This window comes from Castor canadensis, chromosome 16, assembly GCF_047511655.1.
Source record: "Castor canadensis chromosome 16, mCasCan1.hap1v2, whole genome shotgun sequence".
NCBI classification, from domain to species: Eukaryota; Metazoa; Chordata; class Mammalia; order Rodentia; family Castoridae; genus Castor; species Castor canadensis.
The window spans coordinates 42983922-43128100 of record NC_133401.1 but is presented as its reverse complement, the minus strand read 5'-3'; the positions used below and the strand labels follow the sequence as shown (position 1 = coordinate 43128100).

General features: G+C 43.6%; 1 protein-coding gene across 7 annotated transcripts; it reads left to right on the top strand.

Annotated features, from left to right (window-relative positions):
* The first annotated feature begins 64758 nt into the window (after positions 1 to 64758).
* On the top strand, positions 64759 to 127442 carry Macroh2a1 (macroH2A.1 histone). Of its 7 annotated transcripts, none has more exons than XM_020180933.2 (9): positions 64760 to 64927; positions 75512 to 75693; positions 94382 to 94488; positions 94923 to 95120; positions 103290 to 103400; positions 110372 to 110471; positions 116832 to 116921; positions 119885 to 120059; positions 126696 to 127442. In XM_020180933.2, exons 2-9 carry the CDS (start codon positions 75522 to 75524, stop codon positions 126859 to 126861), a joined length of 1119 nt encoding a protein of 372 aa, XP_020036522.1. In that variant the 5' UTR covers positions 64760 to 64927; positions 75512 to 75521; the 3' UTR covers positions 126862 to 127442. The 7 variants fall into 7 exon arrangements, with proteins under 7 accessions (XP_073914920.1, XP_073914921.1, XP_020036522.1 ...); XM_020180935.2 differs by lacking the exon at positions 110372 to 110471 and adding an exon at positions 112174 to 112264 and having other exon boundaries at positions 75489 to 75693; XM_020180936.2 differs by lacking the exon at positions 110372 to 110471 and adding an exon at positions 112174 to 112264 and having other exon boundaries at positions 64761 to 64927; positions 75489 to 75693; positions 103293 to 103400.
* Positions 127443 to 144179: the final 16737 nt, after the last annotated feature.

The window sequence follows — 144179 nt, the reverse complement described above, 5'->3', positions numbered from 1 at the left end:
TTGATGACTCTGTCATGGACCACCATAAAAACACATTATGCTTCAACGAGTGGTTCCCAACCAGGATCCATTGCATCCCTGCTCCAGGGGGCATGTCACAATGTTTCATGGGAAGGAAGGAGGCTGTTGATATCTAGCAGGTAGAGAGACCAAGGATGGGCCAAGTCTAGTTTACTTCCATTGCCAAAGGACTTGCTCTTGGTGGGTGTTCAATAAAAATCAAGGACCCTCCCTCCTGTCCTCCTTTCCCTTCTGAAGACAAGCAGCACTCACATTTGAATTTCCAGGCCAGGCTCTTCTGCGCTTTCCTTGGATGGGACACAAGAAAATAATTTCTGAAAATGGGTCTAAGGCCAAAGTGAAAACTGATCTCAAAGAATACTTGAGTTGCCAGGCAACAAAAGGACACAGCACAAATTCTCAAACAACAGTCCAGAAGATGTTTTATAATTACCCAGGGTCCTTCTCCTTACTAGTAATCTGCCTACTTATATGCAAGGAAAGACGTCAGCAGAAAATACAGTAAACTATGTGGGTTACTGGGCACAGGATACTGAAAGTGAGATTGTGTCACCCTGATGGAAGAAGGATAGACCTGACCCAGGCATAGGACTATTAGTGAAAATGAAGACAACATAGCCATCTTTTTTTTTAATTTTTATTTTATTCATATATGCATACAATGTTTGGGTCATTTCTCCCCCCTTCCCCCCATAGCCCCACTCCCTCCCTTACCCCTCCCCCCTTGCCCCTCGCTACCCGGCAGAAACTATTTTGCCCTTATCTCTAATTTTGTTGAAGGAAAGTATAAGCAATAATAGGAAGGAACAAGGGTTTTTGCTAGTTGAGATAAGGATAGCTATACAGGGAGTTGACTCACATTAATTTCCTGTGCGTGTGTGTTACCTTCTAGGTTAATTCTTCTTGATCTACCTTTTCTCTAGTTCCTGGTCCTCTTCTCCTATTGGCCTCTGTCACTTTAAAGTATCTGCTTTTAGTTTCTCTGCATTGAGGACAACAAATGCTATCTAGTTTTTTAGGTGTCTTACCTATCCTCATACCTCCCTTGTGTGCTCTCGCTTTATCACAACATAGCCATCTTCAAGAAGTGGTTGGTCCAGAGTCATCTCTTGCCCCTGGCCTTTGCTTGAGCTTGCAGAGGAGCCTGGCTGGGGCAATGCAGGATGGAGAAGGATGCTGGACAGGGCTCCCAAGGCTGAACTCAAGAGAGATAGATGCCATGCTGCGGTCCCACAGCTCAAGGTCACAGGGTTGGTCAAAGGGTCCCCGCTAATCCTTTGATCCTAAGTTCACTGTATTCAGACCCAGCCAGATGAACAAGTATTTCCATCCTCACTCCCTGGGGACTCCTCAACGATGAAGTAGCCAATCTTCCTGCTATTTAGGGGTCTGCTTTCAGGACAAGCTTTGAAAAACAGCAGGCACTTCTCTTTTGTTTTCTTGTTTTGCCCAAGAAAGCCAGTTGGCATAGTCTACATAGATCTTTTACTTCTGAAGCAGGCCATGGTTACTCACATCAGAGACTACATGCTTGTCCCAGGAACCTGCGCTTCAAACAGCTCTTCAGGCCGGGCACCTGTAATCCTAGCTACTCAGGAGGCAGAGATCAGGCGGATCACGGTTTGAAGCCAGCCCTTAGCAAATAGTTTGCGAGACCCTATCTTGAAAAATACCAAACCAAAAAAGGGCTGGTGGAGTGGCTCAAGGAATAGAGTGCCTCCTAGCATGAGGCCCTGAATTCAAACTCTACTACTGAAAAAAAAACAAAAAAAAAAACTCTTCAAAGTCATTCTTTTGTTGTTATAGCAAAATAAACATTGTAAAATATTGTAGCAACATAAAACATGCCAATTAAACCGCTTTAATGTCTAATTCAATGTGATTACGTTTCTACTATTGTACAAAGATCAGCATTGTTTTGAAAATTTTCATCACCCCAAATAGAAATGCCTTACACATGAAGCAATAATTTCATGATCCTCCTCCCCCAGTACCTAATAGTCTCTAAACTACTTTCTGTCTCTATGAATTTATCTAGTCTTACATAAATGGAATCATATTGTGTCTGGCTTATCTCACTAATATGTTTTCAGGGTTCATCCATGTTGTAGTATGAACCAAAGCTTCACTCCCTTTTGTGGCAGAATAATATTCCACTGCATGTACATCCCATTTTTTATTTATACACTTATCTGTGGAAATACAAGGTGTTTCTCCCATTTGGCTATTATGAGCAATGCTGGTGTGTTTAAGCCCTCACTTTCAATTCTTTTGAAAGCAAAAAATGAAATGAAATCACTGGGTCATCTGGCAGCTCCATGTTTAATTTCCTGAGGGACTACCATACCATTGGTACATATTAATATACTAACATTAGTATATAACAACATATTAACATCATATCAATATGTACTAATGGTACATATTAATAGAATTCATTGTGATTTTTCCATACATGCTACAGCATGCCCTGATCAAATCCAACTTCTTACCTGATCAAATCCACACCCACCTCCCAGCCTTCCCAATCTCTAGAAATCCTTATGTTACTTTCAGGTCATGTTGCTTACCTTCTACTTTTGAGAGAATGCTTGTTTTACTGTGTCTGACTTAACTCACTTAATATAGTTTTTTCCAGTTCCATCCATTTTTCTTCAAATGATAGGATTTCATTCTTTATAGGTGAATAATACTCCATTGTGGATATCTACCACTTTTCTTTATCCATTCATCTGTCGATGGGCACCTAGACTGATTCCATATCTTAGCTATTGTGAATAGTGCCACAGTCAACAAGGGCATGCAGGTATTTCATTGGTGTGCTGACTTCATTTCCGTTGGATAGCTACCCAAAAGTGGGATGGCTGCATCAAATGGTAGGTCTATTTTTAGTTCATTGAGGATCCTCCATAGTGATCACTATATAGAGGTCACTCTACTACTATAGATGGCTGTACTAATGTACATCCCACCAACAGTATATAAAGGTTCCTTTTTCTCCACATCCTCAACAGTATTTGTCATTTTTGGGTTTTTGATAATAGCCATTCTAACTGCGGGGAGATGGTATCTTATAGCTTTGATTTGCTGCTTTTTCCTGAGGGATAGAAATATTGAGCATTTTGTTATGTATTTTGTTGGCCATTTGTATTTCTTCTTTTGAGAAGTGTCTGTTCAGATCATTTGCCCATTTTTAAATTCATCACTTGTTTTTTCATTGTTAAGCTTTTTGAGTTCCTTCTATATTCTGAATATTAAGCCTCTGTCAGATGAGTCGTTGGCAATATTTCCTCCCCTTGGGTCGGTCATCTCTTCCTCTGTTGATTGTTTCTTCTGCTGTGCAGAAGCTTCTTAGTTTGATGTGATCTAATGTGTCAACTTTTCACTTATTGTCTGGGCTTTGGGGGTCCTAACCAGAAAATCATTGCCTGTAGCAATGTCTTGAAATGTTTCTCCTATGTGTTCTTTTTATAGATTCAGTGCTAGGTCTTGCATTTAGATCTTTGATCCATCTTGAATTGATTTTTGTACAGAGCAAGAGATAGGGGTCAAGTTTCAATCTCCTGCCCATGAATATCCAGGGGATTTTTGTCACTCTTCAAAGAGTGAAATTTTCTTGTTCTTAAAAAAAAGAAGCTGGACATGGTGGCACAGGCCTGAAATCTAATTTCAGCACTTGGGAAGCTGAGGTGGGAGAATGGAGAGTTCAAAGCCAGCCTGGCTCCAAAATGAGAACTTGTCTTAAAAATGTCAAGCAACAACACATCACCGATTTCGAGCACTGAGTTCAGGGCCCATCAGGAGCCCCTCGCAGCCCTGAAGCAGATCTGAAGAGTTTGGAGGTCGCCAAGCCTGGGCTTATTCTTGAGCATTGCGCTGTTCAGTCTGAGCACTGGCTAGAGGGGCAGCGTGGTGACAATGGGGCTGCAGAAGCCTATGTCCAGGGCTCCCTTCTCCTTATGCTTTTGCAAGTGTAGGGCAATGAGTCTGAGCATCTCTCTGAGGCCTAAAGAGTTGATGAGTTGGCTCTGTAGGATAATTTTGCTTTTTTGGAAGAGCTGTAATGAGAATGCATGGAGGAAGGTAAGGGGAAGTGCCAGACAGCTTTTAACAAACAACTCATGAGTCAGGGTGAAGAGAGGATTTCTCTGCTCTCACATCAATAGTGCCCATGGCCAGGTCTCAGTGGGTAAGGTCTCAGGCTTTAGGTCCATCTTGACACACACCAAATGAGACTTTTCTCATACGACAGCACTTTTATCACACTAGAGAAAATTTTTCTGCCTGCAGGGTGTGCCCCCTCATGACCTTCCATCAGCCTGATCAAGAAGATGCTGCTGATGAATTTGGGCCTGGGAAAAATTTGGTAGGACCCAGAGCTGATCCTGGAACTGCCAGAAAGGCTGCCTTCTGTCAAATGCCCAATTCTGCTAGAGAAACCTGCACTGCTTTGTGAGTAATTGTTCTTATTCAGCTATGCGGGGGGCAGTTAGCATAGCGGAGCTCTGTGGGTAAGAGCCCTCTCTCCATGGGACTTGTAAGAGCCATCATTGAGAGATCAAATGACCCCCTGGCTCTCTGCACAACAAGTCTGGACTTCATCAGTGGGACACGCCCAGCCAGCCAGGACATAACTTCGGTGCAGACAGCAGAGCAATGAAGCAGGCAATAAAAAGACCTAATCTCTTAAAGCAACGTGAATTGTTGGCGAGAACACAAGAAGAAAGCCACATTGGCCAAGATTCATTTTCTTCTTGTTTTAGATGCCTGCTGACTGCTTGCAAAAAGCCAAAGTGGGAAAAAGTCCTGCTGACACTAGTGGACACAGGAGGCACAAAATGTTAACAACTAAACAGTCTTACTATAATACTTAGTAACTGCAACTAAGTGCTTCTTCTGCAACAGGTATTTTATATTTAATAGCTTGCCTAATCCTCAAGATCCTAAAAAAAAAATTAGCAGTATTATCACCCTGTGTCATTCAGGTCCAGTGCAAAAAAACCCCATAAGTCATTTGAGGTATTTTCAGCAAAAGATTTTCATGTAGAGAATTAAATGCTTACAAAGTTGTAGAGGAGCTTATGCAGTAGGATGTCAATGAACTCTGGACTATAAGGACAAATCACATATCCTTATGTTTAAGGACCTATGGTGTATTTATCTCCACCATAGCTACTGTCACAATTACTTCTCCCACTCTTGAATCTAGTGACCATATTCTGTGGCTAGCTCTAAATTCACCATAAACAAAGTTTCCACCATCCTTGAAGGGAAGACGGTCTTCCTCAACTTTACCTTGCAAGTGTCCCCTGACAACCATCAATAAGGAATTTGCTTCCAGGCAGAACTCTAGCTGCAAAGGAGTCTGGGAAGCTTCTCCAACTGTCCAAGGAAGGAAGGTAGGTGAATTGAGAATCAGAATGTCTTGCAGTCCTAAGACATTGAGTCTAGAGAGGTTGAGTCACTTACTCAAGGTAAGAGTCATTACTTGGGCCTAGTTCATGGAACTCTGAGGATGTTCTTACCCTCTACTTTCTGGGTCATTTAAGAGATAAAACACTCTAAATATTCTAAGCATCCCTTTTAGTTATAACTATGTTGGATTCTTATTAGATTTCATATTCAACTGTCAGGAAATTATTCTGGATTTTACAGAGATAATGACTCTGGTAATTGTGAGAAATGGATGTTCCAGTATTGGTGGAGAGGGAGTAAACAGGGACATGGTGAGAGAAAATAAATGTGACTGGTGCAGACCAGACCTGTTTATCCCTGACTTCCCTGTAGGCTATAGGTCTTTGGTCCCCTGCTACCAACAGCCTGGGAGCTTTATGGCACAATTGTTGAAGGGTGATCCGGAAGTCATACTCACAGCTACCATCACTGGCACTCAGGAGCCAGGCTCTATGCCAAGTGTGTCACATAAATCAGTGCAAAAACTTATGAGACAGGCAATGGTCTCCTTAGAATTTCATTGACAAGATTGAGTCTCAGGTTAAATGACTTGCCCAAGGTCACATAAAGACTGACTGTGGTAAAGCCAGAGGTGGTACTGAGGACTGGATTTCAGACTATATTTTAAAATTCTTAACCCCTAGTCCTGCATATACCTTCCCAGTCCTGAAATTCTGGGAGTCTCTCACAGCACACAAAGTGCTAGATTCATCCAAAAAGGCTGACCAGCAGCAAGGGGGGGAGACTGCTGTGGTAGAGCAGGGGAGACTGAGTCTGGAGCATTCAGGGGATCTGATGCCAGCAGATCTGGGAGCCACATGGGACTAGGGCATCTCCCTAAAGCAGGGGATCCTTCCAGGCCCATTGTGCAAGCCCTCCACTGCAACCCATCCAGTGGGAGCCGAGACAAATCCTAAAACCACACCATTCCAACTCAAGAGTCCCTAGTGGCTTGCCAGTTCAAGTTCCCTGCACACATGGAGAAGCAAAGATTCCAAGGGAAGAAGTAACCTATAAATGCCTGGAATCAGCAAGGGCGGAACCCAGGCCTCCTTATCCTTCTTCAACTTTGGAGTTAACATTTAAAAGAAGAGGAATCAGAACTCAAACACTGTGTAGGCAGCTTAGTGGCCTTGACATCCCCACCATCACCAGAAACCCTCTCAGCCCACTGACATGTGAGTAGTTTCCAAGAAAATAGTAATGGTCTGTTTCTTGAACTGGGTGGTGTTGACCTGCCATATTAGCCTTATCAAAATCACTGAGTTTGATACTGACTTTATGTGTTTTTTTGCATTATCTCAAGCCTCAGTAAAAAGCTTACTTAAAAACAGTATTGAGCAGGGCACTGATGGCTCACTCCTGTAATCCTAGCTGCTCAGGAGGATCATTGTTCAAAGCCAACCCCAGGTAAATAGTTCAAGAGATCCTATCTCAAAAAATGCCAATACCCAACCCCCCCCAAAAAAAAATGGCTGGCAGAGTCTCAAATCGTAGAGCACCTGCCTAGCAAGCCTGAGGCCAAGTTCAAACCCCAGTACTGCCAAGAAAATAAAAAAACAATATTGGCTGATAGAACTCTCCCAAGACCAGGAAAACATTTCACATTTTAATTGAAAAATATCTTCTAAAATTCTAAATAACAAACCCTGTAATATCTACTGCTGCTGTCCACTCAGGGTTTAAGTAAACTGAGGACAAGAGGGGGCCAAGAAGGTCTGGCAGGTCTTTGGCAGAGGCCAAGACACATTGCTTTTACTTCCTGTCAGAGGCAGAAACATTAAACACACACATGAGCTATAGCAGAGACTTCAGAGCTATACGCAAAATGTCTCCCTCGTCCTCCTGGGCAGCCAGCTAGACTACAGCCATATGAATGAATCCTAGCCAATGGAGTGGGCATAGGTGACTCTAAGTGTGGCCCATAAACACTCTCGTGTACAGCCTTTCCCTTTTACTACTGTGAAGGAGAGTGGAGTCATCAAATGAAAACAACCTGGGTTCACAAGACATCATATGGAGGAGTATCACTAGGATGGGACATTGCACAATCAAGAAAAAAAAAACAGTATTGTGGAGAGTTCTGAAATACACAGCTTACTTGTTACGGCAGTTAACCTACCCTGAGTTACACAAGAGCCATTTTGAAATTAGGCAAACGCAATTCTCCAAGTCCCCCTCCTTCTCAATTTAGAGGCAGTCCCAAAGTATATTTAACAATCTGAAGCCAGGCACTGATGGCTCATGCCTATAATCCTAGCTCTCAGGAGGCAGAGATCAGGATGACTGCAATTCGAAGGCAGCCCCCAGCAAATAGTTTTCAAGACCCTATCTTGAAAATACCCAACCCAAAACAAAGTTGGCAGAGTGGCTCAAGTGGTAGACACCTGCCTTGCAAGCTATCAAGCCTGAGGCATTGAGTTTAAACCCCAGTACTGCCAAAAAAAATCTGAGAAACTTCTTGCCTCTACCTAGTGACCCTTAAGTCAGGAGGTACTCTAACAAGAGCAATCCATCTGCTTCCTAGGTCATTAGGGCAGTGGATCAAGGGGAAAAGACTCATTTTTATAACATGTGAGTTGGCAGGGTTTTTGTTTTTCTTAAAAAACTATTCCATGTTCTCCCTTGTTGACAAGATCTCAGAACAGCAGCGTTCTGGGCCCATTTAATACAGGGGCTAACAGTTCTGTACCACCAGAGGGCAATCCTATGTAATAATTCATGCACATAATAACAGTCATCATGAAAGGGAGCGATGGGATGAATATTTGTGGAAAGAGCAGGAGACAGACACCAAGCTTGTGGAAAGGTTCTTGGATAATGGGAAAGGGACAGCAAGGGAAGTTTCTTTGATGTCCACCTCCCACCTCCATCTCCCGCCAAATTATTCCACTCTGCCAGCATTTTTTCTGCATGTAAAAACTATCCATCTGAAAGATCCAGCTGCATGAAGGAAGGGAAAATGGTGCTGAAGCTACCAAGACATAGCGGTGCCACCAAGACATCTGAACATGTAGAGCTGTTAGAAAACAAAGACACTTAAAAAAAAAAAACAGGAACAAAAGGAGAAGTGTGTGCCAGGGCAGAACCCACTTTGTTCTTGTCCTGCAAGAGTCTGTAAGAAAACAGCAGTTTCTCTGGCCTTACCCTGTGGTTTCCTATTGAAACCAAGGGCTTTGAGTTCTGCTTCCTGGAATAGTGAGCTCATTTTTTTTCCACCAGAACAAGTCCCTAGCTAAAAATAACTTTAAAAAGGAGGGCAAAAATGTACCATTTAACCTGTATGGCAGCATCAAAGAGCAACCAAGGATTTGTACCAAGAAGGCCTAGGAAAGGAAAGTCCAGAAATCTGAGCACATTATTTGGTTGCCATTTTCTACTTGAGAGCTTTGTCTCTTCACCTTTGGGCTGGAAAAGCTGTTCAGAAACAGCAGTTTTGAAGCTGAATAGAACATTTGACTATCTCTCACTGGGACAGTGATCAAGCCCACAGACCAGGAGAGGATTTAATAAGCAGTTCAGGGTTTGGGTTGGGACCTCAATGATCTAAAATCCCAGCGTAAGAGAATTTTAGCCCAGGTTTCTTAGAAGACAGAGTCCAAGGCTATTGTGCTGACATGGTGCAAGAAATATAATTGCAGGAAATCTGAGAGAAAGAGGGAAGCAACACAGAGAAAGGGGAACATATATAAGGGAGTGTATCACCTCAAATCTTTCCAGTAGCCCCAAGGCAGACATATCCACATCATCTGGGCTTAGAAGATGTAGACGGCAGAGACATGTCACAGCAGACTCGTGTCAGAGTAAGACTGAGTGAAATGCCTACCTCAGGGCCAGTCACCCTTGTGTTGACCAGGGCTGAACAAGGGACCATTAGCCCTCGAGACAGGTGAGCTCAAAAGCTCTAAGAAAAAAATACAAGAGATAACCTGATACAAGGAGGTGACCAGAAATAGACCAGCTCTAGCAAGATCTAGCTCCCAATATTGGGTCATTTCAACCCGATTAAATTATGGAGATCTACCCCAGGAAGGGCAAAGATTTAAGGTCCAGTCCAGTAAAAGATTCCCCTTACACACAAAATTTAAGGGAGTGTCAAAAACTCCTCATTAATGAAGATAAATGATATCAAACTGCAATATTTTCAAAAATTCAAATTAACACAAAGTATCCATACTGACGAAATATAAAAATTTGGGGGGAATGGTGTTTGGACTAGAAACTGTAAGACTAAAGACAAAAGAAACAGTACTTTATTCGAAGTTGTTCTTCAGAAAGTGTAGGTTAACAATTCTGATGCCATCACGCCTGAGTGATGAAACTGAACAGATAAGAAAGTGGAATTTGTGAGAAACGGTGGGAGCCTCGTGTCCGGTTGTTGAAGTAGGAGTTACACACAGGCCAGATTGGAAGGCCGGACTGAACCATGTGGTAGTAGATTGGTTTTTAGACATTAATGTGAATCCAGGCTTAGCTCAATCTAGATACAGATGAAGATGTACAGAACTAGTTACAGACATGTATATATAGGTTCCCACACACATTTACATTTTCTAGAACTGACTACTAAGAGGGTCTAGAAGCAACGTGGTCCAGTCGCAACCCAGTGCCCAGATGTTGGTTACTCATAAAAGGAACCATAGGTCCCTTGGGAAATGGCTGATTCTAGGCCTGGAGCAGGAAAAATACAAGATGAGCCTGAAGTTACAGACCAATGTTGGATTCTCACTTGTTACAAATGTACCTTGATAACATAAATTGTTAACAATAGAAAAAAAATGGGAACACTCTGTACTGCTTTTGTAACTTTTCTGTAATTCTAAAACTATTTTAAAATAAATTTTTATTAAAAAAAAAAAGATGGGTGTGGGATGTCTCCGTGTTAGAGTGCTTGTCTTGCAAGCATGAAACCCCAAGTTTGATCCTCAGCTCATACACACAAAAAAGAAGCAACATTTGGCACAATAAAGGGAAACAGACAAACCCACAACTATTACAGGATATTCTAATCTACTTCTCTCAGAAACTGATAGAACAAACTGAAGAAAATCAGTAAGGATTTAGATGATCAGAATAATAGAATAAAAAAAGTGGACCTAATTAATACACATAGACTATTGCGTCCCAAATTCCCACCTTCTTTTTTTTTTTTTTGCCCCTCTGTTATTTTTTTGTTTTGTTTTTTCTTTCTTTCTTTTTTTTTTAAGACAGCGTTTCACTCTGCCACCCAGGCTAGCCTCAAATTCATGATCCTCCTGCCTCAGCTTCCTGAGTGCTGGGATTATGAGTGTGTACCACCATACACAGGTTATACATTCTGTGTGTGTGTGTACGTGTGTTACTGGGATTGAACTCAGGACCTTGCTAGGCAGGTACTCTACCACTTAGAGCATACCCCACCCTTTTTTGCTTTAGATATTTTCCAGATGGGGTTTTGCACTTTGCCTGGGGCCTCCTACTTATGCCTCCATCAAAGCATGGATCACAGGCTCACACCACCACTGTCCAGCTTATCAGTTGCGATGGAGCTACTAACTTTTTCCCCAGCTGGCCTCAAACCACAGTCCTCCAGATTTCTGCCTCTCAAGTAGCTATGATTATAGGCATGACCCACCATACCAGAATTAGACAAAATTCACATAAACATTTACCAAATTTTAACAAAGAACTAAAATCATACAGAAGATATTCTCAACCCATAGTAAACTTAACATCAATAATAATAAAATTTCTAGAAAATTCTCAAATGATTAGAAATTAAGCAATATTCTTCTAAGTAAATCATGGACCAAAGAGGAATGCACAAGGGAAAGGAGAAACTACCTGAATAATACTAAAAATACAACATACTAAAACCTACAGGTCAGGTACCAGTGACTCACACCTGTAATCCTAGGTAGGAGCAAAATGAACTGGAGGTGTGACTTAAGCTGTAGAGCACCTGCTTTGCAAGCATGAAGCTCCAAATCCTAAATTCAAAGAGAATGGATGCCTTGGAAATCACAAAAGGGAAAGAAAGAAAAAGCTCCTGTGTCCAGGAAGTTAGAGTCCTAACAGCAACTTAAACCCAAAGAGTTCCAGCTCCAGTGAGAAGTCCTTCGTGCAAGACAATGCTCCCACTAACATAAGCTAGAGTCAGACAACGTTCAACAACCATCAGCTGCAGAGGCAATAGAGAAATTCCTCTGAGGGGAGAACTTGCAGTGCCAGGCAGAAGACATGCATCTATTCTTGGTGTACTGGTAAATCCTGAGCACAGGCTGTGGTGTAAGAAGCTGGACCCAGCCCCTAGAGGGAGCAAAGCAGCAGAGGAGCAGAGACGCCTATAGACTCCTAGGAAGTTATTAGAACCAGAGTGACACAATTGGAGACTTGAGGGGCCTCAAGCACACGTCAGATTTCCTTCCTAATACCTTAACTGATCTCCCAAACTCTATCAATCCAAAACCTTGGAAGGGCTGAGCAGCATTTTCTACAGTCTCAAGATGCTTAGCAGACAAAAATCTGCTTTGGCAGTAAGAGATGAGGAATTATAGTTAAAAGCCCCAGGAAGGACAGGAATGGACACGGATGACCTCTCAACCCCCTTTCCCAGAAACACCACCAATCCCAGCACACCTAAAACCAGACCCAGCCTCTGGCTGAAAAGTTGCTGCTATGTGACTGAGAAACCAGCCCCACGGTACTTGGAGAGCCTCAATGACATCTTTATTTTCCCCTTCAGAATGGTTGCAGAAAGCATATAGTGTAAGGTCTAAAAATATTTTTAATTCTTGAATATTTAATCATTTATTAAAACAAGGAATATGAATAATAAAATGATCTCTATCAAATCCACAAGTCAATAAGGTCATATGAAATCTGTATCATTTCAAGATCTTGCTAAGTGAGGATTTACTTACAGATTTTGAAATAAAAATCAATAAGTGTCAATGTATAGGCAGTAAGTGCAATGCTGACCTGCCCATTAGAGAGGAAGTCAGCCAGCTGGAATGGGAAGATGGGCCAAAGGCTCAGCCCGTGCAAGGCTGATCTAGGAAAGCCTGTCAGAGTCTGCGATTACTTCCAGCACAATACAATCCACCCAAATTACTATGGCTTTCCACTGGTTTCTATATACAAAAATATTTTAGATGGAAGAAAAAAATGTAGTTTCCATATGCAAGGCTCACAGAATGCATTTTGTTGCTACCACAAAATGTTTTATAATTCCCCAAGATTGTCTTTGGCCAACAATTTTATTTGTACCTGGAAATACTTAGTTTTTGATTAAAATCACAAGAAATGCCACTGGCATACCAAAACTTGTATGTATAATACGTAGAAGTAGTAAGTAAGTAGAATTAACTAATTAAATAATATAGAAATGCTTTTCAAGGCATTAGCAACACAATATTTACAGACTATAATGTGGTATTTATAAGTTCAGTAGAAACCATTTCTGAACTTGATGCTAGAGCATAAAAAAAGAGATAAAAATAATAAAAACAAATGAGGACTTTTTAGGTTGGAGAACTTGAAATAAAGTTAATAATTTCAGGAACAGTAAACTGAAGGGAAAGCTCGTACATAGTATTTTAAAATAAATATTACTCGTTTCAACTACATTGAACCTGGACAAAAGTCATGCTGAACAACAAGATTTTTACATGTGTCGTTGAGCCACCAAAAGAACAAAAGCATTAACACTAAGATTATGGAGGCTGTGTTGGTTTTACACTTAGATAAAATGTACAGGTTTGGGGGAAAAAAAGCTGTTAGCATTCAGCACTGGTCTAAAGTACTTTTAGAGAAAGTTTACGAAATTGTAGAATCACGCGGGTTGTAAAGGAAAAAGTATAAGGACTAAAAATTTAAGCAAAAAAAAAACAGCCTCTCAAAAGCAGAATGAAGTGGGTATAGTTGTGTGGATTCACATCTAGATCTTCTATTCTGTTCCACTGGTCCTCATGTCTGTTTTATGACAGTACCATGCTGTTTTTATTGCTATTGCTTTGTAATATAGTTTGAAGTCAGGTATTGTGATACCTCCAGCATTACTTTTTTTACTGAGTATTGCCTTGGCTATTCGCAGTCTCTTGTGTTTCCAAATGAACTTTAGAGTGGATTTTTCAATCTCTGTGATGAAACTCATTGGGATTTTGATAGAAATTGAATTAAACATGTAGATTGCTTTCGGTAGTATAGCCATTTTTACTATGTTGATTCTACATTTTTGGCAAAGGTGCCAAAAACATATGATGGAAAAAAGACAGCCTCTTCAACAAATGTTGCTGGGAAAAGTGGTTACCTGTCTGCAAGAAACTGAGACTAGATCCATATCTATCACCCTGTACTAGTATCAACTCAAAATGTATCAAGGACCTGAATATCAGACCTGAAACTCTGAAGTTATTACAGGAAGGAGCAGGAAACACTCTGGAACTAATAGGTATAGGCAAGGACTTCCTCAATAGAACCCCAGCAGCTCAGCAACTAAGAGAAAGAATGGACAAATGGGACTTCATAAAATTAAAAAGCTTCTGCACAACAAAAGAAATGGTCTCTAAACTGAAGAGACCACCAACGGAGTGGTAGAAAATATTTGCCAGCTATACACCAGACAAGGGACTGATAATCAGAATATACAAGGAACTTAAGAAACTAAATTCTCCTAAAATCAATGAACCAATTAAGAAATGAGCAACTGAACTCAACAGAACTTTCTCAAAAGAAGAAATTCAAATGGCAAAAAAGCACATGAAAAAATGCTCACTATCTCTAGCCATAAAGAAAATGCAAGTCAAAACCACACTAAGATTCCATCTCACCCCTGTTAGAATAGCCATCATCAAAAATACCACCAACAAGATGTGTTGGCAAGGATGTGGGGAAAAGGAACCCTAATCCACTGCTGGTGGGAATGCAAGCTGGTGCGACCACTCTGGAAAAAAATTTAGAGTCTTCTTAAAAATCTAAACATAGACCTACCATATGATACATCAATCCCACTCCTGGGGATATACCCAAAGGAATGCAACACAGGTTACTCCAGAGGCACCTGCACACCTATGTTTATTGCAGTGCTATTCACAATAGCCAAGTTATTGAAACAACCAAGATGCCCCACTACTGATGAATGGATCAAGAAGATGTGGTACTTGTACACAATGGAATTTTATTCAGCCATGACGAAGAATGAAATCTTATCATTTGCAAGTAAATGGACGGAACTAGAGAACATCATTCTGAGCGAGGTCAGCCAAGCTCAGAAGACCAAAAATCGTATGTTCTCTGTCATATGTGGACTTTAGATCTAGGGCAAATGCAACAATGTGGTTGGACTTGGATCACATGACAAAGGGAGAGCACATATGGGTGATATAGAAATAGATAGAAAACCCAAAACATGAGAGCGTTTGATGTCCCCATTCCAGAGGAGCTAATACAGAAACCTTAAGATGACAGAGGTTATCATGAGAAGAGGATCAGTAACCAGGGTAAAGATCAGTTAGAGATGAATCAACATGGGTCACAACACATGTACACGAAAGCAATGCTAGGAATATTTCTGTATAGCTATCCTCAACTCAACTAGCAAAAACACTTTGTCTTCCTTATTATACTTGTCTCTTTTCTTCAACAAAATTAGTGATAAAGGCAGAACAGGACCTACCTGGAACTGAGGGGGAAAGGGGGCAAAGGGTGGGGGAGGGGAGCAGGGGGGAGAAATAACCCAAACAGCAATGTATGCACATGTGAGTAAATGAATAATAATAATTTAAAAGGCAGAATGAAAGGTTCCCATGGTTTGTGAATGCTGAGAAATAAAGGCACACCAATGTCTCAATTGAAAATCCTAAAGGGCCACACCTAGGGCGGCAGGCAAACCAGAAGTCAAGTGCATTGCACTGAATGTGCACCATAACTGCATCTGAGTTACACAAGGGGTGGAATGCGGTAAATGCTACCAGTGCCTTGGTCAGGTGCCTCATTGATTGCATCATTGTAATGCAGTGACCTGATTTCCAATGGTTGATGGTTTTCTCTGGATGTTGGTGCCTAGGCTGCCATCATACACAAAATAGTCCAGAAGGGCCAGAGAATTAATGTCTCTGAGGAACAGCCCTCAACCAAAGGGAGTCAGTGAGTGAATATCTCAATTCCCTTATCCCCAGATGGGTGAATTCTCAGCATGTATTCTATCCTGGTTCCCAGGATCATGAAGCAAAATATGGCTCCATATTGATTGTGCTAACTTTCTTGAGATGTGCCCTTTCTTGACTCTTTCCTTGTCTGCCTTACTTCCCCCATTCGATTGCTGGTGTTTTCCGATATCACATTTTAAATCAATGAATTACTCTCAAATCCTATTTCAGGGTTCACTTCTAGAGGGACTCAAGAAAGCAGAAGAAAAGATTAATAAACTGGGATATAGATCACATTCAAGCTGAATTATAGAGAAAGAGCATAGTGGTGGTGTGGTGGGGGTTGGGGAGAACCAGGATCAAGTATAAGAACTCTGATGAGTACAATTAAAAAGGCTCCATGTGTAATTAAAGTTAAAGAAAGAGAGGAGAGGGAGACTAGCAGAAGAATTCTGAAAAAAAAAATGACTAAGGATTTTACAAAGCCTTATGAAAGGCAGCAAACCATAGACTCAAGAAGCTTAGCCAAACTCAAGCATGATAAATACAAAAAAAAAACCCACCCCAAATATACCTAGGCACATTCTCATTAGACCATTTTGAACAAAAGACAAAGAGAAATCATGAAAGTAGAAGAGAAAATGAAGCACCCTCAAAAGAGCATCAATAAGATGGAGATAAGAGTTACTAACAGCAATGAAAACCAAAAGACAGTGGAAGTGCTAAAAGAACATAATTTGAAGTGCTAAAAGAACATAATTGCCAGCCAAGAATAATCTACTAATGAAAACATTCTTTGAAAGCAAATATGTAAGGTCTGGCTTCTGATCAACCTAACTCTCTTGCAAATAACAACCTTTTAGACCCAGACAAAATGCAAATTGTATTTTAAAATACATTTTTTGAAGGCACTGGAAAGAGAATAAGCCAGGCAGAAGCCAAAAGAAGTTTACACGTGAAAGAACTATAACAAGTCAGAGTTTACTCAACCTATCTAGTGCACATGATGGAAAGTCACAGTCCTGTTGGCTTTTGCCGTAAGAGAAGTAGAATGACCGATCACATCTCTTTTACACTGCTAGAACGTTTTGTGTATGGATAAAGAAAAGAGGGTTATTTAGCTCACAGTTTTGGAGGTTCAAAGATGCAATGCCAGCATGGGCTCAGCTCCAGTGGAAGGTATCATAATGGCTGGTGTGAACAGAGGGAAAGTTCCCATGAGACAGGAAGATAGAGGACAGGGAGGGCTCAGCCTTACTCTTAAAACAACCCCTGTCTTGAGAACTAACTGAGGTCCCACAGGACTGTATTAATCCCTTCTGAGGGTCCCCAGTGACCTCCAACAGGACTCCCAACCATCACCTTTCACATTGCCACAGAGCTTCAAATGTGGGACACACATGCCAGCCGTATCCCCAATCCATCAGAGCTAAACCCGGCACAGTTACCCTGCACAGAGTTCAGGGCTGTCAAAACAAGGAAGTTAAGATTAAAATCTTTTTTAAAATTTTTGCTATTTTTATTAGCATACATTACTAGTACAAGAGGGTTTATTGTGATAGTTCCATAGATAGGTACACTGCACTTTGAACAGTTCACCCCCTCTATTTTTTTTTCATTTTTCTTTTATTATTCATATGTGCATACAAGGATTGGCTCATTTCTCCCCCCTGCCCTCACCCCCTCCCTTACCACCCACTCCACCCCCTCCCGCTCCCCCCCTCAATACCCAGCAGAAACTATTTTGCCCTTATTTCTAATTTTGTTGTAGAGAGAGTATAAGCAATAACAGGAAGGAACAAGGGTTTTTGCTGGTTGAGATAAGGATAGCTATACAGGGCATTGACTCACATTAATTTCCTGTGCGTGTGTGTTACCTTCTAGGTTAATTCTTTTTGCTCTAACCTTTTCTCTAGTTCCTGGTCCCCTTCTCCTATTGGCCTCAGTTGCTTTAAGGTATCTGCTTTAGTTTCTCTGCGTTAAGGGCAACAAATGCTAGCTAGTTTTTTAGGTGTCTTACCTATCCTCACCCCTTCCTTGTGTGCTCTCGCTTTTATCATGTGCTCATAGTCCAATCCCCTTGTTGTGTTTGCCCTTGATCTAATGTCCACATATGAGGGAGAACATACGATTTTTGGTCTTTTGGGCCAGGCTAACCTCACTCAGAATGATGTTCTCCAATTCCATCCATTTACCAGCGAATGATAACATTTCATTCTTCTTCATGGCTGCATAAAATTCCATTGTGTATAGATACCACATTTTCTTAATCCATTCGTCAGTAGTGGGGCATCTTGGCTGTTTCCATAACTTGGCTATTGTGAATAGTGCTGCAGTAAACATGGGTGTGCAGGTGCCTCTGGAGTAACCTGTGTCACAGTCTTTTGGGTATATCCCCAAGAGTGGTATTGCTGGATCAAATGGTAGATCGATGTCCAGCTTTTTAAGTAGCCTCCAAATTTTTTTCCAGAGTGGTTGTACTAGTCTACATTCCCACCAACAGTGTAAGAGGGTTCCTTTTTCCCCGCATCCTCGCCAACACCTGTTGTTGGTGGTGTTGCTGATGATGGCTATTCTAACAGGGGTGAGGTGGAATCTTAGCGTGGTTTTAATTTGCATTTCCTTTATCGCTAGAGATGGTGAGCATTTTTTCATGTGTTTTCTGGCCATTTGAATTTCTTCTTTTGAGAAAGTTCTGTTTAGTTCACTTGCCCATTCCTTTATTGGCTCATTAGTTTTGGGAGAATTTAGTTTTTTAAGTTCCCTGTATATTCTGGTTATCAGTCCTTTGTCTGATGTATAGTTGGCAAATATTTTCTCCCACTCTGTGGGTGTTCTCTTCAGTTTAGAGACCATTTCTTTTGATGAGCAGAAGCTTTTTAGTTTTATGAGGTCCCATTTATCTATGCTATCTCTTAGTTGCTGTGCTGCTGGGGTTTCATTGAGAAAGTTCTTACCTATACCTACTAACTCCAGAGTATTTCCTACTCTTTCTTGTATCAACTTAAGAGTTTTGTCACCCCCTCTATTATATTCCCTTAACCCCTCCCTCTTCCCTTTCTTTTTCAAACAGTGTTTGGTAGATTTCATTATGCGATTCTATATATGTAATTTATATATTATTACATATTATATTTATATATGATAGATTTTATATATATTATTTATATGTAATTTATTATAAATATATATATAGAGAGAGTACTTCCATAGCCTCCCATACCCTCTTCTCTCCCTTTCCCCTTCCACTGATTTTCCCTAACATGTCCCCTTTTATACCTAAGTCCCCTTTTATATCATCATCATCACATTCGCCATTATCATCAGAATCATCTTAGATCTAGATTCCACATATGAGCAAAAACATATTTGGCTTTTTGAGCTTGGCTTATCTCACTCAACATGATGATCTCCATTTCCACCCATTTTACTGAAAATGATATAATTTCATTATCTTTATGGCTGAATACTACTCCATGGTGTATATACACCACATTTTCTTTATCCATTCATTGGTTGTTGGGCACCTAGGCTAATGCCACAGCTTGACTAATGTGAACTGTGCTGCAATAAACATGGATGTACAGGTGTCTTTCCTGTGTATTGATTTAGACACCTTTGGATACATGCCCAAGAGTGGTATGATAAGGTCATAAGGTAGGTCTATTTTTAGCTTTTTGATGAGCCTCCGTACTGATTTCTGTAGTGGCCATACTAATTGACATTCCCACCAACAGCATCCTCGCCAGCATTTGTTGTTGATGACACCTTTCTGACTGGGGTGAGATGGAATCTTCGTGTCGTTTTGATTTGCGTTTCCTTCGTGGCTAAAGATGCTGAACACTTTTTCATGTGCTCATTATTCATTTGTACTTCTTCTGAGAACTGTCTTCAATTCATTTGCTCATTTATTAATTGGTTTATTTGTTCTTTTGGTGTTTAATTTTTTTCAGCTCTTTATATCTTCTGTATATTAATTCTTTATCTGTTGAATAATTGGTGAAGATTTTCTCTCATGCTGTAGATTGTTAATTCTGGCAGTGTTTCCTTTGATGTGTGGAAACTTTTTAATTTGATGCAATCCTATCTATCTGTTCTTGCTCTTACTTCTTAGGCAATTGGAGTCCTATTCAGAAAATAATTTCCTATGCCTCTGTCTTCCAGGGTTTTCCTCTAATAGTTTCAGGGTTACAGATCTTACATTAAGGTCTTTGGTCCTCTTTGAATTGATTTTTGCACAGGGTGAAAGATAGAGATCCATTTTCAATCTTCTGCATGTAGATAACCAGTTTCCCCTAGAAACAGAACTGCCATATGATCCAGCAATGCCACTCCTAGGGATATACCCAAAGGAATGTAAGTCAGGTTACAATAGAGACACCTGCACATCCACGTTTATTGCAGCATTATTCACAATAGCTAAGCTATGGAAACAGCTAAAATGCCCAAAAACTGAAGAAAATGTGGTTTTATCTACAATGGAATTTTATTCAGCCATAAAGAATGAAATGTAGTCATTTGCAGGTAAACAGATGGAACTGGAGAACATGATCTTAAGTGAAGTTAGCAAGGCTCAGAAAACCAAAGGCCATGTGTTTTCTCTCATGTATGTGATATATGGCTAAATACAAGTACAAGCAATATTACAAAAAACAGGTCATGCTAAGGGGAGAACACTAGTGAGAGAGGGAGGGTAAAAGAAGGACATTAAGAAGGTGAACATGGTTGACGTACTTTCTATACAAGAATGAATATAGAATTTTTAAAACTGTTGAAATCACCATAACATGGAGACTAAGGTAGAAAGGAGAAAAATAGAGGGGATGAACCAATTTGGGTTGTAATACGTGGAAATGTCACAGTGAGATTCCCTGTATACCTATCTTAAACAAAGAAAAATGTCTTGCCAAAAACAACAGTTTGGTAAAACAGGTTCTGTTCTGGGGATTTGTACAAGAGGAAAGGAGAAGGATATAAAGAAAGGATGAATAAGTGGAAATATAATGTACTCATGTATAAAAATGGAAAAATGAAACCTGTTGAAACTATTCCAGTTATGGGGGAAAGGGGATAAAGGAGAATGACGGAGAGGGTGAATTCATCTATGATATATTATACATTGTTACAATGTACCCCCAGCAAAACAATTTAAAAAAAGAAAAAAATTAAAAACAAAGCTAACCAGTTTCCCAGCACCATCTCTTAAAGAGACTTTCTTTTCTCCTTGTGTGCTTTGGACTCCTTTGTCAAAAATCAGATGACTATATCTATGTGGGCTTATTTCTGGGTCTTCTATTATATTCCACTGGGACAAGTGTCTGTCTTTGTGCCAGTACTGTGCTGATTTTGTTACCATGGCTCTGTAGTATAATTTGAAATCTGGTATTGTGATACTTCCAGAGTTCCTCTTTTTGGCTCAGTATTGCTTTTGCTATTTGAAGTCTTTTATGTTTCCATATAAATTTTAGGATAGATTTTTCTATTTCTGTGAAGAATGACATTGGAATTTTAATGGGAATTGCATTGAATCTGTAGATTAGTTTTGATAGAATAGTTATTTTCACAATATTAATTCTGTCAATCCATAAACATGGAGTTCTTCCATCTTTTTGTGTCTTCAATTTCTTTATTCAAGGCTTTACAGTTTTCATTGTAGAAATCTTTCACGTTCTCAGTTAATTTTATTCCTAGGTAGTTTATGAGTTTATTGTGAATGGAATTGTTTTCTTAATTTCTTTCTTAGCCTGCTTTCCTAATTTCTTTCTTTATATACTATTGGTATATAAAAGAGCTACAAATTTTTGTATGTTACTTTTATAACCTGCTATATTGCCAAAAGTATGTATTAAATCTCGAAGGTTTTTTTTGGCAGAATATTTAGGGTCTTTTAATTATAGAATCATGTCATCTGCAAATAGGGACAATTTGACTTCTTCCTTCCCTGTTTGTATCCCTTTTATTTCTTTCTCCTGCCTCATTGCTCTGGCTAGAAATTCCAGTACTTTATTGAATAAGAGTGGGGAGATTGGACACCCTTGTCTTGTTCTTTTGACTTTAGAGAAAATGGTTTCAGTTTTTCCCCATTTATTATGATGCTGGCTATATGTTTATTATACAAAGCCTTTAATTTGTTGAGGTTCTTTCCTTCTATTCACAGTTTCTGCAGAGCTTTAATCATGAAGGGATGTTGGATTTGGTCAAAGGCTTTTCTCATTATTGAGATGATCGTGTGATCATTGCCCTTGATTCTGTTTATATGCTGAATTACAATTACTGATTTGTGTACATTGAATCATCCTTGCTTTCTTAGAATGAAACCAACTTGATCAACGCATATGATCTTTTTCATGTGTCATTTGATCTGTTTGCAAGTACTTTATTGAGAATTTTTACATTTATGTTCATCAAAGAAATTGGTCTATAATTTCCTTTTGTTACTGTGTCCTTGTCCAGTTTTGTTATCAGGGTAGTACTGGGAGTCTCTGTTACTGCTTCAATTTCATTGCTTATTATAGATTTCTTTTCCTGTTTTTTTTTTTTTTGGTGGTACTGGGATTTGAACTCAAGGTCTCACACTTGCTAGGCAGGCACTCTACTACTTGAGCTACTCTGCCAGTCCTGTAGATTTCTGTGTGTGGTCTATAGCCTCTCAGTTCAATTTTGGTAGGTCAAGTGCATCTAGAAATTCATTCATTTCTTCTGGATTTCCCAGTTTATTAGAGTATATGCCTTGCAAGTATTCCTTAATGGTACTCTGCATGTCATTGGTATATGTTGTTATCACATACACCAATGATCACTTTCTCATCTCTAATTTTATTAATTTGAGTCTTTTCCTTCCTTCTTTTGGTCTATTTGGCTAAGGATTTATTAATTTTATTTATCTTTTCAAAGAACAACTTTTTTTTTCATTAATTCTTTGTATTTTTTTTCAGCAGCCATTTCATTCATTTCTTCCCTGATATTTACTATTTGTTTCCACCTACTAATTTAGGGTTTGGCTTGTTCTCATTTTTCTAGGTGTATCATTAGACTATTTATTTGAGATTTCTCTGGGGGTTTTTTGATGTAGGCATTCATAGCTATTAACTTTCCTCTTAGCACAGCACTTGCCATATCCCAGAGGTTCTGGAAAGATGTTTTCATTTTCATTAGATTCTAGGAAATTTGTGATTCCCCTTTTTCTTTAATGACCCACTGATCATTCAATAATGTATTGCTCAGTCTCCATGTGTTTAAATATTTTCTGTAGTTTCTTTTGTTATTGATTTCCAGTTTTATTTCATGTGGTCTGATAGAATACAGGGAGTTATTTCACTTTTAAAATATTTGTTAAGACTTGCTTTATGTCCTAAATTATAATCTATTTTGAAGAAATTTCCATTAGCTACTGAGAAGAATGTGTATTGTGTAATCACTGGATAAATATTCTGTAGATGTCTGTTAAGACTATTTGGTCTATAGTGTCAATGAATTCTGAAATTTCATTGTTGATCTTTTGTCTGGTTAACTTGTCTTTTGATAAGAGTTGGGTATGGAAGTCTCCCAATATTGCTGTGTTGGTGTCTATCTGTGCTTGTAAGTTTAGTAGTGTTTGTTCATTGAAATTGGTTGTGCCAGTGTTTGTTGATAATTGTTTTCTCCTCTTGATGGATTGCTCCCTTCATTAATATGAAGTGACCTTTTCTGTCTCTTCTTACTAGTTTTGATTTGGTGTGCGCTTTGTCAGATAGGAGTACAGCTATTCTAGTTGCTTTGGGGTTCTGGTTGCTTAGAATTTCTTTTTCCATCCTTTAACTTCAAGCCTGTATTTGTCTTTGCCAGGGAGGTGCATTTCTTGTAGGCAACAAACAGTTGAGGGTTGTCTTTTAATCCAAACCATCAATCTGTGTCAGTTGATTGGAGAATTAAAACAATTAACATTGGGTTATTATTAACAGTTATGCAGGAATTCCTGTCATTTTGCTAGGGGAGGGTTAGTGTTTAATTCTTTCCTGATCCTCATTTTCTTATTGACTCATTTAGTGAGATTTATTCTTTTCTGTGTTTTCATGGTTGTATTTATCTTCCTCTGTGTATAGGATTCCTTTAAGTATCTTCTGCAGTGCTGGCTTGTGGTCATGAATCCTTTTATTTTTTGTTTATCATGAAATGTTTCTATTTTTCCTTCAATATGAAGGATAGCATTGCTGGATACGGTAATGTAGGTTGGTAATTATTTTCTTTCAGGTCCTGAAATACATCATTCCATGCCATTCTTGCTTTTAGAATTTATGTTGAAAAATATGCTATTATTCTTATGGTTTTGCCTTTATAAGTGTCTAGTCACTTCTCTCTTGCAGCTTTCAAGATCCCTTTTTGTTCTGTAGATTTAGTGTTTTAACTATAATGTAGAAGCATGATAAATAGATGAGAAGACAGGGAAATTGTATTATTTTAATAAATATTAAAAGCGCTAGATTCAGACTTTGGAATGAGGAAATTAAAACTAAAAACCCAGAGCAACTAGGCCCCTGCATCTCCTTTTAGATGTTAAATTATAAGACAAGGAGACTTAAAGGGGCTTCCTGCATCTACCTTCCTCTTTGTGATGTGAACAAGCTGCAAGTCTCCTTGAATGAGAAGAGGAAAGGGCAAGTCTGGAAGGGAAGTCCTAAAACCCACCTATTGTCCCTGTGCTTTGGGTAGGCCTAGATAACTCCAAGTTTTAGAATAAACAGCATCCATCTTGGGCACTCACACGGTCCAATGATTAGGATTACTAGACTTCCTTTTGATGATGTGTATTTCCCCAGATCAGAGCTTAATGAACCCACAAAAGGGCTACCATTTTTGAGCTTGTTTCCCACCCCTGCACTTCTAGTCGTGTTGGAAACCAACAGGTGAATAGAATAAGCTGTGTGTTTGAATTTGGCACAGGCCCAAACCTCAAAAGGAAGCAAGAATAGTTATGCCCAATAAATTGCACACTTGAATTGGCACAGCCTCAGCTGCAGAAGTGGGCAAGATGCAGTACAGCTGTGTTTTCCTTTAATGTTAAGTTCAGAGAGAAGCTATCACAGGTTCCTCTTGTTCCCAAGGATTACAATGTCACGCCCCCTCCCCTGAGAAATGCCTCTCCACCTCATGTTGCTACTGTATATAATAAACTCACTAGAGGTGGAGGGGGCTGGTGTGTCTCCATCTGAGCACCCAGCCTATCTGGCCCTAGCTTTATGCGTGTTTTGTCTTCTGTCTGTTGTCTTTTCCAGCATCTCCCATTGCCCCCAGTTAGGTCTCTAGGACAACCTTGTGAGGCGCACGAGATAGTAGAAGGTGTTTTTTCTTTCTTCTCTTTGAATTTCTCCCTACTTTGCCTTATAATCCTGTTATACTAAAATAAATCCTTGCTACTTCTATCTTGTGAGACTCATTGTTGTGAGACATCCTCAAGTACTTTTCTCACATGTGGATTTAAGGACCTGTGATTTTGCATGGAAACAGGGGGGCTGTGAGAACCCCTTCACCCCTGCTCTGGTAACAATATGTCTAGGGGTGTTTTGGTTTTTTTTCCAATCTTGCCTGTTTAGTGTTCTGAAAGCCTCCTGTACATGTATGACCCTCTCTTTCTCATGATTGGGTAATTTTTTTTCTTTTAGGATTGGGGAATATTTCTGCTATTATTTTGTTGAATATGTTTTCTAAGCCTTTACCTTGTATCTCTTCTTCTTCTACACCCATGACTCACAGGTTTGGTCTTTTGATGGTGTCCCAGACATCTTGCATGTATTTTCTTAGTATTTTTCTGTCTTTGTCTGATTGATCTAATTCCTCTACTTTATCTTTGGTTCCTGACACTCTTATCTTCAACTTGTTACTTTCTATTAATAAGGTTTTCAATTGAGTTTTTATTTAAGTTATTGAGCTTTTCATTTCCAGAATTTCAATTTGATTTGTTTTCAGTATTTCTATGTCTTTATTGAATTCTTCTTTCATATCCTGCATTATCTTCCTTATTTAATTCCACTGTTTATTTGAATCCTCCTCAAATTCATTCAGCTATTTATTTATTTATTTATTTGAACTAATTCAAATGCTTATACATGACCTCTTTAATTTTGTTGACCATTCTTATCTGTGTTCTTTTGAGTTCATTGTTGAAATTTTATCTACTTCACTGTTGTTCAAGTCCTTTATTGTGATTGTAGATTTTTGAAAGAGAAATATTACTTTATTTCTTCATATTACATCTGTTTCTACATTGGTATTTATGTATCAGAGGCCAAGTCACTGGTTGGAAGTTTTAATCAGCTGTAGTATTTCAGTTGAAATAGTCTCTATGATCAGGCAAGACAGTATAGTAACTAGGTTGAGATACTATTTCTCACCACTGGAATGGGAGTATGGCTCAGTGACCAAGCATTCACCTAGTGCTCAGGCAGCAAGCCTGGTCCCCAGCACTGCTCAGATCAAGGTAAACTAGCTAGAGTCTCTTGTAGAGGGATTGGTTGTCTGCTGCTTTCACTATAGAGGTTTCCCTTCTTTGTGTACTGAGAGTTGCTGTTGGCTGCAGGAAGCTTTATAGCTTATGAGCTGGGCAGGTTTCCACTTACTCCAACCCCCCTCCATTTGAGTCCCCAGGGGCAGCAAGCATCCAAGCCTCAGGTGACTCCTGAATGCATCAGAGAGTGGGGGAGCAAACAGAGCACTGAATTCTGCACTGGCTGGGGGACACAATTGCTCTGCCTACCGGTCACAATGCTTACAGACCCCATCCAGCAGTTCACCTCCCTTTGTGTGAAAGTTTTGTGATTCAGAGGGTCTGTACTTGAGCCCTCAGCCCTGACTATCCTGGCAAACACATGCCAGGATGCAGTTCTCAGGGTCAAGTCTCAGTGCTTTCAGGCCCTGCTGCCAGTTTATCTCCCTGTGCAGGGGAGGAGGTTGTGGGATTCATGTGATTCAGAGGGTTTGGATGGAGGGCTCTGTTGCAGTTAAGAAGCAGCAGGTCCTGGAGGCATACTACTAAGTCAGCCACAGGCCCAGAACTTTGCTCCTACTCTAGCCTCAGACACTGAAACTCACTCCTGTACAAGGAAAGAGAGACCTCCAACCCCTGCCCTCCTCTCCTGGCTGTCTCTGTGTGGCAGAGAGTCTCAAGACTCCCTGAGCCATGAGTGTTCCTTGTTTCCAGGCCCCCAGAGTATCTCAATCTCAAAACAATAGGCCCTCTCTCAAATTGGTGTCTCGCTATTGTCCATTGAGATAGGGATAGCAACAGAATGTCTCTCTTCACCAAGGCAGAACTGTCTCACAAATCTTCACACTGGGTTTAAGGAATGTGGGAGCTGTCGGCTTATCTTGCAGCTAGAATTGGCAACCTGTCCCCAGGGCTGTCTGTTTTACCTGTGATGGCATCTTTAGCTTCCTCTTCTCCTCCAGGGAAGCTGAAACTGGGCTTGGAACTATTTGCTGCTTTTCTGTTGCCTCAGCCTCTCTGTGGTTTTCTGTCATTCTGCTTCCTTTTTCTTGATTCCCAATATTCGTCCTCTCTTTAGAATGTGTTTTCTCATTACCTGAGTCTTATTCATGAAGTTTCTAATCTGCCATCTTGCCCCGCCTCTAACTTTCAAGGGTCAGAATCTTTAAGAAAGGGACACCAAAGGGAATAAGTCCCAAAATCTGCACATAAAATCAACCCAAATAACATCTTGTTCTTTATTGACTGGTAATCTATATAAGGACAAGGAATCCCTGGAGGGTAGAAAGAAAAAGCAATAGTTAGGATCTGAAAGAAGCAAGCAAAGATTCCAGCTGCTGTCTGACATAGGAAAAAAAGAGTTGAGAGTTGGAGTCCAGCTAAGCTAAACTTCTAAGTTAATTTTCCAGAACAAAATTTATTTTTCAGAAGGATATAATGGAATGTAGCCTCCACAAAGTACAATTCCAATTGTCTGCAATTCTGTCAAAAACCAATAGGGCTGTGAAGAAACAAACAAAAAAATATGGCCCACACTAAGAAAAAAAATATCAGTTTTTAGAAAACAGCCCTGAGATAACCCAGATGTTGCAAATAGCAGATAACCTTTAAATAACCATTACCGATAAGTATAAGGATTTAAAGAAGATGATGTCATATGAATGAAGAATCTTAGTGGAGAAGAAATAAGAAAAAAAAGCCAAATAAATATTTGGATCTGGATAACACAATGACTGAAATTAAGAAATTGAATGGGCTTAACTGAAATGAAAAATGGTAGAAATGGTGGTCAGTGAAACTCAAAACATGGCAACAGATTTGTCAAATCTAAAAAGGAGAGACATGAAATGGAGGAAATGAGCAAAAGTTTGTAGACATCGTGGCAGAATATGAAGTGACATGAAACTGGAGTTTCCAAAGGAGGAGACTCTTATATTAAATATAAGACATCTTATATTAAAAAAAGGAAGAAGAGCACAGATTAAGTGATCTAACCTTCTATCTTAGGAAGCTCAGAAAAAAAGCCCAAGTAAATAAAACTCAAAATAGGTAGAAGGAAGGAGCAAACAAAATAAGAAAGGAAGATCAACAGAATAGAAAACAGAAAGTAGAGAAAATTAACACAGCCAAAGTCAAATTTTTTAAAGGTTTTATAAAATTGACAAATTCCTAGCCAGACAGATGAAGAAAAGAGGAGAGAAAACACATTTACCACTACCAATAAGAGGAACTATCATTACAATTCTTACAAATATTCAAAAGGTGGAAGGGATGTTATGAATAACTTTATGCAAATAAATTTGATAGTTTACATGTCATGGACATATTCTTTAAAAACACCTTGTAAGCAAATGTTGACATGAACGGTAGCTGCTAGAGGCTAGGGAAAGGTGAGGAGTTGCTGTTTTGCGAGTATGGAATTTCCATTTGGGAAGATAAAAATGTCCTGGGGGTGGTTGAAATGTATCTAACACTACCTAAACTGTGCACTTAAAAATTATTAAAGCCATAAATTTTGTTTATATATATTTTTTTCCCATAATTTATAAAATGGTGTAAAAACTGAGATAGACCAAAATTAAAATATTACCACTCTATGCCTGTCAAAAAGGTTGTGTATGTTTCAAAGCCCTTCATACACATGCACAAATTTCTCTCTACACTAGTGAATTCTATCTACTGTATTTAAAGAAGACATAATGCAAATCCTGCATAAACTCCTTTAGAAAGTAGAGAAAGAAGGAATACTTCTTAACTCATTTTGTGTGTGTGTGTGTGCGTGTGTTTGCAGTCCTGGGCTTTGAACTCAGGGTTTACACCTTGAACCAATCCACCAGACCTTTTTTTGTGATGGGATTTTTCAAGATAGGGTCTCTTGAACTATTTCCCTGGGCTGGCTTCGAACCACAATCCTCCTGATCTCTGCCTCCTGAGTAGCTAGAATTACAGACGTGAGCCACCAGCTCCCGGCTTCTTAACTCATTTTATGTGACCAGAATAGCCTAGATAACAAGACCAGACAAAAATATTACTAAAAATAAAACAAAATTATGAGCCAGCATCTCTCATAACAACTGATGCAGAAAAAAATCCTACCATAATATTGGCATACCAAGTTTAGCAATATCTGAAAAAGGGCAATATATTCTTTTTATAACAAAGTTTTCTTCCAGGAATACATGGTTGATTTCACATTTAACAATCAGCTAGTAAATTCCATCATGCTATCAGAATCAAGAAGCAAAATGACATGATGATCTCCACAAATACAGAAGAGACATTTGACAAATTTAAGCAATCATCTATTACGAATATTCTCAAAACATTTCGAATAGAAAGGAACTTCCTCCATTTAATCAAGAGGATCTACAAAAAGCCAAAGTCACATCATACTAAAATTGTTCTCTCTGTAATCAGGAAAAGGGCAAAACTCTCACCAGTTTCATTCAATGTTATATCACAGGACAGAATGTAGGCTGCAATCAGACAAGCAAAAGAAATGTACTGCATTTATACTAGAAAGAAAAATTTAAACGCTACTCTCGAATAATGTTTTTTACTTCAAAACCATCTAAGAAATGTTAACAACAAACTTCTAAATATGCCAAGTGTAGTGAGTTTTAATATGAAGTTATATTCAAAATTCAATTTTATTTCTATGCAGTCACAACAAATAATTGCAAAATGAAAATTCTTTACATTCATCACAAACTTAAATATCTAGAAGTGTATTTGTCAAAAATGTGCCAAATCTTTAATTAGAAAAGTACAAAACACCATAGCAAGGTAAGAAACCTAGATAACATGACATGATTATGGATTGGTTAATTCAATATTGTTGAATTTCCACAAATTGATCTACAGATTCAAAAAACCTTGATAACAACATCAGGGTAGTTTGAAATAGAAATTAACAGCTAAGTATAAAATACATATATAAAATACAAAGGATCTAGAATAACCAAAAGTCTTGAAATGATAAACAAAGCAAAAGGACTTCACCTTGTGTGACTTACTACCAAACTTACATGTAAGTATATAAAGTATAATCAACAAAGTGTAATGTCAATACAAGGATCAGCAAGTAGAGAAACGGAACTGTACAGAGAACCCAGAAAGAAAATTCACATTTACATGGTCAATTCGTTTTCAGTAAAGGCACCAAATCAAGCACAATGGGGACAGGAAGTCTCTTCATTAAATGCCACTGGAGCAACTGTATAAAAACGAAGCTTGACCTCCCTACCTCACACTTCACACAAGACTTAATTTGTGATGGATTGTGGACATTAAAGTATAAATACATTTTTAAAAACAGAAGGCATGTTTATGTCCTGGGATAAGGTAAAGATTTTTTAGATAATCCAGAAAGGTGTAATAATAAATAAAATGACTGATAAAATAAAATTTGACAAAATTTAAAAATTTTTATGGTTCAATGAAAGACACATAAAGAAAATAATATACAAACCATGACTGGTATATAGCTGAGAAGGAATTTGTATAAAAAATATATAAAAACTCCTATAAGTAAATAAAAATTTTCAATTTTTGTTTCATTTTAAAATATATTTATTTTGGTGGTACTGAGGTTTGAACTCAGGTCTTCACACTTACAAGGCAGGTGCTCTATCACTTGAGCCACACCTTTACCCCTTTTTGCTGTGGTTATTTTGTTTTGCTTTGCAGTACTGGGATTTGAACTCAAGGCCTCACGCTTGCTAGGCAGGCACTCTACCACCAGCCCAGCTCTGGTTATTTTGAACATAGGGTCTTGCTTATTGCCCAGGCCAACCTAGACCATGATCTTCCTGTTTTAGCTTTCTACCACCACCAGGATGACAGACACATGCCTCCATGCCCCAGTTTTTTCCATTCATATGAGGTCTTGCAAATGTCTTTTTTGGTTGTTTTTTTTTTTTTTTTTTTTTTTTTGCCTAGGACTGGCCTGAAATAGCAACACTGCTCATTTCAGTTTCCCATGTTGCTTGGGATGACAGGTGCATGCCTATTTGCTGAGATAGGATCTTGCAAACTCTTTGCCCAGGCTGGCCTCAAACTGCAAGTCTCCCCATCTCAATCTCCCAATTAGCTAAAATTACATATGTGAACAACATGACAGCTTACTCCCAATCCTCCTATTTATGCTTCCTGTATAGCTGGGATGACAGGAGCATACCACCATGCCTAGCTTTTATTGGTTGAGCTGGGTTCTTGCAAACCTTTTGCCCAGGCGGGCCTTGAACTGCAATCTTCCCAATCTCCACCACCCATGTAGCTAGGATTACACATGAGCCACTGCACCCAGCTTGAATATATTCTTATTCCACAAAAATTTTGAGGTATAAAATAATCAATAAATCTCTCATCTCTCTCTCTGTAGATAGATAGATAGATAGGTAGATACTGGTAGAGATAGATAGAGATATCCTGTTGCTTTTGTTTCTGTGGAAAACAGTTAACTACAAGTAACAAACCTTAAAATAGGGACCCCAAAATACTTAAAGCAAAAGATTGGGGTAAATATACTATATAAAGTCTAAAACAAAGCAGATGTAAAAATACTAATGATATACCTTAGACTCCTAGATAAAAAGAACAAACCAAACCCAAAAGCTGCAGGTGGGAAGAAACAATGAAGACCAGGGAAGAATTTGACAAAATGGGAGCTAAAAAAACAATACAAAGAATCAATGAAACAAAAAGTTGGTTCTTTGAAAAGATACATAAGATTGACAAATTCTTAGCCAAACTAACCAAAAGAAAAAGGGAGAAGACCCAAAGTAATAAAATTCAAGATGAGAAAGGGGACATTAAAACACCAATGACATTCAGAGGATCATGAGGGAACATTTTGAAAACTTATTTTTTAATAAACTAAAAAATCTATAGGAAATTGGTACATTTCTAGATGCATATGACCTACCAAAATTGAATCAGGAGAATATAAACCAGCTAAACATCTAAAACAAGCCATGAGGTTGAAGCAGTAATAAAGAGTCTTCCAACAAAGAAAAAAGCCCAGGACTGAATGGATTCGCAGCTGAATTCTACCAGACCTTTAAAGAAGAACCAACACCAATGTTCCTCAAAGTATTCCATGTAAGAGAAAGGGAAGGAGCACTACCAAACTCATGTATGAAACCAGTTTTACTCTGATACCAAACCAGATAAGAACATGACAAAAAAGAAAGAAAATTATAGATCAATTTCTTTGACAAACATAGATACAAAAATTCTCAAAAAAATGCAAACCAAATTTAATGACAAATTTAAAAAATCAAGTTGATTTTATTCCAGGGATGTAAGGATGGTTCAATATACATGAATCAGTAAATGTAATACAGCACAAAAACAAAATAAAGGACAAAAATCACATGATCATCTCAATAGATGCATAAAAGCCTTTGCAAAATTCAGCATCCCTTATGATAAAAACCCTGAGAAAACTAGCAAAGGAGCATACTTCAGCATAATAATGACCATATATAATAGACTTATAGCCAATAGTGTACTGAAACCATTTCCTCTAACATCAAGAACAAGACAAAGGTGTCCACTCTCCCCACTCTTAATCAGTATAGTGTTTGAATTCTTACCCAGTACAATAAAGCAAGAGAAAGAAGTAAGAGAAATGCAAATAGGAATGGAAGAAGACAAATTATCCCTATTTTCAGATGACATACTTAAAAGACCTTAAGGCTCCATAAAAAAAAAGCTCTTAGATCTGACAAACACTTTCAGCAAAGTAAAGGATACATACAAAACAATAGCTATTCTATATACCAAAAATGAACAGGATGAGAAGTACATCAGGAAAACAAACTCATTCACAACAGCCTCAAAAAATTAAATAACCTGGTAATGAACCCAGCAAAAGACCTCCACAATGAAAACTATAAAGCATGGAAGAAAGAAATTAAAGAAGACACTAAAAGATGGAAAAACCTCCCATACCCATGAATCAACAAAGTTAACATTGGGAAAATGGCCATACTACCAAAAGCAAGCTACAGACTCAATCCATCCCCATCAAAATTCCAATGTCATTTCTTGCAGAAATAGAAAAATCAATACTAAAATTCATCTAAAAGCACAAAAGACCCCAAAATAGCCAAAGCAATCTTGAGCAAAAAGAGAAATACTAAAGGTATCTCAACACCAGACTTCACATTGTACTACAGAGTCATAGTAAGCTATGGTCATCTGATTTTCAACCAAGGACCCAAAAACATAAGGTGGAGAAAAGACAGTCTCTTCAACAAATGGTGTTGTGAAAACTGTATATATACAGCTAGGAGACTAAAACTAGTCTCCCATCTCTCAACCTATAATGAAAAATAATTCAAAATGGAGCAAAGACCTAAATGTAAGGCATCAGACTTTGAAAGTATGATAAGAAAACATGGGGAAGGGAGATTCCAAGATGGCAGCTAGAGGGAAGAAGCAGAAAGCATGCCTCCTAAAGTGAAATCTTGGAGAGACAATGGAGACACACCTTGCAGGCAAGGCCACCGAGAAGAGGCAAAACTTTAACCTCTCCACATCTCCAGCCTGCTCAGAGCATCTCCACTTCCCGTTGAATGGAGAAACCAGGAGGGCCCCCGGGCCGCCGCCAGACACCCGCGCCAGACAGCTTGGGAAGACGCAGACAAGAGAAGAGAACCGAACTACACCTGCATGCTGAAAAACTTACTGAAACTGTATTGCATTTGAACTTGGGACACTTTGTTGGGTTTTTTGTCTTTCTTTCTCTTTTTTTTTGTTTGCTTTGTGCAGTTTTGTTCTATTTTATTTTTCCCCTTTGATGAGACAACTACAGAACAACAACTGAGGCATCATCTCCAGGATTGGAGGCTGAGGGACGAACACCAAAAAATTGTTAAGACTGAAACTTTATTGCATTTGAACTTGGAAATTTTTTAATTTTTTTTTATTTTTCATTTTATTCTATTTTTTATATATATTTTTCTCTCATTTACTTACTTTTTATTTTTATTCTTACTTTTATTCCTTTTTTTTTATTAAGATTGATTAGTACACTGTCTCTCCCCGTTTTTATCTTTGACACTTTTTTGTTTGTTTCTTTGTTTTGTTTTTTTTCTACTTCTTTATTTGTTTTTCCCTTTTCCTTTAACTTCTTTGCTTTCCATCCCCTATCACCCTTCCATTCTAAATATCACTAGTGCTATTATTACAGCCAGAAAATACCTACGCGCACACAGTACAGGGACAATAACAACACCAAGGGCAATGACAGGAAGACAGAAAAAAAACAGGGAAACCAGTTTCCCCACAGCAAAACATTAGTACAAGAACCAGAGGGAAATGAAGAAAACAGATACTCAGATCCAGATTCCAAAAAAATGAAGATAAACTATGCCAAAGGACCCAATGAAGCCCACAAGAATAATCTAAAAAAAGAAATACTACAGGTACTCAATGAGAATTTTATAGAGATGATACTGGATATGGTCAACCAAAATATATAGGAGACACTCAAGAAATTCCAAGACAACAAAAATAGAGAATTTGAAAAAGCAAAAGAAGAAATAAAGGAACCATAGAAGCACTGTATAAACACCAAAGTGAAACAGAGAACACGATGAATAAACAGATAAATGAACTCAGGACAAAAATAGGCAACATTAAAGAGGAAACTACCCAGGATATGGAAAACCTCAGAAAAAAGAATGAAACAGAATTGCAAAACAAAACGGAAGGCCAATCCAGCAGAATAGAACAAACAGAAGACAGAATCTCAGAACTTGAAGATGAAATGGTAATTAAAGGAAAAACCAAAGAACTATTAATTAAACAACACAAGACCTGTGAAAAGAAAATGCAAGAACTCACCAACTCCATCAAAAGACCAAACCTGAGACTCATGGGCATTGAAGGAGGAGAAGAGATGCAAGCAAAGGGAGTATGTAATATATTCAACAAAATAATAACAGAAAATTTCCCAAATCTAGAGAAAGATATTCCCATACAGATGCAAGAGGCCTCCAGGACACCAAACAGACCACATCAAAATAGAACTACCCCATGACATATCATCATTAAAACAAGTTCAGAAAATAGGAAAAGAATATTGAAGGCTGTAAGAGAGAAAAAACAAATAACATACAAAGGTAAACCCATCAAAATCACAGCAGACTTCTCAACAGAAACATTAAAAGCAAGAAGAGCGTGGGGCGAGATCTTCCAGGCACTGAATGAAAATAACTTCAACCCCAGGATACTCTACCCAGCAAAACCATCATTCAAAATAGATGGAGCAATAAAAGTCTTCCATGATAAGCAGAAACTAAAACAATATGTAACGACAAAGCCACCACTACAAAAGATTCTTCAAGATATTCTGCACACAGAAAGTGAAACCCAACATAACCATGAAAGGACAGGCAGCATCAAACTACAGGAAAAGAAAAAGCAAGAAAGTAGAGAGTAACCTCAACTTAGGTACTTACAATCAAACCTTCTAACAACTAAGACAACTAAATGACCGGAATCACCACATACCTATCAGTACTAACACTTAATGTTAACAGACTTAATTCGCCCATCAAAAGGCACCATTTGATGAAATGGATTAAAAAGGAAGATCCAACAATTTGTTGCTTACAGGAGACCCATCTCACCAACAGAAATAAGCATAGGCTTAGGATGAAAGGCTGGAAGAAGATTTACCAAGCAATGGCCCCCGAAAACAGCAGGAGTAGCAATACTTATCTCTGACAAAGTAGACTTCAAACCTACATTGATCAAATGAGATAAAGAAGGGCATTCCATACTAATAAAAGGGGAAATAGACCAAAAGGAAATAATAATTATCAACCTATATGCACCCAATGTCAATGCACCCAATTTCATCAAACAAACCCTGAAAAGACCTAAAAAAATATATTAACGCCAACACAGTGGTTGTGGGAGATTTTAACACCCCATTATCATCAATAGATAGGTCATCCAAACAAAAAATCAATAAAGAAATTCAAGATCTAAAATATACAATAGATCAAATGGACCTACTTGATATCTACAGAACATTTCATCCAACTTCTACACAATATACATTCTTCTCAGCAGCCCATGGAACCTTCTCCAAAACAGATCATATCCTAGGGCACAAAGCAAGCCTCAGCAAATATAAGAAAATAGAAATTATACCGTGCATACTATCTGATCACAATGCAGTAAAACTAGAACTCAACAACAAAAGTAAAGACAAAAAAACATGCAAACAGCTGGAAACTAAATAACTCACTACTTAATGAACAATGGCTCATTGATGAAATAAAAGAGGAAATTAAAAAGTTCCCGGAAGTCAATGAAAATGAAAACACAACCTACCGGAACCTATGGGACACAGCTAAGGCAGTCCTGAGAGGAAAATTTATAGCCATGAGTGCATATATTTAAAAGACTGAAAGATCCCAAATCAATGACCTAATGATACATCTCAAACTCCTAGAAAAAGAACAAGCAAATCCCAAAACAAAAAGGAGAGAAATAATAAAAACAAGAGCTGACATCAATGAAATAGAAACCAAAAAAAACATACAATGAATTAATGAAACAAAAAGGTGGTTCTTTGAAAAAATAAACAAGATTGACAGACCCCTGGCAAACCTGACTAAAATGAGGAGAGAAAAAAACCCAAATTAGTAGAATCAGGAATGCAAAAGGGGAAATAACAACAAACACCATGGAAGTTCAGGAAATCATCAGAGACTACTTCTAGTACCTATATTCAAATAAATTTGAAAATCTTAAAGAAATGAACAGATTTCTAGATACATATGATCATCCAAAACTGAACCAAGAGGAAATTAATCACCTGAATAGATCTATAACACAAAATGAAATTGAAGCAGCAATCAAGAGTCTCCCCAAAAAGAAAAGTCCAGGACCTGATGGATTCTCTGCTGAATTCTATCAGACCTTTAAAGAAGAACTGATACCAACCCTCCTTAAACTGTTCCACGAAATAGAAAGGGAAGGAAAACTGCCTAACACATTTTATGAAACCAGTATTACACTTATCCCAAAACCAGGCAAAGACACCTCCAAAAAGGAGAACTATAGGCCAATCTCCTTAAGGAACATTGATGCAAAAATCCTCAACAAAATAATGGCAAACCGAATTCAACAACACATGAAATATTATTCACCACGACCAAGTATGTTTCATTCCAGGAATGCAGGGGTGGTTCAACATATGAAAATCAACAAACCACATAAACAGAAGCAAAGACAAAAACCACTTGATCATCTCAATAGATGCAGAAAAAGCCTTTGATAAGATCCAACACCATTTCATGATAAAAACTCTAAGAAAACTAGGATTAAAGGAAAGTACCTCAACATTATAAAAGTTACATATGACAAACCTACAGCCAGCATTACACTTAATGGAGAAAAACTGAAAACATTCCGTCTAAAATCAGGAACTAGACAAGGATGCCCACTATCTCCATTCCTATTCAACATAGTACTGGAATTCCTAGCCAGAGCAATTAGGCAAGATGAAGGAATAAAAGGAATACAAATAGGTAAAGAAACTGTCAAAATATCCCTATTTGCAGACGACATGATCCTATACCTTAAAGACCCAAAAAACTCTACTCAGAAGCTCTTAGACACCATCAATAGCTACAGCAAGGTAGCAGGATATAAAATCAACATAGAAAAATCATTAGCATTTCTATACACTAATAATGAACAAACTGAAAAACAATGTATGAAAACAATTCCATTTACAATAGCCTCAAAAAAATCAAATACCTAGGTGTAACAAAAGATGTGAACGACATCTATAAGGAAAACTATAAACTTCTGAAGAAGGAGATTGAGGAAGGCTATAGAAAGTGGAGAGACCTCCCATGCTCATGGATTGGTAGAATCAACATAGTAAAAATGTCTATACTCCCAAAAGTAATCTACATGTTTAATGCAATTCCCATCAAAATTCCAATGACATTCATTAAAGAGATTGAAAAATCTACTGGGAAATTTATATGGAAACACAAGAGGCCACGAATAGCCAAGGCAATACTCAGTCAAAAGAACAATGCAGGAGGTATCACAATACCTGACTTCAAACTATATTACAAAGCAATAACAATAAAAACAGCATGGTACTGGCACTAAAACAGACATGAAGACCAGTGGAACAGAATAGAGGACCCAGATATGAAGCCACACAACTATAACCAACTTATCTTTGACAAAGGAGCTAAAAATATACAATGGAGAAATAGCAGCCTCTTCAACAAAAACTGCTGGGAAAACTGGTTAGCAGTCTGCAAAAAACTGAAACCAGATCCATGTATATCACCCTATACCAAGATTAACTCAAAATGGATCAAGGATCTTAATATCCGACCACAAACTCTAAAGGTGATACAGGAAAGAGTAGCAAATACTCTGCAGTCAAATGCTCTACCACTGAGCTATACCCCCTCTAAGAGTAGCAAATACTCTGGAATTAGTAGGTATAGCTAAGAACTTTCTCAATGGAACACCAGCAGCACAGCAACTAAGAGATAGCATAGATAAATGGGACTTCATAAAACTAAAAAGCTTCTGCTCAACAAAAGAAATGGTCTCTAAACTGAAGAGAACACACATAGAGTGGGAGAAAATATTTGCCAGCTACACATCAGACAAAGGACTGATAACCAGAATATATAGGGAACTTAAAAAACTAAATTCTCCCAAAATTAATGAACCAATAAAGGAATGGGCAAGTGAACTAAACAGAACTTTCTCAAAAGAAGAAATTCAAATGGCCAGAAAACACATGAAAAAAGGCTCACCATCTCTAGCAATAAAGGAAATGCAAATTAAAACCATGCTAAGATTCCACCTCACCCCTGTTAGAATAGCCATCATTACCACCACCACCAACAACAGGTGTTGGCGACAATTCGGGGAAAAAGGAACCCTCATACACTGTTAGTGGGAATATAAACTAGTACAACCACTCTGGAAAAAAATTTTGAGGCTACTTAAAACACTAAACATTGATCTACCATTTGATCCAGCAATACCACTCTTGGGGATATACCCAAAAGACTGTGACACAGGTTACTCCAGAGGCACCTGCACACCCATGTTTATTGCAGCACTATTCACAATAGCCAAGTTATGGAAGCAGCCAAGATGCCCCACCACTGACGAATGGATCAAGAAAATGTGGTATCTATACACAATAGAATTTTTGCAGCCATGAAGAAGAATGAAATGTTATCATTCGCTGGTAAATGGATGGAATTGGAGAACATTATTCTGAGTGAGGTTAGCCTGGCCCAAAAGACCAAAAATCATATGTTCTCCCTCATACTTGGACATTAGATCAAGGGCAAACAGAACAAGGAGATTGGACTTTGAGCACATGATAAAAGCGAGAGCACACAAGGGAGGAGTGAGGGTAGGTAAGACACCTAAAAAATTAGCTAGCATTTGTTGCCCTCAACGCAGAGAAACTGAAGCAGATACCTTAAAGCAACTGAGGCCAATAGGAAAAGGGGAACAGGTACTAGAGAAAAGGTTAGATCAAAAAGAATTAACCTAGAAGGTAACACCCACGCACAGGAAATCAATGTGAGTCAATGCCCTGTATAGCTATCCTTATCTCAACCAGGAACACTTGTTCCTTCCTATTATTGCCTATACTCTCTCTTCAACAAAATTAGAGATAAGGGCAAAATAGTTTCTGCTGGGTATTGAGGGGGTGGGGGGGAGAGGGAGGGGGCAGAGTGGGTGGTAAGGGAGGGGGTGGGGGCAGGGGGGAGAAATGACCCAAGCCTTGTATGCATATATGAATAATAAAACAATAAAAAAAGAGATGATGGGGAAAATAAAGGAAATGTTGAATTAAAAAAAATTAATTCTCCCAAAACTAATGAGCCAATAAAGAATGGGCAAGTGAACTAAACAGAACTTTCTCAAAAGAAGAAATTCAAATGGCCAAAAGACACATAAAAAAATGCTCTCCATCTCTAGCAACAAAGGAAATGCAAATTAAAACCACACTAAGATTCCACCTCACCCCTGTCAGAATAGCCATCATTAGCAACACCACCAACAACAGGTATTGGCCAGGATGCAGGGGAAAAAGGAACCCTCTTACACTGTTGGTGGGAATATAAACTAGTACAACCACTCTGGAAAAAAATTTTGAGGCTACTTAAAAAGCTAAACATTGATCTACCATTTGATCCAGCAATACCACTCCTGGGGATATACCCAAAAGACTGTGACACAGGTTACTCCAGAGGCATCTGCACACCCATGTTTATTGCAGCACTATTCACAATAGCCAAGTTATGGGAACAGCCAAGATGCTCCACTACTGTCGAATGGATTAAGAAAATGTGGTATTTATACACAATGGAATTTTATGCAGCCATGAAGAAGAACGAAATGTTATAATTTGCTGGTAAATGAATGGAATTGGAGAACATCATTCTGAGTGAGGTTAGCCTGGCCCAAAAGACCAAAAATCATATGTTCTCCCTCATATGTTGACATTAGATCAAGGGTAAACACAACAATGGGATTGAACTTTGATCACAAGATAAAAGCAAGAGCACACAAGGGAGGGGTGAGGGTAGGTAAGACACCTAAAAAATTAGCTAGCATTTGTTGCCCTCAACGCAGAGAAACTGAAGCAGATACCTTAAAAGCAACTGAGGCCAATAGGAAAAGGGAACCAGGAACTAGAGAAAAGGTTAGTTCAAAAAGAATTAACCTAGAAGGTAACATACACGCATAGGAAATCAATGTGAGTCAACTCCCTGTATAGCTATCCTTATCTCAACCAGCAAAAACCCTTGTTCCTTCCTATTATTGCTTATACTCTCTCTACAACAAAATTAGAGATAAGGGCAAAATAGTTTCTGCTGGGTATCAAGGGGGTGGGGGGGAAGGGAGAGGACAGGGTGGGTGGTAAGGGAGGGGGTGGGTGCAGGGGGGAGAAATAACCCAAGCATTGTATGCACATATGAATAATAAAAAAAATGAATAAATAAAAGAAAGAAAAATATGAACAATACTCACAACAATGAAACCCCCCCAAAAAAAAAAAAACATGGGGAAGACCCTTAAACATATAAAGATAGGAAGCACTGTTCTGCATAGGACTCCAGTTGTTCAAGAAATAAGAACAAGAATTGACAAATGGATTGTAGCAAATTAAAAAAGCTTCTGCAAGGCAAAGTAAATAATCACCAGAATCTAGAGACAACCTACAGAATTGGAGAAAATCTTTCCAGCTATTATAATCTAATATATAATATCTAGAATATTTAAAGAACTCCAAAAATTAAGCACCAAAGGAACAAACAATGCAACTGATAAGTGGGCAAATGAATGGAAGAGACAGTTCTCAAAATAAGAATTACAACTGGCCAACAAATGCTTGAAGAAATGTTCAACATCCCTGACCATAAAGGAAATGGAAATCAAAACTATGCTGAGATTCCACCTCACCCCAGTCAAAATGGCAATCATCAAGAAAAAACAAAAAACAGCAAATGTTGGAGAGAATGCAGGGGAAAAGGAACATTTACACACTGTTGATGGGAACGTAAATTAGTATAGCCACTATGGAACTCGGCATGGAGGTTCCGCAAATACTGAAACTAGAACTACCATATGATCCTGTTACACCACTCGTGGACATCTATCCAAATGAGTGTCAATCTGCATACAATACAGACACACCTGCACGCTCATGTTTATAGCAGCATTATTCACGGTAGCCAAACTATGGAATCAGATCAATCTAGGTGTCCATCAACTGATAAATGGATAAAAATATGATATATTTATATATAATCAAGAATTAAAAAACTAGGAGTGAATGGCAGGAGTGTAAAACAGGGAGACTATTGGGGAGTGGGATCCGGTAGGAGGGGAGGGAGTGAAAGAAGAGGGTGAAGGGAGAATGAGTATGACTGACTAGAATAATAAAACTCATTAAAATTGTTTAAAGAGAGGAGGTAAGAAGGATAAGAAAGAATAAGAGGGGGTGAATTTGATCAAAGTGTATTATATGCATGTATGTAAATATCACAATGAAATCTCTTTGTATGATTAATATATGCTAATAAAAAAGAAAAAAGTAAGGTGCTAATTTCATAGCTTGGAAAACTCAATTGTAAAGATGTCGATCTATTTGGGGAATGAATGGATCTAATTTCTAGTCAAATAAATCTTGAGGAAGAAAATCAAAGCTGGAAAACTTACACTACCAGATATTAAGGCCAATTATAAAATTATAGTGCTTAATAGCATGTGTTACTCACCCCTTACTAAATTAGTAGAATGTCATTAGGAAAGAATACTGTAATTTCAGTCACTGAGCCTGCAAGTACTGTAGGGATTAGATAATGATGATAACAGCTGTGACATTTAAAGAAAATTAAAAACAGAGGGAAAAAACCAGAGCAATATCACAGTAAAATACTTCCAGAAATGAATACTTTGATATTTGCACCAGGATGGAGTAAAAGGTAGTCCTTCCATTCATCCCAATCTGCTGTCATTGTCCCATCACTATTGATGCTGAAATAAATTTCTTAATGGTGCTTATAACATTTATACAAATCTATCAAATGCATTTTAAATATTTATTGTTGAAACCACTCCTTCAGATTTCATGGCTATCATTATGTCCATATTGGCTTTTTTCTAAAATGGGCTATTTTTTAAGATAGTTTTAGATTTTTAGAAAAATAAAGATGGTACATAGAGTTCCCCTAAAAGCCCTGTGGTGGTAATGCCTTACATTATTATGGTACATTTGTTGCAATGAATGAACCAAAGTTGATATATCATTTAACTAAGTTTCATGCTTTCTTCAGACTTCTTGATGTTCTTTTTTGTTTCAAGATCCCATTTGAAATACTATGTTCTATTTAGCTGTCATATCTCCTTAAGCTCCTCCTGGCTATGACAATTTCTCATATTTTCCTTATTTTTAATAATCATGGCAGTTTAAGGAGTACTGATCAGATAGTTTGCAGAATGCCCTCTGTGGGAATTCATTCCACTTTGCTTTGTTATTATTTAGTTGTGTGCAATTCTCTCATACCTTCCTGTTATCTCTTGAAAGGAAAGACTATTTATAAATCATCTATATTGCTCTAGCAGTGAGCATCCAATAAATGTTTGTTGAATAAATGAACATGCCAATAGAAAAGAATGTGTCATTGACAAACAAATAGAAAAATAAAACTATGGGCCAGAATAGTGCTATGGACAGAATTGTATCCCTTCAAAATCCATCTGCTAAAACACTAAACCCCAATGTGGTAGTATTTGGAGATGGAGCCTTTGGGAAGTATTAGGTTTAAATGACGTCATGAAGGTGTGGCCCCCATGATAGGATTAACATACATTTAAGAAGAGATACCAGTGAGCTTGCCCTTGCTCCCTCTCTCTCCATGTGAGGACACAGTGAGAAGGTGGCTGGCTACAAGCCAGAAAGAGAGCCCTCACCAGAAATATAATTTGCTGAAACCTTGACCTTGGACTTTTGGGGGAGTCCAGAAGTGGGAGAAACAAACTTCTGGTGTGGGTGTGTGTTTGGGGGACTGGGATTTGAACTCAGGGCTTAGAGCTTACAAAGCAAGCACTCTAGCACTTGAACTACCCCTCCAGTTCATTTTGCTTCGGTTATTTTGGAGATGGAGTCTCATGAACTATTTTCCATGGCCTCAAACCATGATCCTCCCAATCTCAGCTTCCCAAGCAGCTAGGATTACAGGCACAAGCCACCAGTGCCTAGTGGGCAAATTATATCTTGACCTTATTACTGTATCATATTTTTGTATTCTAGATGGTAAATTTAAATGTGAAAAAATAAATTTTTTAAATAATAAAATATTTTTTAAAACTGTTTTTTATTGCATTATAACTTACACAATGTGCATATATCTTAAAAAACTAAGGACATTTTACATAAAGCCTGCAGAATCATTTCTGATCCTTCCATCACTGGAAGTATCCAGTAACCACTGTTCTGACCGTTAAACTAAGTAACTTTTGCCTGTTTTCTTTGACATCCAGAGAGTCTCTGTCTCTTCAGCATTGAGAGACTGTGGGAAATTCACCTAGGCTCTTAAGTGTTGAGCTTAATTTATTACCCGACCTCATGCAATTGCATACAATCATACAACTGCAAAATCTGACCAACATCCTGAAGCCTTTTGAGACTGGACAGGGTTTTGAGATAGGATCTTTTCCTTTAGTAGAATTTTGTCTCCTGAACACCAAATTTTGCTCAGCCTCCCACACAGAGCCAAGTTCCAACTTGGCAATTGTCCTATGGGAACTCCAGACATGCAAAGCTCTCATCGGTGCTAGGAGCCCTATGCAGACAGCAAGAGCCTCACTCAGGTCTTTTTCCCCTAGCAGAGTTTTTCTGCATGAGTTAAGTCCAAATTTCAGTCTGCACCCCAACTCAGCAGACATCCCCATAGAAGAAAACTGTTAGTAATCAGTAACTCGCCTCTCTGCAATTTGAGTTCACATGGTACTTATTACTTCCAGAACTCCCGGATATGCTTATGTTTGTCTTGTTGTTTTGTTTTTGAGACAGACTCTCACTAGGTAGTTCAGGCTAGCCTGGAACTCTTGACCCTTCTGCCTCAGTCTCCTGAGTGCTGGGATTATGGGCATGAACCATCATAACAACTTGGTTCTAAAGTATATAGCTTTTTCCAGTTGTCACAGTAAGAGTGTTGGGTTGCCATCAACTTCTTATCCCACTCAAAGATTGATGGCTGGGCTGGGGAAGTGGTTCAAGTGGTAGGGCAAGGATAAGGCCCTGAGTTAAAATCCCAGTGCCACCAAAAAAAAAAAAAAAACCTTACAAAGATTGATGGCTTATAAAGCTTTTAGAAAAAAAAGCATACAACCTTAGGATGGGCAAAAATTTTTAGACAGTACACAAAATATGTTAATCATAAAGGAAAAACAAATAAACTAGATGCCCTAAATCAGGAGTTTCTATTTGCCAAAAGACACAATCAACTGATAAATCAAAATAAAATTTTAATAATTAAATAAACGAAGAGACATACTGTGTTAGGCAACTTTCCCTTACTGTAGCAAATACCTGAGATAATCAACTTAAAAAGAGAAAAGGTTTGTTTTGGTCATCATTTTGGAGGTCCATGGTCAGTTGGCCCCAGTGCTTTTAGGCTTGTGGCAAGGTAGGAAGCAAGTGGCAGAGCAAAGCCATTCACCTCATGTCTGGGACATGAAAGAGAAAGAGGAAGAGGAAGGGGCTGGGGTTCCACTTAGCATCTTAAATGGCATATTCCCAATGGCCATAAGACCTCCCACTGGCCCCACCTCTTAAAGTTTATGCCACCTCCCAATAGCACCACACCAGGCACTAAACAAAACTTTAACAAATTTGGGGGATGTTCCAGATCCAAACCATAGCACACAATGTTCACGGATTGGGAAGTTCAACACTGTAAGGCTGTCCATTTCCCCAAAATTGATCTATAGGTCGAATGCAATTCCTATCAAAATCCCGGCAAGGGTTTTTCTACATCAAGACAAGCTTATTCTAACATTTCTACGGAAAGTCATAGGACCTAAAACAATCTCAACAAGAATAAAACAGGAGGAATCACTCTACTGATATTGAGGCTTAGTAATATAGCTCCAGTAACCAGGACATTGACTGATCATGGTAGAGGGAGAGACACATGGATCAGGGGAGCAGAGGGGGAGGACTCAGAAATAGACTCGCACCAATATGCCTAAGTGGTTTTTGGCAAATATGAAAAGCAAACACAATGGAGAAAGGTGAGCCTTTTCAGCAAATGGCATTCAGGCAAACGGATACCCAGGGGGAGAAGAAAAAAAAAGAAAAGAAAAGAAGGGAGAATTTTGAGCTAAGCCTCACATTTCATACAATAGGACCATAGGCATAAATGTGGAATATAAAAATTTTAGAAAAATTAAAAGAAAAAAATCTTTGAGATTGAGGACTGAGAGTTCTTACTGATCCCAAAAGCAAGATCCACAAAAGGAAAATTTGATCAATTGGACTGAATCAAAACAAAACTTTTGTTCGGTAGGAGTCCAGGTAAACAGGTGAAAAAACAAGCTACACACTAGGAAGAAATCCTTGCATACCACAAATCTGACAATGAACCAGTGTCTAGAATATAGAAAGAATCCCGAAAACTCAGCAATAAAAAACAATCTAATTAGAAAATGGACAAAAGATCCTAACAAATTTTTCACTGAAGAGGATACACAGAATGCAAATAAGTACATGAAGAATATTAGCCATTAGGGGAACACAATTAAAACCCCAAAGAGCTATTATTACACCTGTCACAATGGCCGAAATAAAAAATAATGACAACACCAAATGATGATGAGAATATGGAGAAGCTAAATTGGTCTTGGGGTGCTGAGGGGAATGTAAAAAGCTGCGGCCACTCTAGAAAACAGTTTGGCAACTTCTTATAAAACTAAACATGTAATTACCACATGACTAATCCATTGCACACTTGGGCATTAATCTCAGAGAAATGAAAATTTAAGTTCACACAAAAATCTGTACATGAATGTTCATTGAAGCTTTGTAATAGACAGTAACTAAAATAATCCCACATGTTCTTCATCAAGTGATGACTAAGCAAACTGAAATACTACTCAGCAATTAAAAAGTATCGAACTGCTGATATTGATTAGATGACTGTCTGTGAAACTACACTAAGTGAAAAAGGCCAGCCCCAAGGTGCTACATTTTGTATATTTCAGTTAGAGGACATTTTAAGATGAGAAGATATTAGAAACAGAGGATAGATCAGTAGTTTCCAGGAGTTAAGAACGGATTGGAAGAAAGTGGTTGTGGCTATAAAAGGCAACATGAGGGGTTCATCTGGTGCTGGAACTGTAAGTATCCTGACTAAGATGGTAGATACACAAGTACACACACAAGTGCCATAATCATATACAAGTTAACATACAAATGAACAGAATGATAAAATTAGGGAAATGAAAATAATCTTTAATTTTATACCAATATTATGCTGTATTAGTGATCACCTTGTATCAATATTGATACAATATTAATGTTGATTTAATTGTATTATTGTCAACATCCTGGTTGCACTGTGTTATATTACAGTTTTACAAAATGTTACCATTGTGGAAAAATGGGCAAAGTTGAAAGCGATCTCTCTGTGCTACTTCTTAAAACTGAGTGCTTATAAATCTACAATTATTGTAATAAAAATTTCAAACAAATAAAAAATAGACACACACACAGAAACAGAAAAGTAGAGGCAGCCAGAGAGTGGGAGAAGATACCTATGGTACATGGAAAGAGTTTGTGTCTAGAATATATAATTTTTTCAAATCAATAAGAAAAGACAACACAACAGAAAAAATAGCTATAGTCAAAGAGGCACTTCATCAAAGAGAATGTCCAAATGGGCAACAGACTTGCTAAAAAGTGCTCAACCTTGTTAGGATCAAGAAAACACAAATTAAAGTTAGAAGTGATGCCCCCTGCACAGCTACTAGAAGGCCTGAAAAAGAGAAGACAGAAATTCAAACATGGTAGGTGGTGAAGGTCCTCCCTCTGTACTGTCAGTGGGAGTGGGAGTGGGAAGTGGGAAATTCCCTTTGTGACACTGGCAGTGTCTTCTAAAGCCACATACATGCACGAGTACACTGCATGCCATCTGTTGCCCAGTTGTGTTCTGAAACATTCTATCAACCTCGAAGAGCTACAACAACACTCATCTTTGTTTACAAGTGTGTGGGTCGTCTGGGCTTCTCTTCCAGTCTCGACTGGGCACAAAGCTTCTTCAGCTAAGGTGCAGCCAAACACCATGGCTTAGCCTGGTTGCACGCTCAAATTTCTGGGGCCTCTGCTAAGGTGGCTTTCTTTTGCTCCTCATGGAATCCCACTTTGCGGCAGACTAGCCCAGATTTGTCTCAGGTTACTTGGCATGTTTTTATGGAAATTATAAAGAAACAAGAGAGAGAAGGAACAGAAGTGCAAATTCTATTGAGGAGTTTGCTCAGAATTGGCATGCTGTAACTTATCATATTTCACTGATCAAAGCAGATCACTAATTCCCAGATTCCAGGAGCAAGAAATAGATTCTCTCTCTTGATAGGAGGAATTAACAACTAATATTGCAAAAAGCACTGGATACAGGAGGGGTTGGAAAAGTGTAGCCATTTTTGTAATCAACAATACCACTTAAATATATATATATATATATACCTACATAAATACATACGTATATACATTATCAAAAGACATAATAGGAATGTTCATAGCAGTACTCTTCATAGCAGCTGCAAACTCAAAGCTATCCAAATGCTCATTAACAGAAAAATGGATTAATGATGACTATATATATGCGTAGTACTTTGCAATAAAAACAATGCAGCTCTGCCACATGCAATAACATGGATGAATCTCAAATAATGAGCTGAATAACAGCAATAGCAAAAAAGCCAGACCCAGGGCTGGAGGTGGGGAATGGCTCAAGTGGTAGAGTGTTTGCCTAGCAAGTTCAAAGGCCCGTGTTCAAACCCCAGTACGAAAAAAAATGCCACCATGGAAGAATACACATTGTATGATTCCATTTGTGGTAAATTCAAAACAGGTGAAATGAATCTATGACATTGAACCTGTCTATTCTTGGGGGGCTGGAAACTAAAAAGGGGTATGGAGGGGGTGGCTTTTGAGAGCATCACCATGTGAGCAATTCATCACTCTGTACACACAATGATTAGTACACTTTTTGGAAAATATATAAATAGTTACAAAAAGTTTTTTAAAATTGAGCCATTATGGTGGGGCTTGCCTAAAGTCCCAGAACTCAGGAAGCTGAGGCAGGAGGATCATGAGTTTGAGGCCAGTCTGGACAGCAAGACCCAGTCTCAAAAAAATCTAAAAAAAAATTTAACCTTCTCCAAAGTAGAAACAAATGAATAATAATGAATTAAGAAGATCAACAAAGTTCTTTGAGTAGATTAATAGAGAAAACACAAAAATATCAGAAATTTTAAAATGAGGCATATCACAACAGATCTTATGGGTTAGAAAAGAAACTCATGTAATATTATTAGTAGTTTAATGCTAATAACTATGGAAAGTCAATTGAAAATAATGAGTTACTAGGAAAAAATAAGTAACCAAAACTGTCCCAAGAATAGGTAATTTGAATAGCATTTTACCTAAGAAATGTAATCTGTAATTAGAAATTTTCCCATCAAGCAAAACTCCAGCTGATTCTACTAGTAATTTCTATCAAATCTATAAGGAATTAATAAAAATCCAATATAAAGTCTTTCATGAAATTTTAAAAGAGGGGACACTAATCTAAACCAAAAGCCCACAGTTATTTTGAGGATATTCATAAACTGATTCTGAAGTTTATATGGAGATACAGAAAACACAGAACAATGACACAATATTGAAGAAGAACAAAGTTGGAACACTGACAGAAGCCAAGTTCAAAACTTACTATAAAGCTACAGTAATCAACACAGTAGGTATTAGTGAAAGAAAGGACAAATTAATGAATGGTAGAGAATAGAAAGCCCAGAAATATGTCCACATAAATATAGTCAACTCATCTTTGACAAAAGAACTAAGGAGGAAAAAAAGCTTTCAACAAATAGTACTAGAAAAACTGGACGTTCGTATGCAAAATAATAACAATAATAATCTAGATAAAAACCTTACAAACTTTCCAAAAATTACCTGAAATGGGTCACAGACCCTAAAATATAAAACACAAAATTATAAAATTCCTAAAGGATAGCATAGAAGAAAATCTACATGACCTTGGGTTTGGTATTGACTTTTTAGATACAACACCAGAGGCACAATTCAGAGAATTTATAAGCTAGACTTCATTAAAATTAAATTTTTCTTCTCTGCAGAAGATACGACCAAGACTTTCAGTCTTCCACCATCCAGGCATGGTATTGGGTGCCACCTTGCATTGCCTGTTTCTGGGTGCCCAGAGTAGAGGTTGCAGGGATGCTCAAAAGGTCCAGGACATCAGCCACCTAGTCTGAGTCCACTTGGAGAGTTTTCCTGAGAGGTAAGTGACTCACTAAAGGCACCTGGAAATTGCACTTTCCTGTTGTAAACAAGTGTCATTATTTCAGCTCACTGGAACCCCAGGTGAGGGTCAGTACCAGGGTGGAAATTTTCCTTTGAAACTGAAGTTCCTGATGCATACAACATGGTACCTCCCAACGTAAAGTTTTTGACCAGGATCTGGCCTGAACATCACAGAGACAGGGAAATTGCATTTAAGCTACTGAAAGAGTATTCTGTTGATGGCCCTGGCTGAGCTCCCAGAAGAATGTTGAAGGATGTCATTGGGGAATAAAACTCTCTATTTATTGATCCTTTGAATTTGATTATCCAATGAATATCAAAGCCGTAGACATGTTTGAGAGACAAGTTGGACTTCCAGAATAAAGTGGATGGCTATATCAAGCAATATGTCAGATGATAGGAGACAAATGCAGGACCTGTTGACTGTGTGTCACAGTGTCTCTAACATGGAACAGCACAAGGTAGCCCTGTCCCAATCCCTGTGTTCCCTCAGGATTGTCCCAATGGGACAATCATGGGATTGTTCCCATGGGATTGCCCCAATCCTATAATCATGTTGACCTGAAGAAGACCATCCTCCAAACTGCCCACTGTAGATGGTAAATGACACAGAGGCAGCAAGAAAGTGTTTGGACCTCCCTTGCCTAAACTGTACTGTTAGGCTACCAGTGAAATCCCTCAGAAGTTGTAATCAACTCAACATTGAAGCTAGCCCTTTGTTCTCCTTCCCCTAACCAAATCTGTGTCCTGTGCAAGTGATGTAATGATGTGTTCAGTGTAACTCACAGATTGGCAATAAGAAACCCACTATGAATGTTCTTTTAACTTCTTCCACGAAGGTTGGCCCTGCCTACATGTGACGCTTACCAGAATGCATTGTCATTCACTGTAGACTTACTGAAATGTGTATTTTATTTAATGCAGACACAAAGACATTGGGTCAAGCAACTACTGAAAAGAAAAACAAAGAAAGTATGAATGATGCATGCATTACTCATTCTTTCCAAATGCAGCAGGAATCTGACTCCTGAACACCAGCTCTCACTTTCATGTCCAGATGTGGCAAGGATGCTTCAGGACACTTGGAAGCTAGATCTGGATTATAAAAATAAAAATAAACAAAAAAGCAAGAAGCCCTTTCTCACATGCTGTCCAGAAGAAGCTAGCTGGGACTCAGATCAGCTGGGGTTTTTGGTTCCACAGTGGTCACAGGTGCGTGGGCCAGTGGCTGCTTGTCAAAGCCACATCCTCACTGTCATCTGAATAAGCAAGTCATGAAAAGACATGGAAGAACCAAAAATGCATGTGAAGTGAAAGAAGTCAATCTGAAAAGACTTCATACTGTATGATTTCAACATATGACATTCTGGAAAAGGGAAATCTTTGGAGATAGGAAGGACATCAGTGGGCATCAATTATTGGGGGGTGGGATCAAGAAACAGGCAGAGAACACAGATTCCTAAAGCACTAAAACTACTTATATGAAACTATAATGATAACAGACATCATTCATTAGACATTTGTCCAGACTCATAAAATGTATACCAAGAGTGAAACTTCATCTACGGGTGATAATGACAATTAATGTAAGATCATTGTTTGTACCACCCGTACCACTCTGGTGAGGGATGTTGATAATGGGGGAGGCTCTGCGTGTGCGAGGCAGGAACTATATGGGAAATCTCAGTACCTTCCTCTTAATTTTGCTATATACCTAACATTTCTCTAAAAGAATAAACTCTTTTTAAAAGAAGGGAGAATTTATATATCTTAACTCATTTGTGAGTTAGCATAACCTTGACACTAGAAAAATTATATAAAAAAGGAAATAGAGGCCAGTATCTCTCATGAAAATATTTTGATCAATAGAACAGGTAACACAGGCTACCAGATCTATTGATAATCAGTAAAATTCACTATATTAACAGAAGAAAGAAAAAAATCACTTAACCACTTCAATATTTACTGAAAAGGCATTACATAAAATTCACTAACCATGTATGATTTTTTTAAAAAAACTTTTAGCAAATTAGAAATGGGCAAGGTAACAGCAAAAATGGCAAGCCATATTTATAAAAAGTAATAACCAACATTATACTTAATGGTAAACTGCTGAAAGCTTTCCACAAAATTAGGAGCAAGAGAACTATCATCACTATCATCCATTACTGAACTGGAGGTTTCTAGCCAGTGCAATAGGGCAAGAAAAAAAAATGACTCAAAGTATAATTTGAAGTCCAGTATTGTGATACCTCCAGATTTGCTCTCTTTGCTCAGGATTACTTTTGCTATTTGTGGTCTTTTATGCTTCCAGATAAATTTTAGGATTGATTTTTCTATTTCTGTGAAGAATGACATTGGGACTTTGATTGGGCATTGAATTGAATCTGTAGATTGCTTTGGTAATATAGCCACTTTCGTGATATTAATTCTGCCAATCTATGAACATGGGAGGTCTTCCAGTCTTTTAGTGTTTTCTTTAATTTCTTTCTTTGATGCTTTATAGTTTTCATCATAAAGGTCTTTCACTTCCTTTGTTTGGTATTTAAGTTTTTGAGGCTATTATACATAGACTGGTTTTCTCATTTCTTTCTCAGCCTGTTCATTGTTGGTATACAGAGAAGATACTGATTTTTGTATGTTGATTTTGTATCCTGTTACATTGCTGAAAGTATTATCAGATCTAGGAGGTTTTTTGGTGGGATAGTTAGAATCTTTTATGTATAGGGTCATATCATCTGCAAATAGGGATAATTTGACTTCTTCCTTCCTTATTCAAATCCCTTTTATTTCTTTCCTCTTGCCTTATTGATCTGGCTAGGAATTCTAGTATTTTTTACACTCAAAGTATCAGACACACCTAAAACAAATCTGGAAAGGAAACAGATTTTTCCTTAGACTGTCAAGTCAATAAATGTTTTGTTTTAAACCACTAAGTTTGTGGTAATTTGTCACAGCAATAATAGGAAACCATGTCTACTGATGATCTCACCTAAACCAATCTTTATTATGGCTGCAAAATGTTATTTTCCAACTCTAATGCTCCCCTACATTTACCAGTCATCACTCAGCATCTCACTACAGCAACAGACCTTCTCCCCCACATCATGTATATGTGCATGTGATATGTATATATATCTAAATACATATGCATATATAAATATGTCTTTTTTTATCTGTATGGACTCATAAAATCCTCCTACTCTCCCAGATTTTCCCTATAGGATTCTCTTCAAACTGACTCCAGTGTTCTTTGAATGTCCCCTAATCATTTTGTGTTTGTATGTACTTACTCCCTTACTCTGGCAAAACAAGATGTCCTTTGCTCATCTTTATAATAACTACACAAGTCTAGGATCAGCCATTTCTCCAAGGAGCCCTAGCTCCTTTTAGTGGGCAATGGTATTTGAAACCAGGATCTGGGAGCTAAGTGTGCTTATTCCTAAAAGTGTTTTTCTCCTGCTTGAACCTCACAGTAGGCAGAGCTAGGAATGTGTGTGTGTGTGTATGTGTGTACATGTCCACATATATAAGCATATATACATACATATTCATATATACCTATTTTAGAAATCATAAGTTCACACCATTACCTTTCCAATTCAACACTATATGGAATTTTGTCTTCTTCCATTTGATATTTTTAGGCTTCTTCTTCCACAGTGAGGACCCTGCCTCCCAATAATATCAACACTTTTACTCATTGGTTGCAACATATAACACATTTAAAAAATTGTTCAAAATTGGGCTGGTAGAATGGCTCAAGTGGTAGAGCACCTCCTAGCAAGCATGAGGCCCTGAGTTCAAACCCTAGTTCCTCCCCATGAATAAAAGCCTTAAAATTGTTCAAAGTTGGGCTGGTGAAATGGCTCAAGTGGTAAAGCATCTGAGGCCTAGCAAGCATGAGGCCCTGAATTCAAACCCTAGTACCACACACACACACACACACACACACATAAACCCAAACAACATTTAAAATTGTTCAAAATTGATTTTCCCAGATCACCATAAAAACTAAACTCAATAAAAATAGCTCAGGATTTTTGTAGTTCTTCTCAACCCACTTCCCTGCCACAGGTTTAGCAAATCAATACTAAGTCCATAAATTACTTGAATTATTTCTTTCTCTTCTCTTCAGAGGGATTATGCTATTCACTTGAAATATAATTGGGTTCATCAGATTTATATTGCTTTCCGATTTAAGAATTGTCTCCCTGCCCATTGTCACAGATGCAATATTAGAACATCAATGTACTTCCAAAAATATGCAAAAAAAGTGTACTCAGAGAAGTATCACTCTCCCTTATTTTCTCCTTGTAGGTAAGTACCTTCAGTGTTTTATAGTTCATCCATCCTGTTTTACTGTACATTTATAAGCAAAAATATATGTGTAATTTACTGTTTTTTCTTCTTTCTTACACAAAACATAGTATACTACATACTTACATGCATTTTGCTTTTCTCACTTAATATCTCCTAGAACTCATTCCATATCCATTCATAGAAATCTTCATCATCCTTTTTATTTCACAGCACATTGTATTCATTTTGTCCATGTATCATAGATTATCCAACCAGCTTCCAATACTTGTACATTTAAGTAGTTAACAGTGTTTCACAATTATAATCAATAAGGTGATAAGTTAATCTTGTGTGTGTGCAGTTTACATTATTGATTATTTTCAGGATAAATTCTAAGAGCAGATTTGCTTATGGGTAAATGTAGAGCATCGCCAAATTTCTCTCCACAGAGGTGAAGAGGCTCCTATAGTTACTATCATTGCTTGTTGATTGGGGTTTTTTGTTTTTTTTTTCTTTTGAGGCAGGGTATTTCTATGAAGCAGGCTGGCCTCTCCTCCCTACTGCTGGGATCACTGCATGCACCCTGGGCCAGAAGTTTGTATTCCTCAATAATGTATGAAGAGAACAAGCGAGCACCTGTTTCCTACAGAGTTCCCAACATAGTAGTTTCAAGCCTTTGAACTTCTGTCAGTCTGGTAAGTAAAAAATAGTTTCTAGGTATAGTTAAAGTTGCGCTTCTCTTGAGAGCAAAGTCAAGCATCTTTTCATATCTTCAGTTCTATTTTCATGTATCTTCCTGCTGATTATTCATATTTTTGTGCATCTTTCAACAGCATTTTAAATTCTTTTCCCCTCAATTTTCAAAAGTTTTAGACAACAAACTATATACTAGGGACTTCTGTGAACTGAATCTATTTCCCCTACATTCATATGTTGACGTTCTAACCCACAATGTGGCTACATTTGGAAATGGTGCCATTTGGAGGTAATTAAGGTTAAATGAAGCCATGAGGGTGGGGCCCTAATCTGATAAGATTAGTGCCCTTACAAGAATAGATACCAGAAGACATTCTTCTCATCATATTCATATTGATGGAACAAAGGCCATGTGAAGACAAAGCCACTGGAAGAGAGCCCTTGCCAGGACCTGGACCCTGCTAGAACCTTGACCTTCAACCGTCTATCCCCCCAAACTGTGAGAAAATTAATTTCTATTGTTAACCCACCTAGTTTATGGTAGCCTGAGCAGACTAAGACAGGGAAAATAGTGTTTAATGTGTGCTACATTTTACCAATATTTTCTCCCCATTTGATTTTTTTAAGTATTAATTTTTTCCTCTTTTTTTTATTGTTGTGCTCATTGGGAGTACATGGTGGCATCTACAAAAGTTCTTACCATATATCAAATATATCATATCAAATTCAGCCCCTTGACCATTCTCCTTCGTCCCCCTTGCCCCCTCCATTCCTGGAATAGTTTCAACAGGTCTCATTTTCCATTTACATACATGTGTACACAGTATTTGCACCATATTCATCCTCCTACACCCTTTCCCCACTTCCTCCCTTCTCCCACTCGTACCAACCCCCCCACCCCAGGCAAGACCTGTTCTGCTCTCCTGTTCTCCAATTTTGTAAAAGAAAAAAAATGACATTTTTGTTTGTTTAAGATAGCTACACACAGGGAGTTTCCTTGTGACATGTCCATGTATATATGTATTAGAACCTGAAATGGTTCATCTCCTCCATTTTTCTTCTTTCTACCTTAGTCCCCTTCTTATGGTGGTATTGATGGATCTAAAATATTCTACATTCATTCTTGTATAGAGAGTACACCAACCATATTCACCTTCTTAACTTCCTTCTTTTACCCTCCCCCTCTCATATGTGACCAATTTGATTTTTGACTCTTTTATTTTCATACAAAAGTTCTGTTTGTATTTTTAATGTGGTTGAGGGAGGAGTATTATCATAATTTTTTCAGATGATTATAGACATTGTTCAGTGACTCTATACCATAACTTAACATGTGGCCGGTTGTTAAAGGTTAGTTGTTCTTTCTGTAGTCTCTAAAAACTACAGGTCATTAACTTTTCATGCTCTGTGACATTAAATCCATTGGTATATCTTGACTTCAAATGGATTTTTTCACCCCTGCATGATTTTATGACATCATACATTCATTATTTGGAAAAAAGTTATGCAAATCTTCCAAATGTGATAGACTTTATTATATAATGTCAAAGAGTCATATTAATTGATCATGTCACCTGTCTCATCAGAAAAGATTGTGCATACTAGGAAGGGAGATATAAACTTTTAAATTTTTCTGAATTTAAATTAAGGACATTCTTAGCTCTTAAATAAAATTAGGTCTGTGTCTATGTGTGTGTGTGTGTTTGTGTCAGAAAGAGAGAGAGAGAGAGAGAGAGAGAGCTGAGTTGAAGAATCCTGTGACTTTGGGGCCACGTCCTTGATTCTTGCTAAGGTGCCAACACTTTATTCGCCATTATTTTTGGATCCCCAGTACAAATATCAGCACAGTGAAAATGGCAAATAAGGTTTTTGTGTTATTGTGATAGTAGTTTTGAGCCACAGAATTCATGGAAGAATCTTGAGTACTGCTGCTCTGAAGGTGGCCTGAAGCCTTCAAGCTGTATTTTCAACCCAGTTCTAACCTCATGGGGGTAAAACAACATTTAAATCTCAAGGAGACTCTAAGCAATAAAAGAGTTAATACAGCCACCACCCCCCAACCAGTACACATACAGGGTGGCTTACCTGGCCCCTTTGTTATTCCCCATTAAGGGTAAGCACTCATCAGCACTTCTCTAAACAACCGCTTGACAAACACAGGAGGGGGAGAGAGGCTTAGAAGAGCAGAGACAATGTCAGCTGTCCCTGCCATTTGGGGATGAAAGAAAGAGAAGCAGAGAAGTTCTGTCTGGGGTCATCCAGTGGGAAGAAGGTGAATGTATCTGGGTGGAATGGAGCATGTCAGTTTTGGAAGACAAAAATATGCACAGGGATATGCACAGCAAGGGACAAAGCACAAGAGGTTTGCCTGACTTCCTTGCTGGGATTCCTCCAGTTAATCTCTCTCCTCTCTCTCTCTCTCTCTCTCTCTCTCTCTCTCTCTCTCTCTCTCTGAGTTCTCTTGGTTTGATGTGTGTTTATCAAACAGTAATAACTCACTGGAGACCCACTCCCTTTCCTTCCACACATGAGGCCAAGAGAAAGCAAGATGTGGTGAACAGCCTTAGAGATACGCCTTGTGCACATCTGACCATTAGGGATACGTTCTTAGGAGAAAAATCCATGGGTCAGAGATCCCAGCTTAAAGGATCTAACCCAGGTGGCCAAAGGACTCTTCAGGGAAGTCGGGGAATGTTTGACCCATGGGCAGAGCTGAGCATCTTTGGTTTCCCCACCACCCACTACCCCAACTCAAATGTTTAGACCTTTGATGATCTAAGAATCAAATGGAGAAATGGGAAAGGGTGAAAGAGGGAGGGAGAGAAAGAGGAGGGAGCAATGAACTAATTAAATAAACCATGGCCCTCCTCTAGGATAGTGTGGAGCAGTGGCTCTCAACACTTTCCAGGGATCTGAAAAGTCAAAACTATTCTCACAAAATTACTAAACCTTTTCATCATTGATCTTTTCATACATGGTACAAAAATAATAGTCAGCAAGACTGCTGGTGACTTAGCAACGATCAACAATGGTATCAAACTGTACTAATAATGATTTATTCTTTATTTCCAAACACTCACAGACAAAAAAAAAAGAGACAGTTTCAAAGTGTCCTTGAGGACACAGTTAAAAAAATTCTATGTGTCTAAGTGGGAAATGTGTATAAAGTAAGGAAAAGCACTTGTGTGAGTGAACTGTGACAACTTGAATAGTGACAACTTCCCAATACTAAAAAACCTTCAGACAAGATCAGTGGTGATATTAATGGATGTGGATTTTCAGTATCTCTCAGTGAACTGTTTACACAGGAAGTCCTGCATGATCCGGGAACTCATGTTTTCCTAATGACCAGTGTATGGATTTTTACCAAATCCTGCATAGCAAAAGGGTCCATTCAAAAAATAAGACCAATGGGCCAAGCATAGTGGTGCATGCCTGTATCCTAGTGCTCAGAAGCAGAGGCAGGAGAATCTCAAGTCCAATGCTGGCCCAGAAAAAGTTAGCCAGACTATATGTCAAAAACAAAAGGATTGGAGGTATGGCTCAAGTGAGGTCCTGAGTTCAGTCCCTAGTAACACACACACAGGTTCTAAGACCAATGGATTTCAATGTAACTGATTGCTTTTAGAGTTCACATTGCAGATGACTTTTAAGAAACTATTTCTTCTTGAATTTTGGTGTACTATCAAAGAAAAGCATCTGTAATTATCTGAAGAGGCTATCAAAATTCTCTGTTCCAAATATATATCTGCACAAGGCTGGGTTTTTTTCATGCATTTCAAATAGAACAACATATAGCAATCGATAGAATGTAGGAGATGTAAGAATCTGTATCTATTCATTAAAGGGAAGGGCAAAACTGTGAGACAAGGCCACCCTTCCCATTAATTGTTTTATTTGGAAAATATACTTATTTTTTTCATAAAAGTACATTAGGTTAACAAATAACTTGCTTACAGTTAACATTTTAAAATGAATAAAGTGTATTTTTCTCGGTATTAGATTCTAATAGACCATTTTTTTTGGCTGTGCTGGGAAGTGAAGCAAAGACCTCGTACACGTTAGACAAGTATTCGTCTACCTCTGATCTATGTCCCTAGACCTTACTAGAGCAAATATCGATAGATATTACCCACATAAACCAAAGCTCTTCAGAGTCTTTAATAATTTTTAAGAGAGTGAGGGAGTTCTGAATCCACATAGTTGAGAGCTGTTGTTGTAGAATAACTACCTGATAAAATGCTCATAAAGGACCATTAAGTTTAAGAAGCAGGTGGTGAGAGCCAAAATAGAGTAGAAACCAATGCATGTTTAATATGAAGCAGATTTGGAAGGCCCATATAAACTCAGTGGCTGCTTCCTGCACTGTTCCAAGGGGAACGTCCTCTTCTAGCCCATGTTTAGGGTAATTTTTTTTAAGCTTTTGAGCATTTTTTTTTTTTAGTTTGTCATGGTAAATATGTATTTATCATGAAAACAGGCAAAAAAATTCTTTAAAAAGCAGAGAAGCAGCTAAGTGGCCTTCCTAAGAGAGAGAGAACAGGACTGCTGCATTGAACAGCTCCCAGGGACAAGAGTCCAACTGTATTCTTTGAGAATGGCATACTTAGGAGGGGCACAAGGATAGGGAGGGCACACAATCAACTCTTAAGAAGTATAGCCTCTAACCTCACCTGGAGGCCCCTGCAGAACTGAGGGTGCCTGCCCAAGGACCCAGAAATGGATAGAACAACAAGTGGGATTGGCTTCACCCCTTCCCTGATATATCTTCCTTAAGGAATACTCGCACATCCTTAAGGCTTTGTTTGGGGAACTGAAGCATCATCATTTGTCTGCCTTTATCTTATTTCTTTCCTGGGATGCTTAATCTTGATTGTCAACTTGATTGGATTAAGAAGTACCTGGAAGATTAGTAAGGTACACTTCTAAGGGCAGGGAAGATCTGCCTTGACTATGGGTGGCATCAAATGGAATAAAGGAGGGAGGAGAAAGCAACAAGCTCAGGCTTTCTGTCTCTCTGCTTCCTGGCTGCCATGATTAAATTACTGTGCTCCATCACATTCTTTCTGCCCTGATGGACCTTTGAAACTGTGAGGCAAAATAAATCTCTCTTCCTCTAAGTTGCTTCTTTCAGGTATTTGTCACAGCAATGAGAAAGTCTGATTAACACAGAAAGTTCATTGCTGTGACTACCTGACCATGTGGTTCAGAAGCCTTTGGAACTGGCTTGTGGGAGCAATTTGGAAAAGTTTGGAGATGTGGGTTAGAGAAACCCCAAGAATGCTGTAAGTGGAACTTTATGGAAAGTTCTGATGGGAGTCCAGAAGATCAGAATGCCACTAGGAATGTGGACAATAGTGACTGTTCTAATGAGGTTTCAGACAATATAAGGATGCCACTGAGAATTGGACTAGAGGCCATCTGTGTTATATTCTGGCAAAGAACTTGTTGACATTTTGTCTGTGTCCTGAGACTTTGTGGGAGGCTGTGTTTAATTAGGTGACAGGCTAATTAATCTGGTGAAGCAGGTTTCAAAGTGGTCAAACATTCAGGCTGTGATATGCAGTATTACTGGCTGCTGTTAGCCAGTTTCTAATGAGAATCAGGAACAAAAAGCAGGGTAGAAAGATCTGAAAATTTTGTAGTTTGCTCAGAAAAGCCAGTGCAAAGTTGGGACTGAGGAATGCATGGCGTCTGAAGAGACTAAGACTATCAAAGGGAAGTCATGTACTTTGCAATAGGAAAGATGCCCTGAGAGCATCTCAAGAATTTGCCAGACCTCATCCATTGCAGGATCAAGGTTTGAAAGAATAAGATTCATTTGAAAGACTCCCTTGAGAAGAGAGCACCTCTGAGCACCTTGCTGGCACAGGGCTACCTAAGAAGTTGTTTTCCCAGGATTCATTTTACTATGCTCAGCTGCCTTGGAACTCAGAAGCCAGTGAGGCTGTGATCCAAAGGGACCTATCTACTGCTTTAGCTAGCAGCAGTCCTTGGAATTGTCCGTGTGATGCTGGCTTTGCATGCATGCAGAATGCAAGAGTTTTGGGGTCATGGAAGCATCTATCAGATTTCAAGGGAAAGTCTGAGAGGCCAGGCAGTGCTTAACAGGGTCAGAGTCCATGCAGACAGTCTCTAAGAGGGCAATGTGTATAGTTGTCGGTGAACCCTAAGCTGCAATGGAGCTCCTGGGATGCTGGAGATGTCAGGAGTGTAGAACTTTTGCCAAGAAAAGTCACAGGCAATGAGCACAGCTGAAAGGGTAAGGCCAGCCCCTTGAGCTTACATTATACCACCATGTACCCTGGCAGTGGACATGGAGCTACAGGATTTAATGTTTGCCCTGCTGGGCTTCAGTCTTGCTTTGGTTCTATTCCTCCTCTTTAACCTTTTTGGAATGGGAATATTTACTTACTCTTTACCATTGTATGTTGGAAGTATGTAACTTGCTTTTAAAATTGTATATGGGCTTACAGTTAAGAGTTTGCCTAAGACTATTCACAATAGCCAAGTTATGGAAACAGCCAAGATGCCCTACCACTGACGAATGGATTAAGAAAATGTGGTATCTATACACAATGGAATTTTATGCAGCCTTGAAGAAGAACGAAATGTTATCATTCACTGGTAAATGGATGGAATTGGAGAACATCATTCTGAGTGAGGTTAGCCTGGCCCAAAAGACCAAAAATCGTATGTTCTCCCTCATATGTGGACATTAGATCAAGGGCAAGCACAACAAGGGGATTGGACTATGAGCACATGATAAAAGCGAAAGCACACAAGGAAGGGGTGAGGATAGGTAAGACACCTAAAAAACTAGCTAGCATTTGTTGCCCTTAACGCAGAGAAATTAAAGCAGATACCTTAAAAGCAACTGAGGCCAATAGGAAAAGGGGAACAGGTACTAGAGAAAAGGTTAGATCAAGAAGAATTAACCTAGAAGGTAACACCCACGCACAGGAAATCAATGTGAGTCAATGCCCTGTATAGCTATCCTTATCTCAACCAGCAAAAACCCTTGTCCCTTCCTGTTATTGCTTATACTCTCTCTACAACAAAATTAGAAATAAGGGCAAAATAGTTTCTGCTGGGTATTGGGGGGGGAAGAGGGTGGTAAGGGAGGGGGTGGGGACAGGGGGGAGAAATGAACCAAGCCTTGTATGCACATATGAATAATAAAAGAAAAGGGAAAAAATTGTATATGGGCTTACAGTTAAGAGTTTGCCTAAGACGCAAGAGTTCTGCATTTGAACTTCAAAATAATATTGGAGCTATTAAGATTATGGGAGTTGGGCATAACAGCATGTACTTATAATTACAGCCACTTGGGAAGTGGAAGTAGGAGGATCTCAAATTTGATTCCAGCCTGAGCAAAGTTAGCAAGACTCTGTCCCCTCCCCAGAAATGGGGCTGGGGGCATAGCTCAAGTAGTAGAGTACTTGCTTAGCATGCCCAAGGCCCTGGGTTCCATCCCCAGGACTAGGAGGTGGGGGAAGACTATGGGGACTCTTGGAGATGGACTGAATGTGTTTTGCATTGTGAAATGGACATGAACCTTAGGGTCCAGGAAGAAAATGTAATTGTTTGAATATAAAATGTCCCTCATGGACTCACTGTTGAAGGCTTGGTCCCCAAAGGAGGTTCTGGGTACTTTAGGAGGCGGGACTAGCTAGAGAAAGCAGGTCATTGGGGGCTGTACCTTGTCCAAGGCCTCATTCCCATTCCCTCATATTCTCTCTCTCTCTCTCTCTCTCTCTCTCTCTCTCTCTCTCTCGCTCTCGCTCTCGCTCTCGCTCTCTGGCTCTCTCTCGCTGTCAACAATGAGGTAAGTAGCCTCTGCCTACAGGCACAGAATCAACAGAGCCTAAGACTATCCACTGAAATTTCTGAAACCTTTTTTTCAGAAAAATCCTTTGTTTTTAGCCAAAAACAAATCCTTCCTCCCCTGAGTTGTTTCTCTCAGGCATTTGTCACAGTGACAGAAAGTCTGACTAATACATTTCCCCTTTATTTATTCCACTCTAACCTCACACTCTGTGCCTTGATTTTGGACAGGCTCCTGCCTTTGCACGTTCTGGACCTCACACTTGGAACACTCCTTCTCCAGATTACCACATGACTTGCTTCTTCAACTCCTTCAGGTCTCTGGTCAAATGTTTCCTTCTCAGGGAGACCTTCTCTTAAACTTGAAATCTCACACATCCTATGACCCTTCCCTGCCTTATTTTTTCCACAGCATTTACACCATATCCTTTGTTTCTTCCCTCCCCCCCCCAATAAACTGCAAACTCCAGGAGGACAGAAATTTTTGCCTCTTCTGTTCACTGTTTCATTTCCAGCACCCAAATTGATACATGGCACAAACTATGTTCTCAGTGTTTAATTGAAATAACGAATACATGAATGGCATGTGTTGGACAGTGCTTTGTAGACTTCTCAAGTACAATGCAAAGAGCATCAAGGTAGAGGGAACAAGTGACTAGGACCCTATTCCAGTGCAGCCTGGGGACTGGGGATGTCTTCAGTTACCTCTATAATATCCCCAGGCAGTGGTCCATTAAACTTCACAGCCGCCCCCAGGAATGTGTATTATTATCCAAAATAACTTCACAGCTGCGTGGAGAGATGCCTTTGGTCTCCACACTAGGGAGGCAGAGGAAAACAGGGAAGGTCCCTATTGAAACACCCGGGATGGGGCACTAATGCCTTCAGGAGAAAAATCAATTTAGGAACAGGTAGAGGGGCTTTGACATGGCCCTTTGATTGCCCTGGTTTTTTGTTGTTGTTGTTTTGTTTTTGTTTTTGTTTTTTTACGAGTGATAAAGATTCACTGCTTATATTCATAAATTCCAACTTGGGGCCAGTAGCCAACAAACGTTCGCCGAATTGAAGTTGCAAAGTGCTTCCACGCGCAAAGCAAGATCAGACTTTGGGGCGTGCGGATTTGACTGTGAAGAAACCGCCCCCCTCCCCCGGCCACGCAAGGCGCTGGGGAGGGGGATGCAGTAGTTGGTTTGGGGGTAGACAAGGGCTTGAGGATGGTGTGTGTCTGAAGACAGCGCGGGAAGTTTGCTCTGACTGGGGGGTTGAAAGTGATCGCTGGACGCAGCAATTGCGCCCCCGCCCCCTCCCTGTGCTGATGAGGTTATTAGGTAGGGACCCGGCAGCGAAAGACCCGAGTTCACGGCCAGGCCCGCCGTAAGTGCTCACTGGAAACACAGGCTGGGATGTTCCCTGGAGAACCGCCTCTCCCGGCCGGGGGAGGGAGGGGGGCTGACCCTTTGCAAGGACGCAGTCCAGGGCGCCCCACGACCTCACGTACCCACGTGTAGACGGATGCCATGGCAGAGGGCCAGGCACCAGGGCCTGGGTGCAGCGGGGGACGGGGAGGACTGCTGACGTCCAGGGGCCGGGTCAAGGCCGGGGCGCCCGGTGGCGCAGGGAGGGGTGGCCGGACGCGCGGGGACGGGATGGGATGTGACGAGCGGGGCGCTGTGCATTGTGGGAATCCCGGGGCCGCGGCGACTGGTTCCAGTTCACTCGGCAGCGGAGCCGGGCGGAGGGGGCGAGCGCGGGGCGCGCGGGCGGGAAGCGAGAAGGCGGGCGGGCGGGCCGGCGGGCCAGCAGGAGCGCGGAGAGAAAGGGCGCGAGCGGCCGAGAGGGCTCAGGCCGGACACCTTGCTGCTGCTGCCGCCGCCGCCGCCGCCGAGCCGCCGCGTAAGTGCCGCGCGGGCCTCGTCCCCCGCGAGCCGGGTCCCCGCCGCTCGCTCGGGGCCGGTCGCCGCGCGCCTTCCCGCCGCCGTGCCCGGGAGTGGCTGGCCATGGCGCACCGGGGCGGTGCTCGGCTGAGCTCGGGCCGCTGGACGCCGAGCGGCCCACGCCCGGCCTCGCTTCGCCAGACGCCCGTGCAGGCCCTGCCAGCCCGGGCCGCGCGGGAGTTCCATTGGTTTTGTTCAAAAAGCAAACCCGGAAACGAACTTCTCTCCGAAACGCACCCGCTGCCTGCGTCCGAGAGCTTTTGTGGGAAGGAGACCATCCTGGCCCCTCCCCGGCCACCCTGCCGGGGCTGGGCCCGAGGACGCGGGAGGCCCGGGGGCGCTGGCGGGTCAGCTTGGGCCCGGGCGTCCGGAGCCATCGTGTGCGGAGTTGTACTTGGTCTGGCGCCCGCCCGTCCGCCACAATAAGTCAGGCCCGAACCCCCAGGGGGCCCTGGTGGAGCCGGCTGCTCGGACTCTATGGGCAGGCTACGGCGGGGGGTTGGGGGGCTACCCGCGGGCCCCAAGCCAAGGCTGGGGCTGGGGGTCGGGGCCGGCTAGGGGTGCGCGGGAGAGTGGCCACGAGAATCCCCGCGACTCTCCTCGCCTTTTGTTTGCTTTGTGGTGGGGAGGTGTATTTTTAAAAGGTGACTCGGGAAGGCTGTAGGCTCCTGGCGTGGAGGAGGCCAGCCGGGAAGGGACTTGCTGAGGGTGGGGTGGGTTGGGGTGGAGATGGAGAGCGCAGGATGCTGCTGGTTGTGTCACCTGACAACAGGTGTGCTAGATGGTGCGCCCCATCCCCATTCCTGCAGGGACCACTGATCATTCATATTGCTGCTCAAGAGATTGCTTGAAAGGTTCTTTTAGACAAAATTTTAGGGGAAATGTTTCTGAGTTTGAAAGTGAGTGACTTCTGTAGAAACAAGCCGAGAGAGACCTTCAGTTCAATTACCATGAAGTCCTTGTAAGATTTTAATGATCCAATAAACAGCGCAGAAGAATAGACAATTAGAAGGGCACCCCGCTAGCTTCCCTCTTTTCTAGCACCTTTGTGGTTTGAGGTTTTTCGGTTAAAGGGGAGGAAGTGCTTTGTTCAGAAGCTCCCCTCTCCAGGCAGGTTTTGAACAGCTTTAGGTTTGAGTCAGAGACTTAAGTTGCAAATTAGGTAGAATCTGTCTAACCTACCTGCCACCTACTGGAGGTTACTTTAGGGTCCTGCTCTGCTGTCAGGTGTCATTAAGTCTGAAATGGATACCTTACACTCCCAAGCTGGAATTAATATGTTTTGTACCAAGTTGACCAAAGTTGGGCATTAGCAACAGCTTTGCACAGACTGTCATGAGAATGAATCTGTTTTCCAACTTAATTTTTCTTAAAAATAACAAAACTCTGACATCAAATTCTCCTCCCCCTTGTAGTTTTGTAAGGAGAGAGGGACACCTCTCCAGTGTGTTCTTTGGTTTTGATTCGTTACTACTGTTAATACTGACCCCTAGGTAAAGCGTGAGGGGGGGTGGGCAGTGTAATCAAAATTATTTAGAGCAGGGCCCAATTTCAGATGAGGCAGGGAGAGCTCACATTTTACTAAACTTTAAAAATTCATACACAATGGAGCCACTGGCCTGCTTTTTTACCAAATGGGCCAGGGTCAGGAAGTAGTGCAGCTGGGCCTGCCATTTTCTCTGGTCCTGGAAACAGTGTAACTTCTGGTGATCCCTCTTCATTCCTTCCCCCATTGACAGGCTTGGGGTACGTGTATTTTGGGACCTGCCTCTAAATACCTTCAGAGCTAATTCTACGCCAAGTCACTTAAATTTATTTAAATAAAAGCATATACTGAACAACCCAGCAAGAGTCCCTATATGGCATTCAGCAAAATTGCAGCAGCCTCTGGTTATTCAAGTGTCCTTAAGGATTAGTTATGGGCCCCATTTTTGGAACATGAACTGGGGAGAGGTAGAAGTATGTGGGGCCCATACCTGTCCTGTGAGTTCCTCCCTAATTCTGTAGGTTTAGAGGGTCACTGGGGCCCTGCCTCAGCTCTTCCGAGGGAGCCTGAATGGGTCAGCTCTTTATTGCAAAGACTTGTATGGCTTGTTTGCTGCGATCAGTCCTGCCTGACTGGTGTCTTGCAATCTTTCAACAAATATTTCCTGAGCATCTGCTCTAGTTCAGGCGGTGAGTCCATAGCCATGATCAAGAAATGCCCAGGGCCTGCCCTGGAGAACTGACCTTAGGAAGAGAAGACAGGCATGTGGCTGTTAGAAAGAAGGTCAGTGCAGGAGGCCATAGGAGCCTCCAGGAGGAACAGTAACCTAGCAGGGACTGAGCACTTATTTGGCATGGAAAGGAGGACAGTAGGAACAAGTATTTGAGGTCTGGGGAGCCACAGATCTTAGGAGACAATAATAGAGAGCCTGTGGGGAACTGCCAGAGGCTCAGGATGGCAGAATCCTAGGGTCAGGTAAGGCTAAGGGACAAATGGGCCAAACCACAGAGGATCCTGATCAGGACCACACTTAAGAGCACCAAGGAGCTGCTGAAGAGTTCTGAGCAGGAGACAGATGTGATAAGGTGTCCTTTCCTCTCTCTTTCTCTCACTTTGCTTCTTTCTCTTTTCTTTTTTTGGTGGTACTGGGGTTTAAACTTGGCTCTACCACTTGAGGCAAGCCCCCAGTCCTTTTTGCTTTCTTCTTTTTTTTTTTTCTCAGACAGGATCTCCTGCTTTTGCTGGCCTGGCCTTGGACCACAATCCTCCTACCTCTGCCTCCCAAGTAGTTGGGATTACAGGCTACACTGCCTGTCTGTTCTTTTATTCTCATTAGGAACTCTTCCTCTATTCAGCAAATACTGAGTGACTTGCAGATGTTAAGCCTGACCAGGATCCTCCTTTCTGAATCTCCCATTTCAACTTTTCTCTTGCTGGCTTTCCCTCGGTGGTTATCTTCAAGTTCAGCACAGCCCTTAAGAGGGAGAGGAAGTAAGTGGGAGAGTTTCCTTGTGAAGCAGAGAGAGGGAATTGCTGTTAAGATGCAGTGTAGATCCTTTCAGTTCAGCCCAGGAAGCCCACCATGGGTGGATCTGCAGAGGTAAAATTTCATTTGTTGTGGCTTCCCACAACAAACTGTTTCCTGCTTGTGCTGAATGACACTTACGTTTGGATTTTTCTTTTTCCCGCCACGAAAACCTAATGCATGAACAAGATACATGTGCTAGAACAAAGCAGGGCTTAGGATTTATTTTCTGTCTCAGTTGGTCTGCCTCTTCTGTTTGCAGTTCCTCTGTTCACTGAGCATGGATCTTTAAACCATCAGGCTCATCTTATGATTTAGTGTTTAATGAATGGAGAGAGACGTTTCTCCTGATTGGTTAGAGTACAAGAACAGATCTGTTTCTAGCCAATCAGATTGCAGCTTGTGAACCCCAGCTCTGTGAGCAATGGTTGTGTAGTGTATCTGTGAGCCTCTGGGGACATGGCAGCAGTGCCACTGTTAATCATTTGGCATGATAGAAGTAAACAGAAAAGAATACTGCAAACAGAATTAGTGTCCTCCCCTTCAGAATAAGTCAGGTTTGCCTTCTTGATTGGAGTTGATGGCAAGGTGACATGTGTGTAGATCTGGTGCATTTATCCAGCTGCGGGGAACGAGGGGGCAGCCCTCCCTTGTTCTGAAATCACTAGCAGTGATTTTAGCACTGATGATACAGATTCCCTGGTCCTGGAGGCTGGGGCTTATGCTCTCTGATGCAGCTCCCAGAAGCTCTAATCAGTATTTCATTTAGGATCAATATACATGTGTTCATTGCTTAAATAATAAAAGACTTCAGGATTGATCACTCCAGTGGTTTCATGAATGCACTGACTGTTTAAGGGCTTTTTCTGTTATTGTGTCAACAAAGGCCAGTGTCTTTACAGGTGGTGGCAAAACGTGACGTTGATGGAGCCATAGAATTGTCAAGAGTCATCAGCTTCATATCCAGCTATCGGCATTGGAGTGTTCCCTTCCTGGGAACCCTTATGGTGGTCCCACAGGTTCCCTAACATTTGAGTGTCTGGGTTCCTATGGCAATTTGACCAAGTGTATGTACATGAATGTTCACAGAGAAGGTTCCTGACTGGTGGCTCTGAAGCCTCAAGGCTCTGAAGCCTTGGCCTTGGAAATGCTGCCCATTTCTTTGTCGAGGGACCCTATCCACTGTAAATGCCAACTAATCAACAAGAGTGTCTACCAGGTATCAGTCAGGGTATGGGTGCTTGGAGATACGGTGGTGAGCAAAGCAAATTGGTCGAAGCCATCAAGACATATAAATCAACAGGCAATGATGAGTCAATGTAACAGCTGGCTTTATAATATATAAATTGAATCTAGAGTGGCAAACAGGTTGGAAGGAAGGGCTGGAAACTGCATTTGCGGCACATATAACTGAGAAAAGTTCCTGACAGCATTGAAGAATAGGGGTGGGCAGTGGGAAATTACAAGGCATTTTTCAGTTGAGTCCTGGAGGTTGCACCTGCACATCCACTGGGGAAACTGGAAGTGATTCAGCCTAGGGCGCTGTGGGTGCTGGAAATAGGAGGTTGGGGAGTCAGTGGAGCCTTGTGCATAAGGCTGGAATCTGTGTATTCAGCTGCCCCAGACTAGAGGGTGACAGGGACAGAAGGCACAGCAGCAATGCAGAGGGAAGCTCCTTGACGGGTCTGCTTCACCAGAGAGGTGCTGAGTCCCCTAGGTCCCCAGGTAAGACAACTGCATATAGGTCTGGGAAGGATGTTTCAAAGTGAGTGAGCTGCATGTGGTGAGGAGGAGGAGGGCATGGCTGGATCTCCATGGTACTTTTGTGCCTTGTCCCTGGTACCCTCCTAGTAGTAGAAAGCATCTCGTTCTCACATCCATACTGTCTGTGGGATCCTCACCTTCTGATTTACCCTGTGCTATGAGGGCAGATTGTGTTCTGCCTGCACCTCTCAGTTGTTGAGTGCTCTGTGATCAGAGACTGGCTTCTCATCTCTCCAAGTTGGTCTTTGGGTAAGCCTTGAGTTTCTCCAAGCAAGTTCATGGTTATAGTTGGAGGAGTTGCAGAGTATACTTATCTCGTTTTCTGTTACTATGAGAAAATACTGGAGGCAGGCTATTTCATAAAGAAAAGAGCTTTGTTTTGGCTCATGGTTCTGGAGGTACAGGTCAAGGAGCCACATCTGGTATTGGCCTCCTTGCTAGCAGGGTCCTGAGGTGGTAACAGAACATCACATGGCAAGAGACAGGGATTGTACCTGTGTGTATGAGTCTCCTCTATATACAGTATTCAATCATGGGGGGCTCCACCCATGAGCTTACCTAATCCTAATCACTTTCCAAAGGCCCCATCTTAAACACCATAGTCAGATTTTAAGTTTCTATTCCCTCAACACCTAAGAATGGGGATTAATTTCAGCACATGAAACCTTGGGGGACACTCAACCATATCCAAAACAGCACAGGGATAACAACCACAATGGTCCCTCAGGATCAATGCAGAATTTCCATGGCATAGGCTAATAAGAGCACAGGGGTAGTTAAGCTCCTGTACAATGACAACTGGCTGCAGTCTATATGTTGTCATAGTGTTCGAGGCCCTTGTTTAGTGAATGGGATGCCCTGGACAGCACACCTGCCAAGGAAAGACAGACACATATTTGTCAGTTTGGCTACCTAGTGTAGCAGTGCCTGGAAGAGAGGCTGAGTGCCTGGGAAGTCACTTTATCTATGACGTAGAATTGTCTGTCCCTTAGGTCATTTAGGACATGGGTCAAACAGGGCCCTGCAGGCTTGTCTGGTCATTCAGACCATGACTTCAGGGTCAGCTCTCAAACTGGTTTGTCATATGACAGAGATGGGCTCTTTCCTCTTTTTTTTTTTTCCCTGAGCAAATGAGTTTATTTCCCAACCTCCCTTGCACTTAGTTGTGGCCTTGTAACCAAGTTCTAGTTAAGGGGTCATGGTCAGTAGTGGTGGGCCCCACATTAGGGCTTGTCCCTAAAAACCTCTATGTGTTCTCTCCATGGTGTTCTCCCTTTCATGACAACCTTGGTTGGCATTGATGATGTCAGAATCACAGAAGAGAGGCACGGCCAATCATAGGAACTTGTTCTGGACTTGTATTAGTCCATTTCTGTTACTAGAATGAAATACCTGAAGTTGGATAACTACAAAGAAAAGAAGTTTATTTAGCTCACAGTTCTGGATGAAGGGCATGGTACCAGCATTTGTTTAGCTCTGGAGAGAACCTTAAAGCAGATATCATCACAATGATGGGAGAGGAAGAGATGACATGGTAAGACAGGAAACCAGAGAGGGATTCAGAGCGGCCAGTAATGACCTCCCAGTAGGCCCCATCTCTTTCTTTCTTTTTCTTTCTCTCTCTGTCTCTCTCTCTCTCTCTCTCTCTCTCTCTCTTCTCTCTCTCCTCTCTCTCCTGTGTGTGTGTAGTCCTAGGGACTGAATTTAGGGCCTTCTACTTGGCTAGGCAAGCACAATAGCACTTGAGCCACACCCAGTCTTTTTTTTTTTTTTAAAGTTTGTTTTTTGGGTAGTGTTTCTGCTTTTGCCTGGGCCAGCCTTGAACTGAGACTCTTCTACCTCTACTTCCCAAGTAAGTAGGATTACAGGCATGGACCACCATGCCCGGTTTGTAGGCCCTACCTCTTAAAGGTCCCACCACCTCTTAACATTGCTACACTGAAGACCAAGCTTCCAATACACAACATTTGGGGACCAAACCACAGCAAAACCTTAGCAGGACTCTCCACAATAAGAAATAAGTTGTAGGGATTTACCTGTTACTGCAGCCTAGCACTACATTTACCAGAACAAATGTCCAAGACCTGTTTTGCCAGAGAGTAGCCTTTTCTCATCTTATACACACTGTTATTTTGCTATCTACTGAACACTTATTCAGGAAGTGTCAAGCCCCTTACATTAACACTCAATTAATTCTCCCACCAACTCTTTGATATCCTTTTCTATTATCATCTCCATCTGACAGATGGAAAAAAAAAAAAAAAAGGTTCAGAGTGGTTAAATCACTTGCCCAAGGCCACATGGCCAGCCAGTGGCTGATCCATGATTAGAATCAGGTCAGTCTAGGTTTGGACTTCTAGTGCTTGATCATGATGCTCAACAGCTGCTTCCCTCAGCCACTCTCTGTCATCACGTTGGTGCTAGGTCAGAGCTGGCCATACCTTCAGAGCGGGATGGACGGGGCACAAGCCTGGGTTTATCTGGAAACTGCTCAGCTGGGAGGTGATTTTCCAAAGGATGTTTTAAAACATCCTTTGCTACTGGGTGTCACAGGGCTGTAGGGCTTAGTCAGAACTTTTTCTAACTACAGTTGGAAGTGGAGAGAGAACATGAGGAGGGGTCAAAAACAATCTCTGCAAGACAAGGCAGGGACAAAGACTCAAGGCGGCTGTGTTTGAGAGGAGCCTGACTCAAGACGAGATGTGAAGATGGTCTTTTGCCAGCAGGGTGGCACCGGGCATCCATCATGACCCCCAAGACCTTTCCTGGGATCTGGGGTGAGTCAGTGGCAATGCTGGCATCCAGTCCCTTGCAGCTCAGTCAAGTTGGGCAGGCACACAGAGGCGTGCCTGGGATATATGCCGTGGGCACACAGAGCAGTTGGCCATTCAGGTTGTGGCCAAGTCCGAGAGGCCTCCATGGCTGTGAAGGAGTGTGTGAGCATCTGTTCAGCGGGTTGACAGGACAGAGTGCATTTAAGGCCAGAGAAAGAGCATGTTCAAAGACCTCCATGATGTAGCATGACGGACTCAGGAAGTCAGACTGGCCTGGGGCACCTGAGCACCTGGGAAGGGGTGCTGTAAAGGTAGAAGCAGTGCTGTGAAGGTAGATAAGGGATGATGTTTGTGGCTGGATGAGAGCTCAGGGTGACAGGGAGTCATCAGAGGAGACAGGTGGTTCTGGTGATCATAAAGAAAGCCTGGTGCTAAGACTGATAGAGATAAGGAGGCTGCAGCAAGGCTAGGAGGGGGATAGAAAGTGAGGATGTACCATTACCACAGGCAGTGAGAATACAGCTCTGGGGCAAGGTACATACTGGTGTAGAGACCAGACATCACTGGAATTTTTGGGTAGAAACTTGACTCCTGTCAGAGGAGAAAAACACAAGGAGCATCACTTTTGTGTGTGCACTACTGGAGGTTGAACACAGGGCATTATAGATAAGCACTCTACCACTGAGCCGTGCTCCCAGCCCTTTTTGTTTTGTGTTCTGTTTTTGAGATAGGGTTCTGCTAACTTTGTCCAGGCTGTGGGCTTCCTCAGTAGCTGGGATTTCAGGCATGTGCCACCATGCTTGGCTGGTGCTAATGCCCTCTCTTTGGAGAACAGTCTACATTCTGCAGAGGTAGGCGCTGGAAGGTCTGCTGAAGAACAGAGCTTATCCCAGTCAGAAAGGAGCTGCTGAATGCAGGGGTACATTTGGATTAAAAGCTTTTAGTCCAAAGGCATTGGTTGTTGGTCTGGAAACATACTTGTAGTAAGGTCAAAGCCTTCCAGGAGCCCAGTGACATCTGTTCCCGAAGCACAGGTTCATGTACATACGTGATGTTCCCTGCTCAGTGAGCATGGGCCCCTGGGTGCAGGGATATCGTAAAGCAGTTCAGTATTGTAAGAGGTGGCCTCAACTAATAGTTTCAGAAAAACTGTGGCCCTCCTCTATCACTCCAACACCTTAAGACTTGGGTGCAGTGCAGGGCTCTCTCATCACAGAGGCCTGGGCCATTCACCCCCACGGGGCCTGGCTACCCCAGAGTGCCTAGGAATCCTGCTGTCTGTGGTCATCACTGCCATCTGTGTGTTGGAAAGATGACTTGAGATGCTCTCAGGGCCATAGAGATAAAGTAGAACATGGTCCCAATGTAAGATCGAGTGTCAGAATAACGAGGACTCCAAGCCCTGTGGAGTCCGCAGAGGCGTGGTCTTTTGAAACTGGTGTTCTACCACCTCCAACATACTGCATGGCGCCCGACCTCAGATTTGGGTAGATGGGAGTCCTGTCTGTTTGGCTCAGTGGTCTGAGCATAGATGGTCCATAGGGAAGGCCTCAGAGGCCCCAGAACAGGCTGAGACCCTTTGCATCCCCTCTTCCAGCACCCTGTGCTAGCCCTCATGATTTAGATGATGGAGTTATTTATTGTCTCTCTCCCCACCAACTCGGGAGGGCAGGGACCACATCTGCCCAGTGTAGCTCCTGAAGTACACACATGAATGGGTAGAATGCTTAGAAGTAAGCATTTGCTGTCCTAGGAATACGTCAAGGGCAGCCCTCTATCCACTTGCAATCTGGTGGGAGAGATGGAGTGTGTACTCATCATTATTTTGGCCTGTGGCACATAGAGCCCCAGAATGGGGCAGAGGGCCCCAGCTCTCGGGAATGGATTGGCAGAGGGCAGAGAGCAAGTGTAAGGGATGAAGGACATCCTACAGAACACAACAGTTGCTGCAAAAGCAGGGAGGAAAGTAGAAGGGCTGGGGGAACTCTGTGGCTCCCTGTGTCTACGTGTAGACCACAAGTGGCAAGAAATGAAGCTGGACAGAGGTGCTAAGCCTGGATTTCTAGAGCACTGCCTGTCAGCCCATCATCCTGACTTTATCTTGGGCCAGGGCTAAGACATATTCTAATGTGTGCATGCAAAGATTACCCTGCTCACAGGCAGGCAGTTGCTCAACCCATGGGAAGGTGGGTTGGAGGAAAGCAGGGTAAGTGTGGGAGACATTTATAGGGGATGTCTGTGGCCACAGGTTTCAGCAAGGGCTGAGTTGGATCTAGTCACAGGGTTATTGAGAAGCATCCTCTGGACTGGCAAGGATGGAGAGGAGCAGGAAGGGAGAAATGCCTCTCCCTGTTCTCTAAAGACAGCAGACAGCCTTCCAGGGCACTGGAGGAGCTGGGGTGGGGGTGGCTCTTATTACATTCAGGCTGCATGACCATCACAGGTCAGGGTTGTAAGACACTGCCATTTTTTTTTTTTTAATAGTACTGGGGTTTGAGCTAGGCCCTCAAGCTTGCTAGGCAGGCACTCTACCACTTGAGCCTGGGTGTCTGGTTTTACATCTTCATTCTACGTGCAGGCAACACTGTCTTCTTTTTACTGCAATTCATTATCCCTATCTCAAGTGCATGAAAATGCAATTATTAAACAAGTATTAGAATGTAATAAAAAAATCCTATTTTCTTTTACATAGTGAGGCATAAAGGCAAAGCACTTAAGAGTGGTGATTGTCAGTATAACATTTAAATGGACGTACCAATAAAATTGATGTCATGGGATAAAATGTGCAAAGCTGTGCCTTTCTCTTTCCAGGGGCCATGCCACTCCAGCAGAGCACATAACTGGATGACTGGGCAGCTGCACACAGTGGCATCTGCTGGCCAGACCTGTGCCTAGCAGGGGACCACAGTGTACCTGGGCAGGGGAATGTGCAGTGTGCACATCCTAATGGGTGTGCTTCCTGTCTTCACAGTGTGCTTACTGACCCGCTTCCAGGGCCACCGCCATGTCGAGCCGTGGTGGGAAGAAGAAATCCACCAAGACCTCCCGGTCAGCCAAGGCAGGAGTCATCTTTCCTGTGGGACGGATGCTGCGGTACATCAAGAAGGGCCATCCCAAGTACAGGATTGGAGTAGGGGCACCGGTGTACATGGCTGCTGTCCTGGAATACCTGACAGGTGAGTGCCCAAGTCTGTCATAGACACCATAGACTTAGATGGCAGCAGTTCTGATAGTTTTCCAAGGATAGAGAGGACCTTTCCCTGTTTTATTTTGAAGCATTTCAAAACTATGGAAAAGTCAAAAGAATAGCACAATGATTATTTTCACCTAGATTTACCACCAGTTGTTAACGTTTTGGCCTGGTTGCTCGCTCTCTCTCTCTCTCTCCCCCCCCCTCCCTCCCCCCCCCCTCTCTCTCTGTATGAGTATTCAGAGATGCTTCTGTATTTATTTCTGGCTGCTATAAAGTCTTCCCTCAGTTGTCTTGATAGCGTTCTTTATGGTTTTGCTTGGTTTCCTTTTCTTGTTCAGATCCACCTCAGGATCATCATTGCATTTGGCATTCAGGTGTGGCTAGTCTTATTTCATCTTGAGCAGTTCTCCCAAGGAGAAATCCCTTAATAGGAAGCAGGGGCATTATAGTTCTTGTGCAGTTTATATGTAGTGTGACCTAGGGTGAGTCACTTAACCTTTCTGAGCTGCACTTTTCTTACAATCCAAATGAAGACAACTGTCCTTGCTCTACCAATTCTACGCTGCTATGAGAGCCAAAGGGGCTGTGTTTGAGCATGATGGGAAAGGCACTGACAAACCCAGCCAGCCTGTGTTTCTTGGCTTCTGAACACCATAATCCACCTGCCACTAGAGTATTCACAGACACTATCATTAGGCCATGTACCAAAGTTTCATTTCATTTCTTCTCCGTAGCTTCCTCTATTTTGTTGGCAGTATATGATCAGGGAATGCCATCACTTCATCACATCTCAGACAGTTACTACTGTACAAAATGTCTGCATGTGTCCCTTGTCTGTGTCTGGATGGTTCTGAATCTGAGCCCAATACTTATGGGGTTACGGTCAGAGGATCCTTTCTCATGGGGGTTGGACTCTGCTGCACTCCCCTTGTCCCAACCCCAGCTATCACGCTGTGGTAGTGGGCACACCAGATAGTGGGAATGGTCAGGGCAGCCCATCTTTTCCATCTTGGAGTTGGCAAAGGCACTCAAAGCATTTCCCAATTCTGGCATCAGCCACATCAGCTCTTGCCTGTTAAGGAATAAGATACTTTTCAAGTTTTATAAAGTCCTTCCATCAGGGCTGTGACTGGCTGGCCCTGAGCCATTTCCTCTGCCTGCATACAACTCTGAGTCTTTGGCATAACCTTGTCCAATGCCTGCCACCTACATGGCCTGGCCTGAGTGACCTCAGGAAACTTTCCTGAGTGGTTAGTGCCATGCTGTCACTCCTACAGTCTCTGGGTCTTGTCTCCTGCTAGGAGAGGAGCCAAGCAAGCTCTGGGGCCAGGACCAGTGAGAGCAGCCTTCATCACAGTGCTGCATCCCCACACTAACAGCTCTGGAGGTGACAGCCCTCAGCCAATTAGACTGGGATCTGTGGAAGTTCTGGGCATCGGCCTACCCTCAGCTTTTTTGAGGGGCCCTGAGTGAGAGGAGAAGTGGACCTCTTTCTACTCTGTTCTTTGCTTTTGTTTCAATGAAGATCTGTTCTCATTCACCCCACACACTTACTGAGCCCCTGCTGTCTGCCAGGCACTATGCAAGGCTCTGCTGTGTAGAACAGGACAGTTGGGGCATGGAGGGGCTCTGCCCTGTGGAGCTCACAGTCTAATCTGGGAGAAGGACAACCAGCCAACCCAGACAGTTATAGACCATTACAAGTGCCACGTGCACGTTGGGCGTGAACAGGCCAAAGGAGAGCCCAGGGGGTACTTAGGGTTCCACTGTGGTTCTACATTGTGGTCCTGGGTCTCAGAGATGCCACCTCTTGTAGCCTTGAGCCCCCCTGCTGTAAAATTGTCATCACAATTACCGCCTCAGAGGGCAGCTCCAAGGCTGAATAGCAGCTGCATTCTGCATGTTCTGCACGCCCACAGGTTATCACAGAGTAAAGCACAAGAGAGGCAGAAAGTCCCTGGGAATCCTGTTTTGGCTGCTGAGCTGACTGGGTTGCCCACTCCTTCTAGGGATAGTGAGGAAGCTGTCACTGCCTGCTTGGGCCTGTTGTCCTTTCAGCTGGTTCAAACACACCAGGCCTCTTGTAGGAGGCCTTGGCAGCTGCAGGCCTGCTCCATGTTGTTTCAAGCAGCCTAGAATTCTTTCTCTCAAAGCCTGTCTCCCTGACACCTCAAGATGCCCCCTTGCCAGGCTTTTCTGTCTGCTCTCAAACGCTTTTGCTCTCCCAAGCTCCTGTCACATTCACAGAAACGGCAAAGGATTTTCTGGGTTACTCAATTGCTGAGTGGGCCCAGCCCTGGCCTATGTTATACCAGAGCCAAGGACAGACCAGGTCAGGAGGATGTGAATGGGTGGCAGCCCTGTAGACCAGGGGCCATAGAAGCCCAATTCCAGGCTCTCCAAGGGGCACATGTTCACAAGTCAAGGACTACTCAAGAGTTGCTCCCCATCCATGCCAAGGGTGGAGGCATGTGGGAAGGAGGTAGCAGCCTGACACCTTGCTCTGAAACCTGAAATAGGCATCTGTTTCTCCTCTTGGGTGTGGAGCCCAGTCATTTCCTGAGCTTAGAAGGAGAAGGCACTGTGTGGAATAAGAATGAGTACTGTGTGGAATAAGAATGAGTCTGCAGTGAGACAGCTCCATCCCTAATCTCTGCATCCAGAGCCCTCCCTGAGACATATGGTACCTTCTGTTTATCCCCCTGTGGTTCTCCTGCCCTCTAGCCCTGGGGGTGTTGTGAAGACCAATACCACACATAGAGCATGTGAGAGTTCACACTCAGTGATCAAAAAGTAACAGTACAGGAAGCTCACCTCATTTGTGGATTTATTACACAGTTTTGACCAAGTGCAGTCAAAATAAAAATAAAAAATAAAAAAAAATTTCAAGAACAAAAATTTTCAGTTCCCGCATGTGCATTGCACAGCTCGGTGGACGTAGAATTACCAATATTACCGTCAGTTGTGTTTAAATTGTGTGATCTGCTGAGTGTTTCTCTGCCCTTAATTTTGTCAAAATGCAGTATATCTCCCAAAAAGCTATTGGTGCCCAAAAACCAAGGTAAAAGTAGTCCTCCCAAGCCAAAAAGGGCATATAATGTGCTTAATTTAAGTGATAAAGTGAAAATTTGAGATTTGTGGAAAGGCGACATGCCTATAGTCGAAGTTGGGTGGTGTTATGAGAGAAATAAAGCTAGTGTCTCAGTATTTGAGCTAAAGAGCGTGAAATAAGATCTAGTTTTTGGTGAGCAGCACTAATGTGTACAACAGTCAGTTTTGTGACAGCAACTTAGCTGACTCCATACGGCTTCAAGTTATGGATGCCCAGACCCACTGTATGTAGGTATAGAGAAATTTGAGTGATTTTAGAGAACTGAACTCTATGTATCCTGTCAATGCATGATTTTCCTCAACAGTAGCCTCCTTGGAACCATATGCATACAGATACCAAGGTCTACTATAAGTGCTATTATGAGGGACACTGAGGTGGTCAGGGACAACCTCTGCCCAGCTACCATCTATGCCCCATGGTACCATGGAACTTTTTGATTAATGATATTTTAAGGAAACTTGACTCTATGTAGCTCAGCCCATGAAACTTTCGAGCCTCTCCCTTGCTTAGCCTAGCAGTGCTGAGAACTGGGAGGTGGGATGTAAGAAATGCATGTTACAACTTTTGTCCCCCTGTGAAGTCTGTTGTTGTTGGAGTATTTGGTGACATTTAAGTGGTATTTCACTAACACACAGGGTTCTATGGCTGAAATCAGAGAATGATCAGATTCCCACTCCCTCTTTTGAAACAGATATGTGAATGACTTTGACGAGTTCCTTAATATAAAGGAACTTATTTTAGTTTGGGACCACTGAGTAAGTGCCTTTCTGTACTATAAGACTTAGCGGAACATACTCGTGTCACTGTGAATCCCCAAGGGAAGGAAACGTGATATGTCATGGCTCCCAAGCTTCACAAAAGCTTTTAGGGAAACCCATATAAATACTGCATGTGACACAGTTTAGGGGACACTGCTGCGGGTTAAGCAGATGCGAGGTGGCATGTGAGGAGGGTTAAGGGAAGAAGCAAAATGCAAATGCACTTTAAAGAAGGAGCTTCAGTCTGGCTTGTCATGACATTGACTCACCAAGCTAGAGTAATAGCTAGGTCTTCTCCATATGAGCCTGGCAATAGACAGTGAGGCAGTCATCTGTGGAAGCTGTACAACTTAGAAGCTTATTCTTCTAAGTTGGTCACTAGTGTGCTAACTTGGAGAGGGGTGTGGTGCTAGACTCAAGATAAGAGCACCTGCCTTTGAGGAGCTTACCCTTTGCAGCCATCGACCCAAGCTCTGAGAGAACAGTCCTGGTTCCTCCATGAGCTTCCAGCTGCCAAGATGGGCACCTTCAGAATGTACATAGACCCTCCCAAAGTGACCACTGATTTGAATCAGAGCTAAGCTCTGGTCTTTGTAAAAACCTAGTGTCATACTGTTGTATTTCCATCTCTCATAAGATAAGGCTGTGCTCAGATGTTTTTCTTCTGTCTTGCTTGGAGCTAAGATGTTAAAATGATTTGCACATTTCTAATCTCCCAATCTTCTTATTTTTCAAAGCCCTGTCTCTCCCCATCCCCCATGTTTCAGACCTCGGTCTTCCCTCTCCCATCTCTCATCCATGACCAGAACCTCCATATTCTTGAAAGTATCTGGCACCCTCTCATAGTGATGCTACAGTTTGAAGCTCCCTCTAGGTACTTGGCTAACCAGGTTTTAGGGCCAGCTCCCCTGGGTGACTTCATGGACACTTTATAGATTAGTTGAGTCTAGTCCTCAGACCTGACTGCATCTGCAACAAAACCCCAAAGAAAATGGACGGTTGTTAGAAATACACCTTGCCATCTGGTCTTGGCTAACAAAATAATTGTTCTTATTCTGTTTCAGCTTGTCTAACTTCTGGTCTCTAACCATGTCAGATGTTGCCCTACCCCTTTGATGTTGGGTCATTGGACTGTAATCTACTCCCCCGCCCTCCACATACACTTTCTGGTATGAAGCAGAGAGCACCTTCTCCTGTCAGGAGCACATCCTGTTATACAGATGCACCCTTCAGCCAGGATCCATTACACTTGCTGCTTCTGATATGGGAAAGAAAGAATCCTATAAACTTGAAAGAATGGCATAGGCAGGGCCTTTGAGAATGAGTCCCAAACCTCTTTTCTACTTTCCTATCTGGGACACACAGGTGTGTGTTCCAAGTGTGTTCCAAACTCACACAGCTAAAAATAGAGCAGGAAGAGAACAGAGCTTGACTCTTTCATGCTCTATTGGCCTTTTGGACACCTGTATCCCTTGTTTGTCTGTCTGACTGTCCCTGGCTTAAACTGACACTTCTGGCCAGGACTCAGCCAATGCTTGCTAGCACTTTCTTGAGCATTCATGCTGCATCAGAGCTCATGCTACAGTGCCTGCTACAGTCTGCCTCATTTTCCTTAGATTGAAAAAAACACACACACACACACACACACACACACACGAAGATGAAGTATTTTAAGGAGCCAGAAGGTTGCAACTAGAAGAAAGTTGAAGACACTGAAGTTGAAAATGCAGTGTCCTGGGCACCCAGTGTCTGCAGACTGCATCTGAATCCCCTTTTCTGGTTATATGAGTATTTTGTGCTTGAAAATTTAAGAAGCTGAAAGTCACTCAGAGGTAGCAGCTGGTGTATGAGTGTATGTGTAAAAGGCAGATAGCTCCTAGTCTGATTATTGTTAACATATACTGTTGATGATATTCATTGATAACCAGTCATAGAAGTATCACTATACCTAATCTTACAAAGCTAATGGTGAAACAATTAAGGAGGTGCTCCAACCTATGTGACCATGTCAGACATTCTTCAGTCTCCTGGGGAAATGGATGACTCCAAGATGGATAAACATTCCCAGAGTACTTGAAAAAGAGCCAGTTTAGCACCGTTTCCCTGGTGATTTGGTGGTCTGTGGCCATGATATTTAACAGACATATGGGGGTCAGGTCTGGCGGCTTGAGGCTAGATGCACCTAAGATGTGGAGGTGCAGTGTGGCTGTAGGACATGTTTCTTCTAGGGCACATGAATCTGCTATAGATAAAAACTGAATTTTTAGGTGGTCCTTCATCTGATCCTTCTACAAAGTTCATGAAATTGTCCAGGAGCATGTAATGTAATCTGGCCCTACTCCAGGAAATAATTGTCCCATGTCCTTCTGTCCCAAGTCCAGAGGTCCTACTATGATACTTGTATCAGGAAGGAGAAAGATCTCATTGTTTCTCCCTTCTTTCCTCCCTTCCTCTTTCTCTACCCCTCCCTCCCTTCCTTCCTTCTTTCCCTCCTTTGCTCTTTTTTTTGTTTTGAGTCAAGGTCTCACTGTTTAGCCCAGGCTGGTCTTGAACTGGAACTCCTACCTCAGCCTCCTACTGCTAGGATTGCAATGGGAGCTTTGAAATTTTTTTTCTCCCAGTCTGTGGCTTGTCTTCTTTTGACAGTCTTTTTTTTTGTTTTTTGTTTCTTTGAGGTGCTGGAAATCAAACTAAGGGTCTTGAGCATGCTAGACAAGTGCTATATCACTGAGCTACATCCCCAGTCCTTGTGTTTTTTTAAAAATTAAAACTTTAATTTTAATGAAGCCCAGCCTATCAATTATTATTTTGGTGGTACTGGGTATTGAACTCAGAACCTCGCATTTCCTAAGCAAGCATTCTTCCTTTTGAGCCATACGCCCAGCCCTTTTTTAACTTTTGTGTTTTGTTTGCAGTACTGGGGTTTGTACTCAGGGCCTACTCCACCAGCCCTTTTTTTTTTTTTTTTTTTTTTTGTGATGGACTTTTTTTGAGATAGGGTCTCACAAACTGCCTTGGCTGGGTTTGAACCACGATCCTCTTGATCTCTGCCTCTTGAGTAGCTAGGATTACAGGCATGAGCGGCCCAGCTACTTTAGTTTGTTTTGCTAGGGTCTTGTGCTTTTGCTCTGGCTGGCCTTGGACCATGCTCCTCCTATCTCCACTTCCCAAGTGGTTGGGATTACAGGCACACCTGGCTCAGTTGTTTCTTTCATGGATGGGCTATTATTGAGGTCATCTAGATTTTCCTCTATGTATCTTTTAGAAGTTTTATGGTTTTAACTATATTTAGGTTCATGGTCCACTTTAATTTTTGTAAAGGGTATAATGACTGCATTGAGACTTATTTTTGCATGTATGTGTTTAGACATTACAGCACCATTTGTTACTTTCTTGAAGATAAGCCATCTTGCTTAGAAATTACTAATTGTCAAGGGTCTGTTTCCTCATGATATTCCTTTGAAGGCCAATCAATTTACAATTTTCTTTTGTATTGTGAGGGTCTACAGAAGGGTGGGTAAACAAGTTCCATATTAATAGTTTTGCTTGGGCCAGTGAACTAACTCATAGCACCACAAAACCTGTTTGTGGTTTCAGAAAAGGAAAAAGGTATGACTGAAACTGACTGTGCCTTCTTTCATCTAGGCTTTCCTTCTGGGAAAAGTGGTAAATACTCTCAGGTTGCTTTTGAGCATGTCTTTATCTCATCCATAAAGTTTCCAGTCATCAATTCTAGTCTCTACTTACGAAACACAAATTCAACATAGTCACTCTACCTTCTTTATCTGTTAATCTCATCCATATTTTCCATTTGTGTCTTTCTGGATAATACTTCTGATCTGTCTTCCAGAACTATCTTTCAGTTTACTAATTTTCTCTTCAACTACATCTAATCTGTGATTCAGTCACTAAATTTTTAATTTTGATTATGGTACTTTCGTTTCTGTAAGTTCTGTTGAGTCTTCTTTTTTTCCTATTCAGCACTGAGGATTGATCCCAGGGCCTTGTACATGCTAGGCAAGCACTTTATTACTGAGCTATCTATCCTGCCCTCTACATGGTCTTTCTAATATCTTGTTTTTACTTTTTAGTTATATTTTCTTTAAATAAATTTCACATAGTTATTTCATATTATTTACCTGAATAATTATATGAAGTCTTCATAAGTCTATTTCTGCTGGGCTTTGAGTCATTGTTAGGAAAGCATCTCACCAAGGTTATAAAGGAATTCCTTCATGCTTTTGTCTAATATTTTTAAGGCTTTAATTTTCACATTTTCACTTTGAACCACTTAGAACTTACCCTAACATATGGTGTAAGGTAGGGATCAATCTTAATGTTGTTTCATATAGTTGCCTGGTTAGCCCAACACAATTAATTGAATATTTTATCTTTCCCATGGTGATCTGAGATGTTACCTTTCTCAGACATGGAATTTCTAGATATAATTAGGACTGTTCTTGGACTTTGTTTTCTGTTTCATTTGTCTGTCTTACATACTTTGTTTCTTGTGCCTGGTAGGACTTTCATTGTCTTTTGTTGAATCTATTTTCCTTAATAAGTAATAATACTGTGGTAAAATTCACATAACAAAGGATATACAGTGAAATGTGCATCTCCCTCCCAGTTTTTTTGTACATCTAGTTCTCCCAGGAGTTTGTGTTACGTATCTTTCTAAAGATATTCTTTTCCTTTTGTATTCAAAATTCTAGAAAATGAAATGAGTCAGGAGGATAATGGGTACATGTGTATTATAGAAGCTGATGGCTGATTTATATTTGGGCCAGCATCTTGCTTGGGAGAATCTGAGGGTCTTTGATCTGCCCCTAGCTCCCCTCAATGCCCTCAGTCCCTTTTGGCCAAACTCAAGTCACCATTTGGGGCTGTGAGGCAAAGGCTGCTTATATCCTGGGCCCATTCTGGGTTACTTTCCTCTGGGATGGCAGCTTTACAGTTCACACTGTCTGCCATGCACCTGGACTTTGTGTTCTAAGACATGAAGCCAGCACCTTGGAGAATATCCCTGCACGTCCATTTTTTATCACTGCCTGTTCACTGCAAAGCTCAGGACACTTGCTTAGCAATTCATCAGAAATGACCTACTTTTGAAAGAGTCACCAAGCCCTCACCAAGTACAAGCTGCCAAGTTGGGTTGTTAGCAGGGTCAAAAGAATCATTGTTGATTTCTACAGATTTGCATTGAGTGCCTGTATGTGCCAGCCTCATCAGAGGCCATCTTTGTGACCCCAGATCCGGGCCTGTGTGTTCTCCCTTATGTATGCTCACCTCCTAACACAAGGTCCAACATTCCACAACCGAACAGCAAATAGTTTTTTATTAGACCATAAGAAGAGCAGTCAGAGGGATGATGAGTTTCAGGTGGAGGGAGTATGGGTAATGTCAGATGTTGCCAGGAAACTGATAAGGATGAGAGACCCCTGGATTTTTAAATGAAGCATAATTAAGATTAACTCAAGAGCATTGTGGGTCACACCTGACTCAGAAGGGGAATGTGGCAGGGCAGCTGTTTCTGCTTTAGAATCTTGCAAGGGCTGCTCTCTTCCTTTGCCCCCAAAGCCATGGAGAACTCACATCTGTATCTTGGGAAGCAGAAGCTGCCCAGCTGATTAGAGAGTGCCCCATTTCTGGTGGTGGGGGTGCTACAGGTACCCCAGAGACCCTCTGCATGATCATCAGGAGTGGCTTCAAAAAGAACTACTTACCAAGAGGAGAAAACAAGACGTAAGAATTCTGCAGATACTTCTCTCCCAGTGTCTCTCACTAAAATATCAGGAACTGGTGGAACACATTTACAGTCCCCGGACGGAGGACTTTCCTTCCCTGGACGGAGGGTTTTTATGTCTGGTCAACCTAGAATAAAATATCATGAAAGCAGTAAGTCATTCTTCAGAGCTATAAATAAGTTGTAACAAGAAAACCCAAAGGGTGTTAGTCATGGTCAGCCTCCCTCTGTCTGTCTTCCCACCGCCCCCTTCCAGTTCTGCTTGCCAAGAAGATGACATAAACTCTTTTTGGATTTGCCAGGCTGCCCTGCTCAGCCTACCACTCTGACCCGAGCTCCCATCTTCCCTCCCTCCCTTTCTTCTCTTCTAACCCCAGCCCCTTCTTTTTTAGGCAAATGCATCTTCCATTTCATGGCTGGAAAGCATGGGTTCCCTGGTACCCAGAGCTGCTTTTTCAGCAGCTTGCAGGAGTGCCTGATGCGGAGGTGTCATCCATGGTGTGGCATCAACCCTATTTGTCTACAAGGGGTTGTGCTGGGTCTTTATAGAAGAGTGGCTCCCTGCTCAGCTCCCACTTCAGACATGTGAAGCTAGGGGAGCCATGTGGAAACCCAGGACATCTGGAAATGGCTAATTATTGGCTTTTCTTCCATCAGTATACTGAGTAGCTGAGGTAGCCTTTGGTTAGCGTTTAGCTGTTGCCGCTCTAAATCTGGATATTGACAGCTAAAAGTCACTCGCTGCTCTGCTTGTTGAAAAATTGAGGCACTTACCTGGAGCGGCATTATTCTCTTGCCCTCCTACCCCTGTGCCAGGCAGATTCAGAGACTGCGACTTGTGATGATGTTTTGGAGTGGGCAATGTGTTTTTGAGTTCTAAGCGAAGGTGGAGCAGTTTAAGTTCTAAAACATCTGCCATATATTGAGCACCTAAGCACGTGCCAGAGATGGCTAAATGCTTCACATTTGGTAACTGATCTTCAAACCCTTATTTTGCTTAGGAGGAAATTGAGGCTCAGAAAGTTTCAATAACTTCTCCAAAGTCACTCAGTACACTCACCCCGCCCCAGAAGAGCAGTTTCTGTAGGCTCCCTGCTGGGGCTGGAATCTTGACAATTAGAGGACCAGGACCTGGGAATGCTTAGTCCACTTGTACTTCCTTTGCCTTGCAGCAGCCAGCAGACACCTCAGGAGGACTGGTGTATGCCCAGTCATCCAGGGCTGGCCTCTGTTCTGCATGAAGCCACAACCTGAAGGGACAGGCTCCAAGACAGCCACAGGAACCTAAGGCAGGAGACATTCCTATAGGCTGGCATGGAGGGGTCTGCAAGATGAGCCTTGAAGAACAGGTAGTTGTGCTGGGCACAGGGAAGGGACAGTCTGGTCAGTGTTGGCAGTGCTGCTATGGTAGCAGCAGAACAAACAAGGTACCACTAGGAAAGCACCTGGGTGACCAGAGGGCTGCCTAAGGAGCTCCAGCAGGCCCCGGAGTGGGAGAACCCTGGCCAGTCAAATGTGGAGAGGTTGTGTTGCTCATGGTTCTGGGGAAGGAATGAAGGTCAAAAAACTTTTCAGCTATTGTTCCCTCCACAGAGGGAGGTGGAGTCTGGGTGACAGCTTAGACAAATGCTTAGACAGGTGGCCCTCAGACTCAGGAAGCCAGTAGATAGACAGGATAGGGGCTGACCTGGTGAGGGTGACCCCAGGACTTCTTGTTCCTCTTGGGACTCTCTAAGACACATTGATACTTCTCTAGAAACACTCAACCATGAAAAACAACCTGAAAAGGTTCCTATGCTCAAAACTGCTTTGGTGAGAAGCTGGATGGGTAAGCAGGCTGGGATGGGCTTGTGACCTGTAGTAGCAAAGGCCTGGTGGGGAAGCACATAACAGCTGCCTACACCTTCTCGCTGTTCTGTGTATTAATTTGCTTTCCATTTGGGAAAGAAAGTGCAGAGGATAAATCCAAATAGCTCAAAAGAGGGTAAGGCATAGTGAGTGTCTCCCTCTGGCCTTGTCCTTGATTTTAGTCCCCTGTGGCCATGCTACCTGTGAGTGGCTATTGCAAGCATTGCCCCCTCCCCCAAAGCATGGCAGCCCTCACAATGTGCTGTTCCTCTGCTTGTTTCCCTCCTTTAAAAGCCCATCTGGGAAATGGTACCATGACAAGGCTCTTGAGATGAATTTCCTCTTCACATTTTACTCCTCAAATCATTTCATTTCAGCAGACATCTCTGATTGTTCACCCCTTCCTGAGATGAATTAAGAACAAATGGCTGTGGTTTTGCATATTGAAACAAACATACACATTAACCATTTCCTTGTAAATTTAGGAACCTTGAAAGCAAGTGATTGGTGGGGTAGAGAGTCCTGCTCAGCCACCAGCTGGGCCCGGGATTAGAACAGGTTTCTCTGGCCTTCCTGTCCATCTCCTCTTCACCTCCTCCTCCCAGGTCTCTACTTCTGCAGCCTCAGCAGCTGGCTCTGGTCCTGCCATGGCACACCCTGCTGGGATCAGACAAAAGTCCCAGACCCTATCTATCCCAAGGCAAAGACTGCCTGTGGGGCCGCCTTGGGTGCTGTGTTCCATCAAGGCAGATCTGGCAGCACTGAGGTTAATCGAGTTCAAGTGCATTTTTCAAACACATGTAAACTGTTAAGTGTAACAGCAAAGTACAAACTATTGGAGGAGGAAACACCAGGTTTTCTGTTGCTTTCCTGCCTTTGCTTCTCACACACTCATACATCCATTCACTTATTTAGACAGAGAAAACCAAGGCAAAGAAGGTCTAGTAGTTTTCTCCCACTGGTAATCAATGCTACTAGCTTTTTTTTTTTTTTTTTCCTTTAAAGAAAAGGTGTAGTTGCTTTAGTAAATAGTAGCTTGCATTTACCAAGTCTAATAGACATTTGCTTGGTAACTCAGTCTTCACAAGCCTAAGAGGTAACTTCAGTCCCTGTCTTGTAGAATGGTAAACTGAGGCTTGGCGGTATCTTGACCACATCTCCCTGTGGAAGTGCAGGAGGTAGGATGCAAAGCCAGTGTGTGCCAGCTCTGACAGGTGCTTCATGGTTGCTGCCATCACACAGACCAGCAGAAGCTTGCTTAAGTAAACCACAGTTCTGGGAAGAAGAGGAGGGCCCCTCACAGGGAGCCGTTCAGACACTGGCAGGGTTGGTGGGTCACAGTGAAGTAATGTTGGACAACAATCTCTTTTGCTAATGAGTAGAATGTAAAATGACTTTTTTCTTTTTAAAACTGTGAAATACGAAAACAGCACACAATTTAACTTAGAGATTCCCAAGTTAGGCTGCATTTCTGTCTTATTGGGAGATTTTTGTGGGAAGGTGGGACACTGGGTTAGCCCTCTGAGACTCCTGACTCACGGGCCTGACAGCAAAGGACAAGGTTGAGTCAGACTTGAAATCTATTCAGGTGAAACAGCTAAGTGGTTCACTTTTACAGTGTTTTGTATTCAACACAGAAAATATTGCTTGTGTGATTGCTGTAGGATTTCCTTTCTCTCTAGAGTGCCTGGTTCCTTTAAGGACCCCTGGGGTAGGCCAAATGGGGAACCTTAGTGTGGCCCAGAGCCCCTCAGGCTTCAGTTCTGGCTACTTCCCTCCTGGAAAGGAGGAGTAAGGGCAGTGGATTCTAGAACACGGCCACAAACACTAAGGGCCACAGAGGGAAGTAGATGAGGCCATGGTGTGGTCAGGACACAGGAAGCTATTAGCAGTCCTCTTCCAATTGGGGTTGATTGGGTTAAGGTCTTCCAGAATGGTGTCAAACAGTTCTGAACTCAATGAACTGATGAAACGATGAGGAATCAAGAAGAATACAATAAACAGATCCCTTGTCATGTTGTTGGCTTTGTAGCAAATATCTGTTTTCTCCTTGGAATTACGTTAACATTTGCTTTCTTTGATTTCTGGTTATTATTTTCAATCTTTCTTATGTTAGTTGAGATGCTTCAAACAGCTCTGTAAAAGCCCCAGATTTTTTTCTCTTCCAAGGTTTGTGTTTGGAGTTTGGCTCAGCCTCACCACATCACCTGTTACTTGTTAGGAATCTAATTCTGCAAACCATGACTTCATCTCCCTAAAGGAAGATAGATGAAATGCTTCCATACAACAGATATGGTTTAGTTCAAGACTGAGGGGGAGAAGGGGCTAGGCCACTAAACCTCTAGTCTTAGGGTGAACTTGGAAAGTAGACCTGTCAAAGGTATTCATGCTCCGGCAGCTGGTGTATAGTTGGAAAGGCTGCCCCGTCATGTTGTTATTCAAGGTTGTGGGAAATCTTGTCAAGTTGCCTTAAAATGACCATATTCAATGAGTCTGGGGAGATTTGGCCCAGGGGAGCCTCTGAGTGCTTGCTGCTCTGAGGAAGGAAGCTGCATCACTGATCCTGGCCACCATAGATGATGAGCCATCTGTCATTAGTTGCCAGATATTGGGCCTGGCCAGGAGTGGGAGCCAGTAGTTGCTTGAGTGTCTTGCAAATTAGATCTTAAAGTGTCTTAAAAGAATAGCTATAAGTTGGATGGCACTGCTCATCATTCTGCCTGTCCCCTTTGTAGCATTTATAATTGGGGAGCCTTACACACTTAGAATCCTCTAAGAACTGACCCAAAGCACTCTGGGCCCCAACCAGGCCACTGTCTGTCATTGGTCACAAAAGGTAGACTGTCCTTGGCCACCTGACTTGGCTTCAGGGTTGGGAGTAGGGCAGAGGGCCTGGTGACTTATGCTTTTCCACCTCTTGAGTGCTATTGTCTCAGTCTCCTGGTTTCTTATGGATTCCATTTGTTTTGGACACAGCCCCCTGAAAATCCTTCTGAGGTAAGATCTGGGGTTGAGCTCAGGAGAAAAGGCTTCATGCTTATAAATTTAGTGTCCTCCTGTTTCTTTCTCAAAATCACTTCTCCTTTGACTAGTCAGCAGCAAGACATATAGAGATACACAAAGCCTTCCAAACTATGAAATGGACAGGAACCCCTCCCATGTAGGAAGCATAGACTTCACTGAGGTTGGAGGAGAGGCAGAAGCTGGCTCTGGTCTAGTCTAACAGGCCAGCCCCCTTGCTGATGGGGCTGTGAACCCACCCCAGGGACATGGGTGGGGTACAGTGACAGAAATTGCGGTGCAGTTCTGAGCCTGGGGCCTCCATGACTTTGACTCCATGTCATTTGCAAAGCAAAGTATCACTTACTGGAAAGAGAATATCATCAGGCTATCTCCTTTGGTGGTGCATTCATTGCCCCAATTCCTTGGCAGTCAGTCCCCTTCTCCCTCCCATGAACATGAATGCACCCTGGAGAGCAAGCGGAAACTGAACCATCTTGTCAAGTTACTTTGCACCTCTCCTTCTCCCTGCAACAGGCGGTCCTCCCAGGAAAGGCTTTTATGATTGCTGTTTCTAAAACTGGGCTGAGGATGAAAGTGTGGGTATTACTGATGTTGCATAAGGAATAAGTGAGTGTCCTCCATCTTTCTTGGGTGTTGTAACATGCCCAGGCTCTCTGCCTACTGCAGCACAGTGCAGTGTTGGGGTGTGGAACATGCTTCTCATTAAAGGTGTGTCTGTGAGGTGCTCTGTCTTGTGTGTCCCCAGATGATACTATCGCTATGGATAGTAACCATCTGGAAAAATGCAAGAGTAAACACAAGATAAAATGCTTGCTCAGCTAGCTGGAATGTGACTATGTGCCCCTCTTTGTTGTTCCTACTAGACGCAGCTCCCACCTCCCTCTCCTTAGAGCTTTGACAGCAGGGATTGAGTTGGGCAGTCATCTTGAGCCATTCAGATCATTGAGTATTGAAGAAACAAAGAGGTGCTGGTCTTCCAGCCCCTGGTAAAGAAGGCAGTAGAATGGCACCCTAGCCCTGTGCCTATCAAGGAGCCAAGATGCTACCATTCCCTTGGCCGGCACACCCACTTGCTGTTCATTGTCACATCCAGGTGAATCCAGGTGAATCCAGCTGGTATCTCTGGATCCAAGCAGAATTAGTAACATTAGAGCACAGTCCTTGAAATTTCCCAGGTGGAGAATCTGAGGCCATTGAACTTGCAGTCACAAAGTAAGAGCCTGGGGGAAAGGCTTGTGGAAGCCAAGGAAAACGTCCTGCAGGCAGCTTCTGGGGAGTTGATCTTCGGACTCCTCCACCCTGATGCTCACTTCTGGGTCACTCCATTGTTTTCTTTCCTTATTCCACTATTACCTGCCCTACCCAAGTCAGGGACCCACAGCACTCAGAGTCCCGCCCCCCCATCACCACGCTTCCTGGGCCCTCACCATTTCCTTGCATGAAAAGTGAGGGTAGCTCTGCAGGAGGGAAAAAAAAAAAAATCACCTGATCACCTCCCTCTTTCCTCCCACCACTGATGGCCACCAAGTCAACTCTTGGGGAGGGTCTTCCACTAACAATCTGGCAGGAAGAAATGACCAGCCTTCTCCACTTTCCTAAGAAACTGTTTTCAAATGATTTTCGTGCCAAAGGGATGGGCTTAGGACTTAGCAAAATAGGTCGCCAATGTGAGCGCTCTCCCTCCCTCCCTTCCTCCCCAGTAAGGCACATTATGGTCAACAGATTATAATCCTCCAGCCGCCTCCTGCATACTCTGGCCTTGGATACTGTTAGCCCTCTGTTTCCCTGTGACCTTGGAAAGGGGGGGTGCAAGACTGGGAAGGAGAGTGCGTTGGGCCAGGAAGCCAGCAAAGTGGGCTACAGCTCTGTGATGCCAGATTTCTCCCTTAAGCCTTCCTGTGCCTTGGGGACTGCTGTGGTGGGCTCTTCTTCCTGCCCTCTGACTCCCAGGGTCTGTGTGCTCATGGGGCTCAGACACCTGCTTGCTTCCTCTTGAGCCATGGGCAGGACAGTATCCTTGCAGTTGTATTGCCTGCTCTGTGAGCACAAGGCTGTGCTGGACCAACCAAGCAAGTGTTTCTGCACTCATGGCACTTGGGCCCTAAGGTTACATAGGCATCACAACCACCTTTTGCACTTGGCAGAGTAGGCCCATTGCTACACTACCATGGCCAGGGAAGTTTTAGGCAAAGTGCCAGATAAGCCATGTCATCCCACTATTGGCCAGCTGCCCTGCCTTGTGAGACTACTAGGTGAAGTGGAAGAGGCCAGCCCTCCACCCGTTAGTACCTGAGAGTACTTTAGCCTCCCTACCTCGTACTTGTGACCCTCATTGGGCTGAAGCCCAGAGAAGGGCCCCTGTGGCCCTCTCTGTAGCCCTGGCCTGTGCAGCCCTGCAGTGACCTCCGTGCTGGCCTTGGAACTTTGAAAAGGCAGAGGCCTTGGGTGCTTTTGGGTCCCTCTTACCAAGCTGACGGCCTTGTGTCTTAATGTGGGGATTGTTGAATAAATGAATTCCTGGGTTTGGGGGAGACACCTGCTGTTCCAAGTGTGACTGATTTCACACACACACACCACTTCCCTCTTGGTCCCCCCAGCCACTATAAGTGTGTTCATTAGTAGCCAAGCAGATTTTCTGCTTTATACACATGTTTTGGGTGTGGGGCTCAGAATACACTGAAGTGTATACACTTCAGAATACACTAGTGTTTAAGAATACACTTAAAAATGTGTATTCTAGCCAGGCATGGTAGTACCTATCTGTAATACCAGCACTTAAGAGGCTAAGGCAGGAGGATCTTGGATTCATTGCCAGCCTGGGTTACATAGTGAGTTTGAGGCCATAATGAGGCTCTGTCTCAAGAAAAGGAAAAAATGAAAATGTATATACCATGTAATATTACAAATTTCAAACAGTTTTTATATAGCTAATGTTTTGTCCCTAGTTATTTCATGATGATCCCAAGTGCTGACTTTGCTGGAAAAATACAGTGTTTACAACATAACTAGAATATTAGAAATTCTTTTGTACCAGCAGAAGGTCAGGCTTGGGCTGGACTCAGAAACTGGCTTAGAAGGCCATCATAGGCAGGGTGATGGCATGGGCAGAGCCATCGAAGTGGGCAGTGTAAGATGCATTCCAGTACATTCTGCCCATACCATTAAGACAATGAGTCAGGGATGAGATGGGCGGATTACCAAGAGAATTGTGTCACCAAGGAGAAGAATGACCATGTCCTAGGGTACTTCCTAATTCCCACCATAGCTGGCACTGTGGAAGATCTGTCCTCCTGTCCTGTGAGAGTCAGGCATAAAGGACAGGGAAATAAACTGATTTGGCACCAGCTGTGGGTCAGACTTCCAGGCTGCAAGTTTACTTTTCCCCCATATGCTTTTTATTTTGAAAATTACAAACTTACAGAATGCTAAAAGAACACATTTTCTTTTATTTATATTATTTTAATAATTATAGAGTACGATGCACTGTTTTGATACATATATACATAGTGGTATGAGTAAATCGAGCTAATTAAATGTAGCCATCCCTCATATACCTATTTCTTGGTGTGGAGAACATTTAAAAACTATTCTTTTTAGTGATTCTGAAACATGCATTATCAACTATAGTCACCATTCTGTGCAATAGATGATTAAACCTACTCCTCCTGTCAGACCGAAGACATGAAGTTGGTTGTTTTAGGTCTACAGTACCCCAACTTTTGTTTTATGAAGCTATGACACTGACCTTGTAGCAAGTTGAGTCATATCTTCCTACTTTCAAATCCAAATGTGCAGGTGTTCAGCTTTGATTCAAGCAGCAGGGATTTCTCAAGGCCGCATAATATCAGACCCCATCCCCTTGAGCCCTGCAAACGTGATACTTTCTGGAGACACAGTGCTGTGTACCCATGGGCCATACTGCTGCCTCTCAGCCTTAGCACCTTCATCTCCAAAGCAAATGGTTCCACCAGGGCTTCCGAGGTCTCGCCCTTTGCCCTTCAACCCTCCGTGACTAACTCCACCCTAAGTATCACCAGCAAGACCAGCCTGCAGTTTCCCACCTTGTGCAGCTGCTTCTTAAAGGAGCTGCCTGTTGCCATCCCAGCGCTGTGAATAGGGGGGACCGGTGACACATGCAGCTTTCTGATGCTCTGAAGTGACCATACACTCTTCTTTGCCCCTTCAGCGGAGATACTGGAACTGGCTGGCAACGCAGCAAGAGACAACAAGAAGGGACGGGTCACGCCCCGGCACATCCTGCTGGCTGTGGCCAATGATGAAGAGCTCAATCAGGTATGGGACTCTCCCACCTGTCCCCGGACACTTGAGCATGCAATCAGAATGGCCAAGAGACAGGTGTCTGTCAGAGAGGACATAGTTGGCTGGCCAGCCAAGGTATAGACTGCATTTGGGACTATGAGCAGCTTCTCTGCTTCCCATAGCAGTTTTCCCTCAAAGCTTCATTGGGGGTGGGATGGGGGAGGAGAATGAAATAAGGTGTTTGGCTGTCCCAGGGGGAATGATATGCTCTAAATTCCATCTGAATGAGGAGCTCCGCGGACTTGACACCTATAGTGGGCTTGAGTTCCATCAGCTTCCTTATAGAAGCCACAGAGGCAGGAGCTGTACTAACCAAGAGCAGAAGCATGCGTGGACAGGGCTGACTTCTCAAAGGCCAGGAGCAGGGTGGGCTGACTCACCATCTGTTAATTTGGTTTTCCTGCAAGCTGCTAAAAGGAGTCACCATAGCCAGTGGGGGTGTGTTACCAAACATCCACCCTGAGTTGCTAGCAAAGAAGCGAGGATCCAAAGGAAAGTTGGAAGCCATCATCACACCACCCCCAGCCAAAAAGGCCAAGTCTCCATCTCAGAAGAAGCCTGTGTCTAAGAAAGCAGGAGGAAAGAAAGGGGCCCGGAAATCCAAGGTATGTGATCTGACAGGGATGTGTAGCATGGGGCAGGGAGGAGGTACAGACAAATGCAATTGTAATCAATCCCACTGATGGGTGTGGGGCTTGAGGGAGGGACATATCCAGCACAAGTGGCCAATCAGGAGGCTCTCCAGACCTAGATACAACTAGAGGACTGACCCCTGTGGAAAAGCTTGGAGGACAACAGGCTTGCAGGGAGGTGGGTGACAACCCTAGAGATGCACTGGCTGTGGGAGGAGCTTCCCTGTGACAGGGGACAGCCACCATCCAGTCCTGCTCAGCTGGGCTGGCTGCCCATGTGCCTGGATGCTCAGCAGCAGAACTCTTGCTGTGTTACCATGGCTGCATGTCCTCCTTCTGCCATTTCCCCTTTTAGAATGTATGCCTCAGAGGAGGGGGAGAGATATTATTCAGGCAATTCCTTATAGACCTAGTGTGAACTGAGGCTGAGTTCTAAGTGCTGGTCCTTTTGTGAAGAAACCTCATTAGTGTGACCAAATGTTGGGTGGGAAGGGCCAGCAGATCCTAAGCCTGACCCTCGAAGTGTGGGGCACAGCACCCAGCTCATCTGCCTGAACTCGGGCAGGAGACTGCAAGGCAGCTGGAACAGTTCTTTGTTCTTTCCTTGCTGTGCCCTGACTATCAGCTATTGTCACAGCCTCCAGGGTCAACACACAAGAGTCATGCTATCAAAGCTTTGTCTTTAATAAAGTGGAATCTTGATGTGTGAACCCTGCCCTTGGGCATCGCCTGAAGGGTCTTCCTTCTGGCCTCCAGGTGGACTAGGAGGAAATTATGTCTGGTAGAAGGTGACCTTTATCTTGGAAGGACCTCATTAGAAGTCCTTGCAAGGGGCTCGTGGAATCTGATGATATGGCCTTTGAAAGTTCTCTCACATGCACTCAGATGCTCTGACATGGCTGGGACAGTGGGACACCGTTCAGGAAAGACTTTGAGGGGTCATGACCAGGTAAGCTGAGATGCTCCTGGCCTGCTAACAGGGTCCTTCCTTGGAGCCTGGGGTGAGGCAGACTAGAATTAGGGATAGTTTGGGACTCATAGAAAAAATACTACATCTCAGATTAACCGTGCTCGGGGTCACCTGGCCTGGGAACCACCCATTCCCCTCCCTAATCATTGATTGTTGAATGAGAATCTCCTGGTTCTGCCCTTCCCATGGGTTAGCATAGGTTTTTTTTTTTTAAAAGCACCTAAGAGAGACATGCCTTCAACCTCCAACTTCCACCTGGGCCCTCCCATGCTCGCTTTTGTATTTCCCTTCCCAAACTTTTAATAAACCCCATTTACACCCACACATCTTGCTATGGATTGTTCCCGCGGGACACAAATAATTTAGAAGTCTTTTGATCACAGACTCCACTGTCAGCTGACAAAAGGGGCACTTCGTTTGAACATCCCCAAGCATTCACATGGTTTTGCAATAACCTTTAGTTGAAGTGGAAGATGCTGTATTTCCTTACATGCCCTCCTTGATTGCAAAAAACACTCCCCTGAAAACGGAATCTAAATCCCTTTTGCCAGTGTGCCACCCACCTTCCCAGGCTCAGAATCACTCCATCTTTTGGGAGAGGAAAACATGGTCTTGAAGAGCAGCCTGTGTGTTATTTCCAGACACTTGCATTCCACCTAGTTCATGAGTCCTGGAGGAGGCTGGGGCAGCAGGCAGGAACTTCACAAACTGCTCCCCAATTCATTCCTGCCAACTAGAAAATGAGCAGATTGAAAGGTTCTCTTCCCGCTTCTCACATTTGCAGTTGGGAGGAGGGGCAGAGAGGAAAGGCAGGGCAAAGTACCTTTGCAGCTCTTTTAAATGTTAAAAAAGACACAAGATAGCAAAGCCATCTTTCTTGCAAATGGCCCCTGGGGGCCTAGCTGATTTCAGAGTAGAACCCTGGGCTCTTGGTGTTTGGGACCAGCAGAGGCAGAATCATGCATTGGACTTGGCCCTGATCTGACTGCATCCCAAGCCTCTTCCATGATATTTGAGTATATCTCTCCTCTCCAACGCCAGTGTCTGTAGCAAACCGAGGCTAAATGTTGTTGCTTCTGGCCCTAGTCTTCCCCTAAGTAGAGGTTGCCCATGACTTCCTAAACTTCCCAGTTTACCAAATACCAGGAATTCTTTTTCTTTCTTTTTGGACTTGAAGCTGTGTGTGCGTGTGTGTAGCTCTAGTAACTATATTTGGTTTCTAATAACCGTATGCCAATAACCACTCGAACACTCAACGTTTCCCTTGATTACAAAAGCAGGAAGTCTGTGATGGTGGTCTGGTTTTCTTCCACACAATAAAACACATTGTCTGCTTACTGTACCAGTATTTGGCTAACATAAAACCCTGGGGAAAGCTGAAATTGGAACCGTGAACAGCTAATTTTCAAAACATTTGTTTAATGTAAATTGTGGTGTCAGCTCCCAGAAACAACGGAGAACCCTGTATCTCCAGGTTTAAGTGGAATGTTCTGAAAATAACCTTTCCAGAGACACGCAGAGAAGCCTCAGTAACATGTTAAAGCACTTGCAGTGAAAGGGAGTTGGTATTTTTCAAATGTCAACACTCGAATTCCAAATCATAATTTACTCCTCAGTTCTATGTAATGTGAAGGTTTTGAAAATCTCCAGTTGCGACAGCTGAGTCAGCTACAGTGGGAACAGTTAGAGAAGGCAACAGACCCCTTCTGGGGCTAAGTCCAGAGCCCTGGCTGTGCCTAGCAGCTCCTCCTTCCTATTTGGGTGGCCTCAGGCAAGTCTGTTCCCTCTCTGTGCCTCAGTTTACCCCTAGCCCATAAAATGACTGAGTCCATTCAAGCCTTAGAATTCAGTGACTACACATAGCACACACTGTGTTTTCACATGGGTAACATGTGTTAAGTGTTTGGACACTACAAAAACTCATCAGGAGTTTTTCTTTTCAGAAAGTCTCTACGTATACAAGTACATAGATATACAAATCCTTCTCCATCCTATTTGTTAAAAATATAAATCACGTCAGTTTGGCCGTGTGGTGTGGTCAGCCACCTATCTTTGTATTTGAATTCTTCCAGTTTGTATTTGAATAGCTGTGTGGCCTTGGCATGCTACTTAACTTCCCTAGTCTGTAAAATGGAAGTATAACCCAGGGTGGTTGTGAGACTTACACGGGAATTCATGTGAAGTGCTTGGAACAGTTGGGCATGGCAGAGCTGGGGCTGCTTTTACTGTGACAGTTCTCACCTGTCTCTGCAGGGACACTGTGCTACCTCATAGGATGCCTATAGGTGCCCTCATCATAGGTGACAGCCATACAGCCAGTCCTCTAGGAATGGACTTTACTTCTGGCATTCATTCTGATAAGCAGTACTTGTCTCTGTGTTCTTGTGTGAGTGTATTGGTAACCTTGAAGGCCTCTGTGTTCTTGTGTGAGTGTATTTGTAACCTTGAAGCCTGTTACTCAGAGTATTTCAGCCCCATTCGGAAATTTCAAAAGCTGCCTCATTCTTTTAGTGTTTGATAGTGAACTGCTTAAGGAAAAATGTTGATTTGTCAGTATTTATAGGCAAAGTACTGCTTTTAGCAGATAGGTACAGCAGTGAACATAGTCGCTGCTCAGTGAGGACTGCAGGTGCATTAGAATAGGAGAGAGCACGGGATGTGACAGAAATAAAGAGTGCGATGGCATAGGCAGTGCTACTTTACAAAGGTGGTCAGGTGAGGCCACTCTTGTAAAGTGATACTTGAGCAGAGATCTGGTGGAGTAAGGCATTAGGTCCTTCAATTGCCTGAGAGCAGAGAGGTCCTAGCAGAGCGATGACAGCAAGTGGCCTTGAGGTGGGAACATGCCTGGTTCCTTCCAGAAACAGGATTTGCCTGTGGAGTCTCTAATGTTTCTGTAGCATGAACACCACATGACTGGCAGTGGGGAAAGCCTTAAGATAAGGTTTTCAGGGCATAAAATAAAATACCAGAGACTCAAGGAAGGCATTATGCCCCAATCCTTAGGGTTAAGGTCGCATCAGAGTGTTTACTAAGAAACAGTGGATAATTTCTAGGGGATCTCTAAGATCATTTTTACCAACAATTTGGTTGAAAAACCTGCAGCATCCCGAACCTACCCCACTCCCACGTGCAGACCACCCTGCTGAGTCATGAAAATGTGCTCACCCCTCTGCCTGGCAAAAGCCCAAGATGTTTTTGGTAGCATGCCTCTTTTCTTAGGAGTAAATATCTAAACTGCAAATTAAGTGATTAATGTTCTGATAAGGAAGGCCAAAAGAACTGTTTCCTTTGAGGAGCTGCCATCCTGATGGAATTCTGCTGGTCTTCTAACGAAGTTCTGCTCCAACATGAGTGGAGGAGACAGATGAGGCGTAGGTGAACTTGAGATGATGGTTTTGCCTTGGTCCTTTTGTACATTCAGTTCTACAGTTTCTTTAATAAGGCTTCAAGCTGACTCTGACATTCAGGTTTTCTGCTCAGAACAGCTGCTTGCATGTTCAATACATGAGTACCTTTGCGTTTGTGCAGAACTATTAAATTCTAAAAAGTCAATCATTTGGGAGTTTGATGGGATTGCACAGTGTTCCCTCCCAAGCTGGAATATGAAAAGAATCTACTACCTAGTATCACTCCTTCATAAAAGAAAGGACATTTTAATTCCAAAAAGCTAAGAAGGGACATAACTGCAGACAATAAGCTTTATGAAAACTTAGACACAGTTAATGATTTGAATGCAGTAGCTCCTTGCAGGACAACTATGCTGACTGCAATCATCCCCAGCCTCCCATGAGAACCTTGAAGGGAAGGCTTGCTTGTCCTCTATTCAGCACTTGGCTGTTTTCTCCTGGTCACTCATTTAATCCTTCCTCAGCTCAGTCATATTATCCAGGTGAGGAATCTAAGGCTTAGGGAAAGTGAAGTGAACAGTTTACCCAATGTCAAGCAGCAGAGCCAGGACTCGAGTGCAGCATGTCAGAGCTCAAACATACTTTCCCTTGCATGTCCATGGACCACTTCCTTAGCCAAAACCCCCTGTTCTGATGGGACAGAGTCACCACTGCTGGGTGAGTGGGAGCAACAGCTTTAATGGATCACTGCTGAAAACCACCAGCATTATTGTAGCTTAGGTCCTAAAACCTGGCTCTACAGGGGGCGGCTGCTTGGTGAGTTCCATTGCCTGTCTGTGTCCATTGAAATCAGGTCTGACTGCTAGATACTAAATGCTATCAGACAGGGCTTTCTCACCTCTTAAAACCCAGTGAGAAAGCGCTGAATCCTTCCCTGCTTGTCTCCTGGTATAAACACCTCATCCCTCACCATTTACTGGGCACTCTGTATGCATCTTGTTGCAGTGGGGGACATAGTGGCTTTCAAACTTGGCTTGCATACCTCCTGAGAGAATTTTTAAATCTTTCTTTGTATTACACACATTTCATATTTGACAGCTTTGCTTTTATTTTTGGCATGCTGCAAACATTTAAAAAGTTTCATCACTTGTTTAAATGTATCCAATAGAATCTAAATACTCTGATTCAATATACAAAGTTTTTAAAAGTTCTTTTTAACAGTTGGAAATTTACATTCCTTTATACTTATTTCCCTTTCACTTCCCCACAAAATTCCATTCCAAGATAATATTTTATGCTTAGTTTTTTAGTTATTGCTGCAATAAAACAATGTGTGTAAATTTCAATGTATTTTGAAAACAATCCTTGTGACCTTATGTGAATGCATTAAAGGATATAGGTTCCCCAAGACTGGCTAGTTAACACACTTGATGCACACTTAATCAACCAACAAGTGCATTACAAATTTTAATAAGTTAGAGAAAAGTAAAATTTTCTTGGAAGAGCATTTTCTAATGAAATGAGATAGATTTTTTCCCCCAGTTAGTTCAAATATTCTGAGGTGAAACAAGCTTCAGCATCTTTTATTTATTGATACAAGTAGCTGGAAAAATGTTCATTCATGTAATTATATGAAAATGAAATGAGTTGTTTTACCAACATTACTCAGTCATCTGTACTTTCTGATATGCCAGCAGTTCTGTGTAATCTATCATCAATTTGTGTGAGAAACATTTTTAGAATAGATTTTACAGAACTGTTACAAGGCTATACAGAGAGGTCTTCGGTAATTCTCACCTAGTTTCTCTTTTGTTAATGTCCTACACTACCACATGGTACACATGTTCACCACTAAGCAACTAACAGTGGTATGTCACCATTAACTAAACTCCATCAATCTGGTTTTCAGTGTTCCCTCAGCTGTTAAGTAGGTATTTTTCCAGTTTTGTTGAAAGTATGGAACTGAAAAACAACTGACTTAGCCTTTTCCTTTCTCAGTTCTTGGAAAGTATATCAAAAAAGGCTTATTAAGACTTGCCATGTAATTTTTTTTTTTTTTTACTATTTCGAAACTTCAATTCCTTTAGTAACTACAAGAATAGTGATGGCGGGCATGGATTATAAACCATGTCAGTACATCTAGATTTTTAATGTACTGCAGAATTTGTCCTTTAATCGATCCCATTATTTTTTTTCCTTTTATTCATATGTGCATACAATGTCTGGGTCATCTCTCCCTCTCACCCCCACTCCTCCACCTCTAAGTGTCATGTAATTCTTGATTAGACCTTTTTCTCTTTCATGCATGAGCTCTGATACACTCAAAGTATTAGGAAAATATCAAGTAGGAATTTGATTAGGAAAATCAAAATAGTTATAAAATATATTTGACAGTACCATATTTCTTGATAAAAAAATAAAAACCTTGGGGCTTCAGATTTAATTCATTAAAACCTTGAAGCTCAAATTTAGCTCATTTAATTTACAGAAAGTGTTAGGTATGTAGTCTGTTTGTCAAAACAGTCCTTATTGTTAAAGCCATCAGCAAAATTAGATATTATTTTTCACTGCAAGCAAAACTGCTAATATACTAATGCTAATATACTAATGCTAATAAATCTGAATCCTGCATAGGTAAATGGATAGGGCACAGGCATTCCCCTGGGTTTATTGTCCAGGCTTATCCTTCTGGAAGGCATGGCCATCTGTAATTTTTCTCCCACCCCTTTTTTTTGTGCTGGGGTTCAAACCCAGAGCCTGTACATGCTAAACAGATGCTGTTATCACTGAGCTACACTCTAGCCACCCCTTCAGTCTTAATTTGCTCCCACAGGGCCCCGCCTTGGGAGTAATATACTTTTTGATAATTGGGGGAAGGGAAAAGGTGAAGTCTAAACAAAAATCGCCCTCATTCCCACTGTCCTTACTCCACAATGGCAGAATACAGGAAGTCCTCAAAGAACTAGATATCTACCTCTATTACAGGCTTCATCCTTAGCAGAAGTCTGCAAAAAAACATGTGTACCTACCCCCAGGGTGCGCACACTACTGGCACTTTTTGGGCAGTGGTAGGAGGGTGGTTATGAAGGGAATCCAGGTTTCACCTTAGCCTTAGGTGTAGATCCTTCTTAGGGCAGCTCAGGTGCAGGTGGAGGTCTAAGGAAGCTAAGGATCTGGGCCGTGTGTCTCTTAGAAGGCCCTCAAGGAACTCTGGGACACACATACTTCAGTCTAAATGAAACTGGGAAGAGGCTCAAGAGTGTGCCATTGTGGGGTGGGCACGGCGACAGCACTGCATGCATCCTCCTCCTCTGCTGGCTTTATGCAGGAAATCTGAAGAGGGCCTCCCTTTTAGGGTGGGAAAGGCTGGAGGGTTGCAGTCCTTGGTCTGCTTGTTTGGCTTTTTAAGAACTAGTGAGCTAAAACAGTTTATTTTCTTCTTAAGCTTGAGTGGTGTGCAAATGTCTAGAAAGGAAAGACACTTGAAGACGCTGAATGAAGAGACATTTACTTGGTCTGAATTAATGAAAATGGTTCTATTGTAAATTATCACGGTAAATGAAGTTTTACCTTTAGCCTTTTTTAAGATTATAAAGCAATAAAAAATGTACACTTTAATACTCTTCAAGGAATTCTTGGCCGGCACAATAAGTCAGCAGCCTCTACTGTGAGAAATGCCCAGGGTTGTGATTTCATTTTCTGGGTTCTCACCAGTGTCATTGGTGAGGCCTGCAGTGGCCTCCCTGTTAGAAAAGCCTCTAACAGGCTTTTTTTGTGGCCCCTGCTGCACAGCCCATTTTCTGACTCTTTTCTTTGTGCAAGAAGAAACAGGGAGAAGTCAGCAAGGCAGCCAGTGCAGACAGCACGACTGAAGGCACACCCGCTGATGGCTTCACAGTCCTCTCCACCAAGAGCCTTTTCCTCGGCCAGAAGGTAGGCAGACATGCAGCCCTGGCTTACTTCAGGGTCCCCCAGGACAGAGGACATGGGCCACCTCCCCTGTAAGGCTGGGATTCCTGGGGACCACTCCTGGCCCAGTGGGTAGACGGAGCAGCAGGGGGCGTTGGGAGTGACCTAGGAAGGGCCAGGTGCTGAGAAGACAACAAAGCTGGGGCTAGGAGCTCTGGCAGGTGGAAAAGAAGGCAGGAGGCTCCCGTGGGGTATTGAGACCCTTAGGCTCAGCCTGGGGTCTCCCTTCTGTGGGGACAGCCTGGTCGTCAGAAAACCAGGTCATACACAGGAATAGATGTAGCAGGCAGCCTCCTGGGGAGCACTGAAGGGAGATCCCCTGATCCCATCCAGGGGGCTGATTGTTTTCAGACAGACTAATGGGTGCACCAGGGGTTTCTTCACTGAACCACCAGACGACTCTTAACGCCAGTTGTTTGTTTGTTTTAACCATGGGCAATATATTTTCAGCTGCCCCAGTGATGCACCTTTGCCAGGACGTCATGATTTTGTAAAAGACGATTCACTCTTATTGAAAATAAAAATGATGCAAAGGCTTTTAAGACCTGAAAATGAGAGTTAATTAATATTTCTCTACTGATACCAAAAAGGGGGTGGGGAGCTTTCTTAATTTTTTAATCCTACCTTAACAAATTAAAGGACTGAATTTGACCTTGCATGTAAATTTGTTTAAAGGCGGTAACAACTTGGTTCAGAAGCTGCATCATTTTTAGATCCTCACTGTCTATTTCCTTTTGCACCACAGTGACACAGTTCTTTTGCTTACATCATTGCAAATTTTCCCCCCAGCCCTTCCCTTCCTGTCACTAATTGCACTCAATCTCCCATGATGCAATTCCTGTGGTGGACTCTGTGTTCCAGAATCTAACCATTGCTGTTTACATTCTATAACCATTATCTGTATTTTGTGTGCATTTTTCAAAAGAAAAAAAAGCAGCTCTAGTTGTCATCTTAAGGTCTGGGGCTTTAAAGTTTTTTGTTTAAATTTTTTTTTTTCATTTAAAAAAAAAATCTCAACTTGGCAGTGAAGGCAACCACCTGGGTCTATTTTCACACCCTTTAACATGTCCTTCGGGTAATATATCGAAAGTTAATGTGCCCTGTCATCCAAATTGCTTCAGTTGGAACTAATGTGTGAAAACTCCTTGCTACTTTAGGACTTAGCTGCAATATGTTCTACATCCCTAAGGCAGCCATTAGCCAGGCCTGGGAGGCCTATTAAGCAGGTAGCACAGTTCAGCCCCTGGGGCCACTGTCATTCCTCCCCACCCTGCCTTTGGGCGCTTCCACAATGGCCTCTCCCTTCCCTGTCTTCTAGCTTCCTTCTGCTGCCACCCTAGATTCAGCCTCAGATAGAATCCACATCCTCCTCGCTGAAAAAACTCACACAGTTCTAAATAGGTGCACTGAGCTATATATATATATAAAACACATGCCCATGTGCAAATGGGGATGCCCCTTTTTGTTCCTTGGCTCTTTAGAAAGAAATGGGATCAGGTCCACGTCTAGGTTCTATAGCCTGGTGCCCTGGTAAAGGCATTGGATATCTTGCTTACTCTTGCAGAGCTGGGCACCTAACAGCTTTCCTCCCTTTCGGGTGCTCCTGGTCTCCAGCCTCAGGACAGGTGTCCCAGGAATCAAAAAACTACAAATCTGGCTAATACTGACTATACCCTGCTCAGGGATGGAGAACAGGGTCCAAAAAGCCATAGAAAATGTACAGGCACATCATCTGATGAGAATGAAAGCAGTGGACTGGACTTTGAAACTAATGTGCCTGCTTGCAGTCTTGACTTTTGGTGCAGATTGATTGAGCTGGAGCCATTTCAAATGGTCAGCTGTAAGAGAATGCTGAATGCTGACCCAGACAGTTCACCAGCCTTCTGTCCCATGTCATACACCTCATTCTTTTGGCTTCTGTGAAACTGCCCTTCCTGTTAAATGTGCATACATGATAAGCCAAGATGCACATACCTCAGAAGTCCCCAGAATCACTGCAGAGTAAAATGCATCTTTCCCGATGTGGCTACTCAGAAGCATCCCAAGGGAGCCTGGGCACCAGTGCTGGGCCTGGGGAAGTGTCCATGCCAACCACTGTCCTTTCGAACCATCCATTCCTGCAGTTTGAGATGGAGTGTTTCTAGTTCAGAGCATCATTCTGAAGCCATACTTTCTGGTCCCTTTTTGGCTATTACTGTCAGGTGAAAAGCATAACATGTAGTGTGAGGGGGCAAGAGTCATAAAACTGACAAACATAAAATGTTATGCAAAGCACATTTAAGGTGTTATTATTGCAGACATTAATTTAGATTTGGATTTTAGGAAATGTTTCAAAAGGGTACTTTAGAATGATGACTGGAACCCTGTGTTCTGTGAGCCTTATTTTTCCATCTGTGACAGTGAAACCAGCGCTTGCATATTGCAAGCAAGCTGGTGGAGAAAGGTGATATTGTGTTCACTACAGCCCTGTAAGGCGTGGTTGCTAAGCTACTCACAGGAGGAACTGGCTGAGGCTTAGGAGCCTGGGATCTAATTGTTGTTGTTAATGATGTTGTTCACAGACTGAAGTCTCTGGAGTAATCACCCCCATTACGATTTACCCAGTGTTCACACACATTGTTGAGTTGTTTTAAAAAACAGTGCTGTGAACATGAATCATCTAAATGTTTTTGCTTTGTGGTTCAAGTGAGATTTGCAGCCTTTTTTCAGAGGTTTTAAAACCTGATGGTTTTACTTCCAATGTGTATATCTGTAAATCTTGTCAGTGGTAGTACAAGTCAGTATTATTTAAAGCAGTTGGGAAGCAGTCTGAGGAGGGTGTGAGTGAACCTCCTTACCTCCCAAATGCTCGGGATCCTGGTTCCCATACTGGAGACCATTGAAGGCAGGCAGATGTTGGGTATCAGGGTTTTTCTCCATCTGATCCATGTCCCCTTCTAGGGCAGGAAAGCTGTAAGGAGGGGGGTGGTCATTTGCCCCTTCCCACCATTCTAGCTGAAGCCTGGCCTCTGATGTAGATTAGGAACCCGATGGAGCCCTGGAGAGCGGCTCAGCTACTGGGTCTCCAGCAGGGCCCATGCCAGTCCTGGTCCTTCCAAGGCACTTTCTAGCCAGAAACCCACCAGATGCCATTGCCAGCCCCAAAGTCTCTGGAGAAATTTAGGCTGGGGAAGCATGTAGGTGGGGAATAGCTTAGCACAGATGTGAGAGCAGAAATGAACCTCTGGGTGGGTCCCATGGAAAGCATAGTTCTCATGGAAATTTAGAAAGAATTCTATGGAAGACACCTCCCTTTCCACTCCACCTAGAGGAAGTAGACTTTGGGGACAGGAAAAGACTTTATATGTCTAGCTCAGGGAAATGAGACTAGCCAGTCCCCCTAGCTTGTCTTTGAAGGACACCAACATTTGACAATTACAGCTAGACTTAACATATAGTTCAAATTATCTTTAACAATCATTTTAATTTCCTGAAATTGATTTTTTTTAATTATACTGTATTTTCTTTTTTGATAAAAGGATTGTACTATTTCTTGTAGCCAAATAGATCAGGTCAAGGCAAGACTGTGTGTCCATCCAGCAGCTCCAGGCCACTGGTTTCTTCCTTGACCTCAGTTGACAGACTGTCTCCTGACCTACCCCATGTTGTGTGTTCCAGCTTCCCAGTAAGGCCAGGTTGGCTCTAAGCCACTGAGATCTACATCAGGCCAGAGGCTCAATTTCTAAGCTCTGTTATTTCCATTAGCCTGCTATGATGGGGGGGTGGGGGGAGTATTCATCTCAGAGTTCCATCTGAAGATGTCTGATATTCAGTGTTAGTGTGGATATAACCACTATAGGAAAGGGTCCAACAGATGTTACAGACTGGCCAAAGCAGAGCCATCTGAGATAATGAGACCCTAGTGGTGGAAGGGGTCTCCAAGTTTGCTGGGCTAAGTCCCTTTCTTCCAACTCTACAGCCAAAGGGATGTCCTTCTACTCTAATTGGTAACCCCCTGTGACCACTCTGTCCATTGGGCACCAATCTTTACGGCTGCTTTAAGTTACCCCCGTGCCATGGTTTAAAACTTGAATTTTCCATCTTTCTCAGTGATAGTTCAAACTCTACAACCATTAATGATCCTCATTCCTGGAAAATAATACTGTCCTTGGGGATTTTCATAGTTCCTCAGAAATCTGATTTGTGGCCCACAGGTACCCCTCCTGTGCCCTGCGCTTCTGTGGCCACATGCCCTTTGGCTGAGGGTCAGTCTCCTATGACCGGGTGTCTGTCTTGGTCCTGTCACTCCCATTCACGTGTGAACTGGACTGTGGGATCCTTTCCAGGCTTGTACATACATAGCCTGTTTGTGCCTTGTGCTCATGGGTTTTCTTCTCTTGTCTAGGTGAGCTACTGTCTTTGTTTATGATCATCTTACTCCTGGCCTCTGCCCACTGGTCCAACCTACCCAAGCCAAATTGATTATCCATTTTTCTTTCCAAAGTGCCTGAACCTCCACACCTCACAACCCCACCCCCATCCCAAAGCATACACAGGACTTTTTAAAAATTCATATTTGCATACATATTTATGGTAGCAAAACTACTTTGTAGCTTAGTCCCACAATTTGAACACTTCTGCAAAACCGTAGTGCATAGCAGAGCACAGTTGGACAATCTCAACTCTAGATGTGGTGAGAACAAAACGGAACTTGGTTGGCTAGCAATTCCCAGTGCTAAGCAGTATGTAGCTCCCTGAGGTATGGTGATCTGTGCTTCCAGCGCAGGCCTGCCTTTGGTCAGAAGGGAAGGCGATGAGTGCAGAGAGAGCTGGGAAATTTCCAAGGAACTGAGTTCTGTTTTTAGCTTACTCCCTCCCTTCAGCAAAGCCAGACACCCACAGTTTTCCCCAGAGTCCATTCCCCTAGACAAGAGGGTGGTTGTCCCCAGGATAGTCAGAGGCAGGCCACTGGGACCTTCCTGGCTAGTAGAATCAGTGTCCATAACAATAGCTGCCTCTCCAATGAGGCATGGCTGAATGCAAACCCAGATCTATACAATTGGAAAAAGATTATATGAATTTTAAGGATTGAGCATTCATGGGTTTTCAACATAAAAGAATCCTGTAGATGTATACTTAAAAATATATCCATCCATACCACACCAAACGAAACATTTCTATTTTTCCCTTTGCCTTCCCTTCTCACTAGCTTCCTGCCTCCACACAGTGTGGAGTTTTTTTGTTTTTGTTTTGTGGGTACAAGGGAGTATGTCTTAGTTTGAATCTTTATAAACAGCATTTTCTTGGCCAAATGCAGTAGTAAATATACAGTAAATTGCTAGCCTTGTTCTAAATCCTGAGTGCTCACTTGCCATACTATAATTATCACCACCCTGCCCATACCTAGGCACACCCCTTCTCTCTGAGGGCAGCTGTCAGGCTGTGGCTCTTTGCCCACTGTCTCTCTTCCCCTATCCTGGCTCCAGGGCCTGAGCTACTGAGAGCCTCAATGCCTGAGATTCCCCCACTGGGCTTCCTTTTAGCTTCAGAGATGTGAATGGACCCCAAATCATCCTGTGTTGCTAGGAACAATAACCCAGAAAGTCCAAGTGAAAAAAACTAGTCCGCCTTCTCCAAGTCTTTCCTTGGCTATATGACCAGACTTACTTCTACAGCTGCTTTTTCCCAAAGACTGACTTTTAGCCTAAGTAGGTCCCTTTTTTGAGAATCTTGCTCCCTTTAACCATCAGAAGTACGGGTTTATATTTCTCACGCTTACAGTGTGTCAGGTGTTTTGCTTGGTTTTCTTTTCAACAAAATGGTTGCCCCCAGAAATTCAGCAGTTCAGAGCTCATTTGCCAGGAGCTATCCTACCCAGCACCTGCACACAGCCCCCTCCTCCAAGTGAATGCTGGAATGAGGGCTTCTGCTTCACTGTGCCTTGCAGGCCACAGCCTGGATCACAGTAGGTTTGGGCACCAGCTCCTCTGGAGCTGGTGAGGCATTAATTACACTTTACTGCAGCTATTAGGAATATGTCACTGAAGAATGAGCAACTTCATTACAAGATAGTGTGCACCTGCAAGCCACCTACAGGCATAAGTACCTAAAGAGGAGGTGGAAAGGTAGGGCCAAGACAACAACACTAGGCTCCTCTATCAGCAAAATCCAGCACTCTTAGAGGCTAAGGATTGCTGTAGCAACAGAAGGGGGCAGTCACTGGCTGTTCAGGAAGGCATAAAATTCAAGGAAAATGATTGCAAGCCACCCATTGGGCCTCAGAGCAACCTGACCAAGGAGGTAAAAAATGGTTAAAAGGCACATTGTCTTGTTGGAGAACTGTTGGCTACTTCTTGGGTTTCATCAGAACTTCAGTATTATGTGACTATTGGGCACATAAAACTAGATGTTCCTGAGCAACAGACCACTCTTGCTCCTCTGCACCCCTGAGTAGAGCAGGGGAGCCAGCCAGCAGTCACAGTGATGGGGACAGCCCTAAAGATCCATAGCCACTTGGAAGTCAGTGGCAGAGCTACTAGGGGTTTACTGAGCCAGGTAGAATTTCTGCACTGCCTTAGTGCTCAAGGACAAGACTGTGATGTGTGCCCCAAATGCCTGCTGAGCATTTGGATGCCGGGTCCTGACAGCTGCTTTACTTTGGCCCCCAGGTCACAAGCTCCTCTAGAGAAAGCTACTCCCCCAGGCCAGCAAGTCTGGTGCTTCCTTTTGCCCTAAGCATCACCCACAGGTCTGAACACTGCCTAGCTTGCTTCCTTTCAGCACCCAGCGGCATTGGAGTCTTCTGTTCGAAGTGGATTCATATAGCCAGTGGCTCCCTGTTCCCCTTTGTGCCCAGTGCACTGAGTGTGTCCACTGCTCTCATCTGTGTCCAGGGCTCACTTCTCTGTGACTTGCCGGCTCTCCTGTTATTTCCCACCTCATGCTTTTCTTTTCAGCTGAACCTTATTCACAGTGAAATCAGTAATTTAGCCGGCTTTGAGGTGGAGGCCATAATCAATCCTACCAATGCTGACATTGACCTTAAAGATGACCTAGGTAATTGGGGACGGGGTTCGGCATCACCAGCTGTCAGATGAGAAGTTATGGAACCCAGAATTTAGGCTTTTTCATCTACCCAGACTTCAGAACAATCAAGGCAATTCCCCAAATCCATGACTGAGGTGTGAGTGTAGACCTTGAATAGTTACTCCAAGCCACTCCAAATTTTGGAGCCCGAGCAGGTCTCATAAGTTTCATTATGATTGGCACCTATCCCCTCGACTGCAAATATATTGCTGTCTAAATTCTCTTCCATAATAATCAGACTGACTGCTGGTTACTCGGGGGGAATTTTAAAACATGTGTTTTTTGTTTTTCTGTTTTTTTTAAAGCTGAGAAATTTCAGGTAACAACAAAATGATAGTTTCTCCGTTTAAGCCTTGATTAGAAATGACACTCAAAGTGTGAAAAGGAAGGCAAGCTGCATCCTAATGTCATTGAGCTGTCTTTCATTCACAAGCAGATTGGTTTGCTCCAAATTTACCACCTCCTGTCACTTCTTCAGCTTTTTCTACAGTGAAAACAGTATATGACTAAATGCCACCTTCATAAATTATTTGTCCAGAGGATATTAAGCAGAAGAGTAGTACCTCTTTCTGAGTGTGTCCCTAAGGAGGAAACTCTGCCCCAGGGCCATGGTGTCTCCTGGCCGGGGAGGGCTGAGAGTTCCCCTGAAGTGCCTCACCTCTGGTTTCATCTTCTCAGATGAGGAACTTGCTGCTTGGGGCTCAGTGAAAGTACCCGTCCTCTTCAGGGTAGAGAGAACCTTGCCAGGGGACACAGGCTCTGCAGATGCTCACAGAGGCAGCACTGCATATGTATATTTTGTGTGGCTTTAGCGCCACCCCACCCCCTGCCCCCACCAAGTTTTGGCCACTTTTTGTCAGATGGCATATTTCTTACTGGGAGAGTTGCTCCTTCCAGAGCCCAGGCCCACTCCACACAAAGTGGGCACAGCAGTGACTAAAGGCACAGGGATTGGGACTCACAAATGCTCTGCTGAATTTGTTTTCTACCTGCCTTACACTGATACTTTCTGTAAAACAAAAAAAGGCATGAACTTAAAAAAGCAGTGATGCTACCCAAAGTACATTTTATATTAAAATACATAAAAATAAGATCTGCTGTCCATTGAAGATAAAAACAAAATTAATTGATTAAAGGCAGTCCTGTTCACATAACTATACTGTTTTCTTGGTTTTCAGGCGTTATCCCTTGAAGGGTAGACAAAATAGTGAATGCCACAGAATGAAAATCAAAGCCATAAGCTGACTGCTGCAGGCTGCGTGGAGAAACTTGTTGTTTTGGTTGGCCTGATGGTCCACAGTTTTTTTTTTAAAGCAGATGCCATGTTTTAGTAGCCTTCTCAGTGGGGTGCCAGTTTTATAGGCTTTTGAGAAGTGAAATGGGGCATTTGTTGTTTTCTTTCTTTTAACCTTTGGAAATGATCTCATGTGTGTTTCTCTTTTTTTGGACTTGTCATTTGAATGTTTAATTTAAACATGTCACATTTGATATTCCTCCTCCTCCTGTCCTCACCCCCATCCACATGTGCGCACACTGCGTGGACTGATTGCCCCTTGGGCTCATATGTTGGAATCGACCAGGTAGGCTAGCCCTGCCATTGGGCATTAGTAAATGTGCCTGTGCGTGGGTCTCGGTCCAACACAGTTGATCTACATTTGTTTACCTGTTATAGTTGCAAGTTGTACAGGCTGACATTGCCTCGATCGACAGTGATGCTGTCGTTCACCCGACAAACACTGACTTCTACATCGGTGGTGAAGTAGGTAATGCCTAGCCGGGTGCTGCCGAGTGTGTGTGTGCATGGTCAGTCGGCCGCTGCAGACAGCTTGATCCTTTTGACAGCTATGCAGGGCTGCATTCATTTCACACTTCCAGCTGTCCTGACCTTCCCAAGGCCTCCCATCCCTGGGTTGTGAACTGGAGTAGTATAGCTAGCTGACAGCTAGGTGCATCCCGCAGCTCACCAGTGGGCACTTCTGGTTTGGAAACTGCCTCAGCAGCATTGTTTATTCCCCTGCTTCACGAGGCACAGCTTTGCTGGAGACTGGGTTCCAAGATTCCAGCTGCAGGCAGGATATGGCCAGATGGGCCAAGCAGCCTTTAAGACTACTCCTGTGTCCTCTGAAGAACAGACACGCACAACTGCCTGTACACAGGGTTGTGCCCTCCCACTTGCCTTCTCTCCATGTCAGAAGCATGTTCATTCCTACAAATGGCCTTGCAGCTCAGGTGCACTGAAGGGTCCTGTTGTAAATGCTTTTCCATGCTCAGGGTTCTTAGATGGCAGGTGCAGGAAAACCATCCCATTTGATGAGCTATTCTCAGACAGCTCTTGAGAAACATTGTCCTGTCCCCAGTGTCTGGCACTCCACTGTGCGTTTCCTACCATGTGCTCAGTAGTTCAGGGTGGCCAAGGCAGAGGGCACGCAAGATGCCGAGTCCTGTGGGCATCAGTGTCCGGCTCTCATGGTGTGCTGAGAGGCTTATGTCAGAGGAGGCATCTAAGCACAGCAGAGAAAACACATCACTAGCTAGGAGGAACTTGAATCCTAGCCTTGCAATGATAAGTTACGGGATCTAAGTGAGTCACTTAACTCCTCCATGGTGTCATTTTCTGACTGATAATAGTGATCACTTGAAATGTAAGCGAAGTGCCTTGTTCAGTCCCTGGCACTTGCTGTATTGTCTCACTCTTGTGCACATATGATTTTGACTTATAGATGTGCTGAGCCTGAGAGAAGTGGATTCAAACTGTCAAAATGGTGACTTTCTAATAAGCACCAAACCCAGTCATCTCGAAAGAAGAAGAGATGAGGACATCCTGGTTTCTGGATCCAGGACGTGAATAGCTCAGCACTGTGCTGTGCTGTGCTCCCTAGCAGAGCCTGCTGTTCAGTCTCCCCTGGATACTTTGCTCTGGGCTAATTACTCTCCAGACCTTGTTGGATTTCGGACACGTATGGAAACACAAACTGGATGGAAAGTCAGGATTTGCCAAGTCTGTCGGGCCAAAATGAAATCAGGCTGTAGCCAATTAAAATAAATGCCCCTTTCACAAGATTTGGAGGAGTTTAAGAGCTTCTAAGACAGGCAGCATAAGAGAAAGATGCTTCCTTTCTTAACCTGATGAAAACTTGATGGAAGGGCAGTACTTATTGGAGAAAAATAAGTGAACAGCAAAGGTCTTGTCCCTCTTTTAACTGTGAATGACTAAGGCCTGGGCTCATCGTGCCACTTAGGGCATTGGACAGCATGGAAATTATGAAGCTCCTTGGGCAAAGGTATCTCACCCACACCCAGGGAGAAGAGAAAGTTGGCTGATCTACTGTATTCAGCAGGACTGGCCATGCCAGTGGGAGAGCTGGAGGCTTTGAGACAGGGCCCCTATCAGCTGGGGAGTGACAGCAAAGCCAACTGAGCACCCCTTAGAAGAGCCCAGTCCTCGAACCAGGGCTGGTCTTGTTGATGTTAATGCTTTTCCTCTGACATGCATGGGGCCATAGTACTTAAGCAACCTGGATCCAAGGTCCAGGAACTGGCCCAAGTTCCTGCCACACATCACTCACTGACACGGTCACAGCTAGCAAAACCCTCAGCAGAGAAAAGATTGTGCCAGGCTGGAACCCAGTCTTCCAAAGCCCACCTCTGTGCTTTCTCTGCCCAGTGACCTATTCCAAACTAGTACTGACCCCAGATATCTTGTGCAACCCCAAAACAACAAACCAGATTCATGTATGGCCTCAATTGGTTCCAGCTCCCACTTTGATGTGTGATCGGGGAGAAGAGGAAGCTAGGAAGTAATCACTCCACTTCTCATTTTTGGTGTGAATTCCTGAGTCCCGAGACTGCTGGAAGAAGGAATTCGAGTGCAGGAATGCTTAGCCCCAGTGATTAACTTTTACCCATCAAAAGTTCTTTCTAACAGTGAAATAGACCACAGGCTTAGCCTGACATTTTATCCAAGCCTAAATTTTCGCTTAGGCTGTTTTGAACACTGATACTTATGCCTGCTTTCTAAGCATGAAATAATGTTCTCGTTCTCATGGGAGTAACACATGTTTATGCTTGGGGGCAAATAAGCCAATTGCTTTATGATTAACCCTGAAGTTAAGCCTAAAAAGCAAGAGTCTTACATTAAGAGTGTTGACAACACAGTTGAAAATGGGCCTGTTTCTTGTTAAAAAGTACACGTGTGTCTACATGGACATGTGCATACATATGTGTGTGTAGGAGTCAAGTCCTGACTGGGTTGATTGCCTGTGACCTAGGGTTTAATTTTTAAGTTTGAGAAATGCATTAAGTGTATTTTAACTTCCAATTTCACTTCTAATTAAAGCAACATTTAATTATAAGTAAAAATTTTAAAGTAAACACTCTTCCTAAGATGAAACACCTTTAATTATAAATCAGCCCATTTTCTTAGGAAATGTTTGATTTAGGAGGGACTTGATAGTTTTCATTAATCTTAGTGTTAGATTTTATTTTACTTTTCAAAGTCCCCAGTTCTCACCGAAGAATAACTCAAGTAGTCCAGCCTACAGCAAGCCTCAAGCTTGAGAGTGGGTTCTGGGAGAAGACTAGAGCTGGGAACCAGGTCTAGCTGCAGGGATATTTCGCATGAACCTGTACTGAGGTGTCTCACCTGGGCCATATCCACTTCCTGCTGGGTATATTTGGGCCATTACAGGCACATGGCCTATTCATCTGCCACCTCTGATGCCTAACTATTATAAACATGCAGCAGGTAAAGGGCTCTGGAAGTGACATTGTGCCCCCTGCCATATAGCTGCTGCTGCTTTTCCAGGCAGGTGGAAAGCATGAGGGTAGTCAGCCTAAGCTAATAAGGACCAACACAGGATCCCACTGCAAGAAGCCAGTTTTTCTCTCTGTCTCTCTCTCTCTCTCTCTCTCTCTCTCTCTCTCTCTCTCTCTCTCTCTCTCTCTCTCTGAAAGTCCAGCCTTCTTTCAGCTGAGAGCTCCTTGTGAGCCATGGGCTGCTAGACACATTCACTTATGCACCCCAGACTTCCCGTGGCAGGATGGTAACAAGTTCAGTCTGCCAGTAGCCCTGGTTCTGTCTTACGTGTGACAATGCCCAGGGTATGTACTTTTCCTTCCAGACACTTCCTGGGGTTAGTGCACCTTCGCAGAGCAGGCATGCTCTAAGGCAGGCTTGGCTGAGATAATTAGACCTAGTTTGGGCTGGTCCTGTCCAATACACATTGACCCATACCAGAATTGTGACAGAATTGTACACTTTGATTTTCCAAGACAGTGGTGAATCTTAAGGGGAGTATTTTATCCTCTTGTGAGGAAAAGTACTTTAAAATGTACAAAATTGAGGAAGCAGAGCTTAAGGAAGAATCCAGCCCCATTCTGGTCAAACTTTACAAGATGCTATTGTCAATAACTTTGTTGCTTGCTAGCCACATGCAGTGTTTACAGCAAAGTTCTTACAGGTGTCTGTAATCTTATTGGGGAACTTGACTTTCATTGCAGTCCATGATGACTTAGCAAGCACCCTAATTCCAGAGAGCACAGTGCTCCCAAATCTCTCTTGGCTGGCTTTTAAAGATCTGGTCCTGACAACTAGACATCCTTCTTCCCAAGCCTTTATACGGTACACGCTCATCTTTAAGCTCTGCTTCTGATTTTACCCTCCTTTCCCTAAGATGATTCTGAATCATTAATGTAATTAAGAAAATACTGTCTGAGGCCATTGGGTTTTTTTTGTTTGTTTGTTTTTTGGTTTTTTTGTTTTTTGTTTTTTGTTTTTTTGTATTCACATATGATGCCAAAGCTGCAAACCAGGAAGTAAGCATGAAAGGCTGGTCCAAAATGTGGCCAAATCCAAACGCTTGCTTCTGGGCCTTCTGCCAAGAGGAGAGCTGGCTCCATAGGAGCATGGCGTGCTGCTTCACAAACCTCCTTATTTGGGGCTTCTCCCCAGAGGCAAAAGCCCAAGATAGGAATTAGCCCTGGAAGCCAGCCCCAGTTGGTTTCTCACACCTGTGAAAAGTGTGCAGGGCAGGCACATTTGCCGAGAACAGACACCACCTACACATCACTGGCAGCATCACCTGAGTCAGCCCCAAAGAAGGGCCCTGCAAAGGCAGCGAGGAGGAGCATCAGTGCCAAGTGGCCACTGGCTGATGGTAAATCCCTTCTAAATTTCACCTCACTGACTCAGCCCAGGCATGGTTCCTGTTTTGCAGCCCTATGGAAGTAAGCTGGTCAGACCATTTAAAGTGCGTAATCACCTGACATGCTCCGTGTCCGTGTGTGCCGAAGATGTGGGATGCACTCTGACCCTACCCTGTCCTTGTTTAGGGAACACGCTGGAAAAGAAGGGCGGCAAGGATTTTGTGGAAGCTGTTCTGGAACTCCGGAAAAAGAACGGGCCCTTGGAAGTAGCTGGAGGTGAGATGGGGCAGCCACTGCACTTATTTGGGTGTGATGATGCATCTCCAAGGCAGAGAGCCTATGAGCTGTACCACTTAAATTCGTGTCACATGCAAACTGTCAAGGGAGATGAAGGCTCCTGAAAATCACCCTCACATTTTGAAAAACTATTTAAAGTAGCTCCTATATATTTGTCGTCTAGACCTCAAGTTTTTGGTTTTTTGGTTTTTTTGTTTATTTGTTTTGTTTTGTTTTGTTTTTGGCAGTACTGGGGCTCAAACTTGGGGCCTTCACCTTGAGCCACCACCAGCCCAATTTTTTGTGGTAGGGTTTTTCGAGATAGGGTCTCTCAAGCTATTTGCTTAAGCTGGCTTTGAACTGCTATCCTCTTGATCAGCTAGGGTTACAGGCATGAGCTGCTGGCAACCAGGTTAGACCTCAAGTTTTAAGGAATTACAGAAGCTGAGTTTGGCACATTTGAGAGCTGGGAATTGGAGACAGTTATGCTGAGCCATCTGCACACCTGCCGGTGAGAGATGCAAATTAATAATCCACACTCAGCCATCTGTGTTTTTGTTTTTGTTTTTTTTTTTCATTTTTCTTTTATTATTCATATGTGCATACAAGGCTTGGTTCATTTCTCCCCCCTGCCCCCACCCCCTCCCTTACCACCCACTCCCCCCGCTCCCTCTCCCCCCCCCTCAATACCCAGCAGAAACTATTTTGCCCTTATTTCTAATTTTGTTGTAGAGAGAGTATAAGCAATAATAGGAAGGAACAAGGGTTTTTGCTGGTTGAGATAAGGATAGCTATATAGGGCATTGACTCACATTGATTTCCTGTGCGTGTGTGTTACCTTCTAGGTTAATTCTTTTTTGATCTAACCTTTTCTCTAGTACCTGTTTCCCCTTTTCCTATTGGCCTCAGTTGCTTTTAAGGTATCTGCTTTAATTTCTCTGCGTTAAGGGCAACAAATGCTAGCTAGTTTTTTAGGTGTCTTACCTATCCTCACCCCTTCCTTGTGTGCTTTCGCTTTTATCATGTGCTCATGGTCCAATCCCCTTGTTGTGCTTGCCCTTGATCTAATGTCCACATATGAGGGAGAACATACGATTTTTGGTCTTTTGGGCCAGGCTAACCTCATTCAGAATGATGTTCTCCAATTCCATCCATTTACCAGCTAATGATAACATTTCGTTCTTCTTCATGGCTACATAAAATTCCATTGTGTATAGATACCACATTTTCTTAATCCATTCGTCAGTGCTGGGGCATCTTGGCTGTTTCCATAACTTGGCTATTGTGAATAGTGCCGCAATAAACATGGATGTGCAGGTGCCTCTGGAGTAACAGTCTTTTGGGTATATACCCAAGAGTGGTATTATGGGAACACATAAACACACATTTCTCATTTGGCACTTATACCTTTCCTGATGGGAGAGGGGACCTGCCAGGGGAGGAGCACTGTTAAGACCTAAAGGCAGGTCTCACCAGCCTGAGGTTTTTGGTGGTCAGCGGGACATAACAGAGGGCCTCCTGCATCCTTGAAGGGAGAAGGGTGCGCATCTCAGGTTTACCTTCTTTATGATCCCCCAGTGCCTGTTAATTAAGTGACTCTTGACTAAATGTAGACATCAATAATGTCCCCACACAGGCCTTGTCCATCTTCACCTATGACATGTGCCCTTCATCCTGGGCTCGTCACAGGGCTTGGTGGAGATCAAGGGGTGGCACTCCCCCCTTGCTTTTCTGAGCCTTGACCTCTGTAAGTAGCACAGCTGGTGGAGCTCTGATTATAAAGCTCTTCTGACAAAGTCCTGTGCAAGAGAGGTGCACGTGACAGTCTGATAGAAGGCAAACCCATAAATTTAGCATGGCTCAAAATAGTTGTTTTATAAAATATTTATTTTGGCAGTACCAGAGTTTGAACTCAGGGCCTGTGCTTGCTATTGCAAGTACTCTACTTGAGCCACACCCCCAAGCCCTTTTTGTTTTAGATAGGGTGTCATGCCTTTTGCCTGAGCTGACCCTGGAATGTAATCCTTCTGCCTCACACAGCTATGTGCCACCATGCCCAGCTTGGTAGTACTGGGCTTACAGGCATGTACCACTGCACCTGGCCTAAAATTTTTAAAGTATGAAGAAAATAAAATCCCTGCTCCATGGCCCAGAGCTAATCTCTCTGAACACGTTTTTCTTCCAGTCTTTTCCGTGATGTGGATAAGCCAATGAGTTAATCATTCTAGTCTCAGGTCAGCACTTTTGCTCACATTTTGTGAACCCATTGAATTCAGCTCCCACAACCGTTAGTTCAGAGACCCTGCCCATAGATCACTCCTACTCCAGTGCCATGACCCTGACTGATGCTCACCAAGAAGTCTGGGTATCATTCTGCCACAGTGGGTGGAGACATCAGCACATAGTGCTCCTCGACTCTCTTCTTTACAGAGCATCTTGTAGACAGGGATGCTGGGGAGACAGGCTGACCCAAGGCTGTGTCCTTAGACCTAACAGGAGAGGTAGAGATGAGTAGCAGGCAAAGGCTCCCCTTCCAGGAGAAGAAAGAGTTGCATCCTAAAACCCAGGATAAGTCAGCCACACAACAAGAACAGAGGACAGCTGCAGAGATGCTCAGCGCACATTTAAACCTTGCTCTCCTGGTAGGTTTGTCTTGACTTGTGTCCATGAGAGTTGGAGATACAATACAGGTAGTAGCAAAAGCTCTGACACATGTGGTCAACCTAGGTAGGGAAGGCCCTGTATGCCTTTGAGGTAGAGAGGGCTCACTACAGTCTTGACTAAAACTCCAGGGATGGGTTCTGGCTTGGCTGCACCCTGAGTGAGGAGACTAAAGGTTGAGCAGCTCTAGCATGGCAGTCCACTGAAGTCTCCTTGGACAGAGGCTATGGAGGTATACTGGAGCAGAATAGCAACTTGGGTTTGGCCTCTTGTGACATGTGCTGCTCTCTTGTCCTCCCCAGCTGCAGTCAGTGCAGGCCATGGTCTGCCTGCCAAGTTTGTGATCCACTGTAATAGCCCAGTCTGGGGTGCAGACAAGTGTGAAGAACTTCTGGAAAAGACGGTGAAAAACTGCCTGGCTCTAGCCGATGATAAGAAGCTGAAATCCATTGCGTTTCCATCCATTGGCAGTGGCAGGTAAGGCCACACCCTGTCACCACATCAGTCATGGCTGTATTTCACTGCACCCATGGTCCCTAATGGTGGAGCTGTCACCTCTCAAGGTCTGCTGAGGTTGCCTCCCTTAGTCACATGAACCAGGGAGGAATGCAAACGTTAAGCAAGTAACACAAGGCCCTTGGAGGAATGTCATCATGGTGGGTGATGTCAGATTCACCTCACAGGGAGTGTTGAAGGACATGAAGACTTAGGTGGAGAGGATGGGAGATGTGAATGGAGGGAGACTACTTAACAGAGTGCCTTCCCCAGCATCTTTTTTTTTTTCCGCTTCCATCCCAGGGCCTAGGAGACTGGATGGATAGAACTGGGCCCTGCCCCACTCCCACCCTTACAAAGTCTACCTTGGGGTAGACTCACCAAGGCTTTTGGGAGCAGTACACACAGTCCTCAGGCACCCCAGAAAGCTACCTTGGCAGCCAGTGTAGTCCTCCATATAGCTGAGCATGCATGTAAGAATCAGCCACATTCCCCCAGGGTGGCAGCACTGCACTCAATCTTGGGGTCACATCCTGGCTTTTGGCAAGTGGTGTTCTTTGGACAGAGAACCTGCCACTGCTCCTGAGCCTTCTGGGCCTCTGCCCCTCCTATACCCAAGGAAAGCAGGGTCCTGTGAAGAAAGCTCTCTCTCTCTAGCACAGCCCTTTCACCTTGCAAGGAGTGAGTAGAATCTCCTGCTTTCCCTTTAGGCATCAGTGAGGTCCATTGCCTCTCTTAGAAGCTATACCTATCGAAGGGATTGCCTGCGTGCAGGTGCTACCACCATGCCCCAGGAGGACCCCACATGGCAAAACCTCTGGTTTTTCTGACCCTCTTCCTTAAGAGCCTTTCACTGCCCCCTTTAGCAAGTGTAGAGCAAGTGCATCCCCTGCCAACTCTCCCAGACCAGTTCTCTGGGTACCAGGGGCCGCCTCTGAGGACCCTTCATACTTGGCACTGTTCAGGTGGGCTCTGTCCTCTTGGTGGAAGGATGGGACCCAGGGGGCTCCTGCACAAAAGATAACCAGACATTCTGACCTGTGCCTGCCCACTCTGCTGCACCATCAAAGCTAGGGGCCAGCCCAACACATTGGGTGAGAGCTGACAGACTCCCACATGCTACCTGTTTTGGATAGTGCCTACATTTTCAGTGACTTTGCTTCCTCCTTCTAAAAGTCAACACCAGAGAGAAAGTTGAATCAGTTCTAAAAACACCTGGCAAAGACATGCATCCTTCACCAGGTAGTCACCAAGTACCCAGCCACTGAACTTTCCCAGAGCTGTTACAGGTGCCTGTCTCAAAGTGGATTCAAGATCATACCACCCTCCAATATCCCATAGAAGGTCTGTTGTTTGGCACTGTGCTCCTGGTCAGTGTAACCTTTGGTAAATTAATTGACCTCTCTGTTCCTGGCCTGCCTTAACAGCAAGTGAGGCCATAGAGACTACCTTTCCTTGCAGATGGTTCTGAGGCTCAGTTAATTAGTATTTCGGATGCACTTTGATCTACTCTGATGAAAGGTGCTTCCGAAGAGCGAGGCCATAGGAGCCTTTATTGGAGGTAATAATTTCACGCTCTTTCATATGGCTATTGGGAAATTTTTAATTGAAGCATAAAAGTAATTCCCATAAAAGAGCATCTGTTATTACAAACTTATTTACATTTTTCATGGAGTAAAAAGTTTTTAAAATAATCAATTGAAAGCTTTTAAGAGGGCAGAATGCCAAAGGCAGCACATGTGCGGGGCTCCCTGGGCCCACATCTGCCAGGCAGACCTCATCCCACAGCCGTCCCACAGCCGTGCAAACAGCTGCCCTCCCTTTCATGAGGAAAGAATGGGATTACACCAGAGCCGGCCAGTAAATCACAGGGGGTTAGGAGGGAAATAAAACGGCTTGTTTGTGGCATCCAGTGTCTCTGGCAGAGAAGTCATGTTGGAATTTAAACAGTATAAATGCAAACATGACAAAGAGCTGGGGGATCACTTTCTCCAGCAGAGGCCCAGCTTTTCCTGGCAGGGAGCAAGTGAGACCCCCACCATGTAACCCTGGCCTCAGTCATTCTTCATACACACCCTGCTCCCTCAGCTCTGGTTGACATTAGGAGGTAACCCCGCTCAGGGCAGTACAGCAGGAATAGCTCATTTGGGGGCTTTGATTAAACTTTCCTTAGATTTATGAGCATAAAAGGAAAGCTACTTAGGGAATTCACTAATCCCAGGTGTTGTGTTGAACTCTTTATCTGCACTCTGTCACAGCAACCCTAAGAGGTGAGCACTGTTAAAAGAGGGGTTAAGTAACTCACCCGAGGTCATACGGCTTGTACTTGGAAGAGCCAGAACTTGGTCCAAGGTCCTGCACCCCAGAGGTTACACTATCAGACCCACAGGACCCCTTTCAGGGAGCTAAGGGCCATCTCAACATTCCTGACATACCTGAGGAATGGCCGCAGCGTCCCTCCCCTTTCATAGCTTTGGAGGAGAAAGAAGAGGATGGGAGCCTCTTCTTAGGAAGCCCTGTTCTGTGGCTACCCAGTCTTTCCAGCTGTGGAGCAGAAACCCCATGATCATCCCTTCCAAATACCCCCTCTTGGACACCATTGCTTTCAGCTTGGGATCCTGATGACCTGGTCTTTACCTCTGAAAGTAAAAGCAATCACTCGAAAGCCAGGCAGAGCCTGGGTAAATGGTAAAGGCCACAAGCAGCCCAGTATGGGTGACCCAGTCCTAGCAGAAGTGTCCACATGTGAGGTAAGGACCACATCCCAAATCACAAAGCTTCTAAGACAGCCAGGACAATCAAACCAGTAGGTTGGCCCTTCAAGAAACAGGTCCACTCCTACTGTGCCCAGCATTGAGGCCAGCCCCCAGTCTATCCCTGGGTAACTGGACAGCTCCAGCCTGGAGGATGGCCCTAGAGAGCAGGGTGCTAGTAAAGTGGTGAGGCCCACACAACAGGAAAGGGCTCAGCAGAGCTGGGAGAACTTGAATCTATCCTAGGGTCTGGTCCTTGTGAACCCAAATGTCTACATACCTTGTGGGCCAAGAATCCCATATGTGCACCCCCTGCCATCACTGAGCAGGTCAACCCAGAGGGCACCAGACCGAAACCACCATTGGGACCCCATTGTATTAGCCTAGGGGTCAGACTTTCAGACACTAATGGGGTGACTGCAGGGGAAGCTCAGATGCGAGTTTCATCTGTGCAAGGCAGGGCATGGCATAAGGGTGGGTGGAACAATCACAATCCAGCTCTGCACAGGCCTCCAGGCATGCGCCATAAACACAGCCCTATACGGGCTGGGGCTGAAGAACATGGGTGAGGAGCAAGGCAGCTGCAGTCTCCTCATGTTGTTTGCCTCAGGGTGAGGTACGTGCTTCCAAGCCCAGGAAACTAATGTTCAGAATCGCATGCCGTGCTGGAGGCCGGGACTCATACCCAGATTTGACGCTACAGCAGTAGGTCTTACAGGCAGAGTGCAGCTGCAGAGCAGTGATTGTCTCAGGGCAGGAGACCTCCTGGCCAGGTGGGAATGACCATTCAGCTGGGAACCCAGCCGGCCAGCGAGGAGAAAGTGCCCAAAGTCCCACAGCTACCAGTGCTTCACAGGGTGCCCATGGCCTGCCACTCATGCCAGCTGTCAGCTTGCACATTGAACAGCAATCACCCAATCACGCCTGTCACAGGGCCTGGGGAAGCAGTGTTCCACTGTGCAAGACTTTAAAATGACCCTGTGATCACCACTCTGCAGAGGCCTCCATGCACATCTTGCCCCATACTCTGCCTCTCCCATTTCACAGGTTGGGGACCAGACACAGACTCATTCAGATCCTGTTTGGCACCAGGAAACCTGGAGCTCTTAACTGCTCTGCTTCTCTGTCCTGGGCAACTGTCAGCCAGCCATGCATCACAACGGAGCTGGGACAGGCTAGCCAAGACCACTGTGTGGGCCACAGCTGCCCCCATTTTCCAGAGTGCAGGCTGGGTCTGTAAAGCAGTCTGTGAGAGCATCTTGCACAACTATCTTGTTACCAATGTGTCGAACTGTGGCAACTAGGAAACATTTGGGGTCCCACATGGAAACATCAGGAAAGCAACTACTTTCCCTTCTGGCAGCCTATGTGGTCCACAGCAGCTGCAGTCTCATGGCAGAGCTGCTGCTTTAGGTTGTGGCTTCCTAGGACAGAAGGATGGCTTTGTCAACAAGAGGCCATCCTGGAAACAAATCCATGTTCATGTTCACCCAACAGCATTCCTTGAAGGCCAGGCACATTCTAGAAGAACAGCCTGCTCGCAAGTAGCTGGAGGGTATGCTGGAGCCCACCTTTCTCCCCCATCCATGGGTCCTTTACCTGTGGGCCCACCCTGCTGGCTACATGCAGAATAATGGTTGTCAAAGGGTGGCCCTAGAACTGGGGGTGGGAGACAGAAACTCCAGGTGGGTTTGAACAAGCCCTCCATGATACCAGTGCCAGCCACAGTATAAGAACTATGATGTAGAGGAAGAGAAATGAACATTCCCCCACTGGAAGCTACACCCTTTTCCAAAGTCCCAAGTCAGAAGATTGGAGAACAGTCTGTGAACAGTCTGTGTCAGAAAGTGCTGGACCCAGATGGGAGTGACTTGCACACTTCTGGTGCTCCATAGAGATCCAGGGCCTTCCAGTCAGCAGGGGAGGGACCAGGGCCACATCGTATGGCTGCATCACACCGTGTCCCACACTTGGGCCAGATGTAGCTAAGGTTGGAGCTTCTGTGGCCGGGGCAGACTGACTGATGGGAGGCCTCAGCAACTAAAGCAGCCTGGCCCCAAGCTGGCTGGACAGATGCAGAAGGAAACAGGCTGTGACCATTCAGCCGTATGGCAGACTATCATTCTCAGCAGTTCCTCAGCCCATCTCACCTGTGCAGGTGTGAGGTAAGACTAGAGACAACCTGTGCTTCTGGAAGATGGTCCCATGATGGAAGGTCAAGCATGCCTCCTCCAGCAGTTCCCAACATGTGTCTTGTCCCAGATCCTCTATGCTCCTTGATGCAGGCTAACTTTCAGAGCTGAGAATGGGCACGGGTGCTAGGGGATGAGCTGTCCACTCTCATCACAATCCTTCTGCAATCCATATCACCCTCGATCCTGGCTCACCTGTTGGTCTGGAGCCACTAGAGTTGCTCTGGGAAGAAACCAGAATGTCCCTGAAGCTCTGGTCTGTTCTCCACTTTGGCTGTGCTGTATGGCTGAAGAGGAGCCATCATCTGTGCGTGAAGCGACACTCATGCTGGATCATCCTACTAATTATCCACAGACAGGGAATATGCCTCTAAATCAGTGCTATTCCTGAAGCATCCAGAAGGTCCTGAGTCTCTACCATCAGGCTGTAGGAAAAGCCATGTGTGCTCAAACACAGGTCACAGAACAGCATTCTCCTGTGTGTGTGCAGCAGTGGAATGCAGGCAGCTCTCCGGGGGCCACCAGGTGGTTCAGACTCATAGGCAGGCACCACAGGAGGCCAGGAGTGTTGTAACAAATTCTCACCTCATGTATGTGCAAACCCCTCCACCCAGCAGCAGGTGCTGCTGCAGCACATCTCCACCAGCTGAAACAGGCTGGGCCTGCACCTCTGATGCCTACAGGCCCCCAGGTGCAGGCAGATTGATGACTGTAGGTCTGCCAGTGAACAAAGAAATGCCTGTGACAGCTGTCCCAAACACTCCCTCTTACTACCCTAACTGTACAATGGGATCAGGCAGGGATTTGAACCCGGGGCGCTGGCTCCAAGTTGCCACTGTCCTCCAGATGACCAAAACATGCAGTGTTGACCAGGAACAGCCTTGGACACACATGCAACCATGAGTGCCGTGCTTCCCAGTCCTGAGTTCACATTCTAGTTTACGTTCTGTGCCCCCACCTCCAAAAATTGCCACATGACACTTTCAATGGAACTGTATGTGAATTCCAGAATTCAGCTTGGACACTTAGACAGTGTACCTGAGCTGAAGAGGCCACATGACCCAGAGTTCTTCCCTTGTACCTATAGCAGATGACCTGGCCTTTGTGGTGGCACCAGCTGGTGAGAGAGGGAATTCTGGGCCAGCAGCCATGAAATCTGAAGACCAATGTGAAGGGCAGCACCCTCCAGTCTGTACAGTCAGTCAGTGCCTGCCCAGAGAAGCTCTGGCTGCACCTGGGGCAGCCACCCATTAGGGCTTCAGCTTGGTATTAGCTGCAGGGGCCGTGAGGAAAAAAAAACAGGTACTTGCACTGCCCGTGGATGACCTGACACTCCACAAAGCGCTGTCCTTCTACTGCCTTCCACAGCACAATGTGCGCAGCACAGCTCTCTGCCCATTGCTGGTCCCCAACCTGCAAATGCCGGGTTTCCTCATGCCCATTACTGAGCAGCCCAAGGGCTCAGTGGGCAATGCCCACTAGACCAGACTAGCTAAAATATATGAGCAAAACATATGGACACTCTTTGCTTCAAAGGGCACTTTGAATCTAAATTTCCCTAATATGCATAGCCTAAAATCCCAACCTGAGGCCAAGCTGTTCGGCCAGTGTTGAGGGCCCCCCCACAGGAGTTAGGTTGTCCTGGTCACTGACTGCTGTGTTCTCTCCTACAGGAACGGGTTCCCGAAGCAGACAGCGGCCCAGCTGATTCTGAAGGCCATCTCCAGTTACTTCGTGTCCACCATGTCCTCCTCCATCAAAACCGTGTACTTCGTGCTTTTCGACAGTGAGAGTATAGGCATCTACGTGCAGGAAATGGCCAAGCTGGACGCCAACTAGGCCGCGGTGCTCCAGAGCCAGCCCACACCGTGTCCCCACCTCTAGCTCAAAAGAAAAAACCCTCTCGCTCTTACTGCGAGGCGGGGCCCTTTCATTTTCAAGTTTGCTCATCTAGGGAAAATAAGGTTTTGGTTTCCAGTTTAATTGTTTTTGACCTTCTAAAATGTTTTTATGTTAGCACTGATAGTTGGCATTACTGTTGTTAAGCACTGTGTTCCAGACCGTGTCTGACTTAGTGTAACCTAGGAGATTTTATAGTTTTATTTTAATGAAATCCTGATTGACACAGAGCAGTGGGGAGAACAGTCCCTTTAACATGTCACAGAAGCCAGGAAGCCCTGTTTGTAACTGTGTTGTGGTGCTTTATTGTACACCCAGTGGCGTTCTTTTTACTATAATTTTTTTCTCAGAAGAAAAATCATGAATTTGCAGCAGACCTAATTTTTGTTTACTTTTTGTCTTAATGATGGATTTGAAAATGAAAAATTTTAAAAGCAGAACAGAACCTGTTGTCCTTAATTATATTTGCAATTTGGAAATTGTGTGAATTGATTTAGTAAAATGTTAAACTGTTGTCGAGACTAGCATGTTTCAAGTTCTTGAGTCCTAGGTCTACCTCCCTTGTCACAGGACATGAGGAGCAGGTAGCCCGTGCCCAGGGGACTCCATGGTGGTCAGTGCATTTGGGTGGGTTGAGGCTATCTCTGGCCTTCAGTGGTTTATAGAGTTCATGTAAATCCTCTCCTTTGAATCTCATGACTGTGGGTGGGGCGTACTGTCCCCATTTCATAGATGAGGAAGGTCATGTACCCAAACCCACACGGGTAGCAAGTGGCAGGATGGCCCAGAGCCCACAACTTCAGATTGTGAGCCCAGCTTTCCTGCCACCCAGCCCCTCCTTCTCTCTGGCTCATAGCCGGGCTCAGCTGATACAGGCCTCGTGCCCTCTGCTGAGCTGCATTGGTCTGGCATCCCTTGGCAGAGATGTTCCAGGAGTTTCTAACGACCAGTTGCCACAGTCAAGGTCCAAGGACATGCTGCCAACTTTTACATGCCTAAAATTCACAGAGGCCTTCTTCCATCTCATTAAAAAGAAAAGTGCCTCCTTCTAGAGCAGGTATAAAGAGGAAGAAATATACAGCGTGGACACACAGATTGGCTTTTCCTTTCCAAAGAGAGCCTAATGAAGTCAGAACAGAACACAACCCATCTTCGCAATGAAAAAGTACTTCTAACTCAAACCTCATAGACGATTTTGCAGATCTCCGAATAGCAGAGGAGATTCCTAAGAATCTTAATTTTTTGCTGGTCTAGATCATGTACTCCTATTTCTTGGTTAGAATTTGGCAGAGAGAGAGGAAAACAGATTGGCATTGATCTTTTGAGAGAATGCTTCTTAAAGTGATATCACTTCATAGATAAAACCTGCAAACTGCAGCCCGCGCAGCCATCCATCCAAGAGCACAGTTGCTATGTGTAGACCTTGCAGGAAGGAGGTGAACAAATCATGACTCCTGTTTGCTGGTAATACTGGCATTTGCTGTGAGCCAGGCCCTATGCCAAGCCCCTCACAGGTACCATTTCATTTCTCCTTGCAGTAATAGCAAAAAGCAGGTTCTGTTATCAGTCACATTTTAGAGCCGAGAAAGAGAAGTAACTTGCCTGTGATTGCACTGCTAAAAGTGACAGGCAGATTCAAACAGATAATGCCCACTGTGATACAGGGTACCCGAAGGCTCACTAATCATGACCAGGAGAGCCCATCTGTCCTTAGTGGTGTTTCTAAATCAGACCAAAACATCTCAGGCCACCATTGCAACATCTAGAAGGAATCACCATTTATTAAATGGCCTCCCTGTGAAGTGGGTTTCCTTTGGAGAAATACCATAGAAGCAAATGATGTGTTTTTCCAAGACCGGCCACTAGATGTCGCTCAAAGGATTGGGAAGTAACTAAAGGTAAGTGCAACCAGGTATTGCTGTTCATGGTGACTGCACAAAAGGAACAAATTGCGTTTGTCAGAGTTCACATGAATTATTTAGCATAATCACCTAAATATTTCTAAACTTTAAATAATCCAAAGTACATCATGCCCCTGAGATATGGGCACACTGAAGAAATTCTTTTCAGTGAAACTGAGGGAAAGAGCCAATAGTGCACCTGGGATTCCCATCACCCCTAAACCACCCAGCCACTTTTTAAAAATGGGAACCAAGAATGGTTGGATTTGAACCCAGCTCTGTCTGTACAACCAGAGCTCTCCCACCCTCCCTGGAGTTGGGTGCTCCTTTGGTTCCCACCCCAGGATTCTGTTATATAGTTAGGGCTTCTTGCCTGGCCATTGATAGGTCCTGTGTGGTCACTTCTGGGTCCCAAAACAGAGCCTGATGGATGAAAGATGAATTTCGATGTGTATTTAAAGCAATTTAGTATTCCACAGAGTCTTATTGAGAGCTTACCGTAACTGACCTCAGATCAGTGGCGTCTTAAAAAAGGTGGGATCTCTGACCAAAGATCAGGACTTAGAGCAGGGAGATCTGCTCACTGGTTTGGAGAGTTCTTGGAGCAGATAACCTAGCACAAGACTTTGTAGGAAATGTTGGAATCTTCTAGACCAAGAGAGCAAAACAAGCTGGTACACAGGCAGCTCTCTCAGCCTCAGGCAGGGGGCTCCCTAAGTCCCCTCTGTTGAGAACCCCAGGTATGTACCCCCATTTCCACCTATGACAGCCACTTCAGCCCTGACTGTGCCTCAGCCCCAGCATTTGAAGCTGCCATCCAGACATGTGGCAAAATGTTTTCTCCCGTTTGTGGTCAAGTAGCTATATTTGGTCACAGCTACAGCCTGCCTTGACAAATTGACTTACACTAAAGCAAAGAGAGAGAGGGAGAGCGATGGGCAGTGATCTCCCTTGCTCACCTGGAGTCCCACCCCTCCTAGTCCCCAGACTCCAAGGCTATCCGTGTTCCACATCCACAGGAGGTGTGGAAGCTCTGGCCAGCAAGCCTCCCACTTCCTTGGTTGTCACTCAGACTATATTGTCAGTCACCCCCAGTAGACCTGGGGGGGGTGGTTTGGCTGATTTATTCATTAGCAACCGTGATGTTTAATTTTCACTGCCGGCGCCACCAGTCAACGTTATCTTGGGAGCTGGCCTTGGTGCCGCCTTGGAGGGAGTGATCAGCCTGAAGGTGCTAGGGTGTTGCAGGGGGCTGGGGGTGTCCTGGGGCCCACTCCCCACTGAGAAGAAAGGGAAACGCTCAATGGCCAAGGGTGAGGCCACCTTTTCTCGGGCTTTCCATTTATAACCTAGCCTGTTGTGTTTGCTTCTGGTCCCCCTCCCCATATCAAAATAATATCACATGGTCCTCCTGACAGGCGAGGCAATAACACTGCTCATTAATCCCCAGCTCCTCACCGCCCTCCACACTCCTGGCAAAGGTGTGTAAATAGATTGGCCTCTTCCTGACCCCTGGAAAGCAACCCACCCCAGGCTGCTTTGTCAAACTCAGGGAATGAGTGTCTTAGAAACACTGCCTCCCTCCCTCCGAGGCTACCTACCTCCGCCTCCTCCTCCTCCATCCCACCCTGACAACCCTGTCTTGTGCCGTGTGCACACACACATGCACACGTGTTCACATAAGGAAACCGCAACACTCTGTTGGTAGAGGGCAGAATTGAGGGGAATGCAAATAAACATCCTTCAAACTTGAACAGAAGGCACCCAGGATGCTGAGACCCACAAAACATAGCTGAAATTTCTCCAGAGGCTCTCCTAGGACCATTTCCCCTTGGGAAATGGTCAGAACTGTCTATAGATCTCCTGCCAACAGCATCCTGTAGAATTTAAAACAGGGTGGCCTGGATTCCTGCCAGAGCCTGCTGGGGCCCAGAACACAGTCATGCACCACAATGACCTGCAACACACAGGATGTCAGCGTGCAGGTACTCCAGCACACATGCAGTGGGTCCCATGTACCTGGTCAAGAAGACCTCTGATTGCCCTGCTAGGCAGAGAAGAGCTGCCCCAATGTTACAGGTTGAAAGTCACCAGCTTGCATTCAGGTTTACAACTGCATTTTTGGGAGGGCAAAAAAGCATTTCAAATGACACCCTCCAAATATTATGTGCAGAGTCCTGAAACCACAGTGCTGATCACAGCCCAGAGGAATGCAGCCTCAAATTCACAGAAGCAGGGGGTCAAAGTTGCCTTGCTGGAAGGAGTTTCTTCTGGATGAGGGACTTTGATCCTGACACCATCCGATGTCACACACCTCCATCCTCACATACAACCTTTTCATTCATGAGCTTGGCCTGCAAGGCAGGAATCCTAGCTCCCTCACACAGGCTGATGGTATATACTCTGCTGACCACCATGGTCCACATAGGCCTGGCCCCGGGCATGACCCTCTAGCACATCTGCTTGTGCCGTCCTGGGCTAGGCTGCTTAAGAAACCTGATATTGCTGTACCTTGAAATGACAAGGCTTCCCAAGCCGAAGAGAATAAATTAGAGTTGAGTTCAAGTAGGCTCAGCTGTGGCAGATGGGCAAATTGATTTACTTCCCATCTGGGAGATTAAATTCCACTGCCCCAAAATGGCAGCAAGGTAATGAGCTGTCAGTCAAATGGTACAAGCCAGGGCCTGGTGCATAATTGAAGCCCAGCAGCTCCTCATGAGGTCCCTTGGAGTTCCTGGTCATAGGGTCCCACCTCAAGGACCTCTGAATCCTGGGAGAAGGTGCACAGGCCTTGTGGCCACATCCATTAGAGGGAATCGCCACCAGGGCAAGTGTGGGGCTGATTGTAAGGAACCTAGAGCTTAGGATGCTTGTGACATGAGTGTCCTCAGTCACTGAGAGCCCTCCTGAATATAGTGATGGGCAGATCCAATGAGTTCCACTGGGGGCACGCCCAAGGGATATCTCTTCCCAAGGGACATCTCTTTTCTCAACTCCTGTGTCAACTTCTGGGTGTCCCCAGCCATCCCTAGGCTTCTCAAAGGGCAGCACCCCCAAAACCAACACACGCTACTCTGCCCTTTACAGAACACACATGTGCATACTGTTGGTGTAATCCTGATGGTGCCCTGAGATAATGGTCTCATGTCTCCACTTTATAGGTGAGCAAGCTGAGGCCCATGGAAGTTGACAAGCTGCCTTTTAAGCCTCCAGAGGCCTAAGAAACAAAAAGGCCACTCACCCTCTGCAGCCTCACCCCTGCTGCCCTGTACCTGCCCTGACCCCAGAGGACAACCTGTCTGCATTCAGCCCTTTGCATATACTCATTCCTCCCAAGCCACGCTACTGCCTCTGCTTAGTTGTAGTCCTGCCTAATCCTGTGGGTCTCCACTCTTAGCCATCCCCTCTGCCTCCTCTAGGAAGGCTTCCCTGATTCACTGTCTAGAAGATGCTCACCCTTGGTATGCCCTGAACACACACCAGCCACATTTCCACGCCTGTGGGACAGCTGTCTGTGCTTATGGCTGTTTCCCCCATCAGACACTGAATGCTGTACATGCACACGTTCCCCCAGTGATCTGGGGACACAGAATAAAGGGACCAGGATCTGTGTACAGGAACAACCTTGGTACCATACCCAGAGAGCCTGGGTGTGCGGAGGGTGGGGGGAGGGGCTGCCTGAACTCAAAGTCCAGAGGACTTCACTCAGAGAAAGTCAAGGGCAGACTGGGGGGAGTGCGGTCTCCTTCATGCCCTCCCACCCCCAAACACAATTCCGACACTCCAGCCCTGCAGAAGTGATGCTGGCATGACAGTCGGGGCAAAGCCGTCATGCTGGACCTCAGACGTCCTATGAGCACACGATGCTAGTGAGCTTGCATACACACATTTTATAGGCCAGTGGACCTATAAATGTCCTTGGTGGACACTTGCAGTTCCTGGTGGCCCTGTACACAGACTTGTGTCAGGAAGCTCCTTCTCACAGACTACCCTACAACAGGTGGACCCAGTCCTGCTGCCAGCTCCACTCACAGCTGGCACCAGAAAAGAGGGGCCAGTGATTGACAGCATGGCATGGTGACCCTGCTAGGACTCCAAGAGCCTGACAAGAGGTGAGTCCCTCCTTCTGCCCAGACCCTCACAGAACCAACCAGAATTAGTGGCAGCAGGGCCTTTGAGACCCAATGTAAGATTCAAAGCAGCTGCCTCCTCTATTCAGGGAGGAGGTGGGGACCATAGTGACCGTGCACTGAGAGCCCAGGGAGCTGCATATGCTGTGTCAGCTCCTGCTAACAACTGTGTAAAGTGAACCTTACATCCCTGCTTTTTAGGTAAGAATTTGGATCAGAGAGGTGATGTGACTTGCCCAGACCACACACAACAGGGGGGGCCAAACCAGGGTTCAAAGCAAGGAATGACTAACTCTGAAGTCAGCTCTCTTGTTCCTCTTGGCACTCTGCCTGCCATTGACCTCAAAAAGTATACGATCCCATTTTACAGATGAGGAAAGGAGAGTTTCAGCTTAGTGTCTTGTCCAAGGCCACAGAGCGAGTGAGAGAAGGAGCCAGGTCTGCATGCCTGCAGCCTCCTGGGTAGAGACCCAGGACTCCCCCAAAGCCCAGATGGACACAGGAACTGGCCCTAAGCTTGGCTCCTTCTCAGGTTGGGATCCTGGTTGGGGACTTCCAGTAATTAGTGGGCTCTTGTTAAGACCCAGTCGCGCCGTCTCGGGCCAGGACTTGTTTTTGTTCCCATGTGGAGGCCCTCGCAGGAAGGCCAGACCCACGTGCGCAGTCCCATAAATCCAGCTGGCGTCGCTCATTACAACGTTCCGCTTCAGGACTCCGCCAGCCCCGGCCCTCACTGGCTTCGCCGGCTGCTGGGCCTCCCTGCAGCCAGGCCCAGCTCTCCCGCACCGCCCGCAGCCTCAGACATGAGCTCATCCAGCGTGTGGCGTGTGAGGAAGTGGCCGGGCGGTGCTCTCACAGCACAGGGACAATGTGCCTATTAAGGTCTGTCAGCCCCCCACCCCACCAAGCAGGACCACCCCACTCTGGGCCTTGCAGCTTCTTGAAGCCATTTCATGGGATGTGCCCACGGGTGTGGCCTGTGCACTCAGCGAGTGGCATAGGAAGTTGAAACAAGGCAGGGAGGGTGTGGGTGGAAGAGAACTGGGCTCAGAGGAGGAAAGCCCCGGAGTCTGGCCTGCCTCCCGGGAACTAGAGCTAACTCCCTGTGGGCTCCTGGGCAGGTGGCTCAACCCTTTGAAGTCACCATTCCCATGGCTATAAAGCAAGAAGTTACTTGCTGCCCTGGCCACCCCAAGTCAGGAACACTGCCATCAACAAATGAAAGGACAGAAGGACAGGTCTCTCATCACTGGGGGGCTGAGAGGTGGACAGACAAGGACGAGCCCCAGGTAAGGAAAGCACTGCTCTGCAGCCTGTGACCTTGAGCCTCTGTGCCCGGCTGCTCCTTCATTCTGTGGTCTGAGGATCTGGTAGAGGCATGAAGACACAGGCCACTGCCATGTGATCTTGCCCCATGACAACCTCACTTCTGTGGGGCATGCTTTTCTCTTTCTGTAGTAGAGCTGGCAGTACAGTACAGGTCATAAATGCCTAATAAGTGGGAATTACTTTTATTCCTACATAGGTTGGAAGCTATGTACCTGCCATGGCTAAAACCCAAACTCTGGCTACAGCCAGGGTTTGCCCAGGGTTTGGGAGCAGTCACTATTCTCACCCATGTGACTATCAAACCCATATGCCACTAGGACCCACCTTCACTGGGGTGTGGCTGGGATAGTTGGCGACATCAGAAGCCCCCTCCACATGGAAGCCCCTCAGAGAGGAGCCAGGCAATGTCCAGTTTGGAAGATACATTCTGCCACTGTACTGTCCAGTACAGCAGCCATACATGTGTCTAAATTTAAATGAATTAAAATTAAATGAAGTTACGAATTCAGTTCCTCAATTACACTAACCACACTTCAGGTAGGTGGTAGCTGCACACGGCCAGCAGCTACCAGGTTGGACAGTGCTAAAAATTTTTCACAGCATAAAATTGCACTGAGTAACTCTGTGCTAGAACACCAAGTCCACAGGTCCCTTCAGTGACATCCTGAGCTTTCTGTACCATTTGACTCAGTAGATGGAGCAAAAATCACAGTCAGGGGACTCCCAAGAGCAAACACTTCTATGCGACTAACAGTGACAATGACAGTGAGAATCATGGCAGTGGAAACAGTAACATCCATGTAACGAACATTTCTATGTTCCAGCACAGTGCTGGCTGCTGTTTACCACCAAAATACTTTCCTGGGAGAAGTGACATTTCTGCATTGTGCACACCCAGACAGACAGGGAACGCAGCCAGGTGGCCTGGCAAAGCCAACTCTGGCTACAGAGACTACTTCTGTCAAGTGCAGACCTGCCCAACCTTTCTCTGTTCTGAATGGATTTGCCCTTCTGTATAGAGGGGTGACTGTCCTTTCCAAAGAATGTCTGTGCTTCCCTTCCTGCCTGTTACTCAACTTTGAACACCACCTTCTCTAGGAACCCCTCAGGCTTGTCTGAACCTGGGTGAGGATCCCTAAGTCTTTAGAGGGGAATTTCACGCCTTAGACCTGTGAGGAGCCACTCTAATGGTGCTGCCCTGTTCCCACCAGACATACCCAGATCCCGGAGGGACCTGCTCACTGCTCCCTCTCCAGGCTGCCCAGGACATCTCTTCCCATGGTGGTGATGATGGATGAAGGCTCCACTGTGCTGCAGATCCCTTTAAGACCACAACCTCTTGCAGGGGGCTCGGTCAGCACAACTGCAAGGAATAGCAGGTGTCAGGTAAATGCCCAGTGCAGGTGTCTGAGATCAGGAGTGGCTCCTGCTCAAAGCCAGGACTGCGGCACACACCCTGGCACAAGAAGCAGGACAGGGTAACTGTGACCAGGCTCTCAGATGAGCCTAGCACCTTCATTCACCATCCACCTTATTTGGTTAACTTATTTGTTGAACAAGTGAGTGTTAGGCACTGGCTTCAGTGCCAGGTCACCTGGCAGCCGTGCAGGTTAGGACCTACAGACCTTCCTTCTGGGACACGAAACACTCATCCCAGCACCCCCAAGGCCTTCTCTCCCACCATCTCCCTGAGACAATCTCAAGACATCTTGTTCTGCTGGCAGAAGATTGTCTTGAGACAATCTCAAGACATCTTGTTCTGCTGGCAGGCAGAACAAGAACCATCCCCCATTCTGACTGGGGAAACAGGCTGGAGGTATCCAGGCAGTTTTCCAAGCCCCCACACTGCCCCTGGGATTTGCCCATGAGCTCTGTCACCAACTCACCCAGCCATCCTTTAAAGGAGTGGTTTCCACAGACAGGTACCATAGTGTATCCTTCTCTCAATCTCAAGCCCCCCTACCCTTGCTATCCTTCCTAAAAGCCACCTGAGACCCAAGTCACCAGGCACAGTTATTGCTGAGCTCACCCTGGCTTGAGGACATTTCCTCTCTTGCAGACACTGGCTTGTTTAGCTGTAGACTGCAGCCCCACCACAGCTCTGAAGAAATAGTCCTGGCCAAGGGACTCTAACTTACACATCCCAGAGGGCCCAGGAACTCACCAGAAACAGCCTGCCAGCCTCAGGACAGCCTTGCATCCAGCCCCCTGTGCCCACTGGCATGGGCTCACTGCAGTGGAGTGGCCAAGATAAGGCTGAACAGGCTCACAGCTCTGTGCAGAAGGCAGAGGGAGACCAACTGTACCTCACCAAGGCCTCATCCTGCATTTGTCTTGCTGAAGCCCTAGGGCTCCAGTTTAAGAGCCTTTTTATAGACTCCTATAAAGGAGAAAGTGAACTTTTAACATGTTTGCGCTCTCCTAAGTCAATACACATAAAAAGGGACAACAGCTGAGCTTCCTCTGGCCACTTGGGTCCAGAAGGGCCAGGGAGCAGTAAGTGCCATCCGCTCTGGCAGGCTGCTCCTGGCAGCTCATCCTTGCCGTGGCCTGGAGCATGGTCCCCATGTTGCAAGCTTGTGTCCACCAGGGCTGAGGGTGGGTACTAATGAAGCCAGAAGCCCCCACCCCAATTGGGCTAATGGGTGGCTCCTGCCCTCACTCAGCCGAGACGGCCCCCCAGATGCATGGCTTTCAAGGGAAGATGGAGAGGAGGGGAAACACGGAAGCTGTAAAGTTTTACTAGGAATTCTCCACCATCCTCCTTTGGCCCCAACGCTCATGCTGCCCTTCAATTTAAAGAGAGCTTCCTTTTTGCTTTGAATTTACCCTTTAAATCTAAGCAACCCTATGCCTGCTCCCCCTGGGGTCCTGACTGTACCTCCAGAGATGCCTGCATGCTGCCCACCGGGAATGGGGAGACTGCTCAGGGCACTGCAGAGGACATTCCCTTGCCTGATTGCCCTGCAATCATCTCCAAGATGCCACCTGCCTGCCTGGCAGCCCATCAAGGTCAAGGGAATCAGGATCTTATGCCTGAAACCCAACACACTACTGGTGGTTGGGTTTGCAGACATTGGTGCACCGCTCTCTGGGCAGCTCTTACGTGCAAGACACACATGAGTGATGAGCCTTAGGCCACAGATAGGCATCACTCAGTGGGTAAGAGTGCAGATTTTAGGGTCAGTTCTGGATTTGGGTCCTGGCTCTGCCCCTTTCTGGGATCTTAGGGGAGCTACTTGGCTTCTCTGAGTCTATAACTCAACTATAAAATAAGAACAAAAATTACCCAGAGACACATACAACACTGTGAAATAGATGGAAGACTCAAGGACATGGTATGGTACTTTATAAATGGAATCTTGGAGCTCTAACAACTGTGTAAGGACATGTTTAGATCTTGAGTGTCCCCAAAGGCCCATGTCTTAGGCGCTTGGCTGCCAGTGTGGTGATATTGGAAGAGGATGGAAGAAGTGGGGCCTACTGAGAGGTCCTTAGGTCATTGAGGGTGTGTCCTCAAAGAGGAGTGTGAGATCTGGTCTCTTTCTTTTGTTTCCCAGTCCCCACAAGGTGAGTGGTTTTGTTCCATCATGATGTGTGATGTGCTGCCTCTCCACAGGCCCAAAAGCAATGGGGCTGGCTAGTCATGGACTGAAACCTCCAAAACTGTGAGCCAAAATAACCCTTTTCTCTTTATAAATTGATTATCTCAGGTATGTGGTACAGTAATGGGAAGCTGAGTAACATGGGAAGATACTGTTGTCTCGTTTTTGAGAAGGATGGAATTGAGGTATAGAAGGTGAAATGACTTAGCCAAGGTCACACAGGGGAGAAAGAGACAGAAATGAGCACAGGTCTTAATTCTGTCAGACTCCAAAGCCCACACACAATCTTAAGGGTAATGGTGCAAAATACTCTGGGCTTGAGAGAAAGTCAGGCCTTTAAATAAATGAGAAAAACTTAGCAAGAAAAGGAATGACTTTAATTTCAGCATCAGGGCTTAGCATTGCTTCTTCTTTTGGGATGAGATGGTGGAGGAAGAGGCAGATTATGTGTTTAGTGGTTGGGGGATTCAGTCTAGTACATCAGCCACATTTTGAATCTACCCTTGCTCCATGGCTAGTTAGCTGTTCAAGGATCCTGCAAGGCCAGGGTACCTGAGGTTCTCTGACTGGCTGTGCACTTGGAGAAGGCTGGGCAGGGAGGTATCCAAAGCAGGAATCTAGCTGCCCAGCACCCCCACCCAATGCCAAACTAGCATCTCTCTGCCACATCCTGGTCTGGAAATCTCTAGAAACTTGGTATCTCTTTGCAAATTCTGAGGACTGTCTGCTAACCATTTTTATGAAATTCATTTATTCTAAGAAAATTTTAGAGACTCTCTCATGAAATAGTTTTACCATGTTTGTGGATGGAACAAGAACTCCTCCATGTTAAAGTAACATAAAAAGAGACTGGGATGCTGTTCCAGCCCAACGCCAACCAACTGCACAAGTCAGGAATAGAAGGAAGGATGGATGGAGAACATCTGGGTAGCAGGTGGAAAAATGGAGCTCCAAGGGACAGAGGAACCTGCTCAGCAACCAGTCCCCAGACTTCCTGTCAACATGGGGAGACAGGCGTCATTGTCTCAGTCCACCTGCCTTTCGGTCTTTGCCTCACCCTCCTTTATAGCAGCCCTGAAATACCCAAACCCTATGGTAATTGTCTGCTAAATTCTTCTCTGGATGAAGAATTTGTTTCCTTAAGTTGTTAAAAGGCCTGGAAAGGTGAGGATCAACATAGTCCTGGGAGGGGGCTTAACTTGAGCAAAGGCTGGGCTGTTTGAGGAAGGTTCCTGAGGACTGAAGAACAGCAAAACACCAGAGCTGACTGTCCCTATCTCCCAGCCCTTGTCACAGTGGTCTGATAGATCCTCCAACAAAGTCAGCTGCCAATCATAGGTTCTCTTCTTTGAACCCACTCCTCTCCCCTCAAAAGGTATTAGTTTAACACTTAGTCTCTGAGAACACCAAGGGTAAAAGGCATTTCTGACAAAGCTTACAGACCCTCCCCACGGCTTTGGCTTTCTATACCAGCCTGAAAGTGGAGTGACTTCTGGATCCTTGGCCTCACTTGGAACTCATCTTTTGGCTGGCATTCAGCCTTTGGGGCATCCTTGGCTCTCCAGAGCACAGCCATAGGGCCAGAAATGCAGCAATTACTGAAAAATCACTGTCACAAAGCTCACAATTGTGATTCCAAAGGAAAGAAGGGGTGCTTTCACCTGTCACTGAAGCAAAGATTGCCTCCTATAACACGCTATCCCTGATCTGCTTTGGACACAGCTCTGCAGGAAATGAGTGCTGAGATGCTGGCGGCTGACAGGGGAGAGGGAAGACAGTGCAAGGATGCTTGCTGGTTGTGTTTGGGAACAGTGTCCTGGAGCCCTTCCTGCTATGATGGAAATGGAGGGAGGCAAAGCTCTGCTCGGTATCACATTGCACCTGACCTCGGGTCTGGGGGTCTTTATTGGTATCTCACTGCTGTGACAAACCACCACAAAACTAGTGGCTTAAAATAACTCAAATTATCTCACAGTTCTAGAGGTCAGAAGTCCAAAATGGGCCTCATTCTAAAAACTAAGGCATCCGTTGAGCTGTGTTCCTTCCAGAGGCCTCAGAAAGACTCTGCCCACTTGTCTCTCCCAGTGTCTAAAGCCTATCCTTGTTTTTCAGTTTAGGGTTCCTTTCTCCTTCTGCAAAGCTAGCATGTAGCAACTTCCAATCAACTCCCCTTCACCCCCACTTCTGTTCTCACATCTCTGATTCCAACAGTCCTGCCTCCCACATTGGGATGACGCTGGTCCCAGATGGGTAATCCAAAATAATCTCTCCATCTCAAAATCCCCACATCTGTCCAAATCCCTTGGCCATATAAGGGAACATATGCATTGATTCTGGGGTTTGGATTCCTATAACAGTGTCCTCATAGGCCCTGCAGGCATAAGTGCTCCTCATACTACCCAAGAAAACGAAATGACTGTCATCAGTTAATGGACCCCACATGCTCTGCTCACTAGGCAGGAAGTCCAGTAGATGACACAAAGCTTTTCTACAAGGTACCCACTCTGCCAGTGCCACTCCTCTCAGATGGAGCATCCTGTGCCCCAGGATGAAGGGGACTGTGAGGGCACCTGCTAGCAGAGGAAGCACAGAGCCCCTCTCTAGCCACTGGGTGGGCCCATGGCCAGGCTGGCCCTCACCCTTCTTGTAGGGATCAGGACCCAGCCTACCTCAGCACCCCACCAGTAGAAGCCCCAAGCTGACAAACTGAACTGTGGACTCTAGGCCACAGCAATTAGTACTGCAAACTCACAGCAAGGTGAAAAACACACGTGGCCCAGAGAGCAGCTCTGGCATCTCACTTGTAGTGGCAAGGGCAGCCCTGGCATCAGTGTTGTATGCTACAGTCCCCCAGAGACACAGGGCACACGCTCACCAGCAGCAGACTGATAACAGGCCTCAGAAGCCACATGGTAGGGTTTGATTCCTGCTTCTGTGGATATTTCACTGTGGCTTTGGGCAGATTTGAGCTTTCTGGGATGCAGGTTTCCTGGCTAAGATACGGCAGTGTTCATGGTCCCCTCCTGTAGGATTGAGGTGAGGACTCTGAGCAGGAGGATGGCCAAGCAGAGCAGTGGACACAGGTCTCCATGTGGTGAGAGGTGGTACTTCTTGGTTTGGTTTTAAATAATGAGATTTGGTCACAGGACCTGCCACACAGCGCATACTCATCTCCTACTTTCATTGGAAGCATTTGTTGTTTTCATTTTGTGGTACCATGTCCCAAAAGAGCAGTGGTGTGGGTGATGCAGGAGGCATACCTTCTGGAAAGCAGCGGTGGGTGGGAGAGACTGCTGGCACCTAAGAGGCTCCTTCTTGAGAAGGCAGGTCGGGCCTTCCTCAGCCCCTCACTCCCAGGTACTCATAGCTGCCCTACTGTCTGCACTGAAGGCACAGTGCATCCTACTTAGACAGACTGCTTGGGGGGCTTAGGGTGTCCCTGTCCCCACCTGCACCTCGGGACTCCTCTCCCAGACAGTTTCCCTGCTGTTCTCTTCTTGCTCTTTGTGTGTTCAAACATACTCCTCCCTGGCTGAGCTTGCAACACAACCAGAATCATAGGCACAATGCAGCCCAAAGATAAATACCTATCCTTTGCCAAATACTAGACTTGTGGGTTTGGTCCTAATTCCCCCTGGGGTCCTGGAATGCCTGCTCTCTCTCCTCATACTCATCCCAAGCTACCCAAGCTTCTCCATAGCCCTCATTAGGAAAGGCCCTGGCAACAATTCATGTTTAGGTGCTGGTACAAACCTCAGGCTCCAGCCTCCTAGGAGCACCTGGACATGGGCAGCTCAGTGTAGCCCAGTCTCACTGAGCGTGGAGCAGAGCCTCACTCACCAGCAGGGTCCATGAGGAAGCTGTGTGAGGGCCCTGCCTCTCAGCCCAGCTCCTAGAGCCGAAGGCCATTGCCTGGTCAAGACATTAACTCACACTCAGTACTGACTCTGAGTTGTTGGGCTGTTTCACCTGGGCCTTTCTGTCACTCATCCCAGAACCAACAGAGCCCAACCCCTTGGATTCCAGGAGCCAATAGCTTCAGATGGCACTTATTAGCTGCCTCCATGTGCCAGGTGCCGCTAAAGGGCCTACAACACCACAGAGGCAGGAACCATCCTCACCCTCACCGAAGGCTGGAGCTTTGAGAATTGAAGGAACTTGCCCAAGGCCACCCAGGCAAGTGACAGAGCCAGGACTTAAACCCAGCTCTGCCTGACTCTGACTTTCTTCATCACTGTGCCCCTTCCCTGCCCTTGTGTTTACCTTCCCAAAACAGAATTCCACTATAAGGTCCCAGCTCTGAGGCTGCTACCCTCAGAAACTTGTTTTGTAGCTCAAGGTCCCAGAGCCAGCTGCAGAACCAGCCCAGACCATCCACTGAGGCAGAGGGTCCTGCCCCACCAGCCTGGGGCATCTAAGGCCCAGAGCAGTGTTGGACCCTCTGCTACCTGAGACTGGAGGGCAGTCATTTATCACAATGCTCTGAATAGCATCCTTTTCCCCTCTTGCAGGTAACACCTGCTCACATCTACCTCTCTGTGACACACATCTGCATTAACAGAAGTGACTGAACAGTGGCATACATTGCAGGGGATAGCAGCAGGGGAAAAGACAAAAAAACAAAGCCATGTGACAAAGCTGCTGTGATCCTGCTGTGAATCACACCCAAAGAGCCCAGGACCCAGCAAGGCCTTGCTGGACAGCACTTTGGGAGTGACTTCAAAAAACTTCAAGTTTTTTGGCAGCTGTCAGGGTATTGGCACAAAAACAGACATGATGACCAATGGAACAGAGTAGAAGATCCAGACATAAATACACACAGCTACAGCCAATTGATTTTTGACAAAGGAGCCCAAAACACATGATAGAGAAAAGACGACCTCTTTAACAAATGTTGCTAGGAGAATTGGATATCCACGTGTAGAAGACTGAAAGTAGACCCCTGTTGTTCACCCTGAACAAATATCAACTTAAAGTAGATCAAAGACCTTAATATAAGGCCTGAAACTTTGAAACAACTACAAGAAACAGTGGAACAGATAGGCATAGGCAACGACTTCCTAAATAGAACTTCAATGGCTCAGCAATTAAGAGAAAGAATGAACAAATGGCACAGCATTAAACTAAAAAGCTTCTGTAGCAAGACAAACAGTCACTAGACTCAAGAGACAGCCCACAGAATGGGAGGAAGTTTTTGCTAGTTATTCATCCTATAAAAGATTAATATGCAGAATTTATAGGGAACACAAAAAACCCAACCCCCAAAGAATCAACAGCCCAATGAAGAAATGGACACATGAGTTGAACAGTGAATTCTTAAAGGAAGAGGTACAAATGGTCCATAAATACACGAGGAAGTGTTTAACTTCTCTGGCTATTAACATAATGCAAATCAAACTACACTAAGATATCACCTCACCCCAGTTAGAATGGCTATCATCAAGAACACAAACAACAACAAATGTTGGCGAGAATGCGGCAAAATAGGAACATTTATACACTGTTGGTGGGAATGTAAATTCATACAACCATTATGGAAAGCGCTGTGGAGATTCCTTAAAAAACTAAAAGTAGAACTGCCATATGAGCCAGTGATATCACTTCTGGGCATATACCCAAAGGAATATAAGTCAGGATACAATAGAGACACTTGCACACCCATGTTTATTGCAGCACTGTTCACAATAGCCAAACTGGAAACAACCGAGATACCCTACAACTGATGAATGGATTAAGAAACTGTCATATATATATTTATATTATGTATATATATATATAAAATAATGGAATTTTATACAGCCATAAGAAAGAAGGAAACTACATGGTTTGGAGGTAAGTGGATGCAATTGGAGGACATGATGTTAGGTGAAATAAGCCAGGCTCAGAAAGACGAAGGTCACGATTTCTCTCATATGTGGAGGACAGATCCAAAAGATAATCATATGCACAAGAAACAAACATTATATAAACATCTACAGGTAGAATATGTTGGCAAGAGTGGAACTATACTATGGAGCTCGGGGAGGAGGGAAAAGAAAAGAGAATGATAGTCAGCAATATAAAAATACTTCATATCTGCACAGGTAGAGGATGTAATGATATGGACTAAAAGCTGCTGAATAATGGGGGTGGGAGGGGAGAGGTAAGGGAGAGTAACAAAAGCCAAAGTAAAGCATATTCACAGCAGGGATACATTGAGAAATCCCTTTGAACATTGACTTTGGAATCAATAATGAAAGACAAGACTGTAAAATAGGTGGAGTGTGTGGAGTGGGGGAATGAATGGACAAGAT

Coding starts and splice junctions, on each gene's coding strand:
- Macroh2a1 (XM_020180933.2), top strand. CDS start 75,522: ATGTCGAGCCGTGGTGGGAAGAAGAAATCCACCAAGACCTCCCGGTCA. Junction 94,489..94,922: donor ATGATGAAGAGCTCAATCAG/GTATGGGACTCT, acceptor TTTTCCTGCAAG/CTGCTAAAAGGAGTCACCAT. Junction 110,472..116,831: donor TGACCTTAAAGATGACCTAG/GTAATTGGGGAC, acceptor GTCCTTGTTTAG/GGAACACGCTGGAAAAGAAG.